The sequence below is a fragment of the Heterodontus francisci genome, chromosome 13 (assembly GCF_036365525.1).
Source record: "Heterodontus francisci isolate sHetFra1 chromosome 13, sHetFra1.hap1, whole genome shotgun sequence".
Classification (NCBI taxonomy): Eukaryota; Metazoa; Chordata; class Chondrichthyes; order Heterodontiformes; family Heterodontidae; genus Heterodontus; species Heterodontus francisci.
Window position 1 is genome coordinate 119615242 of NC_090383.1, and position 125463 is coordinate 119740704.

At 45.0% G+C, this 125463-nt stretch overlaps 1 protein-coding gene across 1 annotated transcript; it reads right to left on the reverse strand.

Moving 5' to 3' along the window:
- Window positions 1–33666: 33666 nt before the first annotated feature.
- On the reverse strand, window positions 33667–115632 carry LOC137376647 (guanylate-binding protein 2-like). The gene is made up of 10 exons (XM_068045604.1): window positions 115564–115632; window positions 102274–102467; window positions 92335–92462; window positions 71449–71558; window positions 66457–66644; window positions 59815–60063; window positions 58012–58289; window positions 57648–57860; window positions 47233–47335; window positions 33667–36287 (listed from the first exon to the last, which is right to left on the reverse strand). The coding sequence occupies exons 2-10, from the start codon at window positions 102464–102466 to the stop codon at window positions 36040–36042; spliced, it is 1710 nt and encodes a 569-aa protein (XP_067901705.1). The 5' UTR covers window position 102467; window positions 115564–115632; the 3' UTR covers window positions 33667–36039.
- Between the last annotated feature and the right edge of the window lie 9831 nt (window positions 115633–125463).

Sequence of the window (125463 nt, forward strand, 5' to 3'; positions counted from 1 at the left end):
TGGCCTTGCCAGTGATGCCCACATCCTGTGAGGTGTTTGGTGTGATGCAGCATTAACACCATGATGGCACTGGACTCAACAACAGACCAAGGCAGAACTCAGTTTACACAATGGACCAGATTCTCCGCAGTGTAAGATTAATATCGGAAAGATTACCTTTGTCAATTTTTCTTCAGTTCCTGTAAACTGATATTTGCCCAACCATCTCCAGCTGTTTCATCAAAGCCTCCCCTCTGTCATGAGGTCAGGAGTAGGGTTGTTCACTGACGATTCCACAATATTCAGCTGCATTCACAACTCTGATAATGAAGCAGCCCATTCCGTTCGACAGTAGGACCAGGGTAAGATCCATGTTGAGGCTGACACGTGGCAGGTAATGTTCGTACCACATAACGGCCAGGTAATGACCTTAATAAGAGAACACCCCTTGACGTTAACAGCACCATCATTGCTACGTCTATCACCATCAACGTCTTGTGGGGTGGGGGGTTCACCCTAGGCTAGAAGCTTTATTGGACTCCCATACTAGCAGTGTGGATATAAGTAGGTCAGAGACTGGGAATTCTGTGGTGAATAGCTTGCCTTCCGATCCCTCAAAATCTTTCCACCATCTACGAGGTTCAAGTCATGATTGTGATGAATCCTCACCATTCATATGGATGAGTGCAGCCCTAACAACACCTGAGAAATTCAACAGCATCCAGGACAGAGCAGCCCACTTCAACAACACCACTGTCATTGGACTCAATATCTATCCCCAGCCTACTGTGGCTGTGATATGTACCATTCACAGGATGCACTGCAGGAGTACAGTAAGGTTACTTTGACTAAACGCTCTAACTCCCCAACTATCACTGAGAGAGCAACATCATGGGAACACCATCACCTCCAAGTCACAACCATCCTGACTTGGAACTATATCGCCGTTCCTTCATTGTCACTGGATCAAACTCCTGGAACTCCCTTCCTAACAGCACTGTGGGTGTACCTACACCACATGGACTGTAGCGGTTCAAGATAGCAGTTCACCACCACCTTCTTAAGGACAATTTAGGAGTTGACAATAAATGCTGTCTTGTCAGTGATACCCACATCCCATGAACCAAAACAAGAGATAAATTCCTTCTACTTTCCTCTATGAATTCAGCTGGTCTCCATGGACACTTTGCTCAGTGATTGTGGATTTGTTCAATAATATTTCTTTTAACTGTACGTGTTCCTCTCCTCTCTCTCGCTCTATTTCTCGCTCTCCCCACTTTTTCTACATCTCTCACTATTTCACTTTCTGTTTACCTCTTTCTCTTTGTCTCTCCCTCTCTGCCTTTGTCTCACTCTGTTTCTCCATCTATATCTCTCACTGTTTCTCTGCCTCTACCTCTCCCTCTATCTCTACTCTGTCCCTTTCCCACTGTCTCTCCTCTGTTTCTGTTTTTCTCTCACTCTCTCTCTTTCTCTCTCCCAGTCTCACCCTTTGTCTTTCTCTCTCTCTCATCCTCTCTCAATTAATCTCAGTTAGGCACGGAAGTCAATCAGGTTGGCAAAAAACAATTTTTATTCCCCATGGAAGAATCTTTATTTAGATTGAACAACAATACAATTGCTAGAAAATAGACATTTTCTCAGCAAAGATTGTGGCCGGGTTCAAGGTACAAATCACACGACCCTGGATTTTAGCCTGGGCTAAGTTGAGCATTGAGGCAGGATGGAAGACAGCAGACATGAGGGAAGCCTCATTAACACACTCTGTGCCTGACTCCTGTGGGAATGATGTGAGCTGATGGGTGGGAATAGACCGAGCAGGACAGGAGGCAGCTGGAGCAAACCCGGTATTAGGTAACTGCATTGGGGAGGGGGGGAAGGTTCCGAAAGAAATCATAGGCGAGGAACACAAGAACACAAGAAATAGGAGCAGGAGTAGACCATATGGCCCATTGAGCCTGCTCTGCCATTCAATATGATCATGGCTTATTTTAGGCTTCAACTTAGGCGGCACAGTGGCGCAGTGGTTATCACCGCAGCCTCACAGCTCCAGGGACCTGGGTTCGATTCTGGGTACTGCCTGTGCGGAGTTTACAAGTTCTCCCTGTAACCGCGTGGGTTTTTGCTGGGTGCTCCGGTTTCCTCCCACAGCCAAAGACTTGCAGGTGATAGGTAAATTGGCTGTTGTAAATTGTCCCTAGTGTAGGTAGGTAGTAGGGAATATGGGATTACTGTAGGATTAGTATAAATGGGTGGCTGTTGGTCAGCACAGACTCGGTGGGCCGAAGGGCCTGTTTCAGTGCTGTATCTCTAAATAAATAAATAAAACTCCACTTTCCTGCCCGCTCCCCATATCCCTTGATTCCCTGTGAGACCAAACTCTATCCATCCCAGCCTTAAATATATTCAATGATGGAGCATCCACAACCCTGTGGGGTAGAGAATTCCAAAGATTCACAACCCTTTGAGTGAAGTAACTTCTCCTCCTCTCTGTTCTGAATGATTGGCCCCTAATCCTGAGACTGTGTCCCCGTGTTCTAGATTCCCTGACCAGTGAGAACAATCTCTCAGCTTCTACTCTATCCAGCCCTTTCAGAATCTTGTATGTCTCAGTTAGATCGCCTCTCATTTTTCTAAACTCCACAGAATATAGGTCCAATTTACTCAGCCTCTCATCATAGGACAACCCCCTCATCCCAGGGACCAATTTAGTAAATCGTCGCTGCACTGCCTGCAGTGCAAGTATATCCTTTCTTAAATGTGGAGACCAAAACTGCACACAGTATTCCAGGTGCGGTCTCTCCAAAACCCTGTACAATTTTAGTAAGACTTCTTTATTCCTGCACTCCAAACCCCTTGCAATAAAGGCCAACATGCCATTTGCCTTCCTAATAGTCTGCTGCATCTGCATGTTAACTTTGTGTGTTCCTGGAAGGCAACTGAGGAAAGGAAGGTTGGATAGGAGAGGCCCAGGCACTCCTGTGGTCTCCAAAGAAATCTTCAAAAACATTTACCTGGAGTTAGAGCCAGGGTGGCAGAATCTTCCCGAGGCACCCACCCTCTCCCGCTCCCTCCTCCTCACCCCTTCATTCTCCTTTCCCTACTCCCTTCCCACACCCTCCCCATCCCCTGCATCCTCAGTTCACCCTCCCTGAACCCTTCCCCTACCCTCCCCGCTACTTCCCTCCTCCCCAAACCCTCCACCACACCATCCCTCTTGCCTGAACCCTTCCCCTCAGCCTCTTTCACTCCCTCCCCAATTACCAAACTCTCCACATGCCCTGTACCCTCACTCACCCTCTCCCTTTCCAAAACCCTTCCCCTCCCCCCCCCAAACCCACCCCCTTGACTCCCTCTCCAGGCTCACTCGGCACCAGGGGTTAAAATGGTCTCATGGTTTGGTCATTGAACTTCATGTTCCAATAAGGTCCCTCGTCAGACCATGCTTGTAAAAATGGTGTGTGGATGTGGATCAGGTGAGCAGGCGCTGATTCGATTTTAACACCTGACTCTGCACCCCTCTTCCACTGCAGGTTAAAATTGGACCTGAAGCCTCAACCTACAATTATCAAACTGGCAAATTTTGTTTCTGGGCAACCTTGTTGAGACAATGTTCTGCCAGTCTGGAACCCTGCTAAAAGGGAGCCCAAGGAAATGTCTCGCTAGGTCTATGGTAGAGGAGGGACCTGAGAAAATGGTCCCAGTGAAATGTGTGTTTCACTCACTCCGCTGTAGAAAAACCATTAGGTGTGGTTCACTGGCTACATGTAACAATGCAGCTGAAATCATTAACTCATTGCCAGGACTTCACCTGATAAAGAATTCAATCAGTTATTTGGTAAAAATGGTGACACAGCTTTTAATGACTAGTTAAGAATGATGGTAGGAGGACTCCTCACCATCCCTCTAAACCTCTTGATGACAGCAGGGCTCCCCTCCTGCCCCCAGCCTCTCCCACCCAATTATGAAGAGTATGAGGTGGAGGGCTGGATTTTCACAGTGTCCTGGGTCCTCCATTTGTCCCCCTGACAGTGTCTCTAACCCTCCTGGGTCCTGATTCATTTGCCTTGGAGGGTGGGCTTTCGATAAGATTGCTGCCACCAAGAAGGTATCACTCATAACTGATGTTAGTCCTGTTTTGTAGTCTGATGATGGAGGGAACAGTGAGGGTTTTTCCAGTTACTGCACATTGTACTCATTCAACAATTAAACCAACTAATGCTGACCAGAAGACAAACCGGAAATGAGGTCTGCAGCGAAACAGGAGCCGGTACAAGGGCAAGTGCAGAGCTCTCAGGAAAACATTACACAAGCCCATCTGTAATGCAAAAATGTAGATCTGGGGATCAAGAATTCCTGGGATCACAGGGTAGAATGAGGGTTCCCTCACTACCTGACCAGGAATCTTCATTCCACTGCCTGCCCTCTCCCCACCATTCCCTCTGATTGCCACTCCTTCCATGTTATTCTGAAACTACAAGATTAAAGGGTAGCTAGGTGGGATTGCATTCGCCTGGTTCCATTATCAATCCAGTCATAGCCAGAGAATCACCTGCAATGGCCTTTCTTCCTGTACCTGAACCGTTACCTCTGGTGTCCCCCAAGGATCTATCCTTGGCCCCCTTCCTATTTCTCATCTTCATACTGTCCTTCGACATCATCCAAAAACACAACATCAGTTTTCAAACATACGCTGATGACACCCAGCTCGACCTCACCACTGCCTCTCTCGACTCCTCCATTGTAATTAATTTGTCAGACTACTTATCTGACATCCAGTATTGGTTGAGCAAAAATTTCCTCCGATTAAATATTGGGAAGATCAAAGCCATTGGGTCCCCACCATAAACTCTGCTCCCTTGCCACCAACTCCATCCGTCTCCCTCGCAACTGTCTGATGCTTAACCAGATCATTCACAACCTTGCTGACATATTTGACCTTGAGATGGCCTTCCAACCACATTATCATGATTGCCTATTTCCACCTCCATAACATCACCTGCCTCAGCTCTGGCCTCTTACACATCTTGATTTTAACCACTCCACCATTGGTAGCCATGTCTTCAGCTGCCTGGGTCCTAAGTTCTGAAATTCTCTCCAAAAAGCTTCCCATCATAGAGGTCATTGCCATTGCTCCAGAATCTTCCACCATCTCTCCTCAATGGTCAAACTGCCCTCCCTTTGTTCCACTTCGCCCATTTGGTGATGCTGTGTCAAGATAATGCATATAATCCCACTGCACCCCATCCCCAGCCTTTCCTTCCCCTTTAATAAAGTTTCATCAGACTTAACCAGGGGTCAGCAATTTTTTGCAAAATTATCCGATCAACATCACCGTTTCCGACTATACGTGTTGTGTTTTTTTTTTCACTCAGGACAGCAAAAGGGAATTGACTGCGACTGCTGGAAGATTCCTTACCAGTGACTGTTGTGCAGCACACACCCTGCTTCCCTCTTCAGAGGGTGTACAGCAATCCCTGTTTTACAGTTCCAGCACAAGTTAAACAAGCCAAAGTTAAACAAGATTCAACTGGTTTTAACTTGCTGGAAATTCCAGCTTAATGGATTGCAGCTGGTTGAGTAAATTAGAAGCAGCAATTGAAAATAATGCGCTGGGGGATTCAGAATTTTCTTACGCTCGTTTAAGGTTTTATGTCTGGCACACGAACATACACACAGCATTGAGGGACAGAAGCAAAATACTGCAGATGTTGGAAATCTGAAATAAAAACAGATAATGCTGGAAATCATCGGCAGGTCAGGCAGCCTGTTTAAGCGATACCATAAAGAGGTTGTAACTAGTCAAAGTACAGGGAGTTCCCCCAGTGTCCTGGCCAACATTCCTCTCCTAGCCAGCACCACCAAAAATAGCCGAACCATCCATTTCTCTCATTGCTTGTTGGTGGGATCTTGTTCAGAGATAAATGGCAGCATGTGTGTGGTTTCATTTGCACTAATGTCAGAATAAATGGATCTCAGCTGTAGCTCAGTGGGTAGCACTTGTTTCAGTTAGGAGGTTGCATATTCAAGTCTTACTGCAGGGACATGAGCACATAATGAAGCTGATACTCCCAGTGCTATACTGAGGGAGTGCTGCACCATTGGAGGGGCTGTCTTTCAGAGGAGATGGAACACAGTCTGCCCTCTCAGGTGGACATAAAGACCCCACAGTACTATTTTGAAGAGAAGAGAAGGGGAGTTCTCACCAGTGTCCTGGAGTCAATATTTATCCCTCCATCAACATCACTAAAATAAATTATCTGGCTATTATCACATTGCTGTTTATGGGAGCTTACTGTGCACAATTTGGCTGTCTTGGAATGTTTTACTGCCTTTAAGGCACTACATAAATACAAGTTGTTGTTGTTTTGCACCATCGCACAAAGTCACAATCTACCCCAATGTTTCTGCTAAAGCAGAGAAATTCCTGGAGATATGAGAAGGATTCAGTGTTGAAACACCTTTTACTTTTTATGTTGCCTTGCTGGCATTTCACTAAACCACAAATAAAGATGTTTAGTCAGTAAAATGTAAGGAACTGCAGTAAACTCACTATGACTGTCACAATACAGACAGACTGTTTGGACCATAACCAGTTCTTAATTGTCAGTTGAATTGGCCTGGAACCAAACAGAGTTCAGCGGCTCATTATTTAGGGATTTGTGTAGAAAGGGAGACTGTGATCTAGAAAGGAGCAACTGTTCCTGATCCTGCTCACAGTCATTGCTGCACTGAGTTCTCAGCTGCGAACCAGTCAAAATTAATCCAGTGTTGATCTGAAATTCTCTCCTGCTTTGTTTCTGCGAAGGAGCCAACCCAGCCATTTGAAAACAATCACCACCTCTGCTAAACTGGAAGAGCCGGGATCTCCAGAAATGGCCACTGAGTGCTCGCCTGCGATTAAAACCAGATTCAGAATGACAAGATCCCCAATAACGGCGGTAATCAGAGGCAAACACATTTTGAAGACATTAGCAGGATCCTCTGCTCAGAGTGATAAATTGATTGGATTATCTGCCGGGACAGCATCATAGACGACATTAGGGATGGTCAGATGGGACAGAAAATGATTTCCTCTCATCTCTTATTTTTCTTTCTTGTTGTGAAGTGGTGGGATGGGAGTTAATATAATGTTCATGAGTTTCACTGTGTGATGTAGCATGACTTCCCATTAGGCAGGAAACAAAGGATAATGGGAGAACAGGTCACACTGTATTCTCGCTCACTTCTCCCTATCTCTTTCTCCCACTCTCTCTCTCCCTCTGTTTCTCTCTCTCTTCAAAATTATGACAGATTTTGATGAGTAGATAAGAGAAGCAGTTTCCAGTGGCAGGAGAATAAGTAACCAATGGAACAGTTTTAAGACAATTGGTAAACGGACCAGAGGGAGAGAAGAGGAGATGTTTTTATGCAGTAAGTTGTTATTATCTGGAATGCACTGTCTGAAAGATGGGTGGGGAGTGGGGGTGGGTGCGTGGAAGCAGAATTATTAGTAACGTTCCAACGGGAATTCGATAATACTTGAAAAGATTGGCAGGGGAGTGGGACTGATTGGATAGCTCTTTCAAAGAGCCAGCACAGACATAATGGGCCAAATGGCCTCATTTTGTACTGTGTCAGTCAATAAAAGAAACTGACCAGACACAAGAGATTAACCTCAGGGTTCTCCACAACTGCATGAGACCTGTGTGCTAGACACCCAATGTAAAACCACCTTAAACAGGTCGATGAAAAGTGATGTGTCGGGACTTGTCTGAAGCAACTGCCACAATTTTTCCCAGCCACGTTAACAAGAGTCTCAATGATAAACAGCTGCTGGTGGAATTGTTTCTTTACAGGGTATCAGTGTTTCCTTGTGGATGGTGAAAGGTGTGGGAAGCTGGGTTGGGCGAGAATGAGTCAGCAATGATACTGTGGCAACCGTACCTGCCAAAAATCCATGGCTGTTGTTTCCACCTACACAATAACTGAGACGGAACGGCACCAGGCAAAACACTGACACATTTTCATCTTCCCACTCTCTTATCATCGGGTGACAAGGAAGTGTTCACAAGGCAGTACACAGGCTCTTACAATACCAGCATTGTAAAATCTTATTACAATATAAAGGCTTCCTGCAAGTAAAGTAAATTAGAAACTCAAACAAGTCATGTGATTTATTGAGATTGTGATAGGTTGAAGGAAATCTGTGGTTGAGTACAATTCTGCTGCTGCTGCTGATGGCCCACAGTGCCTCATGGATGCATATCCCCCACTCTACCATTACCATTTCCTGGGAGTCCTCAACATTGACTCTGGTCCCCAGCTTCTCCACCAGGGCGGCACAGTGGCGCAGTGGTTAGCACCGCAGCCTCACAGAACCCGGGACCCGGGTTCAATTCTGGGTACTGCCTGTGCGGAGTTTTCAAGTTATCCCTGTGACCGTGTGGGTTTCCATCGGGTGCTCCGGTTTCCTCCCACCGCCAAAGACTTGCAGGTGATAGGTAAATTGGCCATTGTAAATTGCCCCTAGTGTAGGTAGGTAGGTGGTAGGTGGTAGGGAATATGGGATTACTGTAGGGTTAGTATAAATGGGTGGTTGTTGGTTTCACAGACTCAGTGGGCTGAAGGGCCTGTTTCAGTGCTGTATCTCTAAATAAAATAAAGTCTCATGGCAATAGGTCAAACATGGACAAGGAAACCTTCTTCTGATTACCACCTACCGCCCTCCCTCAGATGATGAGTTAGTACTCCTCCATGTTGAACAGCACTTGGAGGAAGCACTGAGGGTGGCAAGGGCACAGAATGTACTCTGGGTGGGGAACTTCAATGTCCATCACCAAAAATGGCTCGGTAGCACCACAACTGAGCGAGCTGGCCGAGTCCTAAAGGACATATCTGCTAGACTGGTATGCGGCAGGTAGTGAGGGAACCAACAAGAGGGGAAAACATACTTGACCTTGTCCTCACCAATTTGCTTGCCACAGATGCATCTGTCCATGACAGTATTGGTAGGAGTGAACACTGCACAGTCGTGGAGATGACATTGAGAATACCCTCCTTTGTGTTGTGTGGCACTACGACTGTGCTAAATGGGATAGATTTCAAACAGATCTAGCAATGCAAAACTGGGCATCCATGAGGCGCTGTAGGCCATCAGCAGCAACAGAATTGTATTCAACCACAATCTGTAACCTCATGGCCCGGCATATTCCCCATTCTACCATTACCATCAAGCCAGGAGACAAACCCTGGTTCAATGAAGAGTGCAGGAGAGCATGCCAGGAGCAGCACCAGGCATACCTCAAAATGAGGTGTCAACCTGGTGAAGCTAGAACACAGGACTATCTGCATGCTAAACTGCGTAAGCAGCATGCGATAGACAGAGCTAAGCGATCCCATAACCATCAGATCTAAGCTCTGCAGTCGTGAATGGTGGTGGACAATTAAACAACTAACTGGAGCAGGTGGCTCCACAAATATCCCCATCCTCAATGATGGGGGAGCCCACCACATCAGTACGAAAGATAAGGCTGAAGCATTTGCAACAATCTTCAGCCAGAAGTGCCGAGTTGATGATCCAACTCGGCCTCTTCCTGAAGTCCCCAGCAACACAGATGCCAGACTTCAGCCAATTCGATTCACTCCGCGTGATATCAAGAAACGACTGAAGGCACTGGATATTGCAAAGGCTATGGGTCCTGACAATACTCCGGCAATAGTACTGAAGACCTGTGCTCCAGAACTTGCCGTGCCCCTAGCCAAGCTGTTCCAGTACAGCTACAACACTGGCATCTAACTTGCAATGTGGAAAATTGCTGAGGTATGCCCTGTACACAAAAAGCAGGACAAGTCCAACCCGACCAATTACCGCCCCATCAGCCTACTCTCAATCATCAGTAAAGTGATGGAAGGTGTCATCGACAGTGCCATCAAACGGCACTTGCTTAGCAATAACCTGCTCAGTGACACTCAGTTTGGGTTCCGCCAGGGCCACTCAGCTCCTGACCTCATTATAGCCTTGGTCCAAACATGGACAAAAGAGCTGAAATCCTGAGGTGAGGTGAAAGTGACTGCCCTTGACATCAAGGCAGCATTTGACCGAGTATGGCATCAAGGAGCCCTAGCAAAACTGAGGTCAATGGGAATCGGAGGAAAACCCTCTGCTGGCTGGAGTCATACCTAGCACAAAGGAAGATGGTTGTGGTTGTTTGGAGGTCAATCATCTGAGCTCCAGGACATCACTGCAGGAGTTCCTCAAGGTAGTGTCCTAGGCCCAACCATCTTCAGCTGCTACATCAATGACCTTCTTTCAATCATCAGGTCAGAAGTGGGGATGTTCCCTGATGATTGCCCAATGTTCAGCACCATTCGTGACTTCACAGATACTGAAGCAGTCCGTGCAGAAATGCAGCAAGACCTGGACAATATCCAGGCTTGGGCTGATGTGTGGTGCGAATGTTACTTGCCACTTAAGTGCCAGGCAATGATCATCTCCAACAAGAGAGTATCTAACCCTTGACATTCAATGGCATTACCATCGCTGAATCCCCCACTATCAACATCCTAGGGGCTACCATTGACCAGAAACTGAACTGGAGTAGCCGCATAAATATCGTGGCTACAAGAGCAGGTCAGAGGCTAGGAATCCTGTGGCAAGTAACTCACCTCCTGACTCCCCAAAGCCTGTCCACCATCTACAAGGCACAAGTCAGGAATGTGATGGAATATTCTCCTCTTGCCTGGATGGGTGCAACTCCAACAACACTCAAGAAGCTCGACACCGTCCAGGACAAAGCAGCCCGCTTGATTGGCATCCCATCTACAAACATTCACTCCTTCCAACACCGATGCACAGTGGCAGCAGTGTGTACCATCTATAAGATGCACTGCAGCAATGCACCAAGGCTCCTTCGACAGCACCTTCCAAATCCACGACCTCTACCAGCTAGAAGGACAAGGGCAGCAAATGCATGGGAACACCACCACCTACAAGTATCCATCCAAGTCACACACCAACCTGACTTGGAACTATATCGCCGTTCCTTCACTGTCGCTGGGTCAAAATCCTGGAACTCCCTTCCTAACAGCACTGTGGGTGTACCTACCTCACATGGACTGAGCGGTTCAAGAAGGCAGCTTACCGCCACCTTCTCAAGGGCAATTAGGGATGTGCAATAAATGTTGGCCCGGCCAGTGATGCCCACATCCCATGAATAAACAAAAAAAAAATGAAAACAAAGAGATACGGGAACAGGGTGGGTACGTGGGGTTAGGATGCTGCTTGTGTGGAGAGAAAGCACCAACACAGACTGGTTGGGCCGAATAGACATTTCTGTTTTTAACTCCTCTGCTCGGCCATTTAGACTGGCTTGATTTGGGGAGTAGAGTATCTGGCTGGAAATTTTCTTCGAGTTTTCCTGTTCCACAGTGCCAATAGAAAATTGTATGCTGATTAATAACAGACTTCATGGGCATGCTCTGTTAGAACATGTTGCAGCTTTTAAAAACCACACCTGGCATTGTGGCTCCGAGGGGTTTGCTGATTGATAGCTCTCTCTGCACACATTCCTACCTCACACTGACGTGTTTTACTGGTCTCCCAAGTCCAGGGTTACATGGAGGGAGGGCTGTGGCTGGGACGGCTTTATTGCTTGAGGAAGATGCAGCCAAAGCTCAGCCTGATCCAAATGCTGAGAACAGGTTTAGCAAGCTTGGCAAGTCACAGCAGGTCTAGTTGCCATATAACGTCAAGGATATAGAGGCACTGGAGAAAGTGCAAAATAGATTTGCAAGAACTGAGAGGCTATACCTATCAGGAAAGATTCAACAGGCAGGTGCTCTTTTCTGTAGAGATGAGAAGCTGAGGAGTGGCTTTAAAATTATGGAGGGGTTTGGTAGGATCACGGGATTGTAGGAAATAGGAGCAGGAGTAGGCCTTTCGGTCGGTCGAGCCTGCTCTGCCGTTCAAACGGATCTTGGCTGATCATCTCCCTCTACACCATTTTCCCCACTATCCCCATATCCCTTGATGTCATTAGTATCCAGAAATATTTTGATTCCTGTCTTGAACATGATCAATGGTTGAACATCCACAGCCCTCTGGGGTAGAGAATTCCACAGATTCACCATCCTCTGAGTAAAGAAATTCCTCCTCATCTCAGTCTTAAATGGCCTGCCCTTTATTCTGAAACTGTGTCCCCTGGTTCTAGACTCACCAGCCAGAGGAAACATCCTATCAAAATCAACCCTGTCAAGGCCTGTAAAAATTTTGCAAGTTTCAGTAAGATCACCTCTTATTCTTTGAAACTCTAGAGAATACAGGCCGAGTTTCTGCAATCTCTCCTCCATAATACAATCCCGCCATCCCAGGGATCAGTCTGATGAACCTCCATTGCACTCCCTCTATGGCAAGTATTAGATAAGGAGACCAAAACTGTACACAATACTCCAGGTGTGGTCTCACCAAGGTTTTATACAATTGCAGCAAGACATCTTTACTCCTGTACTCATGGGATGTGGGCGTCGCTGGATAAGCCAGTATTTATTGCCCATCCCTTATTGCCCTTGAGAAGGTGGTGGTGAGCTGCCTTCAAACTGCTGCAGGCCATGTGGGGTATGTACACCCACAGTGCTGTTAGGAAGAGAGTTCCAGGATTTTGACCCAGTGACAGTGAAGGAACGGCGATATAGTTCCAAGTCAGGATGGTGTGTGGCTTGGACGGGAACTTGCAGTTGGTGGTGTTCCCATGCATTTGCTGCCCTTGTCCTTCTAGTTGGCAGAGGTCGCAGGTCTGAAAGGTGCTGTCTAAGGAGCCTTGGTGCATCGCTGCAGTGCATCTTGTAGATGGTACACACTGCTGCCACTGTGCGTTGGTGGTGGAGGGAATGAATGTTTGTGGACGGGGTGCCAATCAAGTGGGCTGCTTTGCCCTGGATGGTGTCGAGCTTCTTGAATGTTGTTGGAGCTGCACCCATCCAGGCCAGTGGAGAGTATTCCATCACATTCCTGACTTGTGCCTTGTAAATGGTGGACAGGCTTTGAGGAGTCAGGAGGTGAATTACATGCAGCAGGATTCCTAGCCTCTGACCTGCTCTTGTAGCCAAGGTATTTATAAGGCTACTCCAGTTCAGTCTCTGGTCAATGATAACTCCCAGGATGTTGATAGTGGGGGATTCAGTGATCGTAATGCCATTGATTGTCAAGGGGCGATGGTTAGATTCTCTCTTGTTGGAGATGGTCATTGCCTGGTACTTGTGTGGCCTGAATGTTACTTGCCACTTATCAGCCCAAACCTGGATATTGTCCAGGTCTTGCCGCATTTATACACAGACTGCTTCAGTATCTGTGAAGTCACGAATGGTGCTGAACATTGTGCAATCATCAGTGAACATCCCCACGTCTGACCTTGTGATTGAAGGAAGGTCATTGATGAAGCAGCTGAAGAACACTATCCTGAGGAACTCCAGCAGCGATGTCTTGGAGCTCAGATGATTGACCTCCAACAACCACAACCATCTTCCTTTGCTCCACGTACGACTCCAACTAGCGGCGAGTTTTCCCCCTGATTCCCATTGACTTCAGTTTTTCTAGGGCTCCTTGATGCCAAACTCTGTCAAATGCTGCCATGATGTCAAGGGCAGTCACTCTCACCTTACCTCTTGGGTTCAGCTCCTTTGTCCGTGTTTAAACCAAAGCTGGAATGAGGTCAGGAACTGAGTGGCCCTGGCGGAACCCAAACTGAGCATCACTGAGCAGGTTATTGCTAAGCAAGTACCACTTGATGGCACTGTTGATGACACCTTCCATCACTTTACTGATGATTGAGAGTAGACTGATGGGGCGGTAATTGGCCGGGTTGGACTTGTCCTGCTTTTTGTGTACAGGACATACCTGAGCAATTCTCCACATTGCCGGGTAGATGCCAGTGTTGTAGCTGTACTGGAACAGCTTGGCTAGGGGTGTGGCAAGTTCTGGAGCACAGGTCTTCAGTACTATTGCTAGAATATTGTCAGGGCCCATAGTCTTTGCAGTATCCAGTGCCTTCAGTCGTTTCTTGATATCACGTGGAGTGAATTGAATTGGCTGAAGTCTGGCATCTGTGATGCTGGGGACTTCAGAAGGAGGCCAAGATGGATCATGAGTAGAATGCAAAGACTTCACTTGGTAAGGAATCCTCATGAATTCAAATGAGTAGAGTTTATGCAACAGCAATGAATGTGAATGATGACTGGAATGTCAAACTATCTTTCTTTGTCTCCAATATGCATGTGTCAGGCAATCCTTCTGCAACCTGATGTATACTGGTCAGCCCTGCTGTCCTCTGAATGTAATCCTTTGAATGCTATGTTTAGTTCTGTAGTAGCATTTTTAAGGTACATTATGCCAAGGGAGCTTATGGTAGGTATCATACAACAAGATAGCAAATGGTAGCGTCATCTGAAATTCTGAAACATAACAATCATGTTATGAAATATTTTAATATATCTTTGCGTTTGCATTTTTAGCTGGGCCAGGGCACTGGGAATTTTGAAAAGCATGACATGAGATTTCATTAGTCCTTTTGAGTTGAGAATTTGCATGCAGAGTGAATACACAATTATGTTTGGAGGCATTGTATGTGAGATCAGGTTGGTTGATTGGCATCCTCTTATCTATGAAAGATGATGGACACGCAGCAAACAATCCAGTTAGGTGGGATGTCTTCCCTTGATACACCTTTGCTGATGGCTGTGAAGACCAATCCTGGAGATGCAGGTTTTGCCACAAATGCCGCATGTGAAGCTGCCAAGTGATGGTGTGATTTGTTGCTTTTGACATTTGCGCCCATTGGCAAGCTGCTGTAGCAACTGGTCATCGTGGTGGTGCACACCAGTCCACAGGATGTGTCGCCATTTCCCTCTTTCGCCAGCTAGTGATTCCCAGGTGCAATAGTTGACATTTAGGGTCTTCATGTCACGCTTGCAAGCATCATTGAAGCGGAGTTTTGGGCACCTCTCTGGACGTCGGGCCCCAGCTACCTCACCATACAGGAGGTCCTAGGGTATTGGAGATAGGGCGGCACAGTGGCGCAGTGGTTAGCACCGCAGCCTCACAGCTCCAGCGACCAGGGTTCAATTCTGGGTACTGCCTGTGTGGAGTTTGCAAGTTCAACCTGTGTCTGCGTGGGTTTTCGCCGGGTGCTCCGGTTTCCTCCCACAGCCAAAGACTTTGCAGGTTGATAGGTGAATTGGCCATTGTAGGTAGGTGGTAGGGGAATATAGGGACAGGTGGGGATGTGGTAGGAATATGGGATTAGTGTCTTCCTTGGCCTCCTTATCTCAAGAGGCAATGGGTAAGCGCCTGGAGGTATTAGTGTTACTAGTGGGATTAGTGTAGGATTAGTATAAATGGGTGGTTGATGGTCGGCACAGAGTCGGTGGGCCGAAGGGCCTGTTTCAGTGCTGTATCTCTAAATAAAAATAAATAATAAGATCAATGTGGAACTTCTGGCTGAAGATTTTTGGAAATGCTTCAGCCTTATCTTTCGCACTGATGTGCTGGGCTCCCCTATCATTGAGGATGGGGCTATTTGTGGAGGCACTGCCTCCTATTAGTTGTTTAATTGTCCACCACCATTCACGAGTGGATGTGGCAGGACTGCAGATTTTCCCTCCTAATTGCTTGCTACACCTGTATACTAGCTTTTAGTGACTCATGAACAAGGACACCCAGGTCCCTTTGGACATCAACACTTCCCAATCTCTCACCATTTAAGAAATACTCTGCCTTTCTGTTTTTTTCTATCAAAGTGGATCACTTCACACATTATATTCCATCTGCCATGTTCTTGCCCATTCACTTAGCCTGTCCAAATCCCCTTGAAGCCTCCTTGCATCCTCCTCACAACTTACATTCCCACCTAGCTCTGTGTCATCAGCAAAATTGGAAATCTTACAATTGGTCCCCACATCCAAATCATTTATATAGATTGTGAACAGTTGTGGCCCAAGCACTGATCCACTAGTTAACAGCCTGCCATCCTGAGAATGACCTGTTTATTCCTACTCTCTGCTTTCTGTCTGTTCACCAATTCTCAATCCATTGCAGTACATTAGCAATTGCCCCTAGTGTAGGTAGGTGGTAGGGAAATATAGGGACAGGTGGGGATGTGGTAGGAATATGGAATTAGTGTAGGATTAGTATAAATGGATGGTTGATGGTCGGCACAGACTCGGTGGGCCGAAGGGCCTGTTTCAGTGCTGTATCTCTAAACTAATATCCTCAAAAAATTCCAATAGATTTGTCTAACATGATTTCCCTTTCACAAATCCATGCTGACTCTGCCCAATCATACCATTATTTTCCAAGTATCGCGTTATCTCATCCTTTATAATAGATTCTAACACTTTCCTTAGTACTGACGTCAAACTAACAGGTCTGTAGTTCTCTATTTTCTCTCTCACTCCCTTTTTAAATAGTGGGGTTACATTTGCTACTTTCCAATCTGCAGGAACCCTTCCAGAATCTATAGAATTTCGAAAGATATCCACCAATGTATCCACTATCTCTATAACCACCACCTTCAATACTCTGGGATGTAGCTCATCTGGTCCAGGGGATTTATCAACTTTCAATCCAATTAATTTTTTGAGTACTACCTCTTTATTGATACTAATTTCATTCAGTTCCTCATTTTTACAAGTCCCTTAGTTTCCTAGTATTTCAGGGAGATTTTCTGTGTCTTCCACCATGAAGTCAGACACAAAGTAATTGTTTAGTCTCTCCGCCATTTCCTCATTCTCCACCACAAACTCTCCTGTCTCCGACTGTAATGGACCCACATTTGTCCTTGCTAATCTTTTCCTTTTCACATACCTAAAGAAGCTTTTACAGTCTGCCTTTATGTTTCTAGCTAGCTTACATTCATAATCTCTTTCCTCTTTATCAGTTTCATGGTCCTCCTTTGCTGGATTCTAAATTGCACCCATTCGTTGAGCTTACCAGTTTTTCAGGTGACTTCCTTTGACCTAATGCAATCTTTAATTTCTTTTGTTAGCCACAGTTGATTCACCTTTCCTGTTGGATTTTTGTGTCTTAGAGGAATGTATATTTGTTGTAAACTATGAAATACTTTTTAAAATACTAGCCATTGCCTATCTACCGTCAAATCTTTTCATGTATTTTCCCAATCCACCATAGCCAACTTGCCCTCATACCTTCATAGTTTGCTGTGTTCAGATTTAAGACCCTGGTTTCAGAGTGAACCATATCTCTTTCAAACTTAATCTAAAATTCGATCATATTGTGGTCATTATTTCCTAATGGCTCCTTTACGGCAAGATTATTAATTAGCCCTTTCTCAATACATAATACACAGTGGCGCAGTGGTTAGCACCGCAGCCTCACAGCTCCAGCGACCCGGGTTTGATTCTGGGTACTGCCTGTGTGGAGTTTGCAGGTTCTCCCTGTGACCGCGTGGGTTTCCTCCGAGTGCTCCGGTTTCCTCCCACAGCCAAAGACTTGCAGGTTGATAGGTAAATTGGCCATTATAACTTGCCCCTAATATAGGTAGGTGGTAGAGGAATTGAGGGAAAGTGGGGATGTGAGAGGGTAATGGGATTAATGTAGGATTAGTATAAATGGGTGGTTGATGGTCGGCACAGACTCGGTGGGCCGAAGGGCCTGTTTCAGTGCTGTATCTCAAAATAAATAAAATAGCCCAATCCCTAGTTGGTTCTTCAATGTACTGCTCCAGAAACCCATCTTGAAATTCAACCTCCATAGCATTAGTGCTAATTAGGTTTACCTAATCTATATGTAAATTGAATTTCTGTCTGTCTTCATGGCTACATGCAGCTCTAATTTTCTGATTTATACTGTGCCCAACATTATCACTACAGTTTGGTGGCCTGTAAACAACTCCAAACAATGTTTGCTGCCCATTGCTGTCTCTTAGCTCCACCCAAACTCATTCAACATCTTGCTCCTTCAATCTAAGATCATCTCCTATGAATGTACTGATCTCATCCCTCATTAACAGTGCGACCACACCTCATTTTCCCTCCGCCAATCCTTCCTAAATGACAAACATCCCTGAATATTCAATTCTCAGTCCTGGTCATCCTGTAACCACGTCTCCGTAATGGTGATTAAATCAGACCCATTTATCTTTATTTGTGCCTTCAAATCATCTACCTTGTTGTGAATGCTACGTACATTCAGATAAAGTGCCCTTAAAGACATAGAGAAAATATTTCCACTTATGGAGGAGACCAGAACTAGAGGCCATAATTATAAAACAGTCACTAATAAATCCAATTGTGGATTCAGGTGAAATGTCTTTACCCAGAGAGTGGTGAGAATGTGGAACTCATTACCAAAGGGAGTAGTTGAGGCAAATAGCGTAGATGATCCAAGGGGAAGCTAGATAAACACATGACAGAGAAAGGAATAGAAATATATTCTGATAGATAGAGATGGCCAGGGGGTGGGAGGAGGCTCAGTTCTCGATATTAATGACATCCTCCAATTTGGTGCTGACCACAAATTTTGAAATTGGATGTCCGATTCCCAAGTGATGTTTAAAGTTCTTGAGACTGTTCCAAGATCAGATACCACCAGAGGGCTCTTTCACAGTGATGACTGGTTGAAAGAAACTGGTGTTCCACCCATTGGGGTCCAGGAGCAAGCTGGGAAGTGGACCTGATACAAATTGGGGAATCAGTTGCAGGGACGGAAGGTTCTGGCCTTTGCACCCCTCTCACTACAGCCCCCTGGGGGGTGAAATCAACCACATGGAAATCATGAGTGTTTGCTAAGGCCTCTCCAATTGACTCCAGATGACTCGACAGATTGGAGCCTAAATGGGTAGGATGGTCCCAACTGGACAGGCAGTGGGAATCCTATCTGTGGCTTAAGCTGGTTGGACTCCAATATTCCTTGGAGTGCACTTGCGGAATCGCAAAGCTTTGGCTCTGTCAATCTGAGCTTCCTGGACTTCAGTCATAGGAAATGTCGCTACAGGGAGATAGAGTTCACTCCGTATCGAGCAGAAGCAACCCTACAGGTCAGTGTCGAACTCTCAGTACCTTGAATTGGAGGCTGTTATGCATGGTGAGCTGACAGGAAACAATATACCTTAACAAACTTGTTTATTCCACATCAATCAGGGCTGAACATCTTCACTAGAATCACAGACATAGGATAATTAGATAAATATGTTTGCTGTTTGATTTCAATCACAGTTCTCTTGAAGATATTAAGAGTATATTCAGATGCCAAGGGCAATTGGAGTATTGGAGTATTGGAGTAAGGAGCCTCAATGCATCATGTGCCAACTCCTCATCCTTGTTTCATATCGACTCCACTAACCTCATCATCCTGTTCTTACAGTGGTAGTCCTAACACTCTTACCTCTGAGTCAGAAGGTTGTGGGTTCAAGTCCCATACCAGACACTTGAGCACATAATATGGGCTGACAGTCTCAGTGCAGTACTGAGGGAGTGTTGCATTGTCATAGGTGAGATGAGGCATTAAACCAAGGCCTGTCTGCTCTCTCAGGTGATGTAAAAGATCCCATGACACTATTTTGAAGGACAGTAGGGATTTTCTCCTGGTGTTCTGGCCAATATTTATTCCTCAACCACTATCACTAAAAGCAGATTATTTTAACATATCTTATTGCTGTCTGGGAGCTTGCTGTGCACAAATCGGCCACTGCGTTTTCTACATTACAACAGCAATTACACTGCAAAAGTATTTTATTGGCTGTAAAATGTTGTGGGATGCTTTGAGATTGTGAAAGTTGCTATATAAATGCCAGTCTTTCTGTTGCACTTTAATAACTCTGACACATTCCTCCCTTCACACAAACACAGACACAATGTACACTCCTATATCTTCGACCAAGCTTTTGATCATCTGCCCTAATATGGCTTACTGTTATATTTTGCCTCTGTGAAGCACCTTGGGACATTTTATTACGTGAAAGGTGCTATATAAATACAAGTTGGTGTTGTTCAGAAAACTAAGTATTGTCACAAACATTATTTGCAAATACATTTTCATGTTGTGTGGTTGTTTGTCACAGGACACTAATTATTAATCATTTATTCCAAAATATTTGCTACAATTCTGGAAGGCAAAGTGACTTGAATATGAATTGTTTAATTTCTAAGGGACTGTTAGAATGTGATATGTGGCAGAGAGATCTTGAGCTCCAGTTGTTAGGACATGGGCAGTAAGAAATAATCTGGAATAAATGTATTACCTGAGAGGCAGTGAAGGATAAATTTGGCATTCTTCCCTTTTGTGGCCTCTCTGATTAGACCAAGGCAGCAGTGAGTAATCAGGATAATTGCAAACATCTGGGTTCTATAATATGTTGTTACAATCCCAGAATACATGTCTCAGTCTGTGGATTCAAAATCCTGCCAATAGCCCCCAATTTTGTTACGATCCTATAAGAGACCAGTAACTTTTTTTAAAAAGAAATTCAAAGTCCCAGTTATTAACTGAAAAAAATACACCACAAAGTTTCACATTTTAAACAAAACATTTACTGTACCAGAGTTAAACAAAGCAAGCACTACTAAGTTAATATTATATTTTGTTATCACTCATACTTTAAACCCAAAATTTCAACAGAATGTAAAGTCATATGCTGTAAACCCCAAAATCTCAACAGAACACTCTCGTTTGACTTTTCTTCCACCCAAGAGTCCCCCTATACTTCACAGGATCTTGAGGGCTCATTCACTTCTCCTGGGACCAATCCAAGGTGTGTCACAGCTTCTAGGAATTCACTCCGATCCTACTTAGTTTCCCAGCTATCTTCCGAGGTGAGGCGTTTCTTGGGGATTCTCCTTTCTAGCAACCGCTAGGTGAACCCTCCAGCCCTACATCATCACCTCACAAATTCGGATTTCCCCAGCCTGAGCAAGGGCCTCACTCATGGACTTGTGTAGTGACTCCAAATCAGAAACACCCCTGGTTTTGATTGTCTTTCTGCTTCAGACAGATTCACTCTCTGCCTACTACAAGCTCTTCCAAAATACAGACTGACTTTTATAAGGTAATTGAAACTCTGGAATTCAAAAGTTGCCAGACCACACAAGGTATTTACACTTCAAAGGTTTTTCCATGTTTATTTTCAGAGGTCAGAGTTAGAAGTTTGACAACAGTAAACAATGGGTGGCCCTTCTCGTAGCTTCTTCATGGATCTAGAAAGTCTGCAGAGACTGCAGATGTCTCCATCAGAGATATAAGTTATTCAAACGGGTACTCAGAGTCAAAGAGATGTTTTGGAGTTGGAGAGATCACAGAGATAAAAACTAAGACCAAAAGGGTATCTCCCAGCATAATCTATCTCCATAGCAATGTGGTACATCTGGGATGTCCCAGAAAGAAATTTAAACTAAGTAACTCCAACTCCAAAACACCCGTTTGATTCTGAGTACCCATTTGAATAACTTATACCTCTGATGGAGACATCTGCAGTCTCTGCAGACTTTCTGGCCCCATGAAGATGCTACGAGAAGGGCCACCCATTGATTAGTGTTGTCAAACTTCTAACTCTGACCCCTGAAAATAAACATGGAAAAACCTTTGAAATGTATATACCTTGGGTGGTCTGGCAACTTTTAAATTCATGGAAAGATGCATCTGCACCAGACAGATTGGTGAGGATGAGGTCAAGTATGTTTTTCCCTCTTGTTGGTTCCCTCACCACCTGCTGCTGACCCAGTCTAGCAGCTATGTCCTTTAGGACTCGGCCAGCTCAGTCAGTAGTTGTGCTACCGAGCCACTCTTGGTGATGGGCATTGAAGTTCCCCACCCAGAGTACATTCTGTGCCCTTGCCACCCTCAATGCTTCCTCCAAGTGGTGTTCAGCATGGAGGAGTACTGATTCATCAGCTGAGGGAGGGTGGTAGGTGGTTATCAGCAGGAGGTTTCCTTGTCCACCACCTTCAACATTCACTCTCTCCACCACCGGCACACAGTGGCAACAGTGTTTAGCATATACATAATGCACTGCAGCCAAGGCTCCTTAGACAGCACCTTCGAAACCTGCAACCTCTACCACCTAGAATAGCAAGGGCAGCAGATGCATGGGAACACCACTACCTGCAAGTTCCCCTCCAAACCACACACTATCCTGACTTGGAAAAGTATCACCGTTCCTTCACTGTCGCTGGGTCTAAATCCTGGAGCTCCCTCCCTAACAGCACTGTGGGTGTACCTATCTCACATGGACTTCAGCGGTTCAAGAAGGCAGCTCACCACCACCTTCTCAAGGGCAATTTGGGATGGGCAACAAATGCTGGCATAGCCAGTGATGCCCACATCCCATGAATGTATAAAAAAAAACTAGGAGTTAAGGAGAGGGATCCTCTCTACATTTTTCTCATACAATGAAAGAACAACTAATTGGCTAGCTGAAATTGTCGGGAGGAGGTTTGATAGAGGTGTTCAAATGAGGGGTCTGGACTGAATAGATAGAAAGAAAGTGTTCCTGTTAGTGGAAGGGCCAAGAACCAGAGGACAGCGATTGAGGTGATTGGCGAAAGAACCAAGAGAGAAATGAGGAAATCTTTTTCACACAGCGAGTGGTTAGGATGTGGAATGCACTGTCTGTGGTGAAGGTAGATTTAATTCGGGCTTTCAGAGGGGAATTGGATAATAATCTGAAAAGATTTACAGGGCTACGGGAAAGAGTAGGTCTGGTGGCGGGACTAGTTGAGTTGCTCTTGCAGAGTGCTGGCATGGACACGATGGGCTGAATGGCCTCCTCCTGTGCTGTAACTATTCTGTGATTCTATGAACCCTGGGACTGAGGAACCCTAAGCATATAATCCTTTAGTGCAGTACTGAGAATGTGCTGCACGGTCGTAGGAGCTGTCATTTTGGATGAGACGTGACGTTGAAGCCCTGTCAGCCTGCTCAGATGCATTGAAAAGACCCCATGGCACTATTCGAACAAGAGCAGGAAAGTTATCCTCAGTGTCCTGGCCAATATTTATCCCTCAGCTAATGTCATCAAAACAGATTATCCGGTTATTATCTCATTGCTGTTTGTGGGATCCTGCTGTGTGCAAATTGGCTACTGCGTTTCCTACATTACAACACTTCAAAAGCACTTCATTGGTTGTGAAGCACTTTGGGGTGTGAAAGTCACTATATAAATACAAATCTTCCTTTATTCTGCTTGCAGCCAGATTCCAATCTTGGTTAGATCTATAGAAACTTTGACTGACATTTTTCTTGTTGTTAGAGTGATCATAGTGGAATGAACTGTAATTCAGGGCTATGGCCCCAATAGAGAGACCAGGTGGTTCACTGCTGCAGATGGAGAGCTTGACTGTGGAATTACAGCCCCACACAGAGGCAGAATGAGGAATTACAGGACAATGAGGTTCTATCGGTGAGTTGCAACCTTGGGCAAAGTGAGAAACAGGTCCTTCAGAGGAGATACACCCCCACCTCGAGGCAAAAAGAGGTGTTGCAGAAATAGGGTGTCACAGTTCGACACAGGCAGGAAGAGACAAGTTAAAAAGGAAGAACTTGTATTTATAAAGCACCTTTCATGACCTCAAGATGCTTGAGCACAGCCAATGGAGCACATTTGAAGTGTAATCTTTGCTGTAATGCAGGAAACGTGGCAGCCAATTTGCACACAGTAACAACAACTTGTATTTAAATAGTGCCTTTATCATAATAAAAGGTCCCAAGGAACTTCACAGGTGCATTATAAAGCAAAGTATGACCTTGAGCCACATAAGGAAATATTTGATCAGATGACTGAAAGCTTGGTCAAAGAGGTAGGTTTTAAGGAGTGTCTTAAACAAGGAAAGAGAGGGAGAGAGGTGGAGAGGTTTAAGGAGGGAATTCCAGAGCTTAGGGCTCGGGCAGTTGAAGACACAGCAGCCAGTGGTGGAGCGATTAAAATCAGGGGTGCTCAAGAGGTCAGAATTGGAGGGTGCGGATTACTCTGGGGAGCTGGTACTGGAGGAGATTACAGGGATAGGGAGGGGTGAGGGCGGGGAATGATTTGAAAACCAGGATGAGAATTTTAAAATGGAGGTGGGAGGCTGGTCAGGAGTGTGTTGGAGTAATCACTTTTAGAGGTAACAAAGGCATGGATGAGGGCTTCAGCAGCAGAGGAGCTGAGGCAAGGGCAGAGTTGGCCGGTATCACGGAGGTGGAAATATGAAGTCTTAGCAGGGGGCAAGCAACGTGTCGGTGCACAGACACCAGTGTCTGTGGTAATAAAGTTTGAGGTCTGTGACTGGTAATTTCAGGGATGAGAAATTCCCATTGGCTTCTTCTTTCTAACCAGACCGGCTTTAAAATAATCTCAAGTGTCAGTTTCACAGCTGAATTGGAATTTCTGAGCTCTGATCTTTATCTAATGAACTCTCCTTTCCATATTTATAGCTTGACAAGTGCTGAGAGCAGAAACGATGTTTTCCGAGCTTTGGACAGATTCTAAAAAAAATCATAACCCACTGGAAAACCCCAGGCTGAATTTTATGTGTGAAAAGAGGATGGGCCGCATGTCATAGAGCTGCAGCAATCTTTGGCGGGGTGGCTCATTTAAATAGCCGGGGCGCCCCCCGCCCCCCCCCCCCCAATCTCATGGATGGGGTGGGCTGTCTGTCCCCGGCGACGGTGTCAATTGCCTATGTGTAGGTGCTGACGCCATTTTTAAAGGGCTGTTAGTCGACCGGCTAATTTAAATATTTAAAGGTAAAGTGAATTAAATAAATACATCTCTTTTGCCCCTCATCCCCCAATAACAATTAAATTAATTATTTGCCCTTCCCTCCCCCCAAACACTTACCTTTAACATCTAACCTTCCCCCCCACAAACTGCACAAAGGTTCAACTACAACCCTTCCCACCATCCCCTGCACACATGACGTTAATTTGACCCCATTCCCTGCCGCCCTGCCCCCGCACTGAGAAACCTACCTCCTACCCCCTCCCAACCAGTGTTGTGCCTCGTTTCCCTGGACGGGGATCTGAAGGCGCGGGAGTGCCGGCCACCAGGCCAAAGGTCGTGGCGGGACATCAGGCGGCAACATGAGTATCATTAATTCATTCATTTAAATTTATTTAAATATCCAAATTGGGGTCCTGTCGCCGAGCAGCGGAGTGGGGGCCATTGCGAGGCCTCGCCTCCGCCGGTGATATCGGGCCAGAATCTCCCGGCGTTGGGGTGCATGGTAACCCTCTCCCGGAGGCATCTTCAGGCACCCACGCCCCCCCCACCGCCATGGAACCTGGCGCCTGGGAGAGAACTAAGTCCAAACCCCCAAATCTATCCAATATTTGGAAACCGCTGTCCCCACTCTCAAGAGAGAAGGGGTGGGGGGAGAGAGAGAAGAGGTGGGGGAGGGGGGTAGCCGAGAGAGATGGGGACAGAGAGAGAGAGTGGTGGCAGAGAGAGAGAGAAAGAGGGGCAGAGACAGAGAGAGGGGGGATGGGGCGGAGAGAGAGAGGGGGGTAACAGAGAGAGGGGACACAGAGAGAAGGAGGGAGAGAGAGAGAGAGAGAGAGGAACAGAGAGATGGAGGGAGGGAGAGAGAGTGAAAGGGAGGACAGAGAGAGAGAAAGGATGGAGATACAGAGAGAGAGGAGGGCAGAGAGAGAAATAGAGGGGGCAGAGAGAGAGAGGGGGCAGAGAGAGAGAGGGAAGGGGGAGGGACAGACAGACAGAGAAGGGAGAGAGAGGTTGACTGCTTTGTGGAACACCTCCGTGCAGTCCGAAAGCATGATGCCAAGCTTCTGGATGCTGGCCATTTCAACAACCAGCAGCATCCCCTGCCCCCACCCCCTGCTCTGATGCCAACATTTCTGTCTTTGGCCTGCTCCAGTGTTCCAGTGAACATCAATGCAAGTTCGAGGAGCAGCACCCGATCTTTCGATTAGGCACTCTATAGCCTTGTGGACTGAACAATGAGTTCAATAACTTCAGAGTGTGACTGGCCTTTTTTTATACTTTAAAATTTTTATTTTATTTTATTAACCATGCATCTGTTTTCTGTTTTTCATGTAAACAGAGCTGCTCATTATTCTGCTATTAACACTCTCTCTGGACCAATGCATTGCCTTTCACTACAGGCATTAACACACCTTTCACCTTCGTCCCAGGACAGCTTTGTTATTTAATCTCTCCTGCCTTCTGCACCGACACACGCGTTCCCTTTTGTTCTCTTCCCACCAACACCCTCCCCCCGCCGCCGCCCCCCCCCCCCCCACCCCCTTCACTTGCTTACAACCAAATTTTTTTCTGGCCTTTGCCAGTTCTGATGAAAGGTCACAGACCTGAAACGTTAACTCTGTTTCTGTCTCCACAGATGCTGCCAGACCTGCTGAGTTTTTCTAGCACTTTGTTTATATTGAAAAGAGAGAGAATGGGGGATACAGAGAGGGAGGATGACTCACAGAGAGGGGAGGGAACAATACAGAGAGGGGGATGACACAGAGGGGGGGGCACACAGTGAGGGGGGACACTGATAAGGGGGACATAGCGAGGGAGTGGGAAAGTGACAGACAGAGAGAGAAGGGAGAGAGAGGGATCAAGATCACTCCTGACAGATGGATATCTACGCAGAATAGTCTGCATTGCTACAACAAGTGTGCAGGAATATATTGACTACTCATGCAAGCAGAAAAGTGCCAAGTATCTCACTAAATCAGTGTCCGATATAGTGACAGGAAAATAAGTCAATAAATTAGTCTTCTCATTTAAAGCATCTTCACAAAAATGCACATTTGTCATTGTTTTGATTAATAGTATGATAAAGTTTCAATGCCTTTATCTTTACAAAATTGTCTCACTGGCCCCCTATGTAAGACAAAAAATGTAATGTGCCGCCCTCCCCCCCACGTGAAAGGGTTGGACACCCCAACTCCAAGGCTTTAACCTTGTGTTTTAAAATAACCTAGCAGCTAGGTTATTGTCAAACACAAGTTTAAAGGTTTGTGTTATGTAAACGCATTTTAAAATGACAAAAGTCACCAAGGGAATGTCTCAATTTCTATGTTTTGGCACATATTACTTTCACTTGGGACACAAGTTTAGTGACATGTTGAAAGTTGTTGGACTTTTATTTCTATATAAATGGTGCAGTTCTGCTCCTATCCATTTGGAATCGCATCATTCAGAACATGTATTGAGGCAAAAACAGGCAAGAAAATCCAAGGAATTTAAAGAAGTTAGCACTGTAAGTTCCTCATGAATACAAGAGTACAGTGTTCTGTGGCAGGGTGATATTGGCAAAAACGGGATGTTGCTGACCGATATACGATAGTTAATACAAACAATGTAATAGATAACTTTAATAAACCTTAATCTAAGATGAACTGTCTACAATTCCTTAACAAAATCCATGCCACATTTGCAGTTTTAAAAACTGTTGGGGAAGAGATAGTAAACATTTATTATGTTTCAAAGATCATGTTAGAATCAGTCATTAACTGATTTTATTTTGCTGCGAATTAAATCAAAGGACAAATTTTACAAGTATGTCAAAGATCAGTAACTGCAATTATTTACTATCCAGTTTGAGGGACGATAACCAGAATAGCCACTGTCATTTGAAAGTTGCCTGTATCATATAATTACATTACCTGAAACGTGCACCTTTGCTAACAGGTAAGAGATTTGGCTTGGACATAAATTGATTAGTCTGCAGTACAATTTTACAGAGAGTGACTAAACGTTTTGTAACTGAATAATACATGCAGTAACAACTGCTCAACCTTTTGCAGGAAGGCTTTTTGTTTAATTGTCTTGTTATCTGGTTAGAGCTGAATCGGAACTGACAGTGATAGACTGAGATATAGACTTAAGTGAATTTAAGAGAATCGTTTTATTGGAAGAACTGAAGGGCATTCTTTGTTTGTAATGGTGTTATCTAATTGTGTCACTAACATTAGTGAGCAAATGACATTTTGTCCATGAAAGATTCTGTTATTTGTGTATTTTAGAATCCAGGACCTAGTTTAAAAGCCTATTAAGATGAATAAACTAGTCTAGGCTCCTAGCATTAATCTTTCTGTCCCACTCTGCTTTTCTGTTTTACATGAATCTTCTGAAGTACTATTTGCTCCATCCTATAAAATTCTGCTGATTTGGAGATCACTGCCCTCTTGTTGGCTGCCCTGTCTTCAGGCACATATTATAAGCAGGTGGAGAAGTTGCACAAACATTGACCATGGGTTAAACTGTCTTGTGACAGCAGCAGTGTCACAATTACTGATTTTTCTATTTCCTCACCTCAGTAATCATAATAACAATCCTCTCCTTGAGTTTCATGGTTTATTGGATGAATTTTCACTCCTGGCACTGTGTGAATCCACAGAGGTCATCTGATAAGATCTGTCTACCACCCTGTGATATGGTGTAGCTAGCTTTATTCTGTCAATAGAAGTATTTTGCATTCGCATTGCATACTGTTTTGCTTGCTAGCTAACTAATACAGTTGTGCTGCTCTCCATTGATGTTTGTATGCTTCGCTACTTTATGTATAGGGAGAAATTTGTTTTAAATGGGACTGTGTTTTGATGGCAGTAGATTGCTTATATAATTTATATGCAGATTAATTGCCTCCATGTCCATGGATAAGTCAATAACTTCATCAAATGTCTGTGATGCAACATGTCGGTGTCTCTCCCTGTCACCAGCTTCTCAAGGGCAATTAGGGATGGGCAACAAATTGTGGCCTTGCCAGCAACACTCACATCCATGATGCGAATTTTTGAAAAAGGGTGCAGGCTTCCCATCCTTCCCTTCCAGGATCCCTTTAAAATTACTTTGCATTCCGGAGGCAGTGGGCCCCAGTGCCAACCTCCGAGAATGTGATTTTCAAATCGCGCGCACACTAGCTCCCGCATCCACCAGCATTTCAAAATTCAGTTCCAGAAAAAGCTTGTGTCAAACTGAGTCCCTCTAAACATCCTCCTAAATCCATATTCTTACACCTGCAGCACAGATTTGGTAAAGACACTTTGTGTCTGATCGCAGGAGGTGTAATAGCTGCCCATTTACCTCCTCTCTCCTCACTATCCAAGGCCCCAAACATTCCTTTCAGGCGAAGCAGCGATTTACTTGTACTTCTTTCAATGCAGTATACTGTATTCTCTGCTCACTATGTGGTCTCCTCTACAATGGGGAGACAAACGCAACTGGGTGACCACTTTGCGAAACACCTCCGCTCAGTCCGCAAGCAGGACCCTGAGCTTCCGGTTGCTTGCCATTTCAACACTCCCCCCTGCTCTCATGCTCACATCTCTGTCCTGGGATTGCTGCAGTGTTCCAGTGAACATCAACGCAAGCTCGAGGAACAGCATCTCATTTACCGATTAGGGACACTACAGCCTGCCGGACTGAAGATTGAGTTCAATCATTTCAGAGCGTGACGGGTCCCCCTTTTTATACTTAGTTGTTTTTTCTTTTTTTCATTTTCCTTTTTTATTTGGTTATTTTATTTTAGGTTTTTCAGTTTGTTTAGTTTGTTTCCACTGTGCTTACCCACTGTTTTGTTTTTTTTAATGTGTTTTTTTATGTTTGTGCTTGGAGTGCTCTGTGCTTTAGTCATTCATACCCTCTCTGTACTAATGCTTTGTCTTTCAGCACACCATTAACATACCATTTGCCTTTGTTCCATGACCTTCTGGTCAGTTATTCTCTGTGACCTTGTCCTGTCAACACCTTCTCTTTTGTTATCTTTTGCCTCACCCCCGCTTTACTTGCTTAAAACCTTTTACATTTCTAATATTTGTCAGTTCTGAAGAAGGGTCACTGACCTGAAACGTTAACTCTGCTTCTCTCTGCACAGATGCTGCCAGACCTGCTGTGTATTTCCAGCATTTCTTGGTTTTATTTGTGTCTGATGAACCTGATTGAGCTCTTTGATGAAGTAACAGAGAGGTAGTGCACAAGGTGTGTGTATATGGGCGGCACAGTGGCGCAGTGGTTAGCACCGCAGCCTCACAGCTCCAGGGACCCGGGTTCGATTCCAGGTACTGCCTGTGTGGAGTTTGCAAGTTCTCCCTGTGTCTGCGTGGGTTTTCTCCGGGTGCTCCGGTTTCCTCCCACAAGCCAAAAGACTTGCAGGTTGATAGGTAAATTGGCCATTATAAATTGTCACTAGTATAGGTAGGTGGTAGGGAAATATAGGGACAGGTGGGGATGTTTGGTGGGAATGTGGGATTAGTGTAGGATTAGTGTAAATGGGTGGTTGATGTTCGGCACAGACTCGGTGGGCCGAAGGGCCTGTTTCAGTGCTGTATCTCTAATCTAATCTAATCTTAAAAGGTATTGTATAAATTATGTCACAGCAGACTTCTATGAAAAATAAGAAGCATTAATAATATGTGTACAATTATAAATATATCAAAGGGAGGTTGGTAACTAGATTACAATATTGGCTCAAGGATAAGAAGCGGAGAGTATTGGTGATGGGTCCTGGCTGGCCTGCAATCATCAACACTCCTTAATTCTGCTGCCTGTGTCCTTATTCGCAAAAAGTCTCGTTCACCCATCACCGCTGTGTTCATTGGTTGCTGGTCGGGCAATGTCTCAATTTTAAAATGCTCATCCTTGTTTTCAAACCCTTCCATGGTCTCTCCCCTCCCCCTCCCTATCTCTATAACCTGCTCCAATCCTACAAATCCTTGAGATCTCTGCACTCTTTCAATTCTAACCTCTTGCGCGTCATCAATTTTAATCACCCTCCCATTGGCGGCTGTTCCTTTAGCTGCCTCTCTACTTCTCTCTCCTCCTTTTAAAAAGCTCCTTAAATCCAGCCTCTTTGTCCAAGATTTTGATCATCTGTTCTACCTCCTTCTGTGGCTTGACCATATGTTTGTCCAATAATCAATCCTGTGAAGTGCACTGTGACTTTTAAGTACATTAACGACAATATAAATGCTAACTTTTCCCAACCCCGGATTTCTGTCCTCGCCCACTCCTCCGAACTCCGATCAATTCTTCTCCCTCTCCCTCGATCTCCTTCCTTCCTTCCACCCCATCTCCTGTTCTTCACTGCCCTGTTACTCCAATATTCCACCCAAGTTCCTGATTGTTTGCAGGCAAGCAAAGAAAAAACGTGCTTCAGGCCCCAGGCTCCACATGCTCGGTGAACCATTGGGCTGAAATCTATACTCCCAGCACCAAAATCGGCGGAGGCGACCCAGAGCTGCCGCGATATTAAGCACAGTAGCTCATTTAAATAGCCGGGGCGATCCCCCTTCTCGATGACATGGAGGGGGTGGGCTGTCCGTCCCTGGCAATGGCGTCAGCTGCCTGTGCGCAGGCGCTGATGTCATTTTTAAGGGCTTTGAGTTCACCGTTTAATTTAAATATTTAAAGAAGCAGGTAATAAAATAGATGAATACATTTAATTTGCCCCTCTCCCATCCTCCTCATAACCATAAAATGATTTACTTGCCCCCTCCAAAACACTTACCTTGACCTTGATCTTCCCTCCTGAAAGAGCAGAAACTTTAACCTAAAACCCTTCTCACCATCCCCTACGACAATGATGTTTCCTTGACCCTGTTCTCCGCTTCCCGCCCCCTCCCTCATCAGTGTTCTGCCTCGATTCCCCGGATGGGGATCCAAAGGCATGGGAGTGCCGGCCAACAGCACGAAGATTGCACCGGAGCAGACGGCTGGAACGTAAATGTAATTGATTCAATGATTTTAATTTAATTAAATATTTAAATGCCATGAGGCCTCTCTGCAGCCGGCAATATTGGGCCAGGCCCTCCCGGTGTCGGGGTGCGTGGCAGCCCTTTCCCAGAGGCATTTTCCTGTCCACCCCCAACACAACCCCTGATGTCGGGATGTCTGTAAAATGCAGCCCATTGAGTGACCATGTGTGGCCACTGCTCCCGGTGGTGCTCCTGAGACTGTTGATGTGCCAGCTCTCTGACTGGAAGCTTTGGGATGGGCACCCTGGCACCAGGCAGTTAATTTGTCAGTGCTGTTAAATAGAGCCGGGGTCCCCGACTGTCTGAGGCAGGATTCCCCTCGCTTTCCTGGCCCAGTGTCAAGACCCCCACTGCCTGCACAAAATTCTGCCCAGTAAGTGCACTCTTTTCATCTTAATCTGCCTCAATTTCCGCCCACCTCCCCAATTGGCTCCTTCCTATTTTTGAACTACTATTTTTTCTAATGCTGTTTGCCTCTCAGTTCTTTGTACATCTTATACCTTTGCTCTGATGGTTTACGATGGTGCCCCTCCCAACTGCCAAATTAATTTCACCCTCCCCCACAGCACGAGTTAACTTGTACAGATCCCTCCTGCCCTAGGCCTGAAGAGATATTTCAGGTTGGTCTCGGGCCTCCCAGTTGGCACATTGCTGGTTGTGAATCTGAAAACAGCTCATGACTAATTTTCACCCTGAAATATTACAGTAGATATGGTCATTGTAACAGTATGGTGTCTGTGTGCAGCCAAAACTCTCAAAACACCGGCACATTTATCAATTCCAGGCTTTATTAATCAGAAACAAAGACAGCATAGCAAGAGCGGGAACACAGAGCTGTATTTTGTAAAGTACTAAAATTACAACAATTAGTTGTGTGATACAATTCAAATATAACAAGTAGAATTTCATTACAAATCCACCCTGGATTGTGTAATCATGCTAATTAATATGATTACACATGGATACAGGATTGCCATGGTTACATGAATAGGAGATTTTTATTCTCCATTTTTACCGAACTATAATTTATCCTCAAATAAACACTCCAAATGTATTTTTTGTCGGGAAGAATTAATGGTTTAATTTTATTTAACCTTCTGTCTGATGTGGTGACAGCTGTGATGACGAATAGTGATAATATTTCCAATTCCTGAAGACCTGTGTGAATGGGCCTGGATCTGGTGCCAAGCAAATTGAAACCTTGCGGCAAGTTTGCTGTCACTTTGTCTCATTTGGAAGTGGCAGGCTGACTGGCCTTTTCCACAGTTCAACAACAATGAAAAAGAAAGACTTGCATTTATATAGTGCCTTTCACAATCTCAGGATGACGAGATACAATGCTTATGGAGCACTCAGGTTACGGATGCTCATTAATGGGTTGGATTTGACACTGTCTCCTCATGTTACAAGGATATCTTTGGCCCTGTGATTAATAATTACTATGAAGTTGAAGTTTGCAGTTTAGCCCTAGCCCATTCTTACATTGTTCAGTTAATGGGCCTTTTGTGAGAGATAAGGGAGTGCATTTAGAAAAAGAAATTATAAAGTGATTTGAGAAAAAATGTTCCAGGATCCTGATCTATCAGACAGATATTGTTTTACTGACTAAAATTTTCAAATGAAATATTAATCCATAAACTAATTTTACACATGAGTAAAGTTTTGTTTACTTTGCCCACCCCTTGGGCTGGATTTTATGCATTTACCACTGGGATCGGCGGCGGGCAAAAGAAATGGTGGCTCGCATGTGCGGGCCGTGCGCTACCATGCTGCTGCAATCTTTGGCGGCCCACAATAATATGCCAGTCAGGCCAAGCCCCCCCCAGTCATGTGGAGGTGGCGGGCTCCCCGACACTGGCATTGGCACCAGCTGCCTGTGCACAGACCCTGGTGCCAAATTTAAGGGCAGCCGGCTAATCTATATTTTTAAGGTTACCGCCACCTCCCCCCCCCCCCCAACTGTTCCGATCAAAAATTTGCCAACCCTTTCCCACCCCCCAATGCCAATAAAGTTAATTATTTGCCCTCTCCACCTCAAAAAAAACTTACTTTCCACACTTGATCTCCCCTCCCAAAAACAGAACAAAGTGCAGAGGTCACCCCTACCTACCATCCTCTACAAGAATGAAGAAAAATTGACCCCATCACCCCCACCCCCCACGCTAAAAATCTTACGTTTCCCCCTTCCCCACCACAGCAGCCAGGGAAAGGCACCAACATGTTGCACTGAGGACATCTGACAAAATTAGTGACTCAGCCACAGACATGGGGGCAATTAATTTGCATTTAAAGTGTATAGCCAACCTGACTAACTTGCTGGAGTTTTTTGACGAGGTAACAGAAAGGGTTGATGAGGGCAATGCTGTTGATGTGGTGTACATGGACTTTCCAAAGGTGTTTGATACAGTGCCACACAACAGACTTGAGAAAACCTGTAGCTCATGGAATAAAAGGGATGGTAGCAACAAGGATTCGAAATTGACTGAGTGACAGGAAACAAAGAGTAGTGGTTAATGGATGTTTTTCAGGCTGAACAAAGGTTTGTAGTGGAGTTCCCCAGGGATCAGTGTTGGGACCCTTGCTTTTCCTGATATATATTAATGACCTAGACCTTGGTGTACAGGGCACAATTTCAAAGTTTACAGATGATACAAAACTTGGAAGCATTGTGAACTGTGAGGAGGGTTGTGTAGAACCTCAAAAGGACATAGACAAGTTGGCGGAATGGGCAGACAGATGGCAGATGAAGTTCAATGCAGAGAAATGTGAGGTGATTAAGTTGGTAGGAAGAACATGGAGAAACATTATAGAATAAAGGGTACAATTCTATAAGGGGTGCAAGAGCAGAGGGACCAAGGTGTATGTCATTGAAGGTGGCAGAACAGGTTGAGAGAGCGGTTAATAAAGCATACAGTATTCTGGGCTTTATTAATAGGAGCATAGAGCACAAGAGCAAGGAAGTTATGTTGAACTTGTATAAGACACTAGTTTGGCCTCAGCTGGAGTATTGTGTCCAGTTCTGGGCGCCGCACTTGAGGAAACATGAGGGCATTGGAGAGAGTACAGAAAAGATTTGTGAGAATTGTTCCAGGAATGAGGAATTTCAGTTATGAAGATAGATTGGAGAAGTTAGGACTGTTTTCCTTGGAGAAGAGAAGGCTGAGAGGTGATTTGATAGAGGTATTCAAAATCATGAGGGGTCTGGACAGAGTAGATAGAGAGAAACTGTTCCCACTGAAGAAAGGATCAAGAACGAGAGGGCACAGATTTAAAATATTTGGTAAGAGAAGCAAAAGTGACATGAGGAAAATCTTTTTCACGCAGCGAGTGGTTAAGGTCTGGAATGCGCTGCCTGAGAGTGTGGTGGAGGCAGGTTCAATTGAAGCATTCAAGAGGGAATTAGACAGTTATATGAGAAGGAAGAATGTGCAGGGTTATGGGGAGAAGGCAGGGGAATGGAATTGAGGGAATTGCTCTTTCAGAGAGCCAGTGTAGACACGATGGGCTGAATGGCCTCCTTCTGCACTGTAACGATTCTGTGATTCATGGCATCAAAACACAGTCCGATTTAAAAAAACATTTTTTCCTATTTCGTGAGATTCCTGACATTATTATTGTTTGCACAAGTAGTCAATGTCTGCCTGTACACATGATGTAGCGATGTGGAGAATCCGGACAGATGTCCATCTCTCAGGAGTGATCTTGATATCTTTCTTTCCCTTCTCGCTCTCTCTCTTCCTCTCTGTGCCAATCCCTATCCCCTCTCTGTGTCCATCTCTCACCCTCTCTCCTCTGTGTCCATCCATCTCCCAATCTCTCCCTCCCTGTCTTTTGGTGGACTTTTAAAAAAAATCAGAAACTGCTGGTAAGCCCCAAACTTGTTCCGAGTTTGGAAGCCATTGTTCCTGCTCCCAGCATCTGTCAGCTGTGAAACTGACGGTTGTGATTTTTTTTAAAAAGTCAGACCTGTCTGGAAAGAAGAAGCCAGTCACGGACCTCAAAATTTTTATCACGGACACTAGTGTCCATGTACAAACACACTGCCGACCCGTGACTGTTGCGCCTGCTTTCCCCAGACGAGTAAGTGAAAGCGTGTGAGTGCCGGCCGCCGCTCAGAAGATCACAGCCTAATGGTAAGATTGTTTTTAGTTTTAGTTAAATGTATGCAATGTGTTCATTTGAAAATTTTAATCTAGGTCCCGTCACCCAGTGGCGTGGTGGGGGGCGGGGGGGGGGGGTGGGGTGGGTGTATCGGAGTGTCGCCGCTGTCAGGAAGATCAGGCCTGGCCCTCTTGGCATCAGGCTCTGTGGCGGCCACTGCTGGAACCATCTTCTGGCCCCCACTCCCGCCACGGAGATCTGTCCTTGTTTCTTTAGCTTATAACACAGAAAGGTTTAGAATTTTCTGCCATAATCGACCTTAGCTCTTGATTTTTCAATTCTGCAATTCTCTCTGCTTCTTTTCTTTCTTCTTCTCGTTCCACCCTCATCATTTCCATAAATCTTTTCATATTGTCGTTGTTGCTTTTGGTCATAGTTTCCATGTTCTCTTTCATCATTTGCATCTGTAGCTCCATTGCAGCCTTTTGTAGCTCCATCAAGGTTTGTTTATCTTTCTCAGCTGCAATAATTAGAAATGTTAATCACTGAGGATTTTTAATGACATTGTTATCATTAATTACAACTTATTTAAATCTAAGTTATGTGCTGATGACATGTTGCTTCCAATTGGTGAAGGTGACCTGTGAAAGAATTCTTTTTGTGGATCAGCATTGTAACACAAACTCTGATTGTAATTAGTCATCTAATCACACACACAGATAAACTTTAAATCTAATTTGGTCTTGGGATGTTGGTGTCACTGGGAATTCAGCATTTGTTGCCCATCCCTAGTTGTCCTGATAAGGTGCTCACGGTTTTCAGTGGTTTAATACAACTGAGTAGCTTGGTTTGCTTGGCCACTTCAAAGAGCTGTTAATTAGACAACTAAGCTGGAGTGGGACTGGAGTCACAAAGGCGAGAACACCCATGTATTTCATTGCTGTTTAAACTCTCCCTCCCATTCCCTCTCTAACTCTTTTCTGTTTTAGTTTTCCTCATCTTTTCTTTCAGTGAGTCTCTCACTGCATGAGCTATTCACACTCTCTTTGTTCCTCAATAGTTTTAATTTCCTTAATGCTTCCCAATATTATCTCAGTCATCTATAATCTTGTCTTTTTGTTTGTGATTTATAGATGAATCATATTAATCAATCAATTAGGGAACAACAACTTTTTGTATTTATATAGTGCCTTTAACTGAATAAAACATTCACAGAGGCATTATGTTATGACATCGAACCACATAAGGAGGTATTAGGACTGGTGACAGGTGACCAGTTTGGTTAAAGAGATGGGTTTTAAGGAGCATCTTAAAGTACGGAAGTGAAGTGGAGAGGTTTAGGGAGGGAATTCCAGAGCTTAGGGCCCAGGCAGCTGAAGGCACAGCTGCCAAAGGTGGAGCGATTAAAATCAGGGATGCTCAAGCGAGCAGAATTGGAGGAGTGCAGATACTTTGGAGGGTTGTGGGGCTGGAGGCACTTACAGAGCGGAAGGGTGAGGCCACAGAGGGATTTGAATACAAGGATGAGAATTTTAAAATCAAGGCATTGTTTAACTGGGAGCCAATGTAGGTCAGCAAGCACAGGGGATGATGGGGGAACGGGACTTGGTGCAAGTTATGACCTGGGCAGCACTGTTTTGAATGGTGTCAAGTTTACAGAGGGTAGAATTTGGGAGGCTGGCCAGGAGTGTGTTGGATTAGTCAAGTCCAGAGGTAACAAAGGCATGGATGAGGGTTTTAGCAGCAGATGAGCTGAGGCAGGAGTGGAGAAGGGCAATGTTATGGAGTTGGAAATAGGCGGTCTTAGTAACTTCACAGATATGTTGTCGGAAGCTCATCTTGAGGCCAAATATGACACCAAGGTTGCAAACTGTGTGGTTCAGCCTGAAACAGTTGCCAGATGGAATTGATGGCAATGGAACAAATTTGGTGGCAGGTACTGAGGACAATGGCTTCAATCTCCCCAATATTTAATCGGAGGAAATTTCTGCTCATCCAGTACTGGATATTGAATGAGCAGTCTAACAAATTAGAGACAGTGGAGACGTCAAGAGAGGTGGTGGTGAGGTAGAGCTGGGTGTTGTCAGTGTACATGTAGAAACTGACAGGATGATGTCGGCGAGAGGCAGCATAGATTTGAGGAATAGGAGGGATCCAAGGATAGATCCTTGGGCAACAGCAGAGGTAATGGTGCAGGAGCAGGAAGAGATAACAATGATGGTGATTATCTGGCTATGATTGGATAGATAAGAATGGAACCTGGTGAATGTCGTTCCACGCAGCTGGACGATAGTGGAGGAGGATGGTCTAATCAACTGTGTCAAAGGCTGGAGATAGGTCAAGAAGGACAAGGAGGAATAGTTTACTTTTGTTACAGTCACATAAGATGTCATCTGTGACTTTGATGAGAGCTGTTGCAGAATTGTGGCATGGGGCAGAAATTTGATTGGAGGGATTCAAACTTGGAGTTCTGGGAAAGATGGCCAGGAATTTGGGAGGAGATAACGTGTCCAAGGACTTCAGAGAGGAAAAGGAGGTTGGAGATGGGGCGTTGGTTTGCAAGGAAGGAGGGTTTAAGGGTTAATGTTTTTGAGGAGAGGAGTGATTTGAAGATTTAAAGGAAAAAGAGGGACAGTACCCGAAGAGACAGAACAGTTACAATGTCAGCCATCATAGGGACTAGGAGGGGAAGTTGGGTGGTCAGTAGTTTAGTGGGAATAGGGTTGAGGGAGCAGGAGGTGGATCCATGTACCAGATGAGCTCGGAGAGGGCATGAGGGGAGATAGGAGAGAAATTAGAAAAATAAATAAGTTCAGGCTAGGACAGGAAGGAGACTTAGAGGAAATTTGACCCAGTGATCCAGTGATATTGTTTGTCTGTATTTTAATATTTTTCCGTCTGTTTGTCTTGGATGAATCTTAGTTTCCTTCAGCTTAACTTTGGAAAAAATAACTCCATTCTCCTCTGCCCCAGCTCCTTTGGAACTCATTCCATCCCCCCTCGCTGGCTACGTCCTATCCATCACTGGGGTTCTTACTTGCCCCTCAGTAATGTTGCCTGCCCTGACCCTCCCTACCTCTACCCTTCTGCTGCTGAAATCCTAATTGATGATTTAGTCATTTCCAGATTTAACTAATCTGATGCTGCCCTTACCGACCTCCCATCATCCATCTCAATTACCCAACTTGTCCAAAACATTGCCACTGTCTTGCAGTAAATCCCCCACATTGATTATTTCACTGATATATATCGAAACACCAACACCAAACACATAGATTCAAAATCCTTGTCCGCTTCTGTTAAACCCTTCATGACCTTACTTCACACAGCCTCTGCAATATCCAGCTTTATATCTCTCCAGAATGCTCAGTTTCGCTGCCCATTCCCTTGTATTCGGGTTGAAATAGCAGAGCCTCCAGCTCTCAATCAGAGATTTGAGAACTCTCTTCCTAAATCTCTCCAGCTCTTCCCACCAATAAAAGCCTCTAAAGTCACTCATCTATTTGACCAAGTGCTGGTCATCCTTTATCATTGAATCTTACAGCACAGAAGCAGGACATTCGGCCCATTGTGCCTGTGCTGGCTCTTTGAAAGAGCTATCCAATTAGTCCCATTCTCCTGCTTTCTCTCCACAGCTCTGCAAATTTTTCCTTTTCAACTCTATTTCCTTTTGAAAGTTAATGTTCAAACTGCTTCCACCCACTTTCAGACTGTGCGTCCCAGATTATATCAATTTTCGTTAAAGGAAAGCTTCTTTTGCTAATTATCTTGAGTCTGTGTCCTCTGGTTATCAGTCCTCCTGCCAGTTGAAGCAGTGGGCAGAATCTTACCCCCTTAGTTTTAAATGAGGGATGGGGCCATTTCCAGGCCCCGACTACAATGGTTTCTGATGTTCACCCACCTGCACGATCTGCCAATTTACAGACCACCTCTGGGAGCCCCATCCAATGAAGGACAGTGGGCAGGTTTGACAAGCGCGAGGGCCAATGGGAGCATCCATCTGTGGGTGGCCAACAGCCTCACTGTTGGAGGGGGGGACTGCGAGGGTGCCTCAAAATGGAGGCACCCTCTGAAGACTATTGAATGTTTAAAAATACAGTATGCCCACAGCTGCCAGGCCATCACTGTGGAGAGGATACCTCTCCACCGGTGAATCAGTGGTAATGTCATTGGACTAGCAATCCAGAGGCCTAGGCCAATGCTCTGGGGGCATGAGTTCGAATCCCACCATGGCAGCTGATGGAATTTAAATTCAATTAATAACCCTGGAATTTAGAAAAAAAAACTAATCTTAGTAATGGTGACCATGAAACCATTGCTGATTGATGTAAAAACCCATCTGCTTCTCTAATAAAATCTGCCATCCTTACCTGGTCTGGCCTACATGTGACTCCAGATCCACAGAAATGTGGTTGACTCTTAAATGACCTCTGAAATGGCTGAGCAAGCCATTCAGTTTTATCTAACTGCTGGAGAAAGGCCTAAAAGAAGGAATGAAAACGAACGGACCACCCGGCATCGAACTAGGCAAGGGAAACACCCAGCTCTGTCAACCCTGCCGTGTCCTCCTTATTAACATCTGGGAGCTTGTGCCGATGTTGGGAGAGCTGTCCCACAGACTAATCAAGCAACAGCCTGACATAGTCATACTAACTGAATCATACCTTCCAGACAATGCCCCGGTCACCACCATCACCATCCCTGGGTATGTTTTGAACCACCAGCAGGACAGGCCCACCAGAGGTGGCGGTACAGTGGTCTAAAGTAGGGAGGGAGTTCCCCTCGGAGTCCTCAAAATTAACTCCAGACCCCATGACGTCTCATGCCATCAGGTCAAACTTGGGCAAGGAAACCTCCTGCTGATTACCGCCTACTGCCATCCCTCAGCTGATGAATCAGTGCTCCTCCATTTTGAACACCAATTGGAAGAAGCATTAAGGGTAGCAAGGGCACAGCACAGAATGCACTCTGGGTGGGGGACTTCAATGTCCATCACCAAGAGTGGCTTGGTAGCACCACTACTTATCAAGCTGGCTGAGTCCAAAAGACATATCTGTGGCAGGTGGTGAGGGCACCAACAAGAGGGAAAAACATACTTGACCTCATCCCCACCAATCTGCCTGCCACAAATGCACCTGTCCATGACAGTATTGGTAGGAGTGACCACCGCACAGTCCTTGTGGCAACGAGGTCCTGTCTTCACATTGAAAATAACCTCCATTGTGTTGTGTGGCACTATCACTGTGCTAAATGGCATAGATTTTGAACAGATCTAGCAATGCAAAACTGGGCATCTATGAGGTGCTATGGACCATCATCAACTGCAGAATTGTACTCACTTACAATTTGTAACATCATGGCCCAGCATATCCTCCACTCTACCATTACCATCAAGCCAGGAGACCAATCCTGGTTCAATGAAGAGTGCAGCAAGACAAGGCATGCGTCAAAATGAGGTGTCAACCTGGTGAAGCTACACTACAGGACTACTTGCATGCCAAACAGCATGCAATAGACAAGACTAAGCGATCCCATAACCAACAAATCAGATCTAAGCTCTGCAGTCCTGCCACATCCAGTCGTGAATGGTTGTGGACAATTAAACAACTAACTGGAGGAGGAGGCTCCACAAACATCTCCATCCTCAATGATAGGGGAGCCCAGCACATCAGTGCGAAAGATGAGGCTGAAGCATTTGCAACAATCTTCAGCTAGAAGTGCCAAGTGGATGATCCATCTCAGCCCTCTCCTGAGGTCCCCAGTATCACAAATGCCAGTCTTTGGCCAATCTGATTCACTCCACGTGATATCAAGAAATGGCTGAAGGCACTGGATACTGCAAAAGCTATAGGCCCTGACAACATTCCGGAAATAGTACTGAAGACCTGTGCTCCAGAACCAGCGGTGCCCCTAGCCAAGCTGTTCCAGTACAGCTACAACACTGGCATCTACCCGACAATGTGGAAATTGCCCAGGTATGTCCTGCGCCCAAAAAGCAGGACAACTCCAACCCGGCCGATTACCATCCCATCAGTCTACTCTCGATCATCTGTAAAGTGATGGAAGGTGTCATCAACAGTGCCATCAAGCGGCACTTGCTCAGCAATAACCTGCTCAGTGACGCTCAGTTTGGGTTTCGCCAGGGCCACTCAGCTCCTGACCTCATTACAGCCTTGGTTCAAACATGGACAAAAGAGCTGAACTCAAGAGGTGAGGTGAGTTACTGCCCTTGACATCAAGGCAGCATTTGACTGAGTATGGCATCAAGGAGCTTGGCAAAACTGGAGTTAATGGGAATCAGAGGGGAAAACTCTCCACTGGTTGGAATCATACCTAGTGCAAAGGAAGATGGTTTTGGTTGTTGGAGGTCTATCACCTCAGTCCCAGGATATCACTGCAGGAGTTCCTCAGGATAGTGTCCTAGGCCCAACCATTTTCAACTGCTTCATCAGTGACCTTCCTTCCATCATAAGGTCAGAGGTGGGGATGTTCGCTGATGATTGCACAATGTTCAGCACCATTCGCGACTCCTCAGATACTGAAACAATCGGTGTCCAGATGCAGCAAGACCTGGACAACATCCCAGCTTGGTCTGATAAATGGCAAGTAATATTCATGCCGCACAAGTGCCAGGCAATGACCAACTCAAACAAGGCAGAATCTAACCACCTCCCCTTGATTTTCAATGGCATTACCATTGCTGAATTACACACTATCAACATCCTGGTGGTTACCATTAAACTGAAACTGAACTGGACCAGCCACATAAATACTGTGGCTACAAGAGCAGGTCAGAGACAAGGAATTCTGCAGCAGGTAACTCTACTCCTGACTTCTCAAAGCCTGTCCACCATCTACAAGACACAATTCAGGAGTATGATGGAACACAGTCCACTTGCCTGGATGGGTGCAGCTCCAACAACACTCAAGAAGCTCAACACCATCCAGGACAAAGCAGCTAGCTTGATTGGCACCCCATTCACCACCTTCAACATTCACACTGATGCATTGTGGCAGCAGTGTGTACCATCTACAAGATGCACTGTAGCAACTTGCCAAGGCTCCTTTGACAGCACCTTCCAAACCTGTATGACCGCTACCATCTAGAAGGACAAGGGCAGCAGATGCATGCGAACACCACCATCTGCAAGTTCCCCTCAAGGTCTGACACCATCCTGACTTAGAACTACATTGCCATTCCTTCACTGTCGCTGGATCAAAAACCTTCCGAACAGCACTGTGGACTGTAGCAGTTCCAGAAGGCAGCTCACCCCGACCTTCTCAAAGGCAATTAGGGATGGGCAATAAATGCTGGCCTAGCCAGCGATGCTCACATCCTGTGAAAGAGATTTAAAAAGAGGATGGTCTGTGGCCACAACTATGGCTCTCTGGCACCCATGGTTCTTGGGGTGATGGGAGGGAGGGGGGTGGCAGAGGGGAAGGGCTTGGGGGAAGGAATTAAAGGACAACCTGCTGGTAACCCCCAACCCAGTCCTGCTCCCAGGAGGCTGCCACTACCCATCTGCCTGGCTTCGGCCTCAACAGGGAAGCCTGTCCACCATTGGGAACATTCCGGTGCCCCCAAGTGGCCACTTAATTTGCCACTAATTGGCTATCTGCCACTGCCAGGCAGGTAGTCAGTGCCAGTATGATCCCGCCTCCAGCAAGAACACTCGGAAGTGGGATCAGGTTGGGTTGACGACCCGGCGTGAATCTTTCTAAAATGCTCCCCGCCTCCAAAGCCACTTCTATGTGGTTGATAAGAATAAGTAAGGACACACTTGGTGGAATCTTATCAAAACCTTTCATGATTTTGAAGACCTCTATTCAATCTCCCCTTAACTCTTCCTGTTTAAAGGAGAACTACTCTAGCCTCTCCAGTTTCTCCTTAAAACTGAAGTCTTTCACTCCAGTCCCATTCTAGTAAATCTCTTCTGCATCCTCTCCGAGACCTTTACATTCTTCCAAAAGTGCAATGCTCACTAGTTGCATGATTGTCCACCACCATCTGCTATTGGATGTGGCAGGACTGCAGACTTTTGATAAGATCCATTAGTTGATGGGGTCACTACTCTCTGTCTATAGTTGCTGCATCCACTGTTCAGCTTGTTTGTAGTTTTGTGTTATAGCTTCACCAGTTTGGCATCTTATTTTCAGGATTGCTTAGTGCAGCTCCTGGCATACTCTTCTACACTCCTCATTGAACCAGGGCTGGACAACTGCCTTGATGGTGATGGAGGATTGAGGCCATGATGTAACAGATTATGGTGGACCCACAAGGCCTCATGGAAGCCCAGTTTCGAGCTACTTGATCTGTTCTTAATCTGTCCCATTTAGCACAGTGGTAGTGCCACACTGTAGATCATGACAGTAGCATCAGTGTGAAGACAGGACTAGGTCTCCCCAGAGACTGTATAGTGGTCACTCCTATTAATACTGTCAGGGACAGAAGTATCTGTGACAGGTAGATTGGTGAGGTTGAGGTCAAGCAGGTTATTCCCTCGCGTTGGTTCAGTCACCTCATGTCGCAGGCCCAGTCTGTGACCTACGACCTTCCAGACTCAGCAAACTCAGTCAATAATGCTAATATCAAGTGATAAAAATCATAAAATCGGAATAGTACAGCACAGAAGGAGGCCATTTGACCCATTGAGTCTGTGCTGGCTCTTTCACAGAGCAATCCGGTTAGTCTCATGCTCCCCCACTCTTTCCCCATAGCCCTGCAATTTTTTTCTCCTTCAAGAATTTATCCAATTCCCTTTTGAAAGCTTCAATTGAATCTGCCTCCACCATCCTATCAGGCAGTGCATTCCAAATCCAAACCACTCGCAGCATTTGTAAAAAAGCAAAATTTTCCCTCCTGTCACCTCAGCTTCTTGTCAATCTGTGCTCTCTGGTTATTGATCCTTCAGCCATGGGACACATTTTCTCTTTAAAATCATGAAGGGTTTAGATAGAGTAAACACCTCTACCAAAACTCCGCTTTGTGTTCTCTGCTCGAAAGCCAACAACTCAAGCTTCTCCAGTCTAACCATGAAACAGTAATCCCTCATCCTTGGAACCATTCTAGTAAATCTCTTTCTGTCCCTTCTTCACATCCTTCCTAAAGTCTGGTGCCCAGAATTGGTCACAATATACGAACACAACAATTCGGAGCAGGAGTAGGCCATTCGGCCCCTAAAGCCCTGTCCACCATTCGATAGGATCATGGTTGATCTGATTGTGGACTTAACTCCACTTTCCTACAACGCAAGAATTCAAGAACTCCAGCTGGGGACAGAGTTTTACGTAGGTTTAGCATAACTTCCTGGCTTTTGTATGCTATGCCTCTATTTATAAAGCCCAGGATTCCATTTGCTTTGTTAACCTTTGTATACAAACACCCCCATGTTTCTCCGTTCTTACACCTCTTTAAAAATTGTACCATTTAGTTTGTGTCTTCTCTCCTCATTCTCACTTCAAATATACATCACCTCACACTTTTCTGCATTGAAATTCATCTGCCATTTTTCTGCCCATTCCACCAGCCTGTCTATATCCCCCTGAAGTCTATTACTATCTTTCTTACTATTTACTATACTTCCAAGTTTTGCATCATCTGAAAATTTTGAAATTGTGCACTGTACACCTGAGTCCAAGTCATTAATGTATATGAAAAACACCAGCATTCTTAGCACTGAACCTTAGAGATCACCACTATCTCCCTCCCTCCAGGCGGAAAAACAACCATTCACCACAACTCTCTGTTTGCTATCCCATAGCCAATTTTGTATCCATACTGCTACTGCCCCTTTTATCCCATGGACATAAATTTTGCTAACCAGCCTAATATGTGGTACTTTCTCAACTATTGTTTTGATCGTTCATTTACATATCGGTTGTACTGCCCTCGTCCACCCTCTCTGTTATTTACCTCATGAAAAAACTCAATAGTTAGTCAATGGTTCCTGTAACAAATCCATGCTGGCTCTCATTTATTACTCTATGATTGTCCAAGTGGCTGTTTAATTTTCTCCCCAATTGTTTTTTCTAAAAGATTCTCCACCACTGACGTTTAACTGACTGGCCTGTAATTGCCAGGCTTATCCTTGTCCCCTTTTTGAACAAGGGTTTCAGTATTTGCAATCCTACAGTCCTTTGGCACCAGCACTGTACCCAAGGAGGATTGTAGAACCTCCGCAGTTTCTACCCTCAGTATCTTAGAATACATCCCAACCGGACAATCTACTTTAAATACCACCAGCCTTTCTAGTATCTCCTCTTTATCTGTTTTTATCTCATCCAGTATCCCAGCAACCTTCACAGTTACCATAGCTTTGGCAAAGTCTTCTTGGTAAACACCGATGCAAAGTATTCATTTAGCACTTCAGCCATGCCTTGTGCCTCTACTAGTAGATCTTCAATTTGCTCCCGAATCAGCCCCACCACTCCTGACATCTATTTTGCTGTTAATATGCCTATAGAAGACCTTTGTATTCTCTTCTATATTAGCATCCTGCTGATGGATGGGCAAAGAGATCCCCCACCCAGAGTATATTCTGTACACTTGTTACTCTCAGTGCTTCCTCCCAAGTGGTGTCCATCATTGAAAATATTCTAGGCTGAGATAGAGAGATTTTTGAACAATAGGGGAGTTGAGGGCTTTGGGGAACAGGTAGGAAAGTGGAGTTGAAGCCAAGATCAGATCAGCCATGATCATATTGAATGGCAGAGCAGGTTCGAGGGGCCTTATGGCCTACTCCTGCTCCTATTTCTTATGTTATTATACACCAGATGCAAGCACCGTTCTGGATTTAGAATTGGTGTTCTGGACTGTCTGGAGTGGGGTTTGAACCCTACACTTTTTGACTGTCAGCCAGGAATAGACACTAAACTGAAGGCTTGATCCAGCTGTGATGGTAAATGCTGCATATTCCATTAGTACAATTGTAGAATTCTTGTCAGAGTGATGAGGGTGCACACCTGGAGGTGAAGTTTTCTTCTGACTCTTTATAGAGCTTATTTGAACTGGACAAAGAACCAACAGCACCGTGACACATGGACATGCAACCGGGATAAGTTCAAGCTCCAGCGACCCGGGTTCAATTCTGGGAACTGCCTGTGTGGAGTTTGCAAGTTCTCCCTGTGTCTGCGTGGGTTTTCTCCGGGTGCTCCGGTTTCCTCCCACATGCCAAAAGACTTGCAGGTTGGTAGGTAAATTGGCCATTATAAATTGCCCCTAGTATAGGTAGGTGGTAGGGAAATATAGGGACAGGTGGGGATGTGGTAGGAATATGGGATTAGCGTAGGATTAGTATAAATGGGTGGTTAATGGTCGGCACAGACTCGGTGGGCCGAAGGGCCTGTTTCAGTGCTGTATCTCTAAACTAAACTAAACTTCCGGCAAAGTTATGGTTGCTGAGTGTGAACAGCTCTGAGGAAATTCCTGGTCAATGAAATTAAAGGTTTTGCAGAAAACAACTTGCCTTCCTGTTTCCTCTCTTGTTCTGTGAGGCTCTGATCCAACATTCGAATGCATTCAATTTCAGTCATCTTCTGATTTAGAAATTCTTTAAGAATTTCCTTTGCCTAATGAGCAAACACATAAAAAATATTAACACGTTATTTCAAAAAGACTGTTTTCACAGTAAAAAATAGTTCTCATGTGTGGGATTATATTCATATCCGTAGCTTGTCGAGTGGAGTTGTACAAACTCACCTCTGTGAAATGCTTTGGAAGGTTTTCCTCTGTCAAATGCAAGTTACATAAGGGTAACATAGTGACAGTTTCAGGCCGTAGAGGACTTTCAGCCCATCTAGCTCACCTATCCACAGTATTGCCATGGTGCATTTCTCATAACCTCACAGAATCACAGAATTGTTACAGTGCAGAAGGAGGCCATTCAGCCCATTGTACCTGCACCAGCTCACCGGGAGACCAATTCCCTCAGTCCCATTCCCCTACCTTCTCTCCATAACCCTGCACATTCTTCCTTCTCATACAACTGTCTAATTCCCTTTTGAATGCTTCAATTGAACCTGCCTCCACCACCGTTCTCTGGCAGCGCATTCCAGACCTTAACCACTCACTGTGTGAAAAAGGTTTTCCTCATGTCACTTTTGCTTCTCTTATCTGTTCTCGATCCAACACGAGTGGGAACAGTTTCTCTCTTTCTGCTCTGTCCAAACCCCTCATGATTTTGAAAACCTCCATCAAATCACTTCTCAGCTTTCTCCTCTCCAAAGACAAAAGTCCTAACTTCTCCAATCTACCTTTATAACTGAATTTCCTCATCCATGGAACCATTCTCGTGAATCTTTTCTGTACTCTCTTCAATGCTCTCACATCTTTCCTAAAGTGAGGCACCCAGAACTGGATGCAATACACCAGCTAAAGCCGAACTGGTGTCTGATACAAATTAAACAAAACTTCCTTGCTGTTGTACTCTATGCCTCTCTTAATGAATGCCAGGATACAGTATGCTCTCTCAACCTGTCCTACCATCTGCAATACGTATGCATATATACATCCAGGTCCTTTTGCTCCTGCACCCACTTTAGAATTGAACCCTTTATTTTATATTGTCTCCCCATGTTCTTCCAACCAAAATGAATCATTTCATATTTCTCTGCATTGAACTTCATCTGCCACTTGTCTGCCCATTCCAACAACTTCTCTATGCCCTTTTGTAGTTCTACACTACTCTCCCCACAGTTCACAATGCTTCCAAATTTCATATCATCCACAAACTTTGAAATTGTGCCCTGTACACTAAGATCTAGGTCATTAATATATAACCTGTGCTCCAGAACCTGCCAGGCAATGACCATCATCAACAAGAGAGAATCTAACCATCTCCCCTTTACATTCAATGGCATTACAATCACTGAATCCCACATTATCAACATCCTAGAGGCTACCATTGACCAGAAACTGAACTGGAGTAGCCATATATATACTGTGGCTACAAGAGCAGGTCAGAAGCTAGGAATCCTGCAGTGAGTAACTCACCTCATGACTCCTGAAAGCTTGTCCACTGTCTACAAGGCAAAAGTCAGGAGTGTGATGGAATACTCTCCACTTGCCTGGATGGGTGCAGCTCCAACAACACTCAAGAAACTTGACACCATCCAGAACAAAGCAGCCTGCTTGATTGGCACCCCATCTACAAACATTCACTCCCTCCACCACCAACGCACAGTGGCAGCAGTGTGTACCATCTACAAGATGCACTGCAGCAACGCACCAAGGCTCCTTCAACAGCACCTTCCAAACCCACGACCTCTGCCACCTAGAAGGACAAGGGCAGCAGATGCAAGGGAACACCACCACCTGCAAGTTCCTCTACAAGCCACAAACCATCCTGACTTGGAACTATATTGCTGTTCCTTCACTGTTGCTGGGTCAAAATCCTGGAACTCCCTTCCTAACAGCACTGTGGGTGTACCTATATCCCAAGAACTGCAGCAGTACAAGAAGGAAGCGCACTGCCACCTTCTCACGGGCAATTAGGGATGGGCAATAAATGCTGGTCTGGTCAGCGAAGCCCACATCCCATGAATGAATAAAAAAAAAAGAACTGACACAATCTTTTGTAGTCCAGAGTGACAGTCCTGGATGTTATTGCTTGGGTAGGACAGATTGTATAGATTAGAAAGGATTGTGCAGGGAGGGAGAGTAACCAGTTACTGTAGTCCATGTGGGAGGCAATCCTGTCGGTAAAGAAGGTGGGTTTAAAGCTCAGTTGAATGTGAAACACAAAGCCAAGATTTAACAGCCTGGTTTGGCCTGGCAGAATGGCCAAGGAGGGAAATGGAGATAGTGGTAAGAGAGTGAATTTTGTGACAACAACTGAAGAAGATGGTTTCATTAGTCTTTGAGGTAAAAGAAACTAAACATGAAGAGGAAATAAAAATTGTTAAAGGCACAAATTTGTACATTTCCAGGGGGTGGTGCAGTTTGCATTCTGCATGGGAACCGTAGCATAGTGGCTAAGTTACTGGACAAGTTCAGAGGTAAAACATAAAATGCTGAAAATACTCAGCAGGTCTGGCAGCATCTGTGGAGAGAAAAGCAGAGTTAACGTTTCAGGTAGATGAGATATATCAGAACTGGAAAATGTTAGAGATGTGACAGATTTTAAGCAAGTACAAAGGCCGGGAAAACAGGAAGAGGAGGAAAAGAACAAAAGAGAAGGTCTGTGATAGGGTGGAAGACAGGAGAGATTAAATGACAAAAGAGAGGATGGTATAAGCCAAGGGAGTGATAATGAGACAGGTATAGAAACAAAAGATGGGTGCAGAGGAGGCATTCAAGGGAAAATGCAGAATCATGACCAACAGCTGCTATGGACAGAAGTAGCAGTAAATTGCTGCTTCATGTAGAGGGAGTGTTTGGGGCCTTGTAAAGTGAGAAGATAAAAGAGCAGGTGTAGCAACTTTGCTTCCAATTCTTCACCCTTCTCCCACCTTCACAGGGTACATCTCTGACTGTTCCCTTCCCTTCCTTGACTTCTCTGTCCCCATTTCTGGCGATAGGCTGTCAAATAATATTCACGATAAGCCCACCGACTCCCACAGCTACCTCGACTACACTTCCTCACACCCTGCTTCCAGGAAGGACTCTATTTCATTCTCTCAATTTCTCTGTCTCCGTCGCATCTGTTGTGACAATGTCACCTTTCATACCAGTAGTTCTGATATGTCTTCCTTTATTTTCAACTCCTTCCAGGTGGAACAGTGATTGTACTTTTTTCAATTTAGTATACTGTATTCACCGCTCAGAATGTCGTCTCCACTATATCGAGGAGATTAAACACAGATTGGGTGATTGCTCCATTCAATCCACAAGTATGATCCCGAGCATCCAGTCGCCTGTCATTTTAATTCTCCATTCCACTCCCACTCTGACCTTTCTGTCCTCAGCCTCCAACACTGTTCTAATGAAGTTCAGTGTAAGCTCGAGGAACAGTAACTCAGCTTTCAATTAGACACTTTACACCCTTCGGATGCAACACTGAGTTCAACAATTTCACATCATAAAAGCAAAATACTGCGGATGCTGGAAATCTGAAATAAAAACAAGAAATGCTGGAACCACTCAGCAGGTCTGGCAGTATCTGTGGAAAGAGAAGCAGAGTTAACGTTTCGGGTCAGTGACCCTTCATTGGGAGTAGGGTAGTTCCGAAGAAGGGTCACTGACCCGAAACGTTAACTCTGCTTCTCTTTCCACAGATGCTGCCAGACCTGCTGAGTGGTTCCAGCATTTCTTGTTTTTAATTTCACATCATAATCCTGCTCCCATCTTGGTTTGTTTGTTTCTTTTGGATGGCAGCTGTTGGTAATAACTTGGCATTTTCTCATTTACACCTCCTCTGGACCCATTGTTTCTTTCTTTACATGTCCCATTATCGACCTCCCTTTAACCCTGCACCATCATCTCTTTTGTCATTTAATCTCTCCTGTCTTCCAGCCTATCACAGACCTTCCCTTTTGTTCTCCGCCCACCCCCCACCCCACCCCCCCCTTCCCCTTTCCCTGTCTCTGTACTCATTTAAAACCTGTAACATCTCTAACTTTTCTGCTGAAAGGTCACAGAGTTGAAATATTGGAGGGAATTTTATGTAGTCCACCGCGGCAGATTTCCTGGTGCTCGACTGACATAATTTGGCGGGAGGTGTTTTCTCAGGTTCCCGAAGTGGGATATTTTAGAGGAATTATGTGGGTGGTGGGTTTGCAGCATTCCAAAGTTGGGAGAGCTGTCCCACAGACTAGTCAAGCAACAGCCTGACACAGTCATAAACATTACAATGTCCCAGACACTGCCATCGCTATCCCCGGGTGTGTCCTGTCCCACCGGCAGGATAGACCCAGCAGACGTGGCAGCACAGTGGTATACAGTCGAGAGGGAGTTGCCCTGGGAGTCTTCAACATCGACTCGAGACCCCATGATGTCTCATGTCTGCCAGACTGGACCTGTGGCAGGCGGTAAGGGAACCAACAGGAGGGAAAAACCTACTTGAACTCGTCCTCACCAATCTATCTGTCGCAGATGCATCTGTCTATGATAGTATTGGTAGGAGTGATCACTGCACAGTACTTGTGGAGACTAAGCCCTATCTCCACGCTGAATATGCCCTTGATCGTGTTGTGTGGCACTACCACTGTGTCACATGGGACAGATTCAGAACAGATCTAGCAGCTCAAAATTGGGCATCCATGAGGTGCTGTGGACCATCAGCAGCAGCGAATTGTATTCAACCAAAATCTGTAACCTCATGGCCCAGCATATCCCCCAGGAGACCAACCCTGGTTCAATGAGGAGTGTAGGAGAGTGTGCCAGGAGCAGCATCTGCTATATCTAAAATTGAGGTGCCAAAATGGTGAAGTTACAACCCAGGACTACTTGCATGCCAAACAGTGGAAACAGCATGCAATAGACAGAGCAAAGAAATTCCACAACCAACAGATCAGATCAAAACTGCAGTCCTGCCATATCCAATCATGAATGGTTGTGGACAATTAAGCAACTAACCACAAACATCCCTGAAAGGGGTAAGAAGAAATAACATGTGAATTAGAAAGGCAGCTCAACACAAGCTAGTCAAGTCAAGATGAGGAACAAACAAACAGGCTGTAAGGGCAAAGGACAAGGCTAGGGGGTGAGTGTTGAAATCAGGACGTGGTCTAGGCTGCACAATCAGCAAGTTGTGAAAGTTCACATCACGATGCCTGGTCAATGTGAAACAAAGATAGAGAACTAAGATCGGAGACATCTGCTGAGCACTGAGAAGAATAACTGTGTAACCATAAGGCTGCATGACAAACTACACATTGTGTAACTGCATTGCGTGACAAAGAGCTTGCAGCTTTGATTGTAAAATTAAAGTGCGAGCTCGGACTGCCCGAGATAGTCTCTCCCTGCGTATGCTTGAATAAACGATTGAAACCTGATGCTGAGTCTCCTCGTCTTGGTGATTGAGTTGTCCCACAACAATCCCCATCCTCAATGATGGGGGAGCCCAGCACATCAGTGCAAAAGACAAGGCTGAAGCATTTGCAACCATCTTCAGCCAGATGTGCTGATTGGATGATCCATCTCAGCCTCCTCTTAAGGACCCTGGCATTACAGATATCAGTCTTCAGACAATTCGATTCGCTCCATGTGATATCAAGAAACAGCCGAAGGTACTGGATACTGCAAAGCCTGTGGGCTGTGACAATATCTCAGCAATAGTACTGAAGACCTGTGCTCCAGAACTTGCCGTGCCCGTAGCCAAGCTGTTCCAGTACAGCTACAACACTGGCATCTACCCGGCAATGTGGAAAATTGCCCAGGTATGTCCTGTCCACAAAAAGCAGGTCATATAATCTGGCCAGTTACTGCCCCATCAGTCCACTGTCAATCATCAGCAAAATGATGGAAGGTGTTGTCGACAGTGCAGTCAAGCGGCACTCACCAATAAACCAACTCACTGACACTCAGTTTGGGTTCCGTCAGGACCACTCAGCTTCTGACCTCATTACAACATCTGTCCAAACATGGGAAAAAATACTAAATTCCAGAGGTATTTACATGTATAGTAAAATTTCAAAATTTGCCAATGATACCAAAGTTGGAAGTGTGGCAAACAGTGAAGATGATCTATACGATCTACTAGCAGAATGGGCGGACAAGTGGCAGATGGAATTTAATAGACAAGTGCGAGATGATGCATTTTGGCAGAAGGAATAGGGAGAGGCAATATAGACTTAATGGTACAGTTCTAAAGCATGTGCAGGAACAGAGGGAGCTGGGGGTTCATGAACATAAATCTTAGAAGGTGGCAGGTCATATTGAGAGAGTAGTTAGTAAAGTATATGGGATCTTGGGCTTCATAAATAGAGTATTGAGTATGTTACAGAAAGGTGTCCAGGGGTCTTTTCAGCATTCACCTGGTCTTATTGTAACAGGGTTTAATTTTAAACACACTGTGTTTTGAACTCCCCCTTTGATGAATCCTTGTTCACCACTTTTCAATTATAAGGCAAGGAAGTGAGCATAAACAGGCTTTCTTAGGTGAAAAGAAGAAAAGTGAAATTTATTAAAACTTAAACTCTAATTCGGTTAATACGGATATATGACGCGCCCCACGCTTGTATGCATACACGATACACACATACAAATGGAGACAGAAAAGAGCAGAAGAAAAATAAAGTAAAAGGTTTGAGGCAATCTCTGAAGAGGGGTTTTTACTATGCTTCGAACACACTGTTGTCCTTGATTGTAGGTAGATCTTGCTTTTCGTCAGGGCCCAGTATTCTTCTTTAACCTTGTTCACTGAAGGAGACTTTTCTCTCTAGGGATTCATGTGTCTTCAGTTCCGTGAGAAAGAGATGGGAGCAGACAGGAGAGAGAAGTTCTCAGTCCAGGGGCAAACAGCTTTCTGAGTTTTCAAACACTGTGGCAAGTTCAAATTCAAACAGCCAGTTAATCCTGTGACTAAACTGGTCTGACCAGGTCTTCTGTGTATTGGAGAAGCAGGGACTGGGTCCTTTGTTGCAACACCATTTGCCAGTATGCAAAAAAGGTCCTTCTGGCGAGGGCCTGGCAATTCCTTGTGATAGGCCCTCTTTTGTTCCCAGCAACATCTTTAAGTTTTCAATGTTCATATGGCAAAATAATGTGTGCCTCACTCTTGGCAGGTGGGGGCCTGCAGGACAAGTACAAAAGCAGGGAAGTTTTGCTGAACCTTTATAAAGCTCTGCTTAGGCCTCAATTAGAGAATTGCGTCCAGTTCTGGTCACCACACTTTAGGAAGGATGTGAGGATCTTTGAAAGATTTATCAGAATGGTTACAGGGAAGAGGGATTTTAGCTACAAGATTAGGTTGGAGAAGATGGGGTTATTCTCCTTGCAGCAAAGGAGATTGTGGGGAGATTTGCTTGCAGTGTGCAAGATTATGACAGGTTTAGATAAGGTAGACAAAGAAAAGCTGTTCCCGTTAGCTGATTGTATAAGGACTAGGGGAGACATATTTAAGGGTTTTGACATGATATTCAGGGGGTTTGTGAGCCAGAACCTTTTTACGCAGCAAGTGGTAATGACCTGGAACTCACTGCCCATGAGGGTGGTGGAGCGGGAGACCATCAATGATTTTAAAAGGAAATTGGATGGGCACTTGGGGGAAATAAACTTACAGAGAGCTAAAGGGATAGAGCAGGGGAATGGGACTGACTGGATTGTTCAAAAGAGAGCTAGCAAGCACTTGTTGGGCAGAATGGCCTCCTTCTGTGCCGTAATAACTCTATGAATTCCATGCAGGCGTCTCGACACTGGGCCAGAAAGGCGAGGGGCACCCTACCTCAGCCATTTGTGGGACCCCCGACTGCATTTTACCGTGCACAGGCAATTAGCTGCCCAGCACCGGAATCCCTGTCACTTTAAGGATGGGGATCCCGCCTCCAAGAGCTGCTGGCCAATCAGAACATCGGAAGCTCAACAATCCCAGCTGTGCCACTGGGGGCAGTGGCTACTGCTAATACTACAGCAGGCCGAGGACCAGGAGCAGCCATGGACCCCTGGACTACAGCTAAGTGGGAGCGGTCTCGCTGGGGCAAGTCAGTCAGGGCCCGGAAAGGGGTATGGGTGGATGGTTTGTGGAGAATGGGGGGGGGGGGTGGTTGCTGGCACAGGGGCAGCCTTTGCCACCAGGGGCCTCTGTGGGTGACAGATTGCCCAAGCAGGAGGAACTCCCACCACCATCCCACCAGGAGGCCACCTGGTGTTACTGTGCGGCCTCGGTAACATGCTAAATATTAGCAGTGGCAGGATGAGGCATTTAAGTGGCCATCAATTGGCCTCTAGGGGGGAAGGTCATCCTTGGCCTACCCTGCCCCTGACTAAATTGAATGCCATCTGGCAGGCATTGGGCACTCCACCCTGCCTTCCCTCGCAATTTTATGGGCGTCCCTCACCGCCCTGCCTTCCCTTGCCCAGTCAGACCTTCGGTGGAATTCCACAGCCAATTAATTGCCTGCCGTCGCAAATGCTGTCTCTTTAAGGGACAAGCTCCGGCCTCCAGAGCTGCCAGCCAATCAGAGGGCCGGCAGCTCAGCAGGACCAGCAGCGCCACTCCGAGCGGCCACTGCCAGTATTGCGGGAGGCCTGCAGTGCCAAAGATGTCGGAGACCCTGGCAGAATTTTATGCCTCCCCCAGGAGCAGGCTGGAGGCAGTGGGGGGGATGTAAATTTGAGTGGGAGGCGGGGGTGCCGTTCCTGTCACCTACCCACCTCTGCTGTCATTTTACCAGCAGCGGGGGAGGTTGAAAACGGCCCGCATGCCCGAGGCCAACTGAGGCCCTTAAGTGGCCAATTACTTGCCACTATAGGGCCTCCTCCCGCTGCTGCTGGTATTTTACCGGGCAGTCTCCTGTTGGGCCTGGGGATTGGGTGGGGCCGCACTCTGTTCCCCACAGACAGCACCCCCAGCAGCATCAGCCACCACCATTGGAGCACCTTCCCCACCCTCCTGAACGCCCCCCACCCACTCACCGGGGTCCAGCCGATTTTCTCTGGTGACGCCCGAAACCTGATGCACATTTATGGAGGCCGACGTCCACAATCCTCTTCAGGCTGCGTGCAGTCTCGGCAGTGGCCACTACTCCAATTGGTGCTGCTGGGACTGAGGAGCTGCTGCCCCGGAGGGCCTGGGCCACATAAAAGTACTGCGTGGCTTCCAGCCCCTGCGGAGGCAGCATTGCCCCGACTTTTCAGCCAGGGGGCAGAGCCTCTACCACGACATAAAAGTCCTGCCCTCAAGTGGGGGTTACCGAGGCCTGTCTGAGGGGATGGGCGCAGGGGAGGGGAGTTGGTGAGGGTGATGGTGGTGGTCTTGCCACGGGGGCAGCCTTCAATGCTGAGGAGAGGCCCTTTGTGCGCATGGACTGTGCCCAGAGGAGGGACTCCTCCAAAGAGGCTGCTAATTTTCACCTGGCGGTGTCTCTGTGTGACAGCGGCCCCTCTGATGTTGGTAAAATTGGAGTGGAGGTGGGAGCCTGCCCTCAAGGGGACATTAATTGACCCCTTAAGGGTCTCAATTGTTCTCAGATGAGAAGGCCATTCTGGAAATAAATGGCATGGTGCCAGGACAATGTCGAGCACGTTACCCAACATCAACTCCAGGCCCCTTTGTGGGCCTACACCCCTTGCCTCCCTTACAGTCTCCAAAGACAGGATAAAATCCTGCCCACTGTTCCCCAGAGGATCCTTTACTATAAGATTACTAATTAACTCTATCTCAGTCCACAATACCAGATCTAAAATAGCCTGTTCCATTCTCAGTGCCATCAAACCACTAGCGATCGTTCAAGAAGACGTCCTACCAACACATTCTCAGGACTCGGACTGAGCAATAATGTTGCGCTTGTCAACGACACCCTCATCCTGATAATTAATATAAGTAACTCTAGTAGAACTCATTCAAACTGACATGATTCTTCTCCCCATTCAACCTGACACTCCCTGTCCCAACTCTCTCTGTTAAACTTGGAATTCTGGTTTTCCCCCAACACATTCCGCTTCTCCTTTCTTTCCCCCTCCACATAACAAAGCTCTTTGCCTCAGTTTCTTTTCCGCACTTTCTGCTTTGTATTGTTATTCATTCCCCTGCTGCACTCAGTGCTTCTCCTACTGTGGTTTAAACAGTGTGATGCCGGTGAAATGCAATATTGCCATTTAAATTAGGCCCCATTCCCAGGGGCAGGTAGCCTTCCCGCAGTAAAAAGGTGGAGGGTGGGAAAACAATGCAAAGCCCCACTGCCATCTTCCCAACCTGTCTGAACTCTTTCCACAGGATGGAAGGGGTTAAAATCGACCCTCTGGTTTGGTCTAAATAGTCATGTTGCTTTTTTTAAAAATTACCTTTACTCCTTTTTTGGATTCCAAATTATAGCTATTTTCAGCATGACATCGATCTGTCATATAATCAATGTATCCACCAGGCTTTGCATAGACATTTCCTTGGAATTTAGTATCAATTTCCCCAAATAATTTCTTCAATAGGTCTTTGCATTTATTCTCAGATTCCTTTTCATTTCTTTTACAATAATCTTCAAAGGTTCCTGCAATTTTATCCTGCATAAAAAAAGTAAAGTTAGTCAGGTTGAACACTTTTGGTTTCACTAAGTAAAGCATAAAGGATATGTAGTTGAAGTTACGATTATGATTTTACTGCAAACTATTCTTTCGTTATATAGTAAAGCTGATAAAGTACATTTGTTCAGACCTCCAGCTGCTCTTTGTATTTCTCTCTTTCCCCTAAAGAACATTTCAGGAAAATGTCCATTGTTTCTCTGTTACATTTCTCATGAATCTCATTCAGCTCCACAGCAGTTTCCGTTGGGAGAGTCACCAGCTGCTTCATCTCCGCTTCATAGTGTTTGATGGCTTTTTCCACTGCTTTTTCATTCTCCGTCTCAGCCAATGACTGAATGATCTTGTCAAGAAATGCAAGCTTTCCACTACTGAGAACCTCAACATATGTATTCAGGAGATGTGTAAACACTAAAGAAACCAAGAAAAACATGTCACTTAGAAATTAAAAGTAAAAGCAATCTACTTCAGATACTGGAAATCTGAATTACAAACAGTAAATGCTGGAAACACTCAGCAGGTTCAGGCAGCATCTATCTGGAGAGAAACGTAAAGTTAACGCTTTGGATCAATGACCTTTCATCAGAATTCAGAAATGTAATAAACAATGAGACAGATAGTAACAGACTTCAGGAGGACATGGACAGACTGATGAAATGGTCAGACACATGGCAAATAAAATTTAATGCAAGAAAGTGTGAAGTGATGTATGTTGGTAGGAAGAATGAGAAGAGGCAATATGAACTATTGCAGTTTTAAAGGTAGTGCAGTAACAGAGAAAGCGGGGTGTAGGTACACAAATCTTTGAATGTGGCAGAACAAGTTGTACCATTTGGCTTGGATTGTCTCTCCTCATTCTTCCTACCAAAATGTATCATCTCACACTTTTCTGAGTTGATTTCATCTGCCATGTGTTCACCCATTCCACCAACCTGACAATAGCCTCTTGAAGTCTATTATCTTCTTCCTCATTGTTTACCACATTTCCAAGTTTTGTGTCATCTGCAGATTTCAAAATTGTGCCCTATATCCCCAGGTTCAAGTCATTAATACCAAAAACAGCAGTGATCCTAATACTGAACCTCAAAAACAGCAGTGATCCTAATACTGAACCTCAAAAACAGCAGTGATCCTAATACTGAACCTCAAAAACAGCAGTGATCCTAATACTGAACCTCAAAAACAGCAGTGATCCTAATACTGAACCTCAAAAACAGCAGTGATCCTAATAATGAACCTCAAAAACAGCAGTGATCCTAATACTGAAGGTGAAGAATTCCACTGTATTCCTCCCTTCAGTCTGAAAAACTCTCATTCACCACACTCTCTGTTTTCTATCCATTAATGAATCAGTTGGGTTTTTATGACAAATGGCTTCTTGTCCATGTTCACTGGTAGCAACATTTTATTTACTGATTTTTGAAATAAAAAGTGAAATCAGTATTCTAATATAAATATTCAAATATTTATCCCTTAAGCAGTATCACTAAAAAAATTATCTGGTTATTATCACATTCCTGGTTATGGGATCTTGCTGTGTGTAAGTTGGCTACTATATTTCTTACATTGCAACAGTGACTACACTTCATGAAATATTTCATTGGCTCTAAAGTGATTTTGACATCTTGGGGTTGTCAATGGTGCCATTTCAATGTAAATCTTTTAGCTGAGACACAACATTCTGCTCCCCAGACCTGCTCCTGCAGACAACATCTTCATGCACTTTAGGATTTTGTCAATGATTGTCTTGCAGCTTGCCAATGTTAATGAGGCCAGGGCCACAAAACTGCGACTCTATCAAGCACACCAGTCAGTTGCACAAAACTCCTCACATGTTGTATGGTCTATATTCAGTGCTGCTTTTGAGCTGTCAGCATTTTGATCAGCTTTGATGGTCTAGGTTTACAATCTGTATACAGACTTCAAAAGGACTTACTTGCACCAGTGACCATTTTGCCCCCAGAACCAGGAACTGTTTTCTTCTCTGCCTTTTTGTAAATAAAGTCACAGAATTCATTGCACGATTTAACAAAATCTGGTTCCAGCTTGCTGTCGTCAACTGTTTCGATATTCTGCAGTACATGTTTATTTCCAGGGCAATCAAACACAAAGCAATGCCTGGAGGGAAAGTAATATCTGATGCATTGTCGTGGCAAGTTGAATCGCTGGACTTTCTCATCTGAACCTGTAAAGGAAAAGTTTCATTCATAATTCATACAGATCAATACTGAATGGAACATACACTATGGGCAGAATCTGAACTGCAAAGGGAATGCGGGCTTGGGGCAGGCAGGAACTTCAAGCCATGAAAAGTGGTGTCAGGTCAGAAAAGCTGACAAAATCCTGCCCACTTTCTTGTTTAACCAGGGTGGGTTTGGAAGATTTGTTAATTGTGGTTTTAGTTCAAGGTTCTGTGTTGAACAGCCAATGCATGGTTTTCCCGAGCCGTGTTGAACTTGCCAAGATCAACAAGGTGAGAGCTCCATGGGAAACATTGACCAATGAAACTGGCAGGCTGGAAAGCCTTTAAACAGTGAAATTGCACAGCTGCTTGCCAGCCTAGGGGAAAGGTTTAGGATCACAGCACTTGTTCTGGCAGCCTAATTTCACTGCTTTAAAGGTGATTTCCAAATTTCTGGAAGTCATTTCACCTACCTTGGAATTTACTCACCTTGATTTGACCCTCCTTGCTCTCAGCCTTCACTGCAGCATGGGAGCAACTTATGCAGCTACAACACCAGGAGCAACACCAACATGAACAACACCAACAACAGCTGCCGTCTCCTCAGCCACATGCCACATTATAGAGTCAATGTTGGCTGTTCAGATCGGTAGAGAAAGTTACGAGTTCAGGGTTACGGCAGCGGGAAACTTTAGAGGAGGTTTGGCACATGGGCTAGTGGAAAGGAGGGATGAGGCAGAGGCAGCTGATCGGATGGTCTCGATCATAGTGACAAACAAGTCCATGAACCTCTCACACTTACTGTTAGAGGCGAGGATGGAGGGTACAGGGAGAATGGTTTAAGAAGAAGGTTTGCAGTAGAGAAACAAAGCCACAGGATAATTTTGCATTCCAGGATAATCCAGGAATAGTGACCAGTTTTAGCAGATGAGAACAGGAACTGATGGTGCTTTATGTGGTCCAGCCAGATTGCACGAATGGCTAAACCATTTGTCTGCCATATCCTTTCAAATCTGCATCCCTTGGACTTAAGAGTGGAGATGAGGGCCATACCAGGGGAAACAGACAGGATGATAGGATAATGGTTATATTGGGAACTACGGCATCAAAGGTGGAGGTGAGGGTGCAGTTGAGCAAATCAGTAGCTGCAGAAATGTGACGATGGAGGGCCAAAGGCGAGAGAGTTTGGATTTTGAAAGTGCAGTTGTAATTTAATTTGGGGGATAGTTTTTTCCAGAGGTGGATACAAAAGGAGTTAGGGTTTGGGACTTGGAAGGGGGATGTGGGTGGAGAGTGACACAAGGAAGTGATCAGAGATGGCCTTATCTGTCATTGATATGATGGGACTAGCAAGAGCACATGCGATGGCAAAGTCAAGGGGATGTCTGTGAATTATGGGTTGGGGAGTTTACATGGAGGGAGAGATTTAGGGAGGATAAGAGGGCAGTGAACTCAGAGGAGAGAGAGCTTGATGAATTGAAATGGAGGTTGAAATCACTGTGGATAAGAAGTCATTCGGTGCAGAGGCTGAAGGAGAAAAGCAGTGAAGATATCTAGGTGTTCTAGGTGAGAACATTTTTATCATATTTTTAAGGGCAGTAGAGAATGATGATTTTGTATGAGTTGGTGGTCTCTAAAATACACCCAGTAGTGTAATCACTCCTCTGTGGTTTCTTAATTCTAACCAAATAGATTCCGTCCTTGACTCCTCTAGGACATCTTTTCTCTCCAATATATATTATTTTCCTTAATCAATACCGTCACCTCTCCTGCTTTCATTCCCTCACTATCCTTCCTGATTATATTGTATCCAGGGATATTGAGTACCCAGTCTGCTCCTTTTTTGAGCCAGGTCTCCGTTATCACCACAACATCATATTCCCATGCTGCTATTTATGCCTGCAGTTCGCCAAACTTTCTTACCACACTCTGTGCATTTATGTACATGCACTGTAAACCTGAATTAGACCTTACTGTATTTTCTCTCAGTCTGACCCCACCTACTACCTTACTATTTCTTACTCTAGTGTTATCTGTCTATCCCAATCTTTTGTAAACTGTGTTTATCTTTCCTAATGCTACATCCTGGCTGCTCGGCCCCACCAAGTTAGTTGAACGACCTCCCAACTGCACTAGCAAACTGCCCTATGAGAATATTGGTCCTGGTTCTATTTGGGTGCAACCCGTCGGACCTGTACAGGTCCAACCTCCCCCAGAATCAGTCCCAATCTCCCAGGAATCTAAAGCCCTCCCTCCTGCACCATTTCTCCATCCACATATTCATCTGCTCTACCCTCTTATTTCTATATTCACCACTGCATGGCACTGGGAGTAATCTGGAGATCAGTAACTTTGAGGTCCTGCTTGTTACTTTCTTTCCTAGCTCCCTAAACTCTGCCTGCAGGATCTCATCCCTCTTTCTACCTTTGTTGCAGGTACTGATATGGACTACGACCTCTGACTGTTCACCTTGCCCCTATCAGAGTGCTCTGTAGCCACTTGAACCTGGCACCAAGGAGGCAACATACCACCCTGGATTCACTTCTGCGGCCGCCTGTCTGTTTCCCTGACTATCGGATCCCCTATGACTATTGCTTTCCCAATCTTCCTCATGACCCCAGGCATCCCCCCCAGCACCCCTTGTACAGCCGAGCCACCCATGCTGCTGTGGACTGGGCTCCGACTGCACACCCCAAATGAATGGTTAGAGTGCAGGCTGGTCTCCGGGGACTCCTGCACTATCAGCCTTTCCTCCTTGACTGCCTGGTGTTTTCCCATTCCCTCTCTGCCTGCAAACCCTTAAGCTGCAGGGTGACCTCCTCCATAAACATGCTTTCCACAAATCTCTTAGCCTCACGGATGCCCTGCAGTGACAGCAGCTGCTGTTTAAGTTCCCAAACCCAGAGCTCGAGCTCCTCAAGCTGACAAGACAGAATTGGCAAATCCAGCCCTGTCGACCCTGCAAAGTCCTCCTTACTAACATCTGCCTGTAATGGACCCACATTTGTCTTAGCCAAACATTTCCTTTTTATGTACCTGTAGAAGCTTTAATAGTACTTTTTAAATGTTTTTTGCTAGTTTGCATTCATATTTCTATTCTCCTTTTCTTTATCAGTTTCTTGGCCCTCCTTTGCTGTATTCTAAAATCCTCCCAATCCTCAGGTTTACTCCTATTTTTGGCAATTTTATAGGCCTTTTCTTTTAATCTTATATAATCCTTAATTCCTTTGTTAGCCACAGTTGACTGCTTTTATTTTTGGGTTTTTTATGCCTTGAAGGAATGTATAGTTGCTGTAAACTATGTAATAATTCATTGAAGACTATCTATTGCCTATGCACTGTCATACTTTTGATTGTATTTTCCAAATCCACCTCAGCCAATTTGCCCCTCATATCTTCATAATTTCCTTTGTTCAAATTTAACATCTGGCTTCAGCTTGAACTACCTCACCTTCAAACATAATATATAATTCTATCATATTATGGTCACTCATCCCTAAAGGTTCTTTTACAATGAGATTATTAATTAGCCCTTTCTTCTTACATAATACTAGATCTAAAATAGCCTGTTCTCTAGTCAGTTCCTCACATACTGCTCTAGAAAACCATCCCTAACACACTTCAGAAACTCATTCTCCACAGTATTAGTGTTCATTAGGTTTGCCCAGTCAATGTGCAGATTAAACTCACCCATAATTACTGTATTACCCATGCTACATGCTTCTCTTATCTCCTGATTAATACTATGCCCCACACTACCACTACTGTTTGGTGGCCTATAAACACTTCCTATCAATGGTTGCTGTCCCTTGCTGTTTCTTAGCTCCACCCAAACAGATTCCACATTTTGATCTTCTGATCTGAGATCCTCCCTGACTAATGTACTGACCCCATCCCTTATTATCAGCACAACACCACCTCCTTTTCCTTTTTTCCTGTCCTTCTTAAATGTTGAATATCCTTGAATATTCAGTTCCCAGTCTTGTTCACCCTTTAGCTACATTTCCGTTATGACAATTAGATCAAACCCATTTACCTCTATTTGGGCCTTTAAATCATCTACCTTGTTGTGAATGCTGCATGCATTCAGGTAGAATGCCCTTAACCTTGTCTTCTTGACATTATTCTGCATTCTAAACCTAGATGATGCTTTTTGTCTGCCTTCTAATTAACAGATTTAAAGTATTTGGTAAGAGAAGCAAAAGTGACATGAGGAAAAACTTTTTCACGTAGCGAGTGGCTAAGGTCTGGAATGCGCTACCTGAGAACGTAGAATAGAATCATTGAAAGTTTACGGTATTTTGGTCCATTTCTGGTGGAGGCAGGTTCAATTGAAGCATTCAAAAGGGAATTAGATATTAAATGAAAAGGAGGAATGTGCAGGGTTACAGAAAAAAGGCAGAGGAATGGAACTGAGAGAATTGCTCTTTCAGAGGGCCAGTGTGGACAAGATGGGCCAGATGGCCTCCTTCTATGCTGTACCCATTCTGTAATTCTGTAATGTTGCTTGCTACTTTTCTACCTCCTGTTACCAACTTTACTTTTTTCTAATTTGTGTTCCCCCTTAGGTTTCCGTCCCCCTGACAAACTAGTTTAAACCCTCCCCAACAGCACTAGCAAATCTCCCTACGAGGATATTAGTTCCATTAGTCCTATTAAGGTTTAGCCCATCCATCTTGTACAGGTCCCACCTGCCCCAGAACCGATCTCAATGCCTCAGAAATCTGATGCCCTCCCTCCTACATCAATTCTACAGCCACATGTTCAACGATCAATCCTCCTATTCCTATGCTCACGAGCTTGTGACACTGGGAGTAATCCTGAGATTACTGCTTTGGAGGTCCTTATTTTTAATTCCTTCCTAACTCCCTAAAATCTGCTTTCAGGACCTTATCCCGCTTCCCACCTATGTCATTGGTACCAATGTGGACCACGACCTCTGGCTGTTCACCCTCCCCCAGAAGGATGTCCTGCAGCCACTCCATGACATCCCTGACCCTGGCACCAGGGAGGCAACATACCATCGAACCATAGGAGAATTAGGGCACAGAAGGAGGCCATTCAACCCATCATGTCTGCGCCGGCCAAAAAATCTAGCCGGCTAATCTAATCCCAGAATACCATCCTGGAGTGACATTTGCTGCCGCGGAACTGCCTGTCTGATACCCTGACTATCGAATCCTCTATCACTATTACTCTCCCACTCTTCTTCCTCCCCTCCTATACAGCTGAGTCACCAGTTCTGAAACCCAGAGCTCAAGCTTCTGCAGCCAGTGACACCTCCTGCAGATGTGTTCATCTCTGGCATGTGGTGCGTCCATGACTTCCCACATACTGGAGGATGTATATTCCACTTGGCTGAGCTGCCATGCCATACCAAAACTTTAAAAACTATTTATTACAATTAGAAGTAGAATAACTTACCAGTTACTCACCAATCTGCTTCTTCCCCTGTACTGAAAAGAGAGGCAGCTACTGGAGGCTGAAGAAAAGTAGAAAAATAAAGAAAGGATCCCTGTCTCATTGAATTCCCTCATGCACCAACTCCCACTTTACACTCTGTGCAATCAAAGTAGTTCTCAGTACAGACAAATTTATTTTCTCTTAATTTATAGTTCCTCTCCTTACCAAACTCCCTCACTTACCAATCTCCCTTCAACACACTCTGTGCCCTCCAGCAGCACTCAGTGCAGACAAGCAGCACTGACAGTCCCCTAAATTTATGCTCCCCATAAACAATGCTGTGTCAGCTCTGCTAGAGCTCAGAAACCAGTTTAAGCTATCTACCTAATTAACTAGCTACAGCTACTCTCAGAGATCTTGTATATCCCTGTTTAAAACTGTAAGAGACATAACTTTCCTCTTAACTTAAACAGTAATTTCGATCAATTGCTAAATGTAAACAAAACAAAAACTAGACTTCAGAGAGCTTAACCTTTAAAATCCACTCACTTCTTCACACTCTGGGCCCTGCAGCAACACTCAGTACAAGGAGTTCCCACATGAAACAGGATGAATGGAAGGAAAGAACTACAAGGAAGGAAAAGAAAGATGCTTCTGGACCACCAGAAGAATGGGGGATTATACAGGGAATTGATGAAAGAAGCACAAGACAGAATGGCAGAGAAAGGAGAATGGAGCCAGAAACTGCCTTAGGCAGTCGACTAATGATGAATGATGATCGATGGAGCAGGATATTGCATGTAGCTGCTGTTGTGGTGTAATTTTATTTCTACATGTTTGTGGTTTCTCCAGGACCGCTCAGTCTTGATCTCACTCATAAGATTTGTGAAACATTCAGAATGAAGAATAATCTCATTGGTTTAATTTTCACAGCACTGGATTAGATGAATTTTTATCAAAACATTATTTTCTTATTTTGTTTCATTTCCTTACCTTTTTTCAGTTCAAGGGCAGTCTCCAAATATTCATTTGGTGTTATTTGTTTCCCAAAATATTTCAGCTGCAGAGTAAAATCCCGCACAGTCCACACAAAGCCAGGAAAATATTTCATGAAATCTTCTCCATGGTCGTCTTCTATTTTGGAATTTGTTCTAATTATTTTGGTCAGTTCAGTCACAAAACTGAGCCATTGTCAAAGAGAATAACTTAGAAATAGGTGAATCCTGGGATTCTAATCATCCCTGTGAACTTAGATCTGATGCTACAATTCAGAGTAATGTTGAAAATAGCAACGTTGGATTTACATTTGGTGTTACGAGGAGGACATAAAAAATTAAGGATTAGAGTGGCAACTAGAAATTAAATTGTCATGCAGAACCTCCACCTGCCAAGAATGAGGCACATGAATTTTGTCACATGAACATTGATTTTAAACTGTTACTGGAATGAAGAAAGGACTTGTTAAATAAAATCACCAGGCCCTTGGCTGGAAAGTTATTTGCATATTAACAGACAATGCTTGGAAGGACAAAGGACCATCCCCTGACACATTCAACCCACAATGGACTTTGAGCACCAACTATCGTGTGTAAGAAGGGACATTCCAAGGTTGTCTAAGATAAGAAGATCCACAAACAGACGTGGTCAGACCAGCAAGTCACATGACTAATCTGCTGGGCAACCTGAGTTTTTTTGAATTGTACAAACAGTTTGAACTCTGACACTGCAGGGTGCCTCCATGTCTCCGCTTTAAAGACGTCTGCAAACGCAACATGAAGTCTTGTGACATTGACCACAAGTCATGGGAGTCAGTTGTCAGTAATCGCCAGAGCTGGTGGACAGCCATAAAGGCGGGGCTAAAATGTGGCGAGTCGAAGAGACTTAGCAGTTGGCAGGAAAATAGACAGAAGCGCAAGGAGAGAGCCAAACGTGTAACAGCCCTGACAACCAATTTTATCTGCAGCGCCTGTGGAAGAGTCTGTCACTCTAGAATTGGCCTTTATAGCCACTCCAGGCACTGCTTCACAAACCACTGACCACCTCTAGGTGCTTACCGATTGTCTCTCAAGACAAGGAGGCCAAAGAAGAAGAAGGCCAGAGACTAAGCTAAACTATAGCAGACCAACTCTACACCTCCTTTTGAATAACCTTAATGTGTAAATACCTGGTCAGGGACATCTCCTTAAAGTGGGCAGATGTCACACTTAGCTGAAAATACCCCTCTAATTCCAGTGGAATATATAGGCCAAGGTAGATTTGATGTCCTGACAACATCCTGGCTCTAAGGCTGAAGACCTACACACCAGAGCCAGCCTCTTCCCTACACAAGCTGCTGTAGTACAGCAACAACACCAGCATCTACCAGGTATATCCTAACCGCAATGAACTGGATAATTCCTTCTCTATCAGCCTCTTCCCATCCTCAGTAAAGTGATGGAAGGAGTCATTAATAGGACCAGCAATGGCGGGTGCTTCTCTGACACAGTTGTTGAATAAGATTATACTGCAATATAGAAGTTTGACTCGGTATTGGTGAACATTATCTTAAATTGTCACTGAATCATTTTAAAAACATACTAAGTATTTGAGGGCAATGACTGATTCATAGTTCAGATTGGGCTCCATCAATTTTCGGAAAGCACAGACACTGAGAGTAATTCTAACCCAGTTGAAGTAAGATGTCTATATTCTATGTGCTCGAAAATCCTACTCGTGCTGTTTTTAATGAACACATTTACAGCAGAATTTGACTCGTAGCCCCTGTAGTTTCAGTGCTACAGGTGTTTTGTTACTGAAACAGCGTTCATACTGCACGCGCACAAAACTGGTGTGACACAAGTAGACACCATTTTGGTGAGGGCATTAGGAGTTTGCGGTGGAGCCAAGCAGAGTCGGCAAATTGTACGTGTAACGCTGATTGACACCATGCTGCTATTTTTGACCTCATCACTCCAGCTAATCCACAGGTGAACATGCATTCAGCAGCAGGAAGCGCCCCCACTGGTGCTATTTAAAACAATCAACTGCTTCCAGGTTAGTTGCTGATTGATTTCCACTGGCTCTGCAGTGAGTTTTTTAGTGTCATTTAAAGTTGACAGGGAGTGGTCCTGAACGTGGTGAAGGCCTCAGTTCTGGCTTTAAGGGTTCTGGTCAGACCACTTGATCCCAGTCATGGGTGCTGTACTTTCCGACTGATATTTCTGATATTATGATGATGGGAAGGTCTTTGATGAAGCAACTGAAAACGGTTGGGCCTAGGACACTACCCTAAGGAGCTCCGGCAACAAAGTTCTGGGGCTGAGCTGATTGGACTGCAACAACCACAACCATTTTCCTTTGTGCTAGGTATGGACCAGTGGGGAGTTTTTCCCCCCAATTCCCATTGACTCCAGTTTTGCTAGGGCTCCTGATGCCGTAGTTGGCCAAAGGATGCCTGGATATCAAGGGCAGTCACTCACCTCAACTCTGAAATTCAGGTCTTTTGTCCATGTTTGAACCAAGGCTATAATGAGATCTGGAGCCAAGTGGTCCTGGTGGAACCCAAACTGAGCATCAGTGAGCAGGTTATTGCTGAGTAAGTGTTGCTTGATAGCACTGTCCATGACACCTTCCATCACTTTGCTGATGATCAAGAGTAGACCTGATGGAACGGTAATTAGCCAGATTGGATTTGTCCTGCTTTGACGACAGGACATACCTGGTCGGGTAGATGCCAGTGTTGTACTGGAACAGCTTGGCTAGGGATGTGGCTAGTTAGCACAAGTCTTCAGAACTATTGCTGGAATGTTGTCTTAGCCTTTGCAGTATCTGGTATGCTCAGCTGGCTCTTGATATCACATGAAGTGAAGTGAATTGAATTGACTGAAGACTGGCATCTGTGATGCTGGTATCTTCAGGAGGGGGTCGAGATGGATCATCCACTTCGCACTTCTGGGTGAGATGGTTGTAAACACTTCAGCACTGCCTCTTGTAATGACATGCTGGGCTCTGCCATAATTGAGGATAGGGATGTTTGTGGAGCTTTCTCCTCCCATTAGTTGTTTGATTGTCCACCACCATTCACGACTGGATGTGGCAAGACAGCAGAGCTGTGGTCTGATCAGTTGGTTTTGAGATTTCTTAGCCCTGTCTATAGCATGCTGCTTCTGCTGTTTGGCATGCATGTAGTCCTGTGGTGTAGTTTCACCAGGTTGAAACCTCATTTTTAAGTGTTGCTCCTGGCATGCCCTCCTGCACTCCTCATTGAACCAGGGTTGATCCCCTGGTAGAGTGGGGGTTATGTCAGACCATGGGGTGGAATTGTCACTGAATACAATTCTGCTGCTGATGACCTATAGCATCTGATGGATACCCAGTTTTGAGTTGTTAGATCTGTTCTGAATATGTCCTTTTTAGCACAGTGGTAGCACCACACAACATGATGGAAGATGTCCTCAATGTGAAGATGGGAGTGAGCGGTGGTCACTCTTACCAATACTATCATGGATAGATGCATCTCGAACAGGTAAATTGTTGGGGATGAAGTCAAGTAGCTTTTTTCCCTCTTGTTGGTTCTCTCACCACCTGCCACAGGCCCAGTCTGGCAGTTATGTCCTTTCGGACTAAACCAATTCAGTTAGTAATGGTGCTACTGAGCCACTCTTGGAGATGGACATTGAAGTCCCCCACCCGGAGTACATTCTGTACCCTTGCTACCCTCAGTCCTTCTTCCAAGTGCTGCTCAACTTGGTGGCACATGGGTTTATCAGCAAAGGAAGTAGGTGATCAACAGGAGGTTTCCTTTGCAATGTTGGATCTGATGCCTTGTGACATCATGGGGTCCAGAGCCAATGTTGAGGACTCCCAGGGCCATTTCTTCCCACCTGTGTACCACTGTGCTTCCACCTCTGGATGGTCTTGGAGGAGTCTGGGGCATTGGCCAAAAGTTCTGATTCAGTGAGTATGACTACTTCAGGCTATTGCTTGACTAGTCTGTGGGACAGCTCTCCCAACTTTGGCACAAGTCTGCAGTTGTTTGTAATGAAGAATTTGCAGGGTCGACTTAGCTGGGTTTGGCTTAGTCATGTCCAGTACCTAGGTCTGATTATATTCTTATTAGACATTATCGTAGCGGTTTGGTACAACTGAGTGGCTTACTTGGCCAGTTCAGAGGACAGTTAAGAGTCAACCATATTGTTGTGGGTCTGGAGTCGCCTGTAGCAGGTTTCCATTCCTAAAGGCCATTAGTGAACCAGATGGGCTTTTAGTGACCATCCAACAGGATAGTAAATTTATTTAATTACATTTAAATTCCTCAGATGCTTTGGTGGGATTTGAACACATGTCCAGAGCAACAGGCTAAGCCTCTGCATCAGAAAATTGTCTTCCTCAGAACATCAGACTAGATTTCTGCTACTGGAGCAATGAGAAGAAATGTTGTAATAGGGCTTTAAGGGAATGTACAAAGAGTGAGTGTGATCATTGCCAAAAGAAGTGATGTTACGCAGCATGTGACCCTGCTGTTTTAGTGTGTAGATCCCTAGGCTGGACATGCCTGGTGGGCAGTCCGGTAATCTATATGTAACAGTTCTAGTCTTCAAATCAAAGAACCTACCTTGTTCGTAACAGTTGTCTCAGTGTGATTGGTAAATGTGTGCACAGCAAGCAAGGAATGCAACTGAAAATCCAAGACTCTCACAGCAATGTTCCGATGGCTGTGTGATATCCCCTTTAGCAGAGGGAGCCAAAACCATGCACCCCTCATTTGTATACATAAAGTGCCTAATAACAGCACAACCAATATTGGGTCAGATGTGATTCATCCTTGGGTCACAGGACTTTAGTCCTGAAAGTGCCCCTTGTTACGCCCTTTTAAATTCAAACAATAAATGTGTAATATCATTAATGTACTAAAGTTTTTCAGTGTTCTTTTGAGTTAATATCCAACTCATAATTTGTTACTTGTCATCTTTTAAAACAAAATTAAGAACATAATGTCAAGGATACTTGATGTCCTGTAGCGCCTGCTGGTCAATTGTTCCCCGGCTGTTGTACACAAACATACTGCTCAACAGAACAGCTAATGCAAAAAGCTTAGTATCATTGCCTTCATCACCCTGCAATACAGAGGCAGAGAAACCAAAGACAGATAATCAGTATGATGCTTCTTTAATGAATTACAAACTTCTGTTTCAAAGAAAATTCTTCTGAAAGTAAAGACAAGGCACCTGAAAGAGATGAGTTAATAATTTTAAACAGAAAATATACTGACTGAAATGAATTGCTGTTTGTATTTCCATTTCAGGTTTACAATCTGACCTCAGTTTTTTGTCAGCACTAATCTTAGAGCAGACAAAGTTCAAGCAGCCAGGCCAGATTTCTGAGGTCCCTCTCACCAGTTTCTGGGCAGAATTGGCAGGGGATGGGATTGGGATGGGGCTGGAAAATCTCTTGGGAATGTCCTATGCCACATCTGTCTCTTTCCATTTCCCAGTGGGGAGGTTCAGCTGTGAAAAATGCATCTGCTAATCTCAGAGGGAGGAAATGAAAACAACATGCCAATAAGGAAATGACATCTCCTGACAGCAAGAGAAGAACTTGGAGTGGGAGGGGGAGGATCCAGTTATTGTGGTTCATGTCGGAACCAACAACATAGGTGGAAGTAAGAATGAGATTTTGCAAAGGGCGTTTGAACAATAGGGTTCTAAATTGATAAACAAATCCTCGAGGGTAATAATTTCTGGATTACTACCAGAGCCACAGGCAACTTGGCATAGAGTCAATCAGATTGGAGAATTAAATGTGTGGCTCAAAAAGTGGTGTGGGAAGAAGGGGTTTTGATTCATGGGGCATTGGCACTCGTACTAGAGAAAGAAGGAGCTTTTCCTTTGGGATGGGCACCACTTAAACGTGGCTGGGATCTGTATCCTGGCAAATTGTATAACTAGAGCTGGAGATAGGGCATAGGAACATGGGAGCAGGTAGGCCATTCAGGCAATCGAGTCTGCTCCGCCATTCAATACGATCGTGGTGATCATCCACTTCAATGCCTTTTTCCCACACTATCCTCATATCCATTTACGTTATTGATATTTAGAAATCTGTCAATCTCTACTTTAAACATACTCAATGACTGAGCTTCCACAGCCCTCTGGGGTAGAGAATTCCAAAGATTCACAACCCTCTGAGTAAAGAAATTTCTCCTTATCTCTGTCCTAAGTGGCTTCCCCCTTATTTTGAAATTATATCCCCTGGTTCGAGACTCCCCAACCGGGGGAAACATCTTAGCTGCATCTACCCTGTCTATCCCTTTAAGTATTTTGTACATTTCAATGAGATCACCTCTCATTCTTCGAAACTCTAGAGAACTCTAGAAAAGGTAGAAACCCTCAACTCAATCAAAAGGAGTCTGGATATACACCTTGAGTGCTGTAATCTGCAGGGCTAGGGACCAAATGCTGGAAGGTGGGATTAGAATAGGTGGATCGTTTTGCAGTCGGCACAGACACAATGGGCCAAGTGGCCTCTTTCTGTGCTTTAAACATTCTATGATTCTATGATTTTCTATAAGGCCCATTGTCTGAAACGACAATGGGGTGGGGGTTGGGGAAGGGCTTCCATCACTTATTTGTAAATGTATTAAAAATCATTGATATGTACCCTTTAAAAATTAAACTTATTTGTAAGGGCCTAAAGCCCTTTAAAAATGGTGTCAGCGCCTGCACGGTGGCCCAGACGTCATTGCCAGGGACACGGAGGCTGCCCCTCTATTTAAATGACCCCCTGCACGTAATATCGCGAGGGCTCAGGGACGGCGCAATCATAAAATTCAGCTCACTAAGTCTGTCCAAATCCCCTTGAAGCTGCTTTGCATCTTCCTCACAACACACATTCTCACCTAGTTTTGTGTCATCTGCAAACTTGGAAATATTACATTTGGTCCCCACATCCAAATCATTTATATATATTGTGAACAGCTGGGGCCCAAGTACTGATCCCTGCGGTACCACACTAGTCACAGCCTGCCAACATGAGAATGATCGTTTATTCCTACTCCTGTTTTCTGCCTGTTAACAAATCCTTAATCCATGCCAGTATATTACCTCCTATCCCATGTGCTTTAATTTTGCTAGCCAACCTCCTGAGGGGACTTTATCAAAAGCCTTCTGAAAATCCAAGTATACCACGTCCACCGACTCCCCTTTTATCAATTCTGTTAGTCACATCCGCAAAAAACTCCAATAGGTTCATCAAACATGATTTCCCATTCATAAATCCATGTTGACTATGCCCAGTCAGATCACTATTATCAAAGTGTCCATTTATCACATCCTTTAGAATAGATTCTAACATTTTCCCTACTACTGATATAAGGCTAACAGGTCTGTAGTTCCCCGTTTTCTCTCTCCCTCCCTTTTTAAATAGTGGGGTGACATTTGCCAACTTCCAATCTGCAGGAATTGTTCCAGAATCTATAGAATTTTGGAAGATGATCACCAATGCATCCACAATCTCCATAGCTACCTCTTTCAACACTCTAGGATGTAGAATATCAGGTCCTGGGGACTTATCAACCTTCAGCCCCATTAATTTCTCTAATATAACTTTCTGACTAATACTAATTTCCTTCAATTCCTCATTCTCCCTAGTCCCTTGGATCTCTAATTCTGGGAGATTTCTTGCATCTTCCTTGGTGATGACCGACACAAAGTAATCATTTAGCTTCTCTGCCATTTCTCTATTCCCCATTATAAATTCCCCTGACTCTGCCTGTAATGGACCCACTTTTGTCTTCGCCAAATGTTTCCTTTTTACATACCTATGGAAGCTTTTACAATCCATGCTTATGTTTTTTGCTAGTTTACATTCATTGTCTATTCTCCCTTTCTTTATTATTTTCTTGGTCTTCCTTTGCTGTAATCTAAAATCCTCCCAATCCTCAGGTGTACTACTATTTCTGGCAACTTTATAAGCCTTTTCTTTTAATCTTATAGAATCCTTAACTTCCTCTGTTCACCATGGTTGACTGCCTTTACTTTTGGGGGTTTTCTGCCTTGAAGGAATGTATACTTGCTGTAAACTATGCAATAATTCTTTGAAGACTATCCATTGTCTATGCACTGTCATACCTTTTAATGTATTTTCCCAATCTACCTCAGCCAATTCGTCCTTAAACCTTCATAATTTCCTTTGTTCAAATTCAACACCCTGGCTTCAGATTGAATTACCATTAAACTAAAAGAGGTAGGGGACAGGTAGATGAAGGGAGATTTAGAAACCTAAAGAGAATGGTCAAGGCGATAGAGCAGTGTAGCTATTTGGGTAAGGACAAGCAGTGTGGGACCGGAAGGGACAGAGAGTTTAACAGTGTCACGTACTTGTATTTTCTTCTCCTCAGATTAAAAACAGTGTGTGTGCCTTTAAGACTCTGTTAAAAAGAGTGCACCTCTAAGAAAGAGAAGGTTCTGGAATTTCTGAGACACAAAGTGCCACAGCTGCATTTTTTATTACCCTGGGCAACAGCAGGAGAGAGAGAGGTCACATGGTAATGTTTCCATTGCCTGTGTGTAGAGCTGGCAGGGACCGCTCTGAACCAATTAGTTTTGGAGAGACTTTCCAGCGAGGGGTCCTGAAGAAAAGGAGCTGTTTTATTCTCTCGCAGAAAAAACATTCTACAAGGAGCTACAAGCCAAGTTAATTCCCTGAGTAAAGAAGAAAAGCCTTCTTTTTCAAGAAACCGTTTGTATTGCTGTGTTCATTGTTCAAAGAACTGTTTAATGCTTGCTGGAACCAAAGAGTTAAATGCCTATCTACCGAAGGGCTATTTTCATCAAATCCATGTGAAGACTTCAAGTCGCCTTTGACTACTTTCACATTAAAATTCCTCTTCCATCAAGAACCTGCAAAGTCTTTCTTATTTATTCTTAAGAGACAGGTGATTTTAAAAAACTCCACTTTTTAGAACCAAATAACTATTGTTATTTTTGAGTGTATGTGTGTGAATGTGGGGCGTTAGAATAAACTAAGAAGTTATGTCTTTAGACATCAGTTTATCTTAATAGTGTTTAAGATGTGGTTTTTTAAAGTAAATAATTAATTTGCTGTTGTCTAAAGCTATCTGGTTTGGTCTGTTTCATTCTGGGGTTATGAGAGTGTTTAATTTGGCTGTTTTATGATTGGGTGTGAAAGCTTAGCAATATGCTTGTGACCTGTGGAGTGACGGGACTGAATTGACAGTGCATTGCTCCCGCGGCGGTCATAACATATTTAATTGGGGGCTCAACCGGGATCAGAATCAGATTAATTGTGGGGGGGGGGGCTCGCATTTGGAATCATATTAATTATTCATCTCTGGGATAACAGATAAATTGGGGTCTTGCATCTGGCATCATATTAATTGAAAACTCAATTGTTGGGATCCAAATCTAATGCCAATTACAAAAAAAAGGAACCAGGTTTTCTTTTGTAATAAGGTACAGTCTATACCATCTGAATGGAATTAGCAGTTGCAGCAGAGTTTCTGGGAAAGGAGAATGTTTCCCTTAGAGGCTTGATAACTTTAACTCACAATAAACTAAAAGAACTGGTGACAAAATTGGGATTAGATTTGAAATCAGGTGCCAAAAATGCCGTGGTAATTGACAAATAGCTCAACACCTAAAATTAGAAGAAGAAGACGAGGAACCAGAAGGTAGTAAATCAGAGAGTAATGCAGTGAAATTGGCTTAAGTTTCGGTTGGAAATGAAAAAACTGGAACTTCAACAGGAAACAGAAAAAGAAATAGCAATAAGAAAACATGAGGCTGAAAAAGAATTAAGAAAACTTGAACTTGAAAAGAGGAAAGGCAGAAAGAGAGGGAATTTAGGCTAAAAGATACAGAACTAAGACAAAGGGGTGGTCTTGACTCCAGGGAAAATTCGGGTCAGGAAGAATTTGAATTCAGCCCAGGACCCAGCGATAAGCTGTTTAAATTTATACAAGCTCTTCCTAAGTTTGAGGAAAGGGACGTAAAGGCATTTTTCATATCTTTTGAAAAAATAGCCAAACAGTTGAAATGGCTGAAGGAAAGCTGGACAAGGCTTATGCAAAGCAGGTTTGTAGGCAAAGCTCATAAAGTTTATGCCATGTTTCCTGAAGAGGCTTCTGCAGATTATGTGAAGGCAAAAAAGGCTATTCTCGCTGAGTATGAGTTAATCCCTGAAATTTACTGTCAGAAGTTTTGGAATTTACGGAGATTGGCTGGGCAGACGTATGTATAATTTGAGAGGGTGAAGCAAATTAATTTTGACCATTGGATACAGTCATTAAAGATGGAAAAAACATATGAGAACCTTCAAGAGTTGATTCTCTTCGAGGAATTAAAAAATTCCATTCCTTCAGTAGTGAGAGGTCATGTAGATAACATAAAGTTTTGAAAGCTAGGCAAGCGGTGGAAATTGCTGATAGAAACATAGAAAAATAGGAGCAGGAGTAGGTCATTCAGCCCTTCAAGCCTGCACCACCATTCAATACGATCATGGCTGATCATCCAAACTCAGTAACCTGTTCCAGTTTATCACCCACTGTCACAGGGAGTTTTAGAGAGATTTCATCAGACTCTCAAAACAATGATTAGAACATACGGCCACGAATATCCACATGGCTGGGATAAAGGACTAGACTTTCTTTTATTTGCCACCAGAGACTCACCGAAATGAATCTACAGGCTTCAGTCCTTTTGAATTGGTTTACAGACATGAAGTAAGAGGTCCTCTAAAACTTATAAAGGACAGATTCTTGGAACAAAAGAATGAATCCTTGCTACTAGACTATGTACCTGTGTTCCGGGAAAGGCTCACAAAAGCTTGTGGTGTGGCTCAGATACACCTTAAAACATCCCAAGCCAATATGAAAAAATGGGCAGACAAGAATGCAAAAGCCTGCAATTTTCAACCACGGGATGAAGTATTGGTGTTGTTACTGCTAGAGGGAGAACCATTAAAAGCACGGTTCAGTGGCTCATATAGAGTGATCAAAAGAGTGGGTAAGGTAGATTATTTGATTGACACCCCGATCGCCAGAAGAAGAACTGGTTTTGTCACATTAATATGCTCAAACAATATTACCGCAGGGAGGAGGATAAGCAAGTGCAGGTATGTCAGGTCATCGGGACTGTTGAGAAGGAAAAGGATAGTGAGGATGAGGCAGAAGGAGACCTAGACAATTCTCAGATTGAACCTCCCAACTATCAGATTAGCAAATATAAACTGGCCAGGAAAATTGGACAACATGTTTTTGCACTTAAAGGCAAAACAATGTGAAAACCTAACCAGGCTTTTCAGAACATTTTAAAGAGTTTGCAGGGATAAGCCAGGATGTACAATCTTAACCACATATGATGTGGATATAGGGAGAACCATTCTTTTGAGTCCATGTGAAAACAGAAATCCAGTACATGCTGGAAGACAATTAGATTGAACCTCGTCAAAGTAGCTGGAGTTCACCAGTACTTCTGGTACCTAAACCTGACGGGTCAACCTGGTTTTGTATAGACTATAGAAAAGGCAATGCGGTAACGAAGGCAGACTCCTACCCAATTCCGCATTTAGAAGACTGCATTGACAGAGTGGGCAGTGCTAGGTTTCTTACTAAGATTGACTTGTTAATGGGATACTGGCAAGTTCCTTTGACTTCTCAAGCCAAAGATATATCAGCTTTTGTAACACCGGACGGTCTTTATCAGTGCCAGGCGATGCCATTCGGGCTAAAAAATTCCCCAGCTACTTTTCAAAGATTAATGAATCAGGTGGTAGCCAGTGTTCCCAACTGTGTAGTATATCTCGATGATGTACTAATATACAGTAACACTTGGCAAGAACACTTAAACCAACTAAAAAATTCTGTTTAAAAAGTTACAACCCGTGGCCTTCGTAATAAATATGGCAAAGTATGAATTCGGAAAAGCAAGAGTAACTTGCCTCGGACACAAAGTGGGCAAGGTCAGGTATTGCCAAAAACGGCAAAAGTACAAGCCTTAGTGGAGTTCCCCATCCCTAAATCTAAATGGGAAATAATAAGGTTTTTAGGGATATGCAGCTTTTACAGGAAATTTGTACGGAATTTTAGATTTTTGGCTGCTCCATTAACCGATTTGCTACCAAAAAAGAAAACCAAAGTGGTATGGTCAGATGAGTGCCAGCAGCTTTTGAACAGCTAAAGGCAATCTTAACTAATGAACCAGTGTTGGCTGCTCCAAATTTCACAAAACCCTTTAAAATAGCGATCGTGCTAGCGACCTGGGGGTTGCTGCAGTCCTATTGCAGGATGATGGAATCGAGCATAGAGAAGCCAGTAGGGTACTTTTCAAGAAAGCTAAATTGCCATCAAAAATGTATTCCACTGTTGAAAACGAAACATTAGGACTTTTGTTGGCTCTCAAACATTTTGAAGTATATGCCCGCCAGGACTTTAAAGAAATACTAATAAACACTGAAGATAACCTATTAAGATTTGTGGAAAAGTTAAAGAATCGAAATGCTAGAATATTTAGATGAAGTTTGTTGTTACAGCCTTATCATTTAAAAATGTTACATATTTTAGGGAAAAATAATGTTATCGCCAATGCTTTGTCACAAATTTAACCATGTTAACTTATATGGATGTACAAAGAAAATGCTATAAATTATCAGTAAAGTGAACAGGGTGTGAATGCAAAAAAAATGTTCAAGTATTTTGTTTCCAATTTCTATTTTTCTTGCATTGTAATGAAACGCATTTCAGCAATAGCATTTCATTTCGCCAAGGGTGGAGGTATCATGGACTTGTATTATTTTTCTCCTCAGATTAAAAATAGCCTTTAAAACTATTAAAAACAGTGCATCTTTAAGGAAGAGAAGGTTCTGGAATTTCTGAGACACAGAGTGCCACAGCTGTATCTTTTGTTACGCTGGGCAACAGCAGGAGAGCGAGATGTCACATGGTAATTTTTCCATTTGGCTGAGTGTGGAGCTGGCGGGGACCAGTCTGATCCAATTAGTTTTGGAGAGACTTTCCAGCGAGGCGTTCTGAAGAAGCTGTTTTATTCTCTCACAGAAAAAAATGTACAAGGAGCTAAAAGCCAAGTTAATTCCCTGAATAAAGAAGAAAAGCCTTCTTTTTATATTGCTGTGCTCATCATTCAAAGAACTGTTTAATGCCTACTGCAGCCAAAGAGTTGAATGCCTATCTACTGAAGGACTATTTTCATCAGATCATTACAGAGACATTACACAGATGGTTACATGGTAACCAAGGGAAATAAATATTCTAGAGTGCAGAACATTTCGAAAAGACAGGCAGAATGGAAAAGGAGGAGGAGTATCCCTGATAGTAAAAGATGACAAAAGGAAAGTCATAAGAAAGGATCTTGGCTCAGAAGATCAGGAAGGAGAATCAGTTTGGTTGGAGATTAGGAATAACAAGGGTCAGAAAACATTAGTGGGTATAGTTTGTAGACTGCCTGACTGTAGTTATACCATTGGATGGAGCATTAAGCAAGAAATAATTGCAGCTTGTAACAAATTAATATGTTTTAATCATGGGGGACTTTAATCTTCATATAGACTGGTCAAATAAAATTAGCAAAGGTAATCGAGAAGATGTGTTGTAAAATGCTTTCACAACAATTTCCTAGATCAATGCATGTTCCCAGTGGAACCAACTAGGGATAAAGCTATTTTAGATCTAGTATTGTATAATGAGGCAGGGTGAACTAGTAATCTCCTCGTAAAAGATCCTCTGGAAAAAAGTGATCATGATACAGTTGAATTCCATATTAATATTTAACAAAAATACATTCCATTTGAAAATGAAAACTTAGCGAGAAAGATCCATCCATGGCTTGAAAAGGAGGTTAAGGATAGAATTAGATTAAAAGAAGAGATTTATAATGTTGCAAAGAACAATCTGAGGATTGGGAGAGGTTTAGAAACCAGCAAAAGGTGACCAAAATGTTGATAAAAAGGGAAAAAAATACAAATTTGAGAGTAAACCATCCAGGAATATTAAAAAATTATAAGAACTTTTACAACTATATAAAAATAGGAAAGTAGCTAAAGTAAATACTGGTCTTTAGAGGTAGAGACAGGAGCAATTATCTTCGGGAATATGAAGAAACGGCAGAGACGTTGGATAACTATTCTGTGTTTGTCTTCAAAGTAGAAGACACAAATTACATTCCAGAAATAGAGGGTAACTAAAGGGCTAATAGGAAGGAAGAATTTTAAATAATTAATATCAACATAGAAAAAATAATGAAGAAAATTAAGGGTCTAAAAGCTGACAAACCCCAGGAACTGATGGCCTACATTCTAGGGTTCTAAAAGAGGTAGCTGCAGATATAGTGGAAGCACTGGTTATGATTTTCCATAATTCTCTGGATTCTACAATGTTCCCAGCGGATTGGAAATTAGCAAATGGAACGTTGCTATTTAATAAAGGAGGAAGAGAGAAAACAGTGAGCTACAAGCCTGACATCAGTCATTGGGAAAATGCTGGAATCTATTATTCAGGAAGTCTGAGCAATGAATTTAGAAAATTATAGTACGATCAAGCAGTCAACATGAAAAGGGAAATGATGCTTGACAACTTAATTAGAGTTTTTTGAGGACGTAATTAGTAGGGTAGATAAAGGGGAGCCAGTAGATGTAGTATACTTGGATTTCCAAATGGCATTCAATAAGGTCAAAACGTTAATACACAAGATAATGGGCTGAATTTTATCAGCCCCTCGATGTCGGGGGTCCTGGCATGGGGGGCCCATAAAACGCTTGCAGGAGCAGCCCACCATGACCCCTGACGCCGAGAAGGCCCCACCGCATTTTACGGTGGCGGTGGTGAGGCCTCAGTGCGGCCGGCCTTCATTTAAATATTAAAATTAATTAAAACATGTAAATCAACTTACCTTGTCAACTCTTGCGCCTTCTGAACTCCTTTCAGAGTTCCAAGGAGAGTAACTGGTGGGGAGGGGGGAGAGGAGTGAAATTATCAGGGCGGGGGCGAGGGAAGCGGGGGAAAACACTTTTTTTGGCTGTTGGGGATAGTGGGAAAGGCTTGAAGGGCAAATGTTATGAGGTTGGGTGGGGGGGGGGTGGAGAAGTTCGGGTTGGGAATAAATTTCATTTTGTTGATATTGCTCTGAAAAGAAATACTGGGGTGGGGTGGGGGGGTGCTGTGGGAAAGGGCCACCAGCATTTATTAAAATTTTTGCAAACAATGCACCACAATATAGCTTTAAAAATTAAAATATCTTCTAAGGGCTTAAAGCCCTTTAAAAATGGTGCTGGCGCAGTGGTGCCAGTCGCTCCTGCCAGGGATGCGGTGCCCACCCCCTCTACATCATCAGTGGCGGCTGTTCCTCCCCCTCCATTTAAATGAGCCCCCGTGCGAAATATTGCGGGGGCTCAGAGGCGGCGCATCTGTGCCTGAAGGCTGCAGACTTCAAAGCCCACCCCCTCCATTTGCAGCATGCTAGTAAAATTCAGCCCAATGGCTCATGGAGTTGGGGTAATATATTAGGATGGATGGAAGATTGATTAATGGACAGTGTCATGCAGACCCCAACCTGCCAAGAATGAGACATATTAATTTTGTCACATGAACATTGATTTTAAACTTTTGCTGGAGTGAAGAAATGACTTGTTAAAAAATCACCAGACACTTGGTTGGAAGGACATTTGCATAATAACAGACAGTGCTTGTGGAGACAAAGAACTATTCCCTGGTCCACTTAACCCACAATGGATTTTGATCACCAGACATTGAAGGTGTTTCTTCTTTCTTTCTTTTGGGCCTCCTTATCTCGAGAGACAATGGATACGCGCCTGGAGGTGGTCAGTGGTTTGTGAAGCAGCGCCTGGAGTGGCTATAAAGGCCAATTCTGGAGTAACAGGCTCTTCCACAGGTGCTGCAGAGAAATTTGTTTGTTGGGGCTGTTGCACAGTTGGCTCTCCCCTTGCGCCTCTGTCTTTTTTCCTGCCAACTACTAAGTCTCTTCGACTCGCCACAATTTAGCCCTGTCTTTATGGCTGCCCGCCAGCTCTGGCGAATGCTGGCAACTGACTCCCACGACTTGTGATCAATGTCACACGATTTCATGTCGCGTTTGCAGACGTCTTTATAACGGAGACATGGACGGCCGGTGGGTCTGATACCAGTGGCGAGCTCGCTGTACAATGTGTCTTTGGGGATCCTGCCATCTTCCATGCGGCTCACATGGCCAAGCCATCTCAAGCGCCGCTGACTCAGTAGTGTGTATAAGCTGGGGATGTTGGCCGCTTCAAGGACTTCTGTGTTGGAGATATAGTCCTGCCACCTGATGCCAAGTATTCTCCGAAGGCAGCGAAGATGGAATGAATTGAGACGTCGCTCTTGGCTGGCATACGTTGTCCAGGCCTCGCTGCCGTAGAGCAAGGTACTGAGGACACAGGCCTGATACACTCGGACTTTTGTGTTCCGTGTCAGTGCGCCATTTTCCCACACTCTCTTGGCCAGTCTGAACATAGCAGTGGAAGCCTTACCCATGCGCTTGTTGATTTCTGCATCTAGAGACAGGTTACTGGTGATAGTTGAGCCTAGGTAGGTGAACTCTTGAACCACTTCCAGAGCGTGGTCGCCAATATTGATGGATGGAGCATTTCTGACATCCTGCCCCATGATGTTCATTTTCTTGAGGCTGATGGTTAGGCCAAATTCATTGCAGGCAGACGCAAACCTGTCGATGAGACTCTGCAGGCATTCTTCAGTGTGAGATGTTAAAGCAGCATCGTCAGCAAAGAGGAGTTCTCTGATGAGGACTTTCCGTACTTTGGACTTCGCTCTTAGACGGGCAAGGTTGAACAACCTGCCCCCTGATCTTGTGTGGAGGAAAATTCCTTCTTCAGAGGATTTGAACGCATGTGAAAGCAGCAGGGAGAAGAAAATCCCAAAAAGTGTGGGTGCGAGAACACAGCCCTGTTTCACACCACTCAGGATAGGAAAGGGCTCTGATGAGGAGCCACCATGTTGAATTGTGCCTTTCATATTGTCATGGAATGAGGTGATGATACTTAGTAGCTTTGGTGGACATCCGATCTTTTCTAGTAGTCTGAAGAGTCCACGTCTGCTGACGAGGTCAAAGGCTTTGGTGAGATCAATGAAAGCAATGTAGAGGGGCATCTGTTGTTCACGGCATTTCTCCTGTATCTGACGAAGGGAGAACAGCATGTCAATAGTCGATCTCTCTGCACGAAAGCCACACTGTGCCTCAGGGTAGACGCGCTCGGCCAGCTTCTGGAGCCTGTTCAGAGCGACTCGAGCAAAGACTTTCCCCACTATGCTGAGCAGGGAGATTCCACGGTAGTTGTTGCAGTCACCGCGGTCACCTTTGTTTTTATAGAGGGTGATGATGTTGGCATCGCGCATGTCCTGGGGTACTGCTCCCTCGTCCCAGCACAGGCATAGCAGTTCATGTAGTGCTGAGAGTATAGCAGGCTTGGCACTCTTGATTATTTCAGGGGTAATGCTGTCCTTCCCAGGGGCTTTTCCGCTGGCTAGGGAATCAATGGCATCACTGAGTTCCGATTTGGTTGGCTGTATGTCCAGCTCATCCATGACTGGTAGAGGCTGGGCTGCATTGAGGGCAGTCTCAGTGACAGCATTCTCCCTGGAGTACAGTTCTAGGTAGTGCTCAACCCAGCGGTCCATCTGTTTGCGTTGGTCAGTGATTATGTCCCCCGATTTAGATTTGAGGGGGGTGATCTTCTTGATGGTTGGCCCAAGAGCTCTCTTCATGCCATCATACATTCCTCTGATGTTTCCGGTGTCTGAGGCCAGCTGAATATGACTGCATAGGTGTTGCCAGTAGTCGTTTGCGCAACGCCTAGCTGTTCTTTGTGCAGTACTTCTGGCTGCTTTAAGTGCTGCGGATGTTAAATCGCTGGGGGCTTTCTTGTAGTTCAAAAGTGCAATGCGCTTAGCGGCTATGACAGGTTCCAGCTCTTCATTATGAGATTGAAACCAGTCTGCATTTCTCTTCGCACTTTTGCCGTAGGTGGTCAAAGCTGACTCATAGATGGCGTCTCTGATGTGGGCCCACTTGGTCTCAGCATCCCCTGTGGGAGTGTTTTGAAGGGCTGTTACAAGTGAATTTAGAAATTTTTGTAACAGCTGTGGGTGAGAAATTCTGCTCGTGTTGATGCGCGGGTGGCCCTTCTGCTTGGAATGATGCAACTTCTTTGGTCTGAGTCTAACCTTGCTGCACACCAGGGAGTGGTCGGTGTCGCAGTCCGCACTGTGGAAGCTGCGTGTGATTTGAACACTGTTTAAGGCGGCTCGCCATCTCGCAAGATGGCTCCTGGGCTGGAAGCTCCCTCGGAAGCTCCCTTGCTGTTCAACTCTATCCATGGCCATCTGCTCCCATCCCTAACGTTTTCTCCCCCAATCTGCCCTCTTAAACTGTTTAAATTCCCCTGGCTCTTTAAATCAGTTCATTTTAGCCCTATCTAAAAGTTAACAGTTAGTTTAGTGTATGTTACCTGGGCCCACTGCCCTCCCCCAGCCACACCTGCTCTTTGTTTTCTCAATGAAATTGATCCGGATGAAACTGACGAGCACAGCTGCCGATACTTTAATCTCCGATCCTGCTGTCTTCACAGTCCAGAGTGTCTGCAGCCACGGCATGCGGTAAGTCCATTGAGGTGAAGAAGGAGCTGCGGGACCCGAGAGAAGTCCTGTGAAAAGGTGCCCCGAACACCCAAAACATTCACGAACGGCCCCCCCGGCCGCAACTTCAAAGCGCCCGCGGGAGATGGCTCGGAGAGCATCTGCAGCGCACTGTCGGCAATGCTGCATGCCTTTATTTAAACCACTGCAAAAAAAAAAACCCTTAGCAAATGTAATCACCTCTAAGTCTGCCAAATGATGCTTCACCTCCCGAAGGACGTGGATGAGCTTTCCGGACGTCGATGGTGGGCACTGAGGAAATGGCTTATTACCTGCACCAGATTCCACCCCCCCTCCCCCCCCCCCTTTACCCCCCTTCCACCCCCCTCCCCTTCCCTGCTCCACCCTCTCAGCTCACCCCCTCACAACCCCGTCCCAGCCCGCCCCCCCCTCGCACCATCTTCACCCCGCACCCCCTTCCCCTGCACCCCCCAATGAAGTCTACATTGAAGGTGTAAGGAAGAGCATTCCAGAGGCTGCTAAGGTGATACAATCCACAAAAGCCAGGACTGATTAAACCAGCTGGTCCAGGGTTTTTTGAACAAACCACAGAGAATTTGAACGAAGGAAGACTGTTTGCTCCTGGACTGAGAAGACCTCTCCTGTCTGCTCCCATCTCTTTCTCACAAGCCTCTGGAAACCACTGAAGACACGTGAACCTCAAGAGAGAAAAGTCTCCTACATTGACAAGGTTTATGAATACTGGGCCCCAACGAAAAGCAAGACCTACCTACAATCAAGGGCTCTACAGTGAGCTCGAAGAACCTTAACAAAAACTCTTCAGATATTGCCTTAAACTTTTCCACTTTATTTCTTCTGCTCTTTTCTATCTCTATCTGCATGTGTGTATCGCATATACATGCTAGGGTGGGCGCGTTGCGTATCCGTAGGGGTTAACCGAATTCAAATTTAAGTTTAATAAAGTTCAATCTTTCTTCTTTAAACCTAAGAAAACCTGTTTGACCTTATAATTGGAAAGCAGTGAACAAGGATTTACCAAGGGGGAGCTAAAAACACGGTGCGTTTAAAATTAGACCTGTTAGAGTAAGAACAGTTGAAGGCTGAGAGGGAACCCTAAACCCCTTTCTCACCCGGTCATAACAACAGGAAGCAAAAAGTGGGAATAAACAGGGCATTTTGAAGCTGGTAGGCTGTAACTAGTGGAGTGCCACAAGGAACGGTGTTGGGACATCAGCTATTTACAATCCATATTCATGACTTAGATGAAGAGACAGAGAGTAATGTATCTAAGTTTGCTGATGATACAAAGTTAGGTGGGCATGGAAGCTGTGAGAAGGACACAAAGAGGTGGCAAAGAAATAAAAACAGGATGAGTGATTGGACAACAAGGTGGCAGATGGAGCATAATATGGGAAAGTGCGAGGTTATTAAGAATAGAAAAGCAGAATATTTTTTAAAAGACTCAAAACTTTTAAAAGTTGATGTTCAGTGAGACTTGGATGTGCCTGTACAGGAACACAGAAAGTTAGCATGCAGGTACAGAAAGCAACTAGAAAGGCAAGTGGCATGTTGGCTTGCAGTACAAAAATAAGGAGGTCTTGCTACAGTTTTACAGAGTTTTGATGAGACTGCACCTGGAGAACTACGCACAGTTTTGATCTCCATATTTAAGCAAGGATAGACTTGCTTTGGAGGCAGTACAGCAAAGGTTCACGAGATTGGTTCTTGGGATGAGAGGGTTGTCCTATGATGAGAGGCTGAGTAAAGAAATTACTTCAGATGGGATAGCTCTTATCATTGCAGAGAGGTGCAAGAATTATACAGTAGTTTTATTGGGGCACTTGAATTATCCTAATATAGTCTGGGATAGTATTAGTGTAAAGTGAGGAGAAAGAGAAGAGTTTCTCCACATATACGAATCAGGAAGAGGATTAGGCCTTTCAGCCCCTTGAGCCCTGCTCTGCCATTTGATAAGATCAGGACTGATCTGATTGTGGCCTTAACTCTACTTTCCTGTCTAGCCACTTGACTCCCTTGTCAATCAAGAATCTATCTAACTCCGCCTTAAAAATATTCAATGATCCTACCTCCACTGCTCTCTGGGGAAGAGAATTCCACAGACTAATGGCCCTCAGAGAAAACATATCTCCTCATCCGCATCTTAAATGGGAGACCTCTTATTTTTAAATGGTGTTCCCTGGTTCGAGTCTCTCTCATAAAGGAAAACATCCTCTGGCCCCTGTAAATTGTTATCACAGATTGGCAGACAAAACTGTAACAGAACAATGGGCTGCCTTTAAAGAATAAATTACTCAGCTACAGTCAAGATATATTCCCACAAGGGGGAAAGGTAGGGCAACCAAAGTCAGACAAAAGAGATAGAGAGTAAAATGAAGCAGAAAAAGCGTGCGTATGAAGTGAGAATGAGGCTGAATATAAAAAGTCCAGAGGTGAAGTGAAAAAGGAAATAAGAGAGGCAGAGAGCATGAGAAGAGACTGGTAGCTAACATAATGGGAAATCCAAAAGTCTTCTATAGGCATATAAATAGAAAAAAAAGTAGTAAAAGAAGGGGAGGTGCAGATTAGCGACCAAATAGGGGATCTACGCATGGAGACAGATGTCATGGTTGAGGTACTAAATCATAGAATCATAGAATAGTTACAGCACAGAAGGAGGCCTTTCGGCCGATCACGTCTGTGCCAGCTCTCTGCAAGAGCAATTCATCAAGTCCCACTCCCCCACCTTTTCCGTAACCCAGCAAATTTTTTCTCTCCAGATAGTTATCCAGTTCTCTTATGAAAGCCACAATTGAATCTGTCTCCACCAGACCCACAGGCAGTGCATTCCAGATCCTAACCACTCGCTGCATAAGTGTTTTTTCCTCATGTCACCATTGCTTCTTTTAAATGAGTAATAAATGAGTTTGTCAAGAAATGCAAGCTTTCCACGACTGAACATTTCAACATATTTATTCAGGAGATGTGCTTCTTTTAAATGAATAATAAATGAGTTCTTTGCATCTATCTTTACCAAGGAAGAAGATGCGACCAAAGTCACAAGGACCAGATGGGATGCATCCTAAAATGCAGAGGGAAGTAAGAGTGGAGATTGTGGAGGGTCTGGCCACAATCTTCCAATTCTTCTTAGATTTGGGGATGGTGCCAGATGACTGGAGAATTGCAAATGTTGCCTGGAACTTGCTGCTCACAAAGATGGTGGAAGCGGAAATGATCAATGACTTCAAGAGGAAGTTGGATGGCCACCTGAGAGAAGTAGACTTGCAGGGCTACAGGAATTGAGCCGGGAGCGGGACCGACTGCACAGCTCCATGGAGAGTCGGCATAGACCCGATGGGCCAAATGGCTTCCTTCGATGCTGTAAATGACTCCATCGTACACTTTGGTAGGAAGAACGAGGAGAGGCAATATAATCTGCAGGTTGGGGAAGGTTTAAACTAAAATGGCAGGGGGATGGGAACCTTTGCAAGGAGTCAGAGGAGGGGGGATCAAAGACGAGAACAAAAGACGGTAAGGGGAATAAGAAAAGTGATAGACAGAGAAATCAAGGGCCAGAATCAAACAGGGCCACAGTGAAAAATAGTGGGTCAGTTCCAAGTAATGTTAAAAAGACAAGCCTTAAGGCTTTGTCCCTCAACGCACGGAGCATTCACAATAAAGTAGATGAATTAATCGTGCAAATAGATATAAAGAGGTATGATATAGTCAAGATTACGGAGATGTGGCTGCAAGGTGACCAGGGATGGGAAATGAATATCCAGGGGTATTCAGTATTTAGGAAGGACAGACGAAAAGCAAAAGGCAGTGGAGTTTCATTGCTGATTAAAGAGGAAATTAATGCAATATTGACAATGTGGAATCTGTATGGGTAGACCTGAGAAACACTAAGGGGCAAAAAACATTAGTGGGGGTTGTATATAGACCCCCAAACTGTAGTGGTGATGTTGGGAATGGCATTAAACAGGAAATTAGAGATGCATGCGATAAAGGAACATCTATAATTATGGGTGACTTTCATCTGCATATAGATTGGGCAAATCAAATTAGTCACAATACCGTAGAGGAGGAATTCTTGGAGTGTATATGGGATGGTATTCTGGACCAATGCGTTGAGGAACCAACTAGAGAACAGACCATCCTAGACTGGGTATTGTGAAATGAGAGAGGAATAATTGACAATCTAGTTGTGCGAAACCCCTTGGGGATGAGCGACCATAATATGATAGAATTCTTCATCAAGATGGAGAGTGATGTAGTTGATTCTGAGACTAGGGTCCTGAATCTTAGTAAAGGAAACTACAAAGGTATGAGGCGCAAGTTGGCTATGATGGATTGGGAAGTGTTACTTAAAGGGACGACAGTGGAAAGGCAATGGCAAACATTCAAAGAGTGCATGGATGAACTGCAACAATTGATTATTCCTGTCTGGCGCAAAAATAAAACAGGAAAGGTAGCCAAACCATGGCTTACAAGGGAAATTAGAGATAGCATTAGATCCAAGGAAGAGGCATATAAATTCACCAGAAAAAACAGCAGACCTGAGGATTGGGAGCAGTTTACAATTCAGCAAAGGAGGACCAAGGGATTTTTATTTTTTTATTTTAGAGATACAGCACTGAAACAGGCCCTTCGGCCCATCGAGTCTGTGCCGGCCATCAACCACCCATTTACACTCATCCTACATTAATCCCATATTCCTACCACATCCCCACAATTCCCCTACCACCTACTGATACTAGGGGCAATTTATAATGGCCAATTTACCTATCAACCTGCAAGTCTTTGGCTGTGGGAGGAAACCGGAGCACCCGGAGGAAACCCACGTGGTCACAGGGAGAACTTGCAAACACTGCACAGGCAGTACCCAGAATCGAATCCGGGTCACTGGAGCTGTGAGGCTGCGGTGCTAATCACTGCGCCACTGTTAATTAAGAAGGGGAAAATAGAGTACAAGATCAAGCTTGCAGGGAACATAAAAACTGACTGTAAAAGTTCCTATAGGTATGTGAAGAGAAAAAGATTAGTGCAGAAAAATGTAGGTCCCTTACAGTCAGAAACAGGGGAATTTATTATGCGGAACAAAGAAATGGCTGACCAACTAAATGCATACTTTGGTTCTTTGTCACAAAGGAGGACACAAATATCAGACCAGAAATGTTGGGGAACACAGGGTTTAGTGCGAGAGAAGAACTGAAGGAAATCAGTATTAGTAGAGAATGGTGTTGGGGAAATTGATGGGATTGAAGGCCGAAAAATCCCCAGGGCCTGATGGTATGCATCGTACAGTACTTAAGGAAGTGGCCCTAGTGGATGCATTGGTGGTCATCTTCCAAGATTCCATAGACTCTGGAACAGTTCCTACAGATTGGAGGGTAGCTAATGTAACCCCACTATTTAAAAAAGGAGGTAGAGAGAAAGCAGGGAATTATAGAACAGTCAGCCTGACGTCGGTAGTGGAGAAAATTCTAGAGTCCATTATCAAAGATTTTATAGCAGAGCACTTGGAGAACAATGGTAGAATCAGACAGAGTCAGCATGGATTTACGAAAGGGAAATCATGCGTGACAAATCGACTAGAATTCTTCGAGGATGTAACTAATAGAGTTGATGAGGGGGAGCCAGTGGATGTGGTTTATTTGGACTTTCAGAAGGCTGTCGACAAAGTCCCACATGAGAGGTTAACGCGTAAAATTAAAGCGCATGGGATGGGGGTAGTGTATTGCGATGGATAGAAAACTGGTTGGCGGACAGGAAACAAAGAGTAGGGATAAATGGGTCTTTTTTCTAATGGCAGGCAGTGACTAGTGGGGTACCCGCAGGGATCGGTGCTAGGACCCCAGCAATTCATAATATATATTAATGATTTAGATGAGGGAACTAAATGTAATATCTCCAAATTTGCAGATGACACAAAACTGGGTGGGAGGGTGAGTTGTGAGGAGGATGCAGAGAGGCTTCAGGGTGATTTGGACAAGTTGAGTGATTGGGCTAATGCATGGCAGATGCAGTATAATGTGGATAAAATGTGAGGTTATTCACTTTGGTGGCAAAAACAGGAAGGCAGATTATTATCTGAATGGCTATAAACTGAGGGAGGGGAATATGCAGCAAGACCTGGGTGTTCTCATACACCAGTCGCTGAAGGTATGCATGCAGGTGCAACAGGTGGTAAAAAAGGCAAATGGTATGTTGGCCTTCATAGCGAGAGGATTCGAGTACAGGAGCAGGGATCTCTTGCCGTAATTATACAGGGCCTTGGTGAGGCCACACCTGGAACATTGTGTGCAGTTTTGGTCTCCTTATCTGAGGAAGGATGTTCTTGCTATAGAGGGAGTGCAGCGAAGGTTTACCAGACTGATTCCTGGGATGGCAGGAATGACGTATGAGGAGAAATTGAGTCGGTTAGGATTATATTCGCTGGAGTTCAGAAGAGTGAGGGGGGATGTCACAGATACCTATAAAATTTGAACATGACTTGACAGGGTAGATGCAGGAAGGATGTTCCCGATGGTGGGGGAGTCCAGAACCATTCAGGACTGAGACGAGGAGAAATTTCTTCACCCAGAGAGTGGTGAGCCTGTGGAATTTGCTACCACAGAAAGCAGTTGAGGCCAAAACATTGTATGTTTTCAAGAAGGAGTTAGATATAGCTCTTGGGTTTAAAGGGATCAAAAGAAATGGGGTGAAAGCAGGAACAGGTTACTGAGTTGGATGATCAGCCATGATCATAATGAATGGCAGAGCAGGCTCGAAGGGCTGAATGGCCTACTCCTGCTCCTTTTTCTATGTTTCTATGTTTCCTGACATCTAGGGTCATTAATTGATTTGGTGCAAAATTAAAATTTAAATATTCGGTTTCCCGATGATCAATTAAATGGTTAAGGAAAAGCATTTATCAAAACTGGCACAGTAATTTTCCTCCCCCACCCAGAGGCAGACATCCAACTGTGTTATAAATGGCATGGACACCCACCCACAGTATTTAACTATCCTTTACCCTGAGAAATAGGGTGGAATCAGGAATGAAAATAATAATTTGCAGAAGTCCTGTTGTACTATACTCATTGTGTTGAACAGAGCTAAACAAACCCCTACTTGTTTTATTCCTTCATATTGAATAAGTGTCCATTTATTGATATGGTATTACACATGTAAATGCTGTTCTTCATATGGCTGTGAAAATAAAACTCGTGTACCTTTTCCACATCTCCAAGACCTTCCGTGTCTAACAGTACCATGCAGTGATCATCCTGTTCTGGATGTGGGAAACACCAAATCCAGATTCCCTTTGTCTGGGACTGTACATTTGATGCAGTTGAAAACCCTGATGAAACATAATAAATAATATGCTTTATGAAAATTATTTAGTATACATGTCAGTTTTCTCAGTCATAATACTCTTCTGACTTAGTCAGAAGGTAGTGGTTTCTAGGCCAATCCCAGGATTTATCCACAGGATCTAGGCTGTCACAATGTACTCCTGAAGGAATGATGGTCTTTTAGAGATGGCATCTTGCAGGTAGAATGTTAAAACAAAGATTCATTTGCCTGTTCTGGTGGACATAAATATCCCTCAACAACATGCTTTCCTCAACCAAAACTACCAAAGATGAGATATTCTGATTGCCTAATAAGTTAACAACTGCAGTGTTCAATATCATATGACTACCAGGATAGAAACATAGAAAATAGGAGCAGGAGTAGGCCATTTGGCCCTTCGAGCCTGCTCCGCCGTTCAATACGATCATGGCTGATCGTCCAAACTCAGTACCCTGTTCCAGCTTTCTCCCGTATCCCTTGATTCCTTTAGCCCGAAGAACTATATCTAACTCTTTCTTGAATATATTTAATGATTTGACCTCAATTGCTTTCTGTGGTAGAGAATTCCACAGGTTCACCACTCTCTGGGTGAAGAAATACCTCCTCATCTCAGTCCTAAATGACTTACCCCTTATCCTTAGACTGTGACCCCTGGTCCTGGACTCCCCTGCCATCGGGAACATCCTCCCTGCATCTAGTCTGTCCAGTCCTGTTAGAATTTTGTAGGTTTCTATGAGATCCCCTCTCATTCTTCTAAACTCTAGCGAATACAAGCCTAATCGACCCAATCTCTCTTCATACGTCAGTCCTGCCATCCCAGGAATCAGTCTGGTGAACCTTCGCTGCACTCCCTCCATAGCAAGAACATCCTTCCTCAGATAAAGAGACCAAAACTGCACATAATACTCCAGATGTGGCCTCACCAAGGTCTTGTATAATTGCAGCAAGACATCCTTGCTCCTGTACTTGAATCCTCTGGCTATGAAGGCCAACATACCATTTGCCTTCTTAACTGCCTGCTGCACCTGCATGCTTACTTTCAGCGACTGGTGCACAAGGACACCCTGGTCTCGCTGAACCTCCCCCTTTCCCAATCTGTCGCCATTCAGATAATAATCTGCCTTCCTGTTTTTGCCTCCAAATTGGATAACCTCACATTTATTCACATTATACTGCATCTGCTGTGTATTTGCCCACTCACTCAACCGGTCCAAATCACACTGGAGCTTCTCTGCATCCTCCTCACAGCTCACACTCCCACCCAGCTTTGTGTCATCTGCAAACTTGGATATATTACATTTAATTCCTTCATCTATATCATTAATATATATTGTGAATAGCTGGGGTCCTAGCACTGACCCCTGCGGAAGCCCACTAGTCACTGCCTGCCACTCGGAAAAAGACCTGTTTATTCCTACTCTTTGTTTCCTGTCTGCCTATCAGTTCTCTATTCTTACCTTACCCCCAACTCCATGTGCTTTAAATTTGCACACTAATCTCTTATGTGGGATCTTATCGAAAGCCTTCTAAAAGTCCAAATACACCACATCCCCTGGTTCTCCCGTATCTATTCTACTAGTTACATTCTCAAAAAATTCCTGTAGATTTGTCAAGCATGATTTCCCTTTCGTAAATCCATGTTGACTTTGTCCGATCCTGTCATTGTTTTCCAAGTACTCTGCTATTACTTCTTTTATAATCGACTCTAGCATTTTCCTTACTACTGATGTCAGGCTAACTGGTCTATAATTCCCTGTTTTCTCTCTGCCTCCTTTTTTAAATAGTGGGGTTACATTAGCTATATTAGGATGTTAGGGGTGAGCCTTTGGTTTAGTGGTAGCATTTCCATCTCGGAGTCAGAGGGCAAAGGTTTCAAACCTCACTTCAAACAGTCCAGGAGGGTGGAGACTCTACCTTTGAGTTCTGGGTTGACATCCAGCAGGACAATTTTCCTGATGGGTGCCCTCCCGACTGTTGAAAGGGTGGGTGAGGGGATGCAGGAGAAAGGGGATTGAGGAGATGGTTAGCCATGAAGCAGGGAAGAGAGAGTCAGCAAAGGGTAGAGAATCTCAAAGAGAAAGAGATAAGGGGAGCAGAGAAGAAGTAAGCAAAGGGATAGTGAAGAGAAATATTTGTATTTATATAGCATCTTAGCACATCCCAGAGCTTTACACTGAATGGTTTTTGGAATGATTGAGGTGATGTGGGTGAACACAGAAAGATCATCCTGAAAGAACACAGTTATTCTTGACAGTGTTGGTCAAAAGAGTAAAATCCACCAGCAGACTGGAGTAATTTCTTTTTCTTTGGGATCTTTAACATGTAGCTGAAGCACGAGGACAGAGAAGCAGGGTTTTGGTTCTATGTCTCATTTAACATCCAGAACCTTCCCAGTTCCTTTAGCACACAGCCTAGTGATATAATAGATTATGATCTAGAAGTGGTTTTGAAAAAAATGGATACATTCTGTGAAGAGGAGAGATTGCCAATTGGTAGGGGAATTTAGGTGGAGTACAGAGAGTTTCAGGGAAATGTTAGTGAACATCATAGTGGAAAGCAGTCGTATCAAGGATTCAGAGAGAGATGGAGCAGAAAATACAGAATATAGGGGCAGTGGGGATCGTGTTGATAGAAAGATTGTGAGAAATGGAGGGCAGGAGGAGGCTCAGTAGATGGGTTTGATTTGAAAAAGTCCTTGAGTAGTGTGAAGGAAGACTCACCACGTGCCTTGGTGACTCAAGAAGCTTGACATCATTCAGGATACAGCCGTCCACTTGATCAACCACTGTACTCAATATCCTCCCCTCTATTTCTGACTCACTGGCTCCAGAGATGCAGTGTATTATTAGGATATACTACAGCAACTCGTTAAACCTATTTCCTCAGCATCTCCCAACTATGTGACCTCTACCATCGAGAAGCAGTAAGATCATAGGAACACCATCACCTTTAAGTTCCCCTGCAAGTCACAAATCATTCTGACCAGGACGTATACAACGGTTCCTTTATTGTTGTTGGGTGCAGATCCTAGAACTCCTAATCCAACATCTTCTACGGGACAACTTCACAATAGGATTTTTGCAATTCAAGGAAAAGCCCACTACCACCTTCTTATGACAACTAGGGGTCATCGAGTCATAGAGTTATACAGCACAGAAACAGGCCCTTCGGCCCATCGTGTCTGTGCTGGCCATCAAGCACCTAATTATTCTAATCCCATTTCCCAGCACTTGGCCCGTAGCCTTGTATGCTATGACGTTTCAAGTGCTCATCTAAATACTTCTTAAATGTTGTGAGGGTTCCTGCCTCTACCACATCTTCAGACAGTGTGTTCCAGATTCCCACCACCCTTAGGGTGAAAAAAGATTTCCTCAAATCCCCTAGAAACCTCCTTCCCTTTACCTTAAATCTATGCCCCCTGGTTATTGACTCCTCTACTAAGGGAAAAAGTCTCTTCCCATCGAACCTATCAATGCCCCTCATAATTTTGTATACCTCAATCATGTCCCCCCCTCAGCCTTCTCTGCTCTAAGGAAAACAACCCTAGCCTTTTCAGTCTCTCTTCATAGCTGAAATGCTCCAGCCCAGGCAACATCCTGGTGAATCTCCTCTGCACCCTCTCCAGTGCAATCACATCTGTCCTATAGTGCGGTACCCAGATCTGTACACAGTACTCCAGCTATGGCCTAACTAGCGTTTTATACAGCTCCATCATAACCTCCCTGCTCTAATATTCTATGCCTCGGCTAATAAAGGCAAGTATCCCATATGCCTTCCTAACCACCTTATCTACCTGTGCTGCTGCCTTCACTGATCTATGGACAAGAAGACCAAGGTCCCTCTGTCCCTCCGTACTTCCTAAGGTCCTACCACCCATTGTATATTCCCTTGCCTTGTTAGTCCTCCCAAAATGCACCACCTCACACTTCTCGTGATTAAATTCCATTTGCCACTACTCCGCCCATCTTACCAGCCCATCTTTATTGTCCTGTAATCTAAGGCTTTCCTGCTCACAATTTACAACACCACCAATTTTCGTGTCATCTGCGAACTTACTGATCATACCTCCTATATTCATGTCTAAAACATTAATGTACACTACAAACTGCAAGGGTCCCAGCACCGATCTCTGTGGTACACCACTGGTCACAGGCTTCCATTTGCGAAAACAACCCTCTACCATTACCCTCTGTTTCCTGCTACTCAGCCAATTTTGTATCCAATTTGCCAAATTATTTTTTTTTTATTCATTCATGCGCTGTGGGCGTCAGTGGCTAGGCCATTCCTAATTGCCCTTGAGAAGGCGATGGTGAGCTGCCTTCTTGAACCACTGCAGTCCATGTGGGGTAGGTACACCCACAGTGCTGTTAGGAAGGGAATTCCAGGATTTTGACCCAGCGACAGTGAAGTAATGGCTATATAGTTCCAAGTCAGGATGGTGTGTGACTTGGAGGGGAACTTGCAGGTGGTGACGTTCCCATGAATTTGCTGCCCTTGTCCTTCTAGTTGGTAGAGGTCACGGGTTTGGAAGGTGCTGTCTAAGGAGCCTTGGTGTTTTGCTGCTGTGCATCTTGTAGATGGTACATACTGCTGCCACTGTACGTCAGTGGTAGAGGGAGTGAATGTTTGTAGATGGGGTGCCAATCAAGCGGGCAGCTTTGTCCTGGATGGTGTCGAGCTTCTTGAGCGTTGTTGGAGCTGCACCCGTCCAGGCAAGTGGAGAGTATTCCATCACACTCCTGACTTGTGCCTTGTAGATGGTGGACAGGCTTTGGGGAGTTAGGAGAAGAGTTACTCAATGCAGGATTCCTAGCCTCTGACCTGCTCTTGTAGCCACAGTATTTATATGGCTACTCCAGTTCAGTTTTTGGTCAATGGTAGCCCCTAGGATGTTGATAGTGGGGGATTCAGCGATGGTAATGCCATTGAATGACAAGGGGAGATGGTTAGATCCTCTCTTGTTGGAGATGGTCATTGCCTGGCACTTGTGTGGCATGAATGTTACTTGCCACTTATCAGCTCAAGCCTGGATATTGTCCAGGTCTTGCTGCATTTCTACACGGACTGCTTCAGTATCTGAGGAGTCGCGAGTGCTGAACATTGTGCAATCATCAGCGAACGTCCCCACTTGCGACCTAATGATTGAAGGAAGGTCATTGATGAAGCAGCTGAAGATGGTTGGGCCTAGGACACTACCCTGAGGAACACCTGCAGTGATGTCCTGGAGCTCAGAACATTGAGCTCCAACAACCACAACCTTTGTGCTAGGTATGATTCCAACCAACGGAGAGTTTTTCCCCTGATTCCCATTGACTTCAGTTTTGCTCGGGCTCCTTGATGCCATACTCGGTGAAATGCTGCCTTGATCTCAAGGGCAGTCACTCTCACCTCACCTCTTGAGTCCATGTTTGTACCAAGGCTGAAAGGAGGTCACGAGCTGGGTGGCCCTGGCGGAACCCAAACTAAGCATCACTGAGCAGGTTATTGCTAAACAGGTGCTGCTTGATGGTACTATTGATGACACCTTCCATCACTTTACTGATGATTGCGAGTAGACTGATGGGGCGATAATGGCTGGGTTGGACTTGTCCTGCTTTATGTGTACAGGACATACCTGGGCAATTTTCCACATTGCTGGATAAATGCCAGTGTTGCAGCTGTACTGGAACAGCTTGGCTAGGGGTGCAGCAAGTTCTGGAGCACAGGTCTTCAGTACTATTGCCGGAATATTGTCAGGGCCCATAGCCTTTGCAGTATCCAGTGCCTTCAGTCGTTTCTTGATATCACGCGGAGTGATTCGAATTGGCTGAAGTCTGGCATCTGTGATGCTGGGGACAACGCAAGTAGTCCTCTGTTGTAGCTTCACCAGGTTGACACCTCATTTTGAAGTATGCGTGGTACTGCTCCTGGCATGCCCTCCTGCACTGTTCATTGAACCAGGGTTGGTCTCCTGACTTGATGGTAATGGTAGAGTGGGGGATATGCCGGGCCATGAGGTCACAGATTGTAGTTGAGTACAATTCTGCTGCTGCTGATGGCCCACAGCGCCTCATGGATGCCCAGTTTTGCATTGTTAGATCTGTTCGAAATCTATCGCATTTACACGGTGATAGTGCCACACAACACGATGCACGGTATCCTCAATGTGAAGGTGGGACTTTGTCTCCACAAGGACTGTGCGGTGGTTACTCCTACCAATACTGTCACGGACAGATGCATCTGCGGCAGGCAGATTGATGAGGACGAGGTCAAGTATGTTTTCCCCTCTTGTTGGTTCCCTCACCGCCTGCCGCAGACCCAGTCTAGCAGCTATGTCTTTTAGGACTCGGCCATCTCAGTCAGTAGTGGTGCTACCGAGCCACTCTTGGTGATGGACATTGAAGTCCCCCACCCAGAGTACATCCTGCGCCCTTGCCACCCTCAGTGCTTCCTCCAAGTTGTGTTCAACATGGAGGAGTACTGATTCATCAGCTGAGGGAGGGCGGTAGGTGGTAATCAGCATGAGGTTTCCTTGCCCATGTTTGACCTGATGCCATGAGACTTCATGGGGTCCGGAGTCGATGATGAGGACTCCCAGAGCAACTCCCTCCCTACTGTATGCCACAGTGCCGACACCTCTGCTAGGACTGTCCTGCCGGTGGGACCCCTGGATCCTGTGAGCTCTTACCTTCTTAACCAATCTCCCATTTGGGGCCTTATCAAAAGCCTTACTGAAATCCATGTAGACTACATTAACTGTTTTACCCTCATCTGCACATCTAGTCACCTCCTCAAAAAATTCAATCAAGTTAGTTAGAGACGATCTCCTCCTGATAAAGCTATGCTGACTATCCCTGATTAATCCCTGCCTCTCCAAGTGGAGAATAATCCTGTCCCTCAGAATTTTTTCCAATAGTTTCCCTACCACTGATGTTAGACTCACCGGCCTGTAATTACCTGGTCTATCCCTGCTACCCTTCTTGAATAATGGTATCACATTCGCTGTCCTCCAGTCCTCTGGCACCTCTCCCGTGGCCAGAGAGGATTTGAAAATTTGTGTCAAAACCCCTGCTATCTCTTCCCTTGTCTCACATAACAGCCTGGGATACATCTCATCTGGGCCTGGGGATTTATCCACTTTTTAGCCCACTAAAACAGCTAATACTTCCTTTCAGTGCTAATTTGTTCAAGTATATCACAATCCCCCTCCCTGATCTCTACACCTACATTGTCCTTCTCCATAGTGAACACAGATGAAAAGTATTCATTTAAAACCTCATCTATGTCCTCCGGCTCCACACACAGATTGCCACTTTGGTCCCTAATGGGCCCTACTCTTTCCCTCGTTATCCTCTTGCCCTTTATATACATAAAATGCCTTAGGATTTTCCTTTATCTTGCCCGTCAAAGTTTTTTCATATCCCCTCTTCGCTCTCCTAATTACTTTTTAAGTACCCCCCCTACACTTTCTATACTCCTCTAGTGCCTCCGCTGTTTTCAGCGCTCCGAATCTGCCATCAGCCTCCTTTTTTTTCCTGATCCAATCCTCTATATTCCTTGACATCCAGGAATCCCTGGACTTGTTGGTCCTACTCTTCACCTTAACGGGTACATGTTGGCTCTGAACCCTCATTATTTCCTCTTTGAATGACTCCCACTGGTCTGATGTAGACTTTCCTACAAGTAGCTGCTCCCAGTCCACTTTGGCCAGATGCTGTTTTATCATATTGAAATCGGCCTTCCCCCAATTCGGTACCTTTATTTCTGGTCCATCTTTGTCCTTTTCCATAACTACCTTAAATCTTACAGAGTTACGGTCACTATCCCTGAAATCCTCCCCCACTAACACTTCTACCACTTGTCCGGCTTCATTCCCAAAGATTAGGTCCAGTACTGCCCCTTCTCTTGTAGGACTTTCTACGTACTGGCTCAAAAAGCTCTCCTGGATGCATTTTAAGAATTCTGCCCCCTTTAAGCCTTTTGCACTAAGACTATCCCAGTTGATATTAAGTAAGTTGAAATCCCCTACTATTATTACCCTATTATTTTTACACCTCTCAGAGATTTGCCTACATATCTGCTCCTCACCCACACCTTTGAAAGAATTAAAAAATTAGCTTCTCTAATCTTGAATCAGAGATAATGAATGAGGGATAAGTGGTGACAAAGAGGCGTGTGGGGTTTCCTTTACCATCCAGGATCACTCTAGAAGAATAAAAATATTTGGATATATTATAGGGTTTGACAGGGTTGATACAGGAAGGGTGTTTCCCCTGGCTGGGGAGTCCAGAACCAGGGGACACAGTCTCAGAATAATAGGTAGGCCATTTAGGACTGAGATAAGGAGGAATTTCTTCACTCAGGGAGTCGTGAATCTGTGCAGTTCTCTACCCCAGAGGTCAGTGGATGCTCAGCCATTAAGTATATTCAAGACAGAGATCAATAGATTCCTAGATATTAAAGATACCAAGGGAAATGGGGATTGTGTGGGAATATGGCATTGAGATAGAAGATCAGCCATGATTTGGTTGAATGGTGGAGCAGGCTAGAGGGGCTGAATGGCCTATTCCTGATCCTATTTTCTATGTTCCTATTTACTGAACTTCCTAGGGTGCTCCATGATTGCCACCAGAATCTCCCACAGACGGCAACCGGGATACAGGAGAGCAAGCAGCAAAAGCACTTGTCTCCACTCCGAACTTGCCTGTGCACCATGAAGTTCCTGTCCATCCACTGATCCTCCAGCCAAATTCTGTCCCAGGAAGATGAGGAAATTCTAGGCTATTAGGGCGACTGTTATTGTTCACATTGACTGAGCATTGAATGTGATATTCTTACTTCATAAATGCCTGTTCATATTTGCTGCTGTGCTATCATCACCCAATGAATAAGACATTCCTTCAATGCTCAGTTCTACCCATACGGTGTCAGCAATCGCATTTACGGTGAACAGCAAGTACAAGTTCAGAGAGTTCAGAGAATCGTAGAATCAATACATCATTGAAGGAGGCCATTCGGCCTGTTGTGTCTGTGCCGGCTCTCTACAAGAGCAACTCAGCTAGTCCCACTTCCCTTCCTTTTCCCTGTAGTCCTGCAAATCTTTTCTCTTCAGATAATTATCCAATTCCCTTTTGAAAGCCTTGATTGAATCTGCCTCCACCTCACTCTCCGGCAGTACATTCCAGATCCGAACCACCCCTTCCGTAAAGAAGTTTTTCCTCATGTCGCTTCTTTTGACAAACTTTTCTTTGAGGAGAACAGCCCTAGCTTCTCCAACCTATCCAAGTAACTGAAGTTCCTCACCCCAGAACTACTCTCATGAATCTTTTCTGTACCCTCACTAATGCCTTCACATTCTTCCAAAAGTGTGGTGCCCAGAACTGGCTGCAATACTCCAGTTGAGGCTCAACAAGTATTTTATACAGGTTTATCATTACTTCCCTGCTTTTTTACTCAATACCCCAATTTATAAAACCCCAAGATCCATTTCTCAACCTGCCCTGCAACCTTCAATGATCTGTGTGCATATACTGCAAGATCCCTCCGCTCCTACACCCCCTTTAGAATTGTACCCTTTATTTTATCTTGCCTCTCCTCATTCTTCCTATCAAAATGAATCACTTCACACTTTTCTGCATTAAATTTCATCTGCCACTTGTCCACCCATTCCACCAGCTTGTCTTTGTCCTCTTGATGTTCTACACTATTTTCTCTGTTCACAATACTTCCAGGTTTCGTGTCATCAGCAAATTTTGAAATTGTGCTCTGTACACCCAAGGCTATGTCATTAATATAGATCAAGAGAAGCAAAGATTCTTTCACATGCTCATATTTACCATCCTTTTTGCCAGCAAGTCGGTTCAGCAGATATGATTTTCCTGTGCGGTATTTCCCAACCATGGCCACAACAACCAAGGGCTGATCTATGGTCTTTATCACATCCACAGCATCTTTACACACAGTCAGTTTTCCATCAGTTGAGTTCTTAACCAGCTGCATTGGAGATTCCATTTCTGTACAAGGTGCCATTCTGTTAACACAGACCACATTATATATAGGATTATCGCAGAAAAATACTAGTATATATAGTACAGCTATTAGCATTTGTAGTGGTACAGACAGATGGTCAGTGGTGTGGGTGGTTTCCACTTTTCTCCTCCCAATGGATCGCAATCCTGTTTTGTTAAAAATGGTGCATTTGTCCCTGAGGGTTTTGAGGGTCAACTAAACAGACAAATGACGGGTTTTCTTGTAGGTTAAAAAAGGTAACTATTATTTCAAACAATTCCTGAAATGGCTGCAACCTCACCCACACACATGTTCACACATACATGCATACACAAGAATCCATAGAGAGAAAAGAGTAGGATGCAATTAAAGTATAAGGTGATGCAAGAGCTCATGGTTTACAGAAAATGATTGAATCTTCTTGGGAGAAAAGTCATTTTTGAAGGTGCAGGTCTGGATATTTGCAGTCTTGAACTTGTTGAGGTGTAGTAGAGTTCTCGTGGTTAAATCTCAGCACAAATCTGGTTATGTGAATTTGGTTTACCTTCACAGATGGAGAGTCTCAAAGTCACTTTGTAATGTCTCTGCTGTAGTGGTTGTTCAAGGTGTTGTTCAGCAGGGCTCTTCTTGCTTAGCTGGATCTCTCACAGTCTCTGGCTGGAAACTGGCTTTCTGTGGTTTTGGCTTGATCTTGCCTCTCTCTCGAGAGGACTACCTTTAAGGTAAAAATCTGTCACATTTGACATTCTGTTAGGTAACACATGGCCCTCTCCTCTGGTGTAACGCACAATGGACCAGGCTATCGAAACCATGGTTACTTATTGATGTCTGTATAGGGAACATTCTGTTATAATGGTGCTACTTTACTACTATTCAGTTTGGTTTGGGTTTTGAGTCTGTCTGTCTCCAGAACCTTTTGTTAGCTCATTCATATAGGAGTCATCAATATACAATGGTGCTCCTTTCAATTTCCATGAGTTCTCCCCAGATCTATGTCAGATGAGGTTAGCAAGTCAACGGACGGAGGCGTGTGTCAATACCTGACCGCTACTCCATTTTGTCTGTGGTACAAGTGTCTATGTTCTGACAGTTCCGTTTCACAGTTGACTTTTTATTTTCATAATTCCTTCAATTCATTGTTTATTTAATCACAGCTCCTTCCCAGCATGACACAATGTTGTTAAAATCTGGCAAACAGGTGATATATTTCTTGGCAGCTTTTTACAAAATTTATTTCTTTGCTTCCTTCAATAATTTTTTTTATAGGCCAAATTGTGAGTTTAACTTTGCTGGTTTTCAATTCATTGTCTCAGAACTTGTCAACTTGACAAAGATTTCAATTCTTAATATGTGTACAACCCTAATGCAACTAACATTTGCAGAATATGTTATCCAACAACAGAAATAACTTGCTAGTTTGTCATAAATAGAGACATCTGATTGACATTGGTGGGTCTCTAGGATCCTCTGTGGCTCTCTCAGATCTGGGCAGCCGGTTTGAAAACCTACACTTTGAGGTGAGGTCTCCCGGTAATGGGGAATGTCGGGTCCCTGAAATTCCTGTACTTGCAACAATATATGATACTTGCACTGTGGAGGTGAATTCTGATCATTTGCAGGGCTGCCATCATGAGTTGGTAGAGAATAAATGCTACTTTTTGAATATAGCTGTTATTTAGGGGATGTGGTTGGTTGGAAGAACTCTGTAACTGCATTTTCTGTGAGGTGGGGAGTTAGGAGAAATCAGGAAGTGGTGTGTCTGTGAAAGTGGGGGCGGCTGGGAGAACTTGGCAAGTGTAGAGGTGGTTTTCTTTCGGAAGGCCAGTGCAGGGCACTGAAATGTTGTTGGTTTGCTCATGATGGCTCACACTTTTGGAAATGTTGCGGGTTTAACATCAATCCATACCCTGGAGCTAACGTAGCCTTCCTGTAACCAAAAGTCAAACATCTCTTTGCCCAGATAGGTAAACTTAACCTTTGAAGGAAGCTGAAGGACCAAGGGGATAGAAATGGCTATGATTCACCCTGTTTTATTGGATCCCTGTGTCTGCGTGGGTTTCCTCCGGGTGCTCCGGTTTCCTCCCACATGCCAAAGACTTGCAGGTTGATAGGTAAATTGGCCATTATAAATTGCCCCTAGTATAGATAGGTGGTAGGGAAATATAGGGACAGGTGGGGATGTGGTAGGAATATGGGATTAGTGTAGGATTAGTGTAGTATAAATGGGTGGTTGATGGTCGGCACAGACTTGGTGGGCCGAAGGGCCTGTTTCAGTGCTGTATCTCTAAACTAAGCCTGTAAGGAATCCAGCAATGATGCAGAAGATCCTTACAACACCTGTCACAGGTCTGGCAGCTCAATATTCTAGGGTATAGAATCTTCAGGCGTGACGGGGTGGGGGGAGGGTATAAAAGAGGAGGTGGTATTGCACTATTGATCAAGGAGTCAATTACTGCAGTAAGGAGGGATGATATCTTAGAAGGTTCCTCAAAGGAGGCCATATGGGTAGAACTTAAAAACAGAAAGCTGGAATCACTTGGCTGGGAGTGTACTACAGGCCTCCAAACAGTCAGGGAGAGATAGAGGAGCAGATAGGTAGGTAAATCTCAAAGAGGTGTAAAGATAATAGGGTAATAATAGTAAGGGATTTCAACTTCCCCAATATTAACTGAGTGCAAAAAGCTTAAAGGGGTGGAATTCTTAAAATGCATCCAGGGGAGCTTTTTCAGCCAGTGCATAGAAAGTCCAATAAGAGAAGGGGCAGTACTGGACCTAATATTAGGGAATGAAGTCGGACAAGTGGTATAAATGTCAGCAGGGGAGCATTTCGGGGACGGTGACCATAACTCTAAGATTTAAGGTTGTTATGGAAAAGGACAAAGATGGACCAGAAATAAAGGTACTGAATTGGGGGAAGGCTGATTTCAATATGATAAAACAGGACCTGGCCAAAGTGGACTGGGAGCAGCTACCTGTAGGAAAGTCTATATCAGGCCAGTGGGAGTCATTCAAAAAGGAAACAGTAAGAGTTCAGAGCCAACATGTACCCATTAAGGTGAAGGGGAAGGCCAATAAGTTCAGGGAACCCTCGATGTCAAGGGATATAGAAGATTGGATAAGGAACAAAAAGGAGGCTTCTGGCAGATTCAGATTGCAGAAAACAGGGCAGGCCCTAGAGGAGTATAGGAAGTGTAGGGGGGGGTACTTAAAAAAGTAATTAGGAGAGCGAAGAGGGGGCATGAAAAACACTGGCGGGCAAGATAAAGGATAATCCCAAGGCATTTTATAAGTATATTATGGGCAAGAGGATAACCAGGGAAAGAGTAGGGCCCATTAAGGACCAAAGTGGCAATCTGTGTGTGGAGCCGGAGGACGTAGGTGAGGTGTTAAATGATTACTTTTCATCTGTGTTCACAATGGAGAAGGACAATGTAGGTGTAGAGATTAGGGAGGGGGTTGTGATGTACTTGAACAAATTAGCATTGAAAGGGAGGAAGTATCAGCTGTTTTAGCAGGCTAAACGGTGGATAAATCTCCAGGCCCAGATGAGATGTATCCCAGGCTGTTATGTGAGGCAAGGGAGGAGATTGCAGGGGCTCTGACACAAATTTTCAAATCCTCTCTGGCCACGGGAGAGGTGCCAGAGGACTGGAGGACAGAGAATGTGGTACCATTATTCAAGAAGGGTAGCAGGGATAAACCAGGTAATTGCAGGCCAGTGAGTCTAACATCAGTGGTAGGGAAACTACTGGAAAAAATTCTGAGGGAGAGGATTAATCTCCACTTGGAGAGGCAGGGAATAATCAGGGGTAGTCAGCATGGCTTTGTCAGGGGGACATTAGGTCTAACAAATTTGATTGAATTTTTTGAGGAGGTGACTAGGAGTGTAGATGAGGGTAAAACAGTTGATGTAGGCTACATGGACTTCAGTCAGGCTTTTGATAAGGTCCCACATGGGAGATTGGTCAAGAAGGTAAGAACCCATGGGATCCAGGAAAATTTGACAAATTGGATCCAAAATTGGCTTAGTGGCAGGAGGCAGAGGGTGATGGTCGAGGGCTGTTTTTGCGAGTGGAAGCCTGTGACCAGTGGTGTACCATAGGGATCGGTGCTGGGACCCTTGCTGTTTGTAGTGTACATTAATAATTTAGACATGAATATAGGAGGTATGATCAGTAAGTTTGCAGATGACACGAAAATTGGTGGTGTCATAAATAATGAGGAGAAAAGCCTTAGATTACAGGACGATATAGATGGGCTGGTAAGATGGGCGGAGCAGTGGCAAATGGAATTTAATCACGAGAAGTGTGAGGTGATGCATTTTGGGAGGACTAACAAGGCAAGGGAATATACAATGGATGGTCGGACACTAGGAAGTACAGAGGGTCAGAGGGACCTTGGTGTACTTATCCATAGATCACTGAAGGCAGCAGCACAGGTAGGTATGGTGGGTAGAAAGGCATATGGGATACTTGCCTTTATTAGCCGAGGCATAGAATATAAGAGCAGGGAGATTATGATGGAGCTGTATTAAATGCCACAGCTGGAGTACTGTGTACAGTTCTAGGCACCACACTATAGGAAGGATGTGATTGCACTGGAGAGGGTGCAGAGGAGATTCACCAGGATGTTGTCTGGGCTGGAGTATTTCAGCTATGAAGAGAGACTGGATAGGCTAGGGTTGTTTTCCTTAGAGCAGAGAAGGCTGAGGGGGTTCCTGATTAAGGTTTACAAAATTATGAGGGGCATTGATAGGGTAGATAGGAAGAAACATTTTCCCTTAACGGAGGTGTCAATTACCAGGAGACATTGATTTAAGGTAAGAGGCAGGAGGTTTAGAGGGGATTTGAGGAAAAATGTTTTCACCCAGAGGGTGGTTGGAATTTGGAACGCACTGCCTGAAGGGGTGGTAGAGGCAGGAACCCTCACAACATTTAAGAAGTATTTAGATGAGCACTTGAAACACCATAGCATACAAGGCTATGCGCCAAGTGCTGGAATATGGGATTAGAATGGATAGGTGCTTGATGGCCAGTGTGGACACGATGGGCCGAAGGGCCTGTTTCTGTGCTGTATAACTCAGGCTTGCACGGTCAGGTGGGAGGACCTCTTCTTGCCATCGCTGGGGAAATAAACTCCCGCCTTTCCCTTGCAGCCTGGAGGAATATATCACTGAACAGTGGGGCCAACCTTACTCGGACCTCTGACATGATCAGAAGGATGCCTTGTGGGGCAGCTTGCTGAGTTTTAACTTTTTGAAAGTGCACAGAAGCATTTCTCCAGTGAGCTTCAGTAGAATGCAGGGAGACAGTAACTGCGGGGCTGGCAGATTTTTAAAGATGGCGCCAGCACCTGCTCCTACATCAGGTGACTGCATGAACGCCATCTCCTTTTCTGACCGTTCCACGTGACTGGGGGAGGACAGCCGCCCTTTAATCACGGCAGAGCAGCTGATCACGGGACGAGCAGGAACACCGCCATTTTGTGTAGTTGCTGCTGCACCTGGTGGCGTGATCATTAAACCCAGCCCACAATTTCCATTTGTTTCCTGTTGGGCTCACACAATTTATTTTTTGGTAAACTTTTCCCCTGAAAATCTCCAGCAAATGTGAGTCCCTTTCGAGGAAATCTGTGTTTTCACAGTTAGTTTCAGCTTTTCATCAGCTTTTATGCCACAGAGAGTTGGGTGAATGTCTATCACTGTCTATCTGTCACTTGGGTCTTGAATCACAATCTGAGCCACTTCTTACCAAACTCAAACTGAACAAGTGCAGAACAATGGAGAATTGTGAGGAATGTGGGTTTGGAATCGAGTTGATAATAAAATGTACTTGCTTGACACACATTAAATTTGGCATCTTATTTCACCAAAAGTTGCATTAAGCTTTACCAATAAGGCAGAACATTGAATAAACAAGTGTTTATTAAGACACACAAGATCACAAAGCTGGGACAAATTTATCCAGTGAAACAATATTATCCATGAGTATAGAACAAGCTGACAATAATCAGGGTTAAGTGCCAGATTTATAAACGCGTCTTCAGAATCACAGGGGGAGTTTTATACCCTCCCCTGCGACGGGTTTGGAGTTGGGGAGAGCATTTAATCAAACAGGATGATGGCGGGGGTGTGGGGGAGGGGGGGGGGCGTCCCTTCCACCTTCCTGCCTCCACCCCAATAAGACCATGGTGTGAAGGCCCATGGATGGCCTTCCTGCCCCGCCGCCAATTGACGCCCTTAAGTGGGGGTTGCTTGCCCGCTCCGGGGAGGGGCAGGGGCTCCTAATTAAAAGACACTTAGTGCCTGACCAAGGGATCCGGCATTGGGAAGGGAGGGGCCAGCTGAGAGTCACCCCCCTGCCCTTGCACTCGATCCCCCTACACCCCCCCTCCCCCGTGGCCCCCACCCCATGAAACCCCTCCTGCCCTGACTCACCTGTGGCCTGGGTCCATCGCCTCCAGTGTGTCCATTACCAGCAGTGGCGCTGCTTGGTAAAAGAACTACTGACCTCTGATTGGCTGACAGCTCTCAGTGGACAGGACTTCTGTTGTCAGGGTCCTTAATCCCAGGGAAAGCCCACCGCTGTCCACCGAATTGGCACGTAATGTGGTGGGCCTTCGCCAGAGGAGGCGGCATAATGCTTTCACTGGTGCTTCAGCCAGTGGCCAAGACAACTGTCACCCACATAAAACCCTCCAATAGAGTCATAGAGTGGCAACAGCACAGAAGTAGGCCATTCAGCCCTTTGTGTCTGTCCTAGCTTGCTGCAACAGCAATTTAGCTAGTCCCACTCACCTGTTCTTTCCACAGAACTCTGCAAATTTGTTCTCTACGGGTGCTTTTGAAATTGCCTCCATGACCCTTTCAGGCAGAACATTCCAGATCTTCATCACTCACTGTGTAAAAATGTTTTCCTCATGCCACCTTTGGTTCTTTTGACAATCAACTTAAAACTGTGCTGATTCTCGACTCTTCTGTCAATCTAAACAGTTTCTCTCTATCTACTCTGTCCAGACCCCTCATGATTTTGAACACCTCTATCAAATATCCTCTCAATGTTCTCTTCTGTAAGGAGAACAACCCCAGCTTCTCCAATCTATCCACATAACTGAAGTCCCTCAACACTGGAACCATTCTCGTAAATATTTTCTGCACTCTCTCAAAAGCCTTCACATCCTTCCTAATGTGTGGTGCCCAGAACTGGACACAATACTCCAGATGATGTCGAACCAGTGTTTTATAAAGATTCATCATAACTTATTTGATTTTGTACTTGCTGCCTCTATTTATAAAGCCCAGGATTTTGTATGTCTTTTTAAGAACTGTTCTCAAGCTGCCCTGCCAACTTCAACAATTTGTGCACATATACCCAAAGTCTCTCTGCTCCTGCACCCGCTTTAGAATTGTAGCCTTTATTTTATATTGTCTCTCCTTGTTCTTCTAACCAACATGTATCACATCACATTAAAATTTCACCTTCCACGTGTCCACCCATTCCACAAGTCTGTCTATGTCCTCTTGAAGTCTATCACTGTCCTCCTGAAAGTTCCAAGTTATGTGTATCTGTAACTGTTGAAATTGTGTCCTGTACACCCAAGACTAGCTCACTAATATCTATGAAGAAAAGCAGTGGTCCTAGTACTGACCTCTGGAGAAATCCATAGTATATCTGAATGGGGGGGCGGAAACGGGTCAAAGTAACAACATTGGTGTAGGGGATGGTGGGAAGAGTTTGACGTTAAAGTTTAGGCAGTTTGGGAGGAAGGTCAAATGGACAAAGTAAGTGTTTTGGCGGGGGGGGGGGGAAAGAGGGCAATTAATTAATTAATTTGTTATTGGGGAGTGGGAGAGGAGCAGAAGAAATGTCTTTATTTTTAATTCTTGAGCTTTAAATATTTAAATTTAACGGTAGGGCTCAAAGCCCTTTAAAAGTGACGTCAGCACCTGCACAGAGGAAGCTGACACGTTGTCGGGGATGGACAGCCCACCCCCTCCATGTGATCGGGGAGGGGGCAGCCCCCCTGGCTATTTAAATGAGCCGCCGCATGGAAGATTGCAGCAGTTCCACAACATGCAGCCTGTGCGGGCAGGCTACCGTTCACCTCGCGCGCTGCCGACATCGGTGGCGGGCACAGAAGTTTCAGCCCGATGATTTCGAAAGGAAATTGGATGGGCACTTGAGGGAAGTAAACTTTCAGGGCTACAGGGATAGAGCAGGGGAATGGGACTGATTAAATTGCTCGACAGAAAGTCACATGGATTCGATGGGCCGAATGGTGTTCTTCTGTGTCATAATGACTATGATTCTTGGCGACTCTTCCCTATGTTCTTGGTCCCAGCATAGACTGCAATGACTAGATCTTCCCCAACCCTCTCCAAACCCTTTCAAACCGGGTTTGAAATGAGATGTTGCCCACGCTGGCAACTGATGGGCAGCACACAATGTGGGCTCTCGATGCTGTTTCCAAAGGATGCTATCTGTCTCCCTAATTATTGAATCCCCTACGGCTACAACATTATACTTTTTTTTAGAGATACAGCACTGAAACAGGCCCTTCAGCCCACCAAGTCTGTGCCGACCAACATCCACCCATTTACACTAACCCCACAGTAATCCCATATTCCCTACCACCTATCTACACTCGGGGCAATTTACAATGGCCAATTTACCTATCACCTGCAAGTCTATGGCTGTGGGAGGAAACCGGAGCACCCGACGAAAACCCACGCAGTCACAGGAGAACTTGCAAACTCCGCACAGGCAGTACCCAGAATCAAAGCCGGGTCCCTGGAGCTGTGAGGCTGCAGTGCTAACCACTGCGCCACTGTGCCGCCCCTCATCCGCATGGGGTGCACGAACTGACCCGCACTCATCAAATTCAGCCCTCTGTGTGACCTTTCCTGTTTTATATCCTCTCTCATGCATGCTTCAATACTGGAGTCTATATATACTGATTCCCACACCACCTCATGTTCTCCCATTACTGTATCTTCTAAACTATTTCATCTTTCAGGATATGTAACCCACTGATTGGAATCTTTCCACCAGTTCTCTGCGATGTTAATAATGCCCAACCTGCCAGACCTTGTAAGACTCTTAATCTCACATTGTATTTATCTCCCACCATTGTAATTAGACTTACCCAAATTTGATTATGTTTTCATGGTTATACCTTAAGGTTTGTTCATGGGAGGCAGTGGCGTAGTGGTATTTCACTTGACTTGTCACCTAGAGACCCAGGGTATTGCTCTAGGGACATGGGTTCAAATCCCACCACAGCAGAAGGTGAAATCTGAATTGAATTAAAAAATCTGGAATTAAAAGCTAGACGAATGATGGCCATGAAACGATTGTCGATTGTTGTAAAAACCCATCTGGTTCATTAATGCCCTTTAGGGAAGGAAATCTGCTGTTCTTACCTGGTCTGACCTACATGTGACTCCAGACCCACAATAATGTGGTTGACTCTAACATTCCCTCTGAAATGGCCTAGCAAGCCACTCAGTTGTATCTAAACGCTACGAAGTCAATAAAAGAGAACGAAACCAGATGGACCACCCGGCATCGAACTAGGCACCGAAAACGGCAACGGCAAACCCAGCCCTGACAACCCTGCAAAGTCCTCCTTACTAACATCTGGTGGCTTGTACCAAATTTGGGAGAGCTGTCCCACAGACTAGTCAAGCAACAGCCTGACATAGTCATGGTCACGGAATCATACCCTACGGACAATGTCCCAGACACTGCCATTACCATCCCCGGGTATGTCCTGTCCCATCGGCAGGACAGACCCACCAGAAGTTGCGGCACAGTGGTATACAGTTGGGAGGGAGTTGCCCTGGGAGTCCTCAACATTGACTGCGGACCCCATGAAGTCTCATGGCATCAGGTCAAACATGGACAAGGAAACCACCTACTGCCCTCCCTCAACTGATGAATCAGTACTCCTCCATGTAGAACACAACTTGGAGGAAGCACTGAGGGTGGCAAGGGCACAGAATGTACTCTAGATGAGGGACTTCAATGTCCATCACAAAGAGTGGCTCAGTAGCACCACTACTGGCCAAGTCCTAAAGGACATAGCTGCTAGACTGGGTATGCAGCAGATGGTGAGGGAACCAACAAGAGGAAAAAACATACTTGACCTCGTCCTCACCAAGCTGCGTGCCGCAGATGCATCTGTCCATGACAGTATTGGTAGGAGTGACCACCGCGTAGTCCTTGTGGTGACGAGGTCCCGCCTTCACTTTGAGGATACCGTCCTTCACGTTGTGTGGCACTACCACCGTGCTAAATGGGATAGATTTCGAACACATCTAGCAATGCAAAACTGGGCATCCATGAGGCGCTGTGGGCCATCAGCAGCAGCAGAATTGTATTCAACCACAATCTGTAACCTCATGGCCTGGCATATCCCCCACTCTACCATGACCATCAAGCCAGAAGACCAACCCTGGTTCAATGAAGAGTGCAAGAGGGCATGCCAGGAGCAGTATCAGGCATACCTCAAAATGAGGTGTCAACCTGGTGAAGTTACAACACAGGACTATCTGCGTGCCAAACTGCATAAGCAGCATGCGATAGGCAGAGCTAAGCGATCCCATAACCAACGGATCAGATCTAAGCTCTGCAGTCCTGCCACATCCAGCCGTGAATTGTGGTGGACAATTAAACAACAGATTGGAGGAGGTGGCTCCAAAAATATCCCCACCCTCAATGATGGGGGAGCCCAGCACATCAGTGCATTTGCAACAATCTTCAGCCAGAAGTGCAGAGTTGATGATCCATCTCGGCCTCCTCCTGAAGTCCCCAGCATCACAGATGCCAGACTTCAGCCAGTTCAATTCACTCCGCGTGATATCAAGAAATGATTGAAGGCACTGGATACTGCAAAGGCTATGGGCCCTGACAATATTCCGGCAATAGTACTGAAGACCTGTGCTCCTGGACTTGCCGCGCCCCTAGCCAAGCTGTACCAGTACAGCTACAATACTGGCATCTACCCTGCAATGTGGAAAATTGCCCAGGTATGTCCTGTACACAAAAAGCAGGACAAGTCCAACCTGGCCAATTATCATCAGTAAAGTGATGGAAGGTGTCATTAACAGTGCTATCAAGTGGCACTTGCTTAGCAATAACCTGCTCACTGACGCTCAGTTTGGGTTCTGCCAGGGCCACTCAGCTCCTGACCTCATTACAGCCTTGGTTCAAACATGGACAAAAGAGCAGAACTCAAGAGGTGAGGTGAGAGTGACTGCCCTTGACATCAAGGCAGCATTTGACCGAGTATGGCATCAAGGAGCCCTAGCAAAACTGAAGTCAATGGGAATCAGGGGTAAAACTCTCCGCTGGTTGGAATCATACCTAGCACAAAGGAAGATGGTTGTGGTTGTTGGAGGTCAATCATCTCAGCTCCAGGACATCACAGCAGGAGTTCCTCAAGGTAGTGTCCTAGGCTCATCCAACTTCAGCTGCTTCATCAATGACCTTCCTTGAATCATAAGGTCAGAAGTGGGGATGTTCGCTGATGATTGCACAATGTTCAGCACCATTCGTGACTCCTCAGATACTGAAGCAGTTCATGTAGAAATGCAGCATGACCTGGACAATATCCAGGTAACATTCGTGCCACACAGTGCCAGGCAATGACCATCTCCAACAAGAGAGTATCTAACCATCTCCCCTTGACGTTCAATGGCATTACGATCGCTGAATTCCTCGCTATCAACATTCTAGGGGCTACCATAGACCAGAAACTGAAAAGAAGTAGCCAAAGAAATACCATGGCTACAAGAGCAGGTCAGAGGCTAGGAATTCTGCAGCAAGTAACTTACCTCTTGACTCTCCAAAGCCTGTCCACCATCTACAAGGCACAAGTCAGGAGTGTGATGGAATACTCTCCACTTGCCTGGATGGGTGCAGCTCCAACAACACTCAAGAAACTCGACACCATCCAGGACAAAGCAGCCCGCTTGATTGGCACCCCATCTACAAACATTCACTCCCTCCACCACCGACGTACAGTGGTAGCAGTGTGTGCCATCTACAAGATGCACTGCAGCAACGCACCAAGGCTCCATAGACAGTACCTTCCAAACCCAGGACCTCTACCAACTAGAAGGACCAGAGCAGCAAATGCATGGGAACACCACCACCTACAAGCTCCCCTCCAAGTCACACACCATCCTGACTTGGAACTATATCGCCGTTCCTTCACTGTCGCTGGTTCAAAATCTTGGAACACCCTTCCTAACAGCACTGTGGGTATACCTACCTCACATGGACTGCAGCGGTTCAGGAAGGCAGCTCAAGGGCAATTAGGGATGGGCAATAAATGCTGGCCTGGCCAGTGACGCCTACATCCCATGAATGATTTTTTAAAATATTGGTATGGATGTTCTTTACATCAATCAGAATAACCCTGTATTCAGTTTAAACACTCACCCATCCATTCTCTCTATCCTGACTATCAACACCTCTATTCCCCTCTGTTTAGTTGCAGCCCACCCAGCCCACCCAGCCCACCCAGCCCACCCAGCTCACCCAGCCCACCCAGCTCCTTTTGTTCAAAAAAGTACCCCATCGTTTGAAGAACTGATACCCTGATTCCTAAAACCAAATACAAAGCCACGGGTTGGTTTGTGTAATTACCCTCAATCTCTCATCACCAGCATGTTGCTTGGGTGGTATTTCAGCAAATACTATACAAAATGTCCTAAATGTTTGGTGAACATTTGCTTCCTTACCTTTTCCCTCCAGCATTCTGACAACTGGGAACATCAGATCCTCCACCCGGGCAATGAACAACCACCGATCGTTTCTCCGAGGCCGGGATTTTCCGGCCCCCAGGAGTGGGTTAGGAGGCGGGTGGGATTGGGCACCGTTCCCGTCGCTTACCCGCCCCACTGCTATTTCACCAGCAGCGGAGCAGGACCAAACACATCGTAATGTTTCTATAATAACAGGGAAGCCATTTCATGCTCTGTCAGTATTCCTGAATCACGTTCTAAATAAAAACCGCACTGTCCTACAGTTTAATACAACCTCCCAGAGACACCAGTAATCTCGAAATGGGACCTTCTTCTCGAAGTGTCTGATATGTGTTGAAGTACTCACCTCTCCACTGTTCAGTAACTGTATGGTTCTGCACCACTTGGTATGAAGCTGGATCAGTGTGGGTCACTGTAAATGTCTGAGTATATAGAAAGCAATTCAACCAATCAGACAAATATCTGTTGTTCAACCAATGCTGAACAGGAAAGTCTTTTATGATTTTTGCCTCATTAAACAAGAACCCACCCACTGTAAAAAAAAACTGCCCAGAGGGTGGCACCATGTTCCACAGAAAAAAGGGAAGTTTCATAAACTCCAGAATCTCCTCAGGATCGTTTGGAACCCGTATCTTTTTAATTCCTGTGAAACCCTGTTTTTATTATTGGTTTGTGATATAAACAATCTCTCCAGTGTCTTCTCCCCCCTTCCTCAGCTAACCAACTGAAGGACTTGTGAGGTCTTTATTTCAGAAAAGGCTTAAAATCCGTTCAGAGAAGCATGATATAAGGTGCCACATCAAAGGTTATTTCGGAAAATAAAAGCTCATGGTGTAGGTAGTAACATTTTGGCATAGTTAAGATTGGCTAGCTAACAGGAAACAGAGAGTAGGCTTAAATGTGTCATTTTCTGGTTGGCAAGATATAACGAGTGGTGTGCCACGGGGATCATTGTTCGAGCCTCAACTTTTTACAATTTATATAAATGACTTGGATGAAGGGACCGAAGGTATGGTTGCTAAATTTGCTGATGACACAAAGATAGGTAGGAAAGTAGGTTGTGAAAAGGATTAGAATTAGAATTAGAATATTACAGCGCAGGACAGGCCCTTCGGCCCTCGATGTTGCGCCGATCATCTGACCTACACTATTCCATTTTCATCCATATGTCTATCCAATGACCACTTAAATGCCCTTAAAGTTGGCGAGTCTACTACTGTTGCAGGCAGGGCGTTCCACGCCCCTACTACTCTTTGAGTAAAGAAACTACCTCTGACATCTGTCCTATATCTTTCACCCCTCAACTTAAAGCTATGTCCCCTCGTGTTTGCCATCACCATCCGAGGAAAAAGACTCTCACTATCCACCCTATCTAACCCTCTGATTATCTTATATGTCTCTATTTAGTCACCTCTCCTCCTCCTTCTCTCTAACGAAAACAACCTCAAGTCCCTCAGCCTTTCCTCGTAAGACCTTCCTTCCATACCAGGCAACATCCTAGTAAATCTCCTCTGCACCCTTTCCAAAGCTTCCACATCCTTCCTATAATGCGGTGACCAGAACTGCACGCAATACTCAAGGTGCGGCCTCACCAGAGTTTTGTACAGCTGCATCATGACCTCGTGGCTCCGAAACTCGATCCCCCTACTAATAAAAGCTAGCACACCATATGCCTTCTTAACAGCCCTATTAACCTGGGTAGCAACTTTCAGGGATTTATGTACCTGGACACCAAGATCTCTCTGCTCATCTACACGACCAAGAATCTTCCCATTAGCCCAGTACTCTGCATTGCTGTTACTCCTTCCAAAGTGAATCACCTCACACTTCTCCGCATTAAACTCCATTTGCCATCTCTCAGCCCAGCTCTGCAGCCTATCTATGTCCCTCTGTACCCTACAACACCCTTCGACACTATCCACAACTCCACCGACCTTCGTGTCATCCGCAAATTTACTAACCCACCCTTCTACACCCTCATCCAGGTCATTTATAAAAATGACAAGCAGCAGTGGCCCCAAAACAGAACCTTGCGGTACACCACTAGTAACTAAACTCCAGGATGAACATTTGCCATCAACCACCCCCCTCTGTCTTCTTTCAGCTAGCCAATTTCTGATCCAAAGCTCTAAATCACCTTCAACCCCATACTTCCGTATTTTCTGCAATAGCCTACCGTGGGGAACCTTATCAAACGCCTTACTGAAATCCATATACACCACATCCACGGCTTTACCCTCATCCACCTGTTTGGTCACCTTCTCGAAAAACTCAATAAGGTTTGTGAGGCACGACCTACCTTTCACAAAACCGTGCTGACTATCGCAAATTAACTTATTCTTTTCAAGATGATTATAAATCCTATCTCTTATAACCTTTTCCAACATTTTACCCACAACCGAAGTAAGGCTCACAGGTCTATAATTACCAGGGCTGTCTCTACTCCCCTTCTTGAACAAGGGGACAACATTTGCTATCCTCCAGTCCTCCGGCACTACTCCTGTCGACAATGACGACATAAAGATCAACAACAACGGCTCTGCAATCTCCTCCCTGGCTTCCCAGAGAATCCTAGGATAAATCCCATCTGGCCCAGGGGACTTATCTATTTTCTCTCTTTCCAAAATTGCTAACACCTCCTCCTTGTGAATCTCAATCCCATCTAGCCTAGTAGGCTGTATCTCAGTAATCTCCTCGGCAACATTTTCTTTCTCTACTGTAAATACTGACGAAAAATATTCATTTAACGCTTCCCCTATTTCCTCTGATTCCACACACAACTTCCCACTACTATCCTTGATTGGCCCTGTTCTAACTCTTATCATTCTTTTATTCCTGATATACCTATAGAAAGCCTTAGGGTTTTCTTTGATCCTATCCGCCAATGACTTCTCGTGTCCTCTCCTTGCTCTTCTTGGCTCTCCCTTTAGATCCTTCCTGGCTAGCTTGTAACTCTCAAGCGCCCTAACTGAGCCTTCACGTCTCATCCTAACATAAGCCTTCTTCTTCCTCTTGACAAGCGCTTCAACTTCTTGAGTAAACCACGGCTCCCTCGCTCGACAACTTCCTCCCTACCTGACAGGTACATACTTATCAAGGACACGCATTAGCTGCTCCTTGAATAAGCTCCACATTTCGTTTGTGCCCATCCCCTGCAGTTTCCTTCCCCATCCTACACATCCTAAATCTTGCCTAATCGCGTCATAATTTCCTTTCCCCCAGCTATAATTCTTGCCCTGCGGTATATACCTGTCCCTGCCCATCGCTAAGGTAAACCTAACCGAATTGTGATCACTATCGCCAAAGTGCTCACCTACATCTAAATCGAACACCTGGCCGGGTTCATTACCCAGTACCAAATCCAATGTGGCATCGCCCCTGGTTGGCCTGTCCACATACTGTGTCAGAAAACCCTCCTGCACACACTGGACAAAAACAGACCCATCTAAAGTACTCGAACTATAGTATTTCCAGTCAATATTTGGAAAGTTAAAGTCCCCCATAACCACTACCCTGTTACTCTCGCTCCTGTCGAGAATCATCTTTGCTATCCTTTCCTCTACATCTCTGGAACTATTTGGAGGTCTATAGAAAACTCCCAACAGGGTGACCTCTCCTCTCCTGTTTCTAACCTCGACCCATACTACCTCAGTAGACGAGTCCTCAAACGTCCTTTCTGCCGCTGTAATACTTTCCTTGATTAACAATGCCACACCCCCCCCTCTTTTACCCTCTTCTCTGTTCTTACTGAAACATCTAAATCCCGGAACCTGCAACATCCATTCCTGCTCCTGCTCTACCCATGTCTCTGAAATGGCCACAACATCAGGATCCCAGGTACCAACCCATGCTGCAAGCTCACCCACCTTATTCCGGATGCTCCTGGCGTTGAAGTAGACACACTTTAAACCAAGTTCTTGCTTGCCAGTGCCCTCTTGCATCCCTGTAACCTTATCCCCTACCTCACTACTCTCAACAGCCTGTACACTGGAACTACAATTTAGGTTCCCATTCCCCTGCTGATTTAGTTTAAACCCCCCCGAAGAGCACTAACAAATCTCCCCCCCAGGATATTGGTACCGCTCTGGTTCAGGTGAAGACCATCCTGTTTGTAGAGATCCCACCTACCCCAGAAAGAGCCCCAATTATCCAGGAAACCAAAACCCTCCCTCCTACACCATCCCTGCAGCCACGTGTTCAACTCCTCTCTCTCCCTATTCCTCTCTTCGCTAGCACGTGGCACAGGCAACAACCCAGAGATAACAACTCTGGTTGTTCTCGCTCTAAGCTTCCACCCTAGCTCCCTGAATTTCTGCCTTAAATCCCCATCTCTCTTCCTACCTATGTCGTTGGTGCCTATGTGGACCACGACTTGGGGGTGCTCCCCCTCCCCCTTAAGGATCCCAAAAACACGATCAGAGACATCACGTACCCTGGCACCTGGGAGGCAACACACCAACCGTGAGTCTCTCTCGTTCCCACAGAACCTCCTATCTGTTCCCCTAACTATGGAGTCCCCAATGACTAATGCTCTGCTCCTCTTCCCCTTTCCCTTCTGAGCAACAGGGACAGACTCTGTGCCAGAGACCTGCACCCCATTGCTTACCCCTGGTAAGTCGTCCCCCCCAACAGTATCCAAAATGGTATACCTGTTGTTGAGGGAAACGGCCACAGGGGATCCCTGCACTGCCTGCTGGTTCCCTTTCCTTCCCCTGACGGTAACCCATCTACCTACTTCTTTTACCTGAGGTGTGACTGCCTCCCTATAACTCCTGTCAATAATCCCCTCCGCCTCCCGAATGATCCGAAGTTCATCCAGCTCCAGCTCCAGTTCCCTAACGCGGTCTGCGAGGAGCTGGAGTTGGGTGCACTTCCCGCAGATGCAGTCAGCAGGGACACTCTTGGCGACCCCTACCTCCCACATTCTGCAGGAGGAACATACAACTGCCTTTACCTCCATTTCCACTATTCTAGATTCCCAACAGATCTACTGAAAAACCAAACGAAAAAAAAAGTCAAAACTTGTTAGTTTAGTAATCCGACGGACTGAACTTTTTAAATATAAAGCTTACCTTATCAACACACCAGAGTCCTTTTTTTTTGGTTAGAGGAGGAGGGTGGGTGGGAGACTACACGTATAGTGTCTCGGGTACTGCCACTGCCCAAATAAATAGTTTTCCCTTACCCAGCAGTCCCCTGGTCCTCCGAAACAAAAGGGGATTAACTTGTAACTTACTGAAATTGACCGCTCCGCACCTCGTTCTGTCAAAGCTGCTCCTCGCAAAAAGACAAAGATTTTAAAACTGCCCAAATAAATAGTTTTCCCTCACCCAGCAGTCCCCTGGTCCTCCGAAACAAAAGGGGATTAACTTGTAACTTACTGAAATTGACCGCTCAGCTGAAAGTCCGCTCCGCACCTCGTTCTGTCAAAGTGAAATTGACCGCTCAGCTGAAAGTCCGCTCCGCACCTCGTTCTGTCAAAGTGAAATTGACCGCTCAGCTGAAAGTCCGCTCCGCACCTCGTTCTGTCAAAGTGAAATTGACCGCTCAGCTGTAAGTCCGCTCCGCACCTCGTTCTGTCAAAGTGAAATTGACCGCTCAGCTGAAAGTCCGCTCCGCACCTCGTTCTGTCAAAGCTGCTCCTCGCAAAAAGACAAAGATTTTAAAACTGCCCAAATAAATAGTTTTCCCTCACCCAGCAGTCCCCTGGTCCTCCGAAACAAAAGGGGATTAACTTGTAACTTACTGAAATTGACCGCTCAGCTGAAAGTCCGCTCCGCACCTCGTTCTGTCAAAGTGAAATTGACCGCTCAGCTGAAAGTCCGCTCCGCACCTCGTTCTGTCAAAGTGAAATTGACCGCTCAGCTGAAAGTCCGCTCCGCACCTCGTTCTGTCAAAGTGAAATTGACCGCTCAGCTGTAAGTCCGCTCCGCACCTCGTTCTGTCAAAGTGAAATTGACCGCTCAGCTGAAAGTCCGCTCCGCACCTCGTTCTGTCAAAGCTGCTCCTCGCAAAAAGACAAAGATTTTAAAACTGCCCAAATAAATAGTTTTCCCTCACCCAGCAGTCCCCTGGTCCTCCGAAACAAAAGGGGATTAACTTGTAACTTACTGAAATTGACCGCTCAGCTGAAAGTCCGCTCCGCACCTCGTTCTGTCAAAGTGAAATTGACCGCTCAGCTGAAAGTCCGCTCCGCACCTCGTTCTGTCAAAGTGAAATTGACCGCTCAGCTGAAAGTCCGCTCCGCACCTCGTTCTGTCAAAGTGAAATTGACCGCTCAGCTGTAAGTCCGCTCCGCACCTCGTTCTGTCAAAGTGAAATTGACCGCTCAGCTGAAAGTCCGCTCCGCACCTCGTTCTGTCAAAGCTGCTCCTCGCAAAAAGACAAAGATTTTAAAACTGCCCAAATAAATAGTTTTCCCTTACCCAGCAGTCCCCTGGTCCTCCGAAACAATATAAGGAGGCTACAAAGGGATATACAAAGGGAGTGGGCAAAGACCTGGCAAATGGAGTATAATGTGGGAAAGTGTGAAATTGTCCACTTTGGCAGGAAGAATAAAAAAGAAGCATATTATCTAAATGGTGAGAGGTTGCAGAGCTCTGAGATGCAGAGGGATCTGGGTGTCTTGGTGCATGAATCACAAAAGGTTAGTATGTAGGTACAGCACGTAATTAGGAAAGCTAATAGAATGTTATCATTTATCGTGAGGGGAATTGAATACAAAAATAGGGAGGTTATGCTTCAGCTATACAGGGCATTGGTGAGACCACACCTAGAGTACCTTGTACAGTACTGGCCTCCTTATTTAAGGAAGGATGTAAATGTGTTAGAAACAATTCAGAGAAGGTTTAATAGACTTATACTTGGAATGGGTGGGTTGTCTTTTGAGGAAAGGTTGGACAGGCTAGGCCTGTCCAGTGGAGTTTAGAAGAGTAAGAGGCAACTTGATGGGAACATATAAGATCCTGAGGAGTGATGACAAGGTGGATGTGGAAAGGATGTTTCCTCTTGTGAGAGAATCTATAACTAGGGGTCACTGTTTAAAAATAATGAGTCACCCATTTAAGACAGAGATGGGGAGAATTAATTTCTCTCAGAGGGTTGTCAGTCTTTGGAAATTTGTTCTTCAAAAGGCGGTGGAAGCAGAGTCTTCTAATATTTTTAAGGCAGAGGTAGATAGATTCTTGATAAGCAAGGAGGTGAAAAGTTATTTGGGGGTCGGCAGGAATGTGGAGTTGAGGTTACAATCAGATCAGCCGTGATCTTGTTGAATGGCGGAGCAGGCTCAAGGGGCTGAGTGGCCTACTCCTACTCCTAATTCGTATGTTCGTACGTACACTCGTATGAGGATGTGAATTGCAATGGCGACAGAAATATGTGCAATCCTTCAGGGAGTGGGACTGACTGCATAGCTCGATGTAGAGCCAGCATGGACTCAATGGGCACAATGGCCTCCATTTGTATTGTAAATGACCTAATGGCCGGAATTATATGCCCCCCAAAAGAGCGGGCTGGTGGTGGTGTGGGGGGGGGGGCATATTATGGAGTGGGAGGTTGGGCGGGGGGAACCCTTCTCGACCCTTTCCCGCCTCCGCTGCCAATTTACGGCCTGCCCACCCAAGGCCTATCAAGGCCCTTAAGTTGCCAATTAGCTGCCACTTAATGGCCTCTGCCTGACGTGACGAGTATTGTACCCTTGGCTGGGGGGCGGCTGAGGCCTCAGAAAACCCGCCTGATGAAACTGGACAGCCTCCCTGTGGACGTGGAGTGGTGGCCCTCCTGATCGGGCACCCTGTGCCCCACGGAGGGCTGCCCCAAAGCCTCAACCATCTCCAACGTAGAACATGCCCTCCACCCCCCTTACTGACCGCCCCCCCCCCCCCCCCCACCCCCGCCTTGCCTGGCCAGGGCCTGACTGAGTGTCCCCGGTGAGGCCCTAAAAACTTACCTTTTTTCCAGGGCCATCCTTCATCTTCCTCCTGCAGCTGGGTGTAGTCCCAGCAGTGCCTAGCACTCCCGGTGGCACTTCTGGGACCAAGAGCTGCCAGCCTGCTGATTGGCCAGCAAGTCCATTAGGCGGGTCTTCCGGCCTCAAGACCAATTAAGGGCCTGGGAGGGTAAAATCCGCTCTGGATCCCCAGGCCTGGAGGAGGCGGGCTCAGCACCAACTTTTCAGGTGGTGGACGGGGCCTGTCCGCCCACTGTGAAATTCCGGCCTACGACTCTATGACTCTAAAGATTGGGTTGTACACATGGGTGGACTGACCTTCCAAGCTAGCTGGGCCAACGGGAATTATCGGGCAACTGGAGGAGTATGGCCATGATCGAGAGTCTTTTGATGCGGACATGGAGCGGCTTCAAATGTTTTTGACTGTGAAAATATCCTCGAAGATCCTTATAATACAGCTGCCAACCAAACAGTGTGGGAAAGGAAAAGGCCGATATTTTTGACAGACGCAGGTGCAGAAGTTTATGAGCCGTTCAGGAATTTTCTGGTCCCTGAAAAGCCAAAGGACACGCTGCTGAAGGACATTCTAGTTAAGCTTGAGCTGCACTACAATCCCAAGCCTTTAGAGATTGCAGAAATCTAGAGTTTTGGAACAAGGAGTCAGCTGACCAATGAGGACATTGGGGACATTATTGTCACCTTGAAAAAGCTGGAGAATTTCAAGAGAGAGCGTCGTGTGACAGATTTGTTTGCAGCTTAAAAAGTGAGCACATTCGCAGTAAGTTGATGAAATTGCCAATGTTGACTTTTGACATGGTTTATCAAACAGTATTGTCCGTGGACATGGCTGAACGGGACTCGAGGGAAGTGAGAGTTAATATCTGTCAGTTGTCTGTTGAAGTAGATAAGCTGCAGATGAGTAAGCAGAAGGCCCCAATAATGGCAGCTGGCAGTGATCTGGGTGTTACTAGTAAGAGAACGGGAGGAGGCCATCAGGGTAGTAGTAGTGGTACAACAAAGACCTGTTACTGGTGCTTAGGCCAACATTGGGCACAGAATCGCCCATTTGTCAAGGCAGACTGCTACAGCTGCAAGAAAAATGGTCATTTTTCCAAGGCATGTTGCAAGAAGGTCAGTGGAGAAAACATTGTCAGGTGGAAACTTCAGTTGCTGCATACGGTTGTTGAACAGCAGCAGGTTGATGAGGGGTCGTTTGAAATCCATACGGTCAGAAGCACAAGGATGTCCAGTGGAAATTCACAGAGCATCATGGTCCAAGTAGAGTTGGATGGAGCTCTGGTAAACATGGAGGTTGACATGGGTGCATCAGTTAGCGTGATTTCTGAGTTGCTGTGTTGTGAAAAGTTGAGTCAACATCAGCTGGAAAAATCGCAAGTAGATTTATGCAGTTATGGATGAGAGAAAATTCCCATAATTGGAAGAGTATGGTTCCAGTCACAATACAATGAGCAATGTGCAAAATTGCCCACATTGGTGTGAAAAAATAACCTTGTTAGGAAGAAACTAGTTAGCAGTACTAAAGTTAAATCTGAGCAAGCCTTTTTTGTGTTGAAGTAAAATTCAAGTTGCAAGAAAACGTGGTCAACAAGTACCCTAAGGTATTCAGTAAAAACGGCTAACCAATTCAAGGGTACAAGGTTAATGTACAAGTTCAGAGGAATGCAAGACCAGTTCATTGCAGGTCGCGTCCAGTACCCTACCCTCTAAGAGAGAAAGTAGAGCAAAAACTGAAAAGACATGAGACTGAGAACATTATCTCTAAGGTAGAGCAGAGTAATTGGGCTATTCCCATTGTGGTAGATCCAAAGTTAAATGGTAGTGTAAGAATATGTGGTGATTATAAGCTAATTGTAGATCAGGCACTGGAATATAATCCACCCGATATTTTACCAAACGTGGAAGATTTGTTCAAATGTTCACAGGAACTTTCTCAAAGTTAGATCTGACAAATGGCAATCTGCAACTTGAGTTAGACGAAGAATCTACATCATACTTGACTATCAATACACACATGGGTCTATTTCAGCTTCATAGGCTGCCATTTAGTGTTTCTTCAGCCCCAGGAATTTTCCAAGGTAATGAACCAAACTTTGTGAGGAATGGAGGGACTCGTGTGCTATTTGGATGACAAACTTATTTCAGTTCCAAACAAGCAGATCCATGATGACAGACTGAAGGAGATGCTCCAATGTTTGGTAAATAAATCATGGAGTTCAGGTGAAGACACACAAATGTGAAATGTTTCAAAACTCTGTAGAGTACTTGGGTCACAAAGTA

Coding starts and splice junctions, on each gene's coding strand:
- LOC137376647 (XM_068045604.1), bottom strand. CDS start 102,466: ATGGCACCTTGTACAGAAATGGAATCTCCAATGCAGCTGGTTAAGAAC. Junction 66,645..71,448: donor CAGGCGCTACAGGACATCAA/GTATCCTTGACA, acceptor ACAATGGCTCAG/TTTTGTGACTGAACTGACCA. Junction 58,290..59,814: donor CAAAATGGTCACTGGTGCAA/GTAAGTCCTTTT, acceptor TGGTTTCTTTAG/TGTTTACACATCTCCTGAAT.